Below are 144179 nucleotides of genomic sequence, written 5' to 3' on the forward strand. Positions count from 1 at the left end.
CCAGCATTGGTTTGTGGTGGTAAATAGACAGCTACGAAGAATATAGATCAAAAATCTCTTGGTAAATAGTGTGGTCTACAACCTTGAGACTTCCTTAGATTTCGTTCACCAGCTGTTGTTTACAAATATACATAGACCGTCACCCCTTGTCTTACCAGATGTAGCTGTTCTATCCTGCCGAAAAAGTGTCAAACCTGCCAGCTGTATGCTATTCATGTTGTCGTTCTTGGGGAAACATAAGATTATTCATAGCTTATTATGGGCCCACTTATTTGAGTTCTGGGAAAATGTGAATTTGATCAAATTTGGTTTATATTCAAACTTTGGGTGGACCTAGGTCTTTTTAATCCCAAATTATTGACTGGAATTAATCAATAAACAAAATAGTGATGGCATACTGTATGAATAACTTTTTAATTACAGATGCAAAGGTCTACACCATGCAACCCTGCATAAAACAGATTCAGCTGTCACGGATCCCTCCGGAAATGTCATTACGCACACCTGGCCCCTATTCCCACTGATTAGTAATTGTGTAAGTGTGCCCTTAGTTTACCAGTGTCCTGTCAATTATTGTTACAATATCTGTTGGTGCGTGTGAACACCTGTGCTGTGTGTTTTGGCTTTTGTACCATTGTAGATTGCTCAGATGATTACGGGTCTCGTTACTCATTGTGGGCTTGTATTATTTATTCAAGGTACTCCTCGCTCTTTTGTTTGGGTTTCTCCCCTGTCTTTTGTATAGTGTTTGAATGGTCTTCATCCCCGTGCCTTTACATGGCACGCCGAAATTTGGGTAAGAAATTCAAAAAAATGTTTACGCATTCCTGCGCCTGTCTCCCGACCCATTTATACCAACGTGACATCAGCCCTGTTATTAGTTCTATTATCCAATCACAGTTGTTGTCTCTTTGTCTGTGGGACCCCCCCACCCCATGTTAGTTTTTAAATATAATTTATTTGAACAAGTACAAGGTTGCTGCAGTTTGACAGGGTTTTAATGTTTTCATCCTCCCTATGGCCAGGAATTTTAAACCATATGACCCTGATTAGAAGAATTGTCTGGTCAGATCATCACTCAAAATACAACAATTTTTTTATAGCTGATTAATTACTATATCATACTACAACTAGGGTCCAGAGTTGGCTAAGTTAGCCTACCAGAACAGGAAAAAACTCAGTGCCCCAGGGGAAACAAATCCACCCCACCCCTCTGGGACCTGTGGTGCCATGTTAAAAATGAAAAAAACATGTCCTTTTTGTATATCAACGATTCACATTGTACTTTTCTTTTGGTGGTGGGGATGGGCTTCCATAGTTTTACTTGGCTCACTGCAGAATGTAACAGGCTGTTCCTCAAAAAAAGGTATAGCTGAGGGTATTCTCTTGAAACCTCTGGAGTAGGGGTACTCAAGAACAATTTGAGAAGATCCAGTCACACACATTTTCTGGGTGGCAAAGGTCGGATGGATATTGAAATGTATCAGTGTCGTAACACACTTCACCTCCCAACCCATGCGACCCCCAATCTGTTCACACCCCTCTTGTTGGCGGAAGTAAATGTAGACATTTTAAAGCTCATTCCTGCATTTCTACAAATGTCTTGTGTGTGCTTATGCGAAGCCCTATCAAATTATGCGAAGCCCATATTGACCGGTTCTGAGTCCGAACCGTGGTCCGCCAGTTGAGTATGGGGGCTGTGAAAGGGGTCTTATGTTAAAAGTTGGGTGAAAAAAGACGAAATGCCCTCAGGTTGATTACTTTGTGCAAATTAGTTTTCCACATTGATTCAGCGTCATCACGTTGATTTTTGGGGTTGAAATTATGCGGAAGCAACATTGATTCAATCAGTTTTTGCCCAGTGGGAAGAAATTGAATGTGAAATTGCCTGACCAGCTGTGCACGAATACAAATATTAATAACACCATGGAGTAACCATGTACATACAACGTGTTCTCTTCAGCTACGATGAAGAACAACCAAATCCAAGACAACCAGCATGAGCACGGAGAACGACTGTTTCTTAGCCCAGAAACTGGCGTGACGCAAAATCATATCTACCCCTCAGAAGCCACACTCTGCCTGAAGTGTTTGAACGACCACAGCACAGTCCAACTACAATGTGACTGAGGAGTAATTACTCCCCAGGAAGAAAAAACAATAACATGGAAAATGTGAGACACGCAAAACACCAGAAGGAAGAAATAGCCGGAGATCTTGGCACAGAAAGAGGAGAAGCAGGATTGGAGTCAGCTATTGTCAGCTAATGGTTTCCCCTAAAAACTGCAGGCCATAGGCCTCATCTCTGCTTCTGTAGTGCGGTAAAAAATGTATGCGTTTTTATATCAATTGATATCCTGGCGCTGTTGCATTTATCAAATGTGAATCCAGTTCCACTGAGCTTATACTGTAGTACGCACAGTAAAACATACTAATGGCTTCCCTTGAGAATCCGCCAGAACATAACATTTTGGAATTTATCACTGTGACTCACTTTTCTGCTGTGAAGGGAAAAACGTCTGGGGGTTCTGACTGACATTCGGAGGTTCAGAGATTGAAACGAAACCCAAACATTCTGGGACATTCTCATACAGAATGATGGGGTGGAGGGAGAGACTGAATGAGACTCCATGATGACAGTTCAGTTCCACTGAGTACGGGGGAGTTAAAGAGAAAACTGTGGAGCCGAAAGGAGGAAAATAAAAGTTTAAAGAGGGAAAGAAGAACTCCATTGGATAAAGGGGCTAGACAGTGTCCTCTCCAGTGTCAGGGTCTGCAGTGGCTGTGCTCCCTGGCTCTGTGCTCAGTGCTGCAGGAGGAGCAAGTTGTGGTATTGTTCTAACATACTGTAGGGTCCAGTGTGTTCAACAGGCTCTGCTGGAGATGACTGTGCTGCAGCCTGGCTGCGCTGCAGGCCTCTCTGTTCCAACAGAGATGTGTGTGAGAGAGAGAGAGGCTTGACTCCACGAATCTCTAACCTTACACATGTGTGCTCTCTGGGGAGACTGCATTCCATACACTCTCCCTCTCTCCCACCATTTCATTTTCTCTTGCACTTTGTCCCTCCCCCCCTTCTTTCTTAAACTCTCTGTCTTGCTGTTTTATCCCTTCTCTCTCTCATCCATCTTTCTCTTTTCTATCCCAACTTTACTCGTACCTCACTCTCCTCCCCCTTTCTTTGAAATCAGTGTAGATTCATTATTGCAGTCATTTAAATTGGCCCCAAACCAGCCCATAGGACAGACAGCATCGTGGAAAAGAGAGAGTAAGGATTGTGAGAAAATGGAAGTAGAAATTTGAGTGGAAGAGCTGTGTGGATGGAAGAGGAATGGATGAGTAAAGAGAGGATACAATGGCAGAGAAGAGGTTAAAAACAATAAGAGCTGAGAAGAAAGGAAAGGAAAGGTAAACAACAAACGAGATGGGGAGAAAGAAATGGATGATTCACATGAAAAATGAGGAGAGAGGAGATGTGGTTTAGTCTAGGTAGTTCATGAGAGATAAACCAACGTTGAGAAAGGAACTCCCCTAACTGAGTAATACCACAGACAGAGATGGGCAGTATTTCTGTTACATGTGTTTGAAATGTGTATCTCAACTACTTCTGAGTATTCTGTCATTTTTATTACACTGGGCTGAACTACATTCCAATGTATTTTGTAACAAGTTACTTTTGAGAGATGTCATTTGTATTTTCAAAATGCTAAATAGTTTTCTTTACCATTTTTTAAATAGTTTGCCATTTTTTTGGGCCCACTTTCACCCTGCAATGGTAATATGCTGTGTTAAAAGTTGTCTGCTAAATTAAAAAAATACAAATGTGTATGTACAAATGGCAATTGCAAAACATTGTGTCCCACAAAATGTGTATATATATTACTTGTATATAAATGTGTATATATATTACTTGTATATAAATGTGTATATATACTACTTGTATATAAATGTGTATATATATTACTTGTATATAAATGTGTATATATATTACTTGTATATAAATGTGTGTATATATTACTTGTATATAAATGTGTGTATATACTACTTGTATATAAATGTATATATATATATTACTTGTATATAAATGTGTATATATATTACTTGTACAATGCAGAATTCGACTGCACGACATATCACACATAATTTAATATCCAACTTTTTGCCTAAACTATTCATACCCATTTATATGTTCGTATTAAACTTTTATCTGCTTTCTCAAAACACAAGATTCGTCTGTAAAACAAATAATGACACGTTATTTGGTTACAACACTGAAGAAGATGTTGGTGAAAAAAACATTTTGCCGTCTACAGGCGGGCGCACCAGGCTACGCAATGAAAAGTTGACCGGCAAGTCATTTTATTTTTTACTGGAAGGCTAGCCAACTAGTCAACTATCTATTAAACACTTCGGATACGAGGTTGGTGTCTGTGTTTTGAACAAAATGAAACTGATATATGGTAAGGAGGCCGATAATACGGGACATATTGTCAAACATGCTAACCCGTTAGCTAACATTTTTACCACACCAATAATCATAAAACGTTGATGGCTTGATCACAAAATAACACCGCCGAAGGTAATATATTTCTTAAATAGTGTTGAATATGCAGATAATATGGGGTGCTACGCTAGGTTTGGTAATAATCAAATAAAACAGTTCAATCATATTATACTTGGTTTCAACAACGTAATATTTTTCAATTGAGAAATCCTAACTCATTTACTTGTAACCAGTTGAAGTTTTTTTTTTTTTTTTTGATCCAAGGCGTTGTTTTTTCTACGGTGTATAGAATCTTTGGCAGTAGTGCAGTCACCCGAACAGAGACATCTGTCTCTCTCTCTCTCTCTCTCTCTCTCTCTCTCTCTCTCTCTCTCTCTCTCTCTCTCTCTCTCATCTTTGGTAATACTGTAGTCACCCGAACAGAGACATCTGGCAAACATCTCTCTCGCTCTTTCATCTGTGCCACTCACATCTTTCAGTGCTCTGTCATTTCCTGTCTTTCAATGTCAACCTGTGTATTGGTACAGGTTGTCTACTTGCTCACTTCGATCCAACGTCATGTCCTTCTGGCTTTCATTAAAGCCGTTGTTGATCCAATACCCTCCGCCCGAAAAAACTGTACCAAAGACAGTATAGTGTGAAGATAGGCATCAACTGCTTCTGCAATAGAAATCTCCGATCACATTCATGGTGACATTGGCTAGCTAAGCTCATGCGCAGAAACACGTCATCGGTTCTAACGGTCGTCTCGTGCCGAACTCTGCATGCGCAGGCCGTCAAATCAAACCCCAAACCCCAGCCTGGTCTGCTTGATCTGTTTCGTTAAGCGTTCCCGGAAATGTTTGCATTGTTGCGCCTCTGGGTTTAGAAACTCTATGACTGTACATTATACTGTTTGCCCCTAATAAGCATTCATATGCCATCAGTTTGATCAGAAGGCTGTAAGGAAACTAGAGTGCCCCCTAGTGGTGAAAATATGAACTAGCCAGCTCCCTCCCTACGTATCATCAGCACAACACCTTTACCCTCTCCAGACAGGCCAGCTGGAGATGCTCTTATTCTATAAACAACTAAACCTAAACCCACTAAAACTAATACAGGAAATATAGAAGAAAGCAAACAAATCAAACAGAAAATCTCTAAGGGTGGATGGGTTATTATTATATTGGACCTGGAACAAAGCAGTCTGGGAGGCTGTGGGAACACACAGCTAGGTGTATACCTTTTCACTGTTGCCATATCACCCTAATGCATTACGAATGGAGGAGGCAAGGCTAGAGTGGAGAATGTTACACTCAGGAAGAGAGTGAAGAAACAGACAGAAATGGGATACAGCCAACATGCCCTCATTGGAACGATGCGGTCCCAAAGCAGGCAGCCCATATCTGGTGAGGGCAGCCTTCACTTTGCCAGAAGTAAGCCCATATTTTCCCAGCAAGCATGCCCACATTGGCACGATGTAGGCCCAATGCGGGCAAAAATATTGCCCCATGTAGGATGCCCACATTGGGCCGAAAACACCTTCGCAATTTAATAGCAATTAAATGAAATGCATGAACTGCATAATTGTTAAACCTTAAAGGGATTTAAGAAACATGGTACTAGAAAGACAACCAAGTTAGACAGAGAATAATACTTTATTATTGGCAATATACAAATGCAAGTTAATGTGGACGGCCCATAAGAGGACATTTAAACTGGAACGACACAGTAACGGTTGCAGAAGAATAATTGTGTGCAAACCACACACCCAAATATTCTAATGAGCCCCCGGCTCTAGCTCGGCTTGGTGTGGTCTGGCCTGTCTTGGTCTGGTGTGGGATTAGTGTGGGTTAGCCTGTGTTGGGCTTGTTGTGAGTTTGGTGTAGGCTAGCCTGTGTTGTACTTGTTGTGGGCTAGGCTGGGTCAGGCTGGTCTGTGCTGGCCCGTGTTGGTCTGATGTGGGCTTGGTGTGGGCGAGCCTGTTCCCACCTTGCCCACGAATACCCACATGGGGCCAATGGGGTCATGTTTACTGGGATACCTTCTTCCACCACACCGAAATGTATGCACTCACCACTGTTGCTCTGGACAAGAGCGTCTGCTAAATGACTAAAATGTCAAATGTATTGTTTAAAGATCGAAAGCTCTAAATACATGAGTGTTTTAGCCTAGAATGTGTTTGCCCAGTTTTTTTTCTCTTGCCTAGGCTGCATTCTTCGTTGTCTATGTTTTCAACTAAACACACCAACTCTCTCCCCTCTTGTCTCTCATTCTTCTCTCTTTCCTCTCCCTCTCTCTTTCTCTCCCCCACTCTTTCTAGCTGCCGATGTGTCACAGACCCCCCTTCCTCTCCTCCACTTCCCACATCCCCCCCCCCACACACACACACACACACACACACACACACTAAGAGTGTAAAGGTTCCAGATGTGTGCTCTGCTGGATGATGTCAGGAAGGCAGACCGGAGGCAGCGCGCTCTGATCCTTTTATTTTTCAACTGAAAACATTTGGTTTCAGACAGAGAGGAAGAAGGGGAAGAGTCAAGAGTAGATCAGTTCCAAAAGAGCCAAGCGGCTGCTTGTACAATGATGAATTCAGAGAGAGAGAGAGAGAGAGAGAGAGAGAGAGAGAGAGAGAGAGAGAGAGAGAGAGAGAGCTATCTATCTTGCTCTGATTAGTACGCTGGATAGGACTGTCTGAGTCACGGACACTTGCTCATGGAACATACACGCACAAGCACACGCACGCACACACTGTCGGGTTATCCCCCATCTGGCCCTGAAGTACAGGGAGAGAGATGAAAAAACATGTTGTTGGAGAAATTAGTGTGTGTGTGTGTGTGTAAAAAAAATATGTGTGAGTGAGTGTGTGTGTGTCAGCCTCGTCTGTTCCATGAGCAAGAGTCTGTGACTCAGACAGTTGGAAGTTCCCCAGACTACCAATGGTACCTGGATATCCCAAAGGCAACAGTCAGGCTGCACCAGATGTTGGTCTGTTTAAATAGGTCAACTGCAAATGGCACATTCAGAGGTGGGGGGAGAGAGAGAGAAAGTGGGAGAGAGAGTGAGATAGAGGGAGAGAAAGAGAAAGACAGCGGGTAGGAGAGAGAGAGGCGGGGGGGGGCAAGGGACCGGTCAGAGAGAAAGGGAGCGAGAGAGACAGGAGATGTATGATGGGAGAGGGAGGTGAGGTGGGGGTCTGGTGTTGTAGAGGTTGCTAGGCGACTTTTTGCATAAATAAATTATGGAGAGAAAAAGAGGTTGTGTCAGAGCGTGTGGCTGACCTGTCTGATGACTCCAGGGGAATGTGAATGTGACTGCCTGACTGGGGAGGAACAGCATGAGGTTCTGTAGCTGCCTGTCCCTCCCTGAGTCTGGTGAATACCCAACACAATCTCCAACGAAAATGCAGTACCTCGCAATAACTTCAACAACAGAGATATGGCTGGTCGTTTTAATTGTGGCATGTAGAGGAGTATGTGGTGCCGCCTGTAGTGTGTTGACGTTTTAATTACGGTATATGTTGCCGTATGTTAGCTGCTGGGACTTTAAAATAGCATACAGGATACAGCCCTGAAAGTCAATATCTAGTAGTTAAGGGCTGGAAGTTAGCCTGTAGACTTCTCCACCCTCATGTGAACTAAGATGAGGGAAACAGATCGCAGTTCTAAAACTGAGAAAGAGGCCTAACTAGAAACTAGCATTGATAAGGACAACAGTAAATTGAAACATAAAGCACACATACTGTAGGGATGATTTCTCATTTACACAAAGTTGCACGCACTCACGTTTCTCACTTATTTCTTGCTAATGTGCCAGTGCATGATTTACACCAAACGCTGAGTTACTTAAAAACACATCCAAAGGACTGGTCCCATAGTGTTTGTCATTGAGTGTATGAATGGAGTGTGACTACAGCCTTCACTCCAAAAAATCCTGGGTTATTAAAAACACCCAATTTGGGTAAATATTGGACAGAACACACATTGGGTTATTTTGACCCAGCCAGTTGGGTTACAAACAACCCATTGTTTTCTTTAAGTTGGGTTGTTGATGCTGGGTTATTGAGCTATGATCCACCGGGTCAGATCAGAAGACTGGAGGCGTGGCTGTGTAAGGGCATGGCTTGCAGATAGTTGTTTTTGGCCACACGTGAGAGTAAATATCATTCCGGTTCATCTGTTCTGTTGTATTGTCAACACATGTTAAGGATCAGCACTCTGGTTTCTCTTCTTTATGCAGAAGCATGTGCGGTGGAGATTTTCTGGGGTTGCGTCCCTTTCTCTACTCTTCTATTTTATTTTATTTCGATGGACTAGCAGACAGTGCATGTAAGAGTGACTTTATTGCAGTTGGTGCTGTTCCTCTAGTGCACGGACCACCACAACACCTGAAGGGCTGCGGAATAAGTGTTTTGACCGCGGCCATACTTGACACCCATATTCACGGACTACCCCCAGCATCCAGAACAGGACCAGCTACCTGAGGATGAGACAATGGACAGCAGGGCTTCAGGTGAGTAGAAGCGCTGCTGTGACTAGCCTTTACTCTGACCTGAACAGCCTGGTGAAACACCCAAGGCCACATTAATCATTGAAAGTCAAGACCACCCAGTTAGTTGAACAGTTTTGGTCAGAATTCAGACATTTCCAAGATTTGGCCTTGTTTAGTAGATTTAGAGCATTTCCACTTTCAGACACAGAATCAAAGGTAGTTACAGTACAGCTTCATAATGAATGCATCAAGGACTATGACACAAGTTTGGTTCAGTAGGTTCTCCACCCTCAAGTCAGCTGCTAGGTCCTGGACGAAGACAACGTCTGAATTGGGGCACGAAAATGGCTGCTTCAGTTAATACCAGTTTTAACTGGCACCAGTACCAGTACCAACACCATAAGAAGAGGCGCAGAGGAGGGACCAAAGATTTAACCTTCACCCGGAGAAAGCAGTCCATAGGGGTGTGCCACCACTTACTACCTCCGGGTCTAGGGCTTCGTTCTGTGTCTGTCCGCTCCTCAGGTTGTCCTTCCTCCCCTCTGCAGATCCAGCACGACCTTTACCCGAAGCGAGCAGGCCACAGGCGAGTACTACCTTTGACCTCTGGGTCTAGGGCTCCTTGGTGGGTCTGCATGCTCCTCAGATTGTCCTTCCTCCCCTCTACAGACCCAGCACCTGTACCATCCCCAGTTCCTGGTTCCGGGCTCCCGGTTCCCGGTTCCTGGTTCCTACCCCTCAGTACAAGCACCAGACTCAGCACCAACCTAAGTCCCAGATCCTGAACCAGCAGCTCCAACACCAGACCGAGCACCAACCCATGGCTTCCAGTCCCAGCACAGTTCCCAGTTTTCAGTCCCAGCACCAACCCCTTCGCCAACACTGGATACAGCAGCGGCCACCAAAACTGCCACTCCATCCAATTGCTGCCAGCCTAGACCCCTCCCCCAACAGAAGGACACAGACAGACCATCAAGCACTCCACCAGACCAACCTCGCCCCAAAAAACCCATCTCAACCAAGATCCAGCGTTCAACACCATAGTCCCCTTCAAGTGCATCATGAAGGAAGGACCCTGGGACTGAACACCTCCCTCTGCAACTGGATCCTGGACTTCCTGACAAGTCGCCCCCAGGTGGTGAGGGTAGGCAACAACATATCCGCCACTCTGATCCTTAAAACGGTGGCCCCTCAGGGGTGCATGCTTAGTCCAATCCTGTACTCCCTGTTCACCCACATCTGCATGGCTACACACGACTCCAACAGCATCATTAAGTTTGCCGACGACACAATGGTGGTAGGCCTGATCACCAATAACAATGAGACAGCATATAGGGAGGAGGTCAGAGACCTGGCAGTGTGGTGCCAGGACAACAACCTCTCCTGCAAGGAGGGCCGAGGGCCGAGCATACCCCCATTCACATCGATGGGGCTGTAGTGGAGCGGGTCAAGAGTTTCGAGTTCCTAGGTGTACACAACACTAAGGACCTATCATGATCCAGACACACCAACACAGTTATGAAAGACGGCACGACAACGCCACTTCCCCCTCAGGAGGCTGATAAGATTTGGCATGGGCCCTCAGATCCTCAAAAAGTTATACAGCTGCACCATGAAAAGCATCTTAACTGGCTGCATCAAATCAAATCAAATCAAATGTTATTGGTCACATACACATGGTTAGCAGATGTTAATGCGAGTGTAGCGAAATGCTTGTGCTTCTAGTTCCGACAATGCAGTAATAACCAACAAGTAATCTAGCTAACAATTCCAAAACTACTACCTTATAGACACAAGTGTAAGGGGATAAGAATATGTACATAAAGATATATGAGTGAGTGATGGTACAGAGTGGCATAGGCAAGATACAGTAGATGGTACTGAGTGCAGTATATACATATGAGGTGAGTATGTAAACAAAGTGGCATAGTTAAAGTGGCTAGTGATACATGTATTACATAAAGATGCAGTAAATGATATAGAGTACAGTATATACATATACATATGAGATGAATAATGTAGGGTATGTAAACATTATATTAGGTAGCATTGTTTAATGGCGAGTGATATATTTTACATCATTTCCCATCAATTCCCATTATTAAAGTGGCTGGAGTTGAGTCAGTGTGTTGGCAGCAGCCACTCAATGTTAGTGGTGGTTGTTTAACAGTCTGATGGCCTTGAGATAGAAGCTGTTTTTCAGTCTCTCGGTCCCAGCTTTGATGCACCTGTACTGACCTCACCTTCTGGATGATAGCGGGGTGAACAGGCAGTGGCTCGGGTGGTTGTTGTCCTTGATGATCTTTATGGCCTTCCTGTGACATCGGGTGGTGTAGGTGTCCTGGAGGGCAGGTAGTTTGCCCCCGGTGATGCGTTGTGCAGACCTCACTACCCTCTGGAGAGCCTTACGGTTGTGGGCGGAGCAGTTGCCGTACCAGGCGGAGTGCTTTTGGTGACAAGCCAAATTTCTTCAGCCTCCTGAGGTTGAAGAGGCGCTGCTGCGCCTTCTTCACGATGCTGTCTGTGTGGGTGGACCAATTCAGTTTGTCTGTGATGTGTACGCCGCTTGGTATGGCAACTGCTCAGCATCCAACCGCAAGACACAACATAGGGTAGTGTCAACGGCCCAATACATCACTGGGGCTGAGCTCCCTATCATCCAGGACCTCTTTACCAGGCTTTGTCAGAGGAAGGCTCTAAAAATCATCAAGGACTCCAGCCACCCAATTCATAGACTGTTGTCTCTGCTACCTCAAGGTAAGCAGTATCGGAGCGCAAGGTCTGGAACCAAAAGGCTACTGAACAGCTTCTACCCCCAAGCCATAAGACTGCTGAACAGTTAATCCACCCCAGGTGGTGAAGGTAGGCAACATTACCTCCTCGACAATGATTCTCAACACGGGGGCCCCACAAGGGTGCGTGCTCAGTCCCCTCCTGTATTCCCTGTATACCCACGACTGCATGGCCTCACATAGTTCTAACTCCATCAACGACACAACAGTATTAGGCCTGATTACCAAAAACGACAAGACAGCCTACAGGGAGGAGGTAGGCACTTTGATGGCATGGTGCCAGGTAAACAACCTCTCCCACAACGTTAGCAAAACAAAGGAGCTGAATTTGGACTTCAGTAGGAACCAGGCTGGACACGCACCCATCCTCATCAAAGGGGCCACCGTGGAGACGGTCAATAACTTTGAATTCATGTTAAACACTGTTATTGTACACAGAGTGAATCCATGCAGTTTATGATTTGTTAAGCAAATATTTACTCCTGAGCTTATTTAGGCTTGCCAGGAGTTGAATACTTGTAGAAAGAGGAGGAATGGAAGCACTACTAAAGTACAAAATATTACATTTTGGTAGATAGAAGAAGCTCTATGGTAAAAGGGGTCCATTGGTCATCAAAAAGAAAGGAGGACCAAGGCACTCTTCATATAATTAATTAAAATGCCTTTATTAGTATGGCATGTTCAACAGACACAAAGTTTTTAAAAACCAACGCGTTTCGGCTGAAGGCCATGCAGGGGTTGAATACTTATTGATAATCAATACTTATTGATTATTGACTATTACTCATTATTAATTCATTTGTAAAAATTTAGAAATACATTGTTCCACTTTAGCATTATATGTTATTGTGTGTAGGCCAGTGAATAAAATAAAAACATTTACTCCACTTTAAATTCAGGCTGTAGCACAACAAAATGTCGAAGAAAGTTAAAGGGTATGAATACTTTCTGAAGGCACTCGTACCCCTAGACATTTCATGGTAAAATCAACACCTAATGTATTCAGCACAATTTGATCGTTATTCAGAATCCAAAAATTGAAATGGTCTATTACCCACAACCTGTGTTCAGAGTGACTACCATGACAAAATAATTGCAATATTAGACTACCTAAACCATCTAAACTGGAACAACCATTTCAGTTACGGGTGCAATAAATCCATCCCCTTACAGATTGGATTAGTTTAGAAAAATGTAAGTTATTTTTGTATAGTATAAGATCAATGAATAAACCAATGTGAATGCGGAAACATAGATATAAAAACAAACTTCTAAATATCAACCTTCAACGGAGCCTTCTGGGAAGAATGATAATGAGATCCCTCCCACATATTTTTCACTCAGCAGGTTAAGCAAAATTAAGTCAACACAGTCGATTAACAACAACACCATGCAGTGTTGATGCCACTGTAGCATTTAATTTATTCACTGCATGTGGTGTCAATTTTCATCCCACTAGTGTTAACCCCACTAGAATCAACACTCAGATATAACACCCACAACACTTGGTACCTTAAACACCAAGATTTCGTGTGTAGCCTAGCGTTTTTTAGGCCCAGCCCTACATGGACCTTAAGAACATGGGAATGCAGCATCCTCCCCTGGACAGTAAGATATATATTATACGTTTACAGTTCCAGCATCAGCTCAGGGGAGGAATGTCCACTGAGGAAGCTAGCTGTTTCTCCATCCATGTCTGTGATGCTAATAAAGAAACCGCCCTTAGCAGCTGCCTTTCATAAACAGCCTGCTTGTTTGTAATGCTGACCCATTTGGCTGGGGTCTAAACCATGATTTCCCATAGGACCTCCACTATCCACAACTAGGATCCACTATGCACAACTACACAGCATGCACAGCCTCCCTCCACTCTCCACCCTAGCCTCCGCCCTCCTGGAAAACGGACAGTAACCAAACTATGTCCAACACTACTTTTAGGTCTCTAGTGCTGAAGGGAGGAAATGTTGATATAATTCAATGTCAGCTGAAGCAATCAATGTGATGGCTTCATAATAAAAACTACATCTGTTACACTGTTAATAATGCAATAGTCAAGTCAAACAGGCTGTCAGCAATCCCAGTTTCCTTTGATGAGTGAAAAGATGATTGATAGAGTTCAGACCTACAGTATATTTGCTTTGCTATAGTATTACATTCAAAAACACAGCCCAAGACAACACATTTGGAGTCCAAAGTTCTATCTGAACTTCCATTTGGGATCTAACCAATGAGGATCAGTGGTTCCTGGCTCCCCCCATCACCGTAGGGTCAGGGCTGGGGGGGATCTGGTTGGAGGACACATCCTGGACACAAAGTGTATTTGGCCAATCAGGGACTTGTCAGGGGTTAACTAGGATTCATGCCAGTAACAGAACACACAAGGGAAAGACAGAAAGAAAGAAAAGGAGACATCGTGAAAAGAAGAGGTTTTTCTTAAAGCCAATTGTGATCTTTGGCGATATTCTCTTGAGTGAGAGTGAAATCGAGAAAGTGAGAGTACATATAGAACAGAAAATAGTTGATGGTAGAGAGGGGAGAGAGAAAGAGACAGAATGAAGAGTGGGTAAAGACAGTACATACATGGGGAGCGTTAGGGAACAGGAAGCAATATATCTTGATTTGTACGAAGTGCTGGGGGCACATACAGTATTTGTATCATAGTTTTGCTTTATATAGGTGTGCGTGTCTGTGCGTGTATGCGAGTGTGCATGTGTCTGTGTATGTACGCGCAAATTTGTGTGTGAGTGGGGCTGTGTGCATATGTTGGGGATTTTGGTAGGTTAGGCACTATGTCATCCTAGGTTCAGCATTGGTCATACTGGCTCCACGTGATTGGTTTACCCATCTCTGGTGTTCCCAGTATGAGAGTCCTGTGGGGTGTCCTGGCTGATGAAGAGTCAGAGATAGTAAAACGATCCGAAGCGTCCGTCCTCTCGGTCCATCTTGCTGCAGTCACACATGGTAGAAACTCACAGTTTATGAGGAGCAACAAAAAAACAGGCCCTTCCAAAAATGTCCATTAAGACCACAAAGAGTGGTTAGGCAAACAAGGGTTCCTTTGTGCTGTGGCAAACATATTCCTTTCACTCAACGTTCTGGCATTCATTGTAACCCGACGGAAAACGCAGCAGGCATTCATTTCCCCAATGTCATGTTCCATACTGGCACATGCACTGTATGGCTTACGGAATGGAATAAGAGTGTGTGTGCCCATGTGTTATTGCATTTGAGCGTACGTACCAGTGGCGGTCGGTGCCGTTTAAGATGAGGGAGGATGATTATTATTTTTTGGAGCATGGCCTTATTTCTTATTATAGCATATTGGATGACTTTCATATTCCATTTACCAAAGCTCAATGTAACATAGATAGGTCAAAATTACCTATACCCATCATGAGGTTGCTACAGTACAACCTAGCCTATTAACGAAAGTTTACAGCATAGGTGCACAGGTCGAGAGAAATTGGAGTAATCAAGGTGACAGGCATTGACACATGCAATGCCGCCTTGCACACTCTTACCTGCATCTAGCTGATCTAATGTGTAATCATTAGTCAATTAGTTGCAAACAAGAGTTTCTATTGGACAAATTCAGGTATGTTTATCCCAGTTTCATTCCGTTTGCTTCCAATTAAGAAACATTTTTCAACAGAATCGATGGAATGATTACACCCCTGACACAGTTTACTTTCATAGCAGCCACATACAGTACAAACAGCATGATCCCTTTGATCGTTGTATAATTCCTTCTTGCATCTACTCGCTCTCCTCTCACGTTTTCCCTTCGCTTGTGGACTTTAGTGAATAACACATCAGCTGTCTGTGACCAGGTGAAAAAACCTTTCCAAGCCAAACCTTCATATCGTAACTGCTAACCTCTACAAACAGCCTACATCGTTGTCACCATTTTAACTAACGTCATAGTCAACATAGCTAGCTACTAGGACTAAGGCATTAGTAAACCAGCTACAATCATGCAGTACAGTGTACAGTCAGCAAGCAGTTTAGCAGTTACACCACCACTAAAATGTATACAACCAAAAGCTTACCATGACTTGGAAAAGTTCAAAAGTTGGATAACCATAGCCAGCTAGCTAACATGGCATCCCTGTTTGAGCCGGGTGTTTGAGTAGGCTAAACCAGCTAGCTGCATTTGCTAGCTAAGTAAGGGGAAAAAAATACAGCAAAATATATCTAGCTCTCTCTCTCTTTCTCTCTCTTGCTTCTACTTCATTTTTGAAGAAATGTATTTGTTCAAAACTGTTCAACTATTGTCTTTCTCTCTGAGTCAACTACTCACCACATTTCATGCTCTGCAGTACTAGCGAGCTGTAGCTTATTATTTCAGTACTAGATTAATTTTCTGATCCTTTCATTGGGTGGACAACATGTGAGTTCATGCAGCAAGAGCTCTGATAGGTTGGAGGACATTCTCCGGAAGTTGTCATAATTACTCTGTAACTCCATGGAAAGGGTTGACAACCACTAGCCTCCTAGGTTTTGTATTGAAGTCATTGTACCCAGAGGAGGATGGAAACTAGCTGTCCTCCAGCTATGGCATGGTGCTACCCTGTGTTTTAAAAATTCTTTGGGATAGGTGTCCCTTCCATGGGATGGTTAAGCTAACGTAGGCTAATGGGATTAGCATGAGTTTGTAAATAACAATTTCCCAGGACATAGACATATCTGATATTGGCAGAAAGCTTAAATTCTTGTTAATCTAACAGCACTGTCCAATTTGCAGTAGCTATTACAGTGAAATAATACCATGCTGTTGTTTGAGGAGAGTGCACAATTTTGAACATGAAAAGTTATTAATGAACATATTAGGCACATTTGGGCAGTCTTGATACAACATTTTGAACAGAAATGCAATGGTTCATTGGATCAGTGTAAAACATTGCACACACACTGCTGCCATCTAGTGGCCAAAATGTAAATTGCAACTGGGCTGGAATAATACATTATGGCATTTCTCTTGCATTTCAAAGATGATGATACAAAACAAAAAAATACAAAACAAAGGTTGGTTTTTCTTTATATTATCTTTTACCAGATCTATTGTGTTATATTCTCCTACATTCCTTTCAAATTTCCACAAACTTCAAAGTGTTTCCTTTCAAGTGTCTCTGTACCTCTTTGCCCCCTTCTCCGTGTCTTTTGTAAACAAGCAGCCATATAGGTTGTCAGTCCGCTAGGGACCTGTTTTTAACGTATTAAGTGTGTATGTCTATCCTGTGTTACCATTTAGTTAGCTAGTAATCAAATAATGAAACCAATTTGTGTAGTACTGAATCATAAGTAAGGTCCAGGTTTTTGCAGATGCAAGGAGGTCACGACTGTTCAGAATGATGATATGATACAAGGTTATGATTAATACGTTGACTGTTTGTAGATGTGATAGGTAACAACCGTTGGAGTTTAATTTGGGAGATGGTAACTCTTTATAGAACCGCTCTCTTGGTGCTGCAGATCCTAATGAGTTAATTGTTACATGATTCATTTAATTGGGTAACAATTAAACATATTTAGTTGATTAGATAAATAACAGTCTTCAGATTAACGTTGTAAGTCAAATCATGACATAAGACACTGATTTGATTGAGACAAATTACATTTCCTTCTATTCAATAAGTATCATTACATTGCACAAAACGAGACAGTTCGATGGCTTGAATGCAACCCCAGACTCAAAATGGTTAGCCAGCCCATGTTTGGCCTGATAGAGAACATATTAATTGTAATAGGAACATGGGAAATCATAATTAGAAAACACTATTTACCCAGCTAGCACATAATGTTCTGAGAACCATATGTTTCTTAGAGCTTGGTGAGAGTGTGGTTGTCCTACGGATATTTTGCATACACCCTTCCTGCACCTTTCTGGGAATGGTGCAGGATAGTTACTTGGCTTTGTTATATTCTCAGTACATTTAAGGAACTTGACAAAAAAAATGTATTTCATTACTTTAACAGAAAGTTTCCTAAAATACTTTATATGAGAATGGCGCCGGGGGAGAAGGCTGCCTTTTAGCGGGCTCCTAACCAATTGTGCTATTTTGTGTGTTTTGTCGTGTTGTTTGTAACATTTTTTTGTACATAATGTTTCTGCCACCATCTCTTATGACCGAAAAGAGCTTCTGGATATCAGAACAGTGATTATTCACCTCGAACTGGACAAAGGTTTTTCTTTAACCTGTTAAGTCGACCCTCTACTTTTTCGAACATTCTGTTAAAAATAGCGCAACATTTCAGCGCCCTGCTACTCAGGCCAGGAATATAGTATATGCATATGATTAGTATGTGTGGATAGAAAACACTCAGACGTTTATAAAACTGGTTAAATCACGGCTGTGACTATAACAGAACGTGCGTTTCATCGAAAAGTGCAGGAAAATCTGATCACTGAAAATGGAAATAAATATCCTTGCGCTACTTCCAGGAATTGTTCAAAGTGAACCGAATTAAATGAGGCCGAGGTTGCAGTGCCTACAGCTTCCACACGATGTCTAGAGTCTTGTCATTTGATTCAGCTTTGATTCTTGGTCAAACTGAATCAAGGGTACCGATTCCCTCCGGTCTCCGACCGGATGTTTTGGTCGAGCTCTCTCCAGACATTTTTTCGAGACGGACACCTATAGAATTTACATCGCCTCCTGATGAATTGTATCGCTTATTACCGTGTACTAATACCTAAAGTTGCATTACAAAAGTATTTCGAAGTGTTTTGTGAAAGTTTATCGTCGACTTTTTGAATTTTAAAAAATGACGTTACGTTATGAAACGCTATTTTTTTCCGTTTATCACACAGTCTTCATAGATCGATATCTAGGCTATATATGGACCGATTTAATCGAAAAAAAGACCCAATAGTGATTATGGCTGAAAGACAACATGGAAAATATACAATTGGCTGCTTTTTCCATGCATCGGCAAGACAGAACAGCTGCCTCTGGTAAGACAAGGGGTCTGTGTCTATTTGTCAAAAACGTAATCAAATATTAAGGAAGTGTCAAGGTTTTGCACATCTGAGGTAGAGTATCTCATGATAAGCTGTTTAGCGCTATTTACCAAGAGAGTTTTCATCTATATTTTTTGTAGCTGTCTATTTACCACCACAAACCAATGCTGGCAAAAAATCTGAACATAATTCTATCCTCCTAATTCCTGCTTACAAGTAAAAACTAAAGCAGCGAATACCAGTGTCTCGCTCAATAAGGAAGTGGTCAGATGACATAGATGCTAAGTTACTGGACAGTATTGCTAGCACAGACTGGAATATGTTCCTGGACTCATCCAATGGCATTGGGGAGTATACCACATCAATCACCGACTTCATCAAGGTGGTACGGGTAAGTAACATCAGATCTGCCACGCTGATCCTCAACATGGGAGCCCCTCGAGCATGCGTGCTTAGTTCGCTCCTATACTCCCTGTTCATCCATGACTGTGTGGCCACGCACGACTCCAATGGTGGTAGGCCTGATCACCAACAACGATGAGACAGCCTATAGGGAGGAGGTCAGAGACCTGGAAGTGTGTTGCAGGGACAACAACCTCTCCTTCAACGTGATCAAGATGAAGGGGATGATTGTGGACTACAGGAAAAGGAAGGCAGAGCATACCCCCATTCTCATCAATGGTGCTGTAGTGGAGCAGGTTGACAGCTTCAAGTCCCTTGGTGTCCACTTCACCAACAAACTAACACGGTCCAAACACACCAAAACAGTCGTGAATAGGGCACGACGACGCCTATTCCCCCTCAGGAGACTAAAAATACTTGACATGGGTCCTCAGATCCTCACAAACCGCAAGGCGCTACAGAGGGTATAGTGCGTATGGCCCAGTACATCACTGGGGCCAAGCTTCCTGCCATCAAGGACCTCTATACCAGGCTGTGACTCCGGCCATCCTAGTCATAGACTGTTTTCTCAAGCAGTACTGGAGCTACAAGTCTTAATTAACAGCTTCTATCCCCAAGCCATAATTATTATTATTTGCATTGAACAGCGTAAAAAAAGGGGGGCCCTGCTACTCGTTGTTTATTATCTATTGTCTACACATAATCACTTTACCCCTACCGACATGTACATATGACCTTAATTACCTCAACTAACCTTTACCCCCACACATTGACTCTGTACCAGTACCCCCTGTATATAGCCTCATTATTGTTATTTTATTGTTGCTCTTTTATTTTTTAACTTCAGTTTATTTATTTAATTTTTTTCTTCACTGTTATTTTTCTTAAAACTGCATTGTTGGTTAAGGGCCTGTAAAGTAAGCATTCAATGGTAAAGCTTCGACAGAGCCTGGACTCAAACTCAGAATCTCTGGTAGCACAGCTAGCACGGCGATGCAGGGCCTTAGACCACTGCACCACCAGGGAGGGATTCAGTGAAAGTTTTAAAGTTATTTTAAAAATGCAAATAACTTATAATTTCCAGTTATCAGAGTGTTAATTAAACCTTCCAGGAAAACATTAAAGGAACCAGAGTAAAACTTTCCCAGAACAGACAAAATTTTCACTTTTGTTCTCAGAATGTTTAAAAAACAGTCATTTTCACCACTCAGGAAATATATGGCTCTGTTCCCACAATCATTGTGAAACCAAAAAACATACATTCCCACAACTTCCAAGGAACCAAATGTGTTAGTTGGGTAATGATTACAAGACTAGGAGAAAGGAGACTAGAAAATGAAAAGTCATCAAGAAAGAAAAAGAGAGGGGATGAGTTGGCATCAGTTCTCTTGGATCAGTCTGTCTGGGCTATAACCCCATGGTCACTTTCAGTCAATAATCTTACCCCTCTCACAAGCCAAATGCCAGCTGCTGATCTTTGGCCCAGCAAGAGGTGATTTTTGAGAAGAATTAAATCAAAATAAATTATTTTTACATTGTACCCTTTTCTATTTTTTCATCAATATATTTTTCTTAGCATTTCCAGATGTTTCTCAGGAAATAAGCACATTTCTTGGCAGGACATAGCTCTCCACTGCTAGCACATAACACCCCGAGAACCATATGTTTCTTAGAGCTTGGTGAGAACGTGGTTGTCCTATGGTTATTTTGCATACAACTTTCCCACAACTTTCTGGGAATGGTGCAGGAAAGTTGGTTGGCTATGAAACATTCTCAGCACATTTAAGAAACAAACAAAACCAGTTATATTCTTGGTATTTCATTACTTTAACAGAATGTTTATTTTTGTATTTTATTACTTTACCCCATTTTTTCTCCCAACTTCAATTACGATCTTACCTCATCGCTGCAACTCCCCAACGGCCTCGAGAGAGGCGAAGGTTGAGTCATGCGTCCTCCAAAGCATGACCCGCCAAACCACACTCCCTAACATCCGCCCGCTTAACCCGGAAGCCAGCTGCACCAATGTGTCGGAAACACTGTTCAACTGACAACTAGAGTTAGCCTGCAGGCACCCAGCCTGCCACAAGGAGCCGCTAGAGTGCAATGAGCCAAGTAAATCCCCCCAGGCCAAAATCAAATCAAATCAAATCCAATTTATTTATATAGCCCTTCGTACATTAGCTGATATCTCAAAGTGCTGTACAGAAACCCAGCCTAAAACCCCAAACAGCAAGCAACTCCAGAAAAACTCCCGAGAAAGGCCAAAACCTAGAGAGGAACCAGGCTATGTGGGGTGGCCAGTCCTCTTCTGGCTGTGCCGGGTGGAGATTATAACAGAACATGGCCAAGATGTTCAAATGTTCATAAATGACCAGCATGGTCGAATAATAATAAGGCAGAACAGTTGAAACTGGAGCAGCAGCACGGTCAGGTGGACTGGGGACAGCAAGGAGTCATCATGTCAGGTAGTCCTGGGGCATGGTCCTAGGGCTCAGGTCCTCCGAGAGAGAGAAACAAAGAGAGAATTAGAGAGAGCATATGTGGGGTGGCCAGTCCTCTTCTGGCTGTGCCGGGTGGAGATTATAACAGAACATGGCCAAGATGTTCAAATGTTCATAAATGACCAGCATGGTCGAATAATAATAAGGCAGTACAGTTGAAACTGAAGCAGCAGCACGGCCAGGTGGACTGGGGACAGCAGGGAGTAATCATGTCAGGTAGTCCTGGGGCATTGTCCTAGTGCTCAGGTCCTCTGAGAGAGAGAAAGAAAGAGAGAAGGAGAGCATTAGAGAACGCACACTTAGATTCACACAGGACACCGAATAGGACAGGAGAAGTACTCCAGATATAACAAACTGACCCTAGCCCCCCGACACAAACTACTGCAGCATAAATACTGGAGGCTGAGACAGGAGGGGTCAGGAGACACTGTGGCCCCATCCGAGGACACCCCCGGACAGGGCCAAACAGGAAGGATATAACCCCACCCACTTTGCCAAAGCACAGCCCCCACACCACTAGAGGGATATCTTCAACCACCAACTTACCATCCTGAGACAAGGCCAAACCCTCCCCTAACCCAGACAACACTGGTCCAATTGTGTGAGGCCCTATGGAACAGAATGTTTTCTAAAGGTTCGAACATAGTTACGTTTCAAATCAAATTTGGTAATGTTCCCAACTGGTTTAACATTGGGGAAATTTTCAAATATACTGAACAAAAATATAAATGCTACATGCAACAATCCATTTTTAATATTTTACTGTGAGAAAATCAGTCAATTTAAATGAATTCATTAAGCCCTAATCTATGGATTTCACATGACTGGGAATTGGCCTCACAATGGGCCTAAGGAGCTCATCACAGTATTTCTCTGCATTCAAATTGCCATCGATAAAATGCAATTGCGTTTGTTGTCCATAGTTTATGCCTACCCATACCATAACACCACAGCCACCATGAGGCACTCTGTTGACAGCGTCGACATCAGTAAACTGCTTTACTACATGACGCCATTCGTCTGCATTAGTGAGGCCGGTTGGACACACTGCCAAATTCCCTAAAATGACGTAGGAGGAGGCTTATGGTAGAGATATGAACATTCAATTCTCTGGCAACAGCTTTGGTGGCCATTCTGGCAGTCAGCAAAACTTGAGACATCTGTGCTCAATGTAGAGTGGCCTTTTATTGTCCCTAACACAAGGTGCACCTGTGTAATAATCATACTGTTTAATCAGCTTCTTGATATGCCACACCTGTCAGGTGGATGGATTATTTTAGCAAAAGAGAAATTCTTACTAACAGGCATGTAAACAATACGGAACGTTTCTGGGATCTTTTATTTCAGCTCATGAAACGTGGGACCAACACTTTGCATGTTGCGTTTGTATATTTGTTCAGTATAGTTGGACAAAATTAGATCACCAAATTCTAACACTGCACCTCTGCAAGTCTTTCCCTCTCTCTCTCTTAAGACAGGATTTTTCAAAGGTTTATCAATGAACTTCCAGTGAATCTATACAGAAATGTTTTTGTGAAGTAGAACAACTATGAGGAAACTGTTCAGACAAGGAGCTGGCGTTGCATGGCTAGGCTGTGCAACCAAACATGAACCCATGTATCCTATTCATGTGAAAATACAGGAAACTCTACTCTTTACACCCGCAAAGTTCATTCGATCCCACAAGAATGCATGCATGCAGCAGTTCGAGAGAGAGAGAGAGAGAGAGAGAGAGAGAGAGAGAGAGAGAGAGAGAGAGAGAGAGAGAGAGAGAGAGAGAGAGAGAGAGAGAGAGAGAGAGAGATAAATATATCTCTGGTTGCTTGGGGGTTCAAGGTTTGTGACACACAGATCTCAGTCTCCTTCTCCCCAGATCAACTCTGCTTCCACCTTTCCTTCCCCTACTAATAAGCACCCAGCAAATGAGAGAGGCAAAATTATAGGCTAGTCAGCGGAGTGACTGCTCCATGCCTGCAGGAAAGTGAAAAGTTGCTCCCAAACTTTAGGTCATAAAACATAGGCAAGCCTGCATTGTAAATGGTTAACATCATCAAGAGATGGCTTACGAACCACCAGCTAGGCTACTGTAGCTGTGAAAGCCCTAAAAGGGTGTGTTCATGTATTGTCCACACACATACTGTAGGCCTATCTATCTACAAATGGATGCAAGGGGAGGCAGATATAATTCATCTAAATAATTATTCTATTATTCTATACTGCTTCTCTGTAACCTTGTAGACCTAATCCCCAATAACCTTTTTAATAGTTAATATTGTTGGCCTTATCCCCAATAACCTTTTTTAATAGAATGTTGTTGACCATGTAAAGGTCTTAAAGCCAGCTGGCAGTTGACCATGGTCATGATGTTGATGCAGGGGAGTTGGACAGCGTTTGGGGCTTTTTGTTGGGACCAGCACAGCACTGAATAAGCCATGGAGCTCCACTGGGCTGCAGACAGCCCTGGTTCAAGGAGTACCTCAGCGCTCAGTTCAGCCTCAGCTAGCTGCGTGGAGGGGAGCAGAGCGGCGGTGACGACATATTTATTCCAGATGGAGAAGAGGACCGATCGACCAACAGACCCAGCTGCTGCTGACCTACGTTTTACTCTCACATCATTCCTTTTCGCCCCCTGCTTTTCAAAATGAACCCCCCCTTTTTTTTAATTTTTACCATGAAGTACAGATGGTTAAAAAATTCCCGTTCTTTCACTAATTGAATGAAAACAAAGCAAAAACAAATAGAACAAACACCATGGATTTGAAGTGGCTTTAAAAATAAAATAATAATGTGGATACTTGTGTCTATCCACATTTGTAATTGTGTTAAAGGCAAGCCTACCTGACAGCGTGGGGTTTGTTGTCAGTGGTCCAGGGACTCCTGACTCTTCACCGATGCTGTCTGTGTTTTGACTGCGTTTCCTTTCATTCGGTTCTCATGAAGTGCTCACATACTCATTTCAATGGAAATCATGCAAACAGTCTTGGCTGTGAAAAAGGGCTCCCATGATCGAGAATTACTGAGGAGGGACTGGAACTGATGACACACAACACGGTTGAGCTCTGCGGTGCAGGGTGTTAGAGTTACGGGCCCCTCACGTCTTCCCTCTAGAGCTGAAATTGAACATGACAAAAACCTAATATAACAAAGCCTAAAGAACTTGTTCACCTCTATACTGGCACAGACTTTAATATCTCAGTAGCCCGGAACTCTCTCAGTTCAGTCCAGGCTACTACCCGACTCCAGGCCTGCTGGCTACAACATCAAAATCGTATCAAAGTCATTGATGACAAAGGTTTGATACTGGTTTCAGCAGGGTGCACATATTAGATAGAGCTAGAGCAGTAGAGAAACCCAGTCATACACTGCTGCAATACCTATCTCACCAGTCTGCCTGCCTGACGCAGGAGCCACAGACACACACACACACACCGAGGTGTCCTGCTGTGGTCTGTGGTCTGGGCAGAGGGCCCTGATGTCTTACACAGAGACAGAGACAAATATTTTAGCAATCTTTATTACAGACACTTCACCCACTGGCCAGGCATACCTTTATGGGGGATATGGTTTGAGGCAGGAATTTATCTTGTTCTGTCTTTGGTAGAACATGACTGCCCTCTTCTGGTCTCTTCTGGTCATTGGCCAGGAGCAAACCACCCTGACTTCCACCCTGCATACCACTGCTGGCTTGCTTCTGAAGCTAAGCAGGGTTGGTACTGGTCAATTCCTGGATGGGAGACCAGATGCTGCTGGAAGTGGTGTTGGAGGGCCAGTAGGAGGCACTCTTTCCTCTGGTCTAAAAAATATCCCAATTCCCCAGGCCAGTGATTGGGAACACTGCCCTTTGTAGGGTGCAGTCTTTTGGATGGTACGTTAAACGGGTGTCCTTACTCTCTGTCATTAAAGATCCCATGGCACTTATTGTAAGAGTAGGGGTGTTAACCCCGGTATCCTGGCTAAATTCCCAATCTGGCCATCAAACCATCACGGTCACCTAATAATCCCCAGTTTACAATTGCCTTATTCATCCCCTGTAACTATTCCCCAGGTCGCTGCAAATGAGAATGTGTTCTCAGTCAACTTACCTGGTAAAATAACGGATAAATAAATTGAAAAAACCTACACAAAGATTTCAGTATGTAATTAAGAAGCATTCTCATCTGCAGTACAGTGTTACGTGCTGTTATGTGTTTTCTTATGTTTTGGGGCATGAGTAGCAACTTCATTTTGTGAATATTAATGCAAATGGTTAATTCTTCAAACCAAAAAGCAGCCAATGAAATAACAGTCCCAGTAAGCATAATGATTCATAATTCTTATCATGTCTTTGTGTGTGTGTGTGGAGTACATATTTCTGTGAGAATTAAATTAATTACAAGGTATCAATTAAAAACTTGGTTGAAGATGCCACGAAGTAAGTGGCAATGCCTTAACCATATGTGTGTTGAAGGCCACTAGGGCCTCTTCCATCCTTGTCAAGGGGAGTGCTAACCTTCTCTCCTTTCATACAACACAACAACGTATGTGGAAATCATCGGCATATAATCCACTGCTAGCATATCAACTTCTCGTTCACGGTTGGTAAAATTGAATCTGACATTTTGGGTAAATATACAATAACAGTAAAACGTATTATGTCCCCATACGTGTAATATTTTCTAACATCCAAATCAGTGGTTATATACGTTTTATTCGTTGATTTAATATAACCTTCCCAGAATGCAGTGTATTTTATTTACATATTTTTAGTGTGGGCCAATGACATTGAGTTATAGATACCACGTTTTTCAATCCCGGAAGTCAACTAAATATTTTCGAATTGGAGCCAGATCGTTTTAAAACAAAACGATACGCTATGAAACAACTAGGTGTCTGATTTGTTCGTTGTCTACCTACTTTCGCCCTTGTTTCGAAGACTAACAATGTTGTTTGGTAGTAGTTCGCTGCGGTTTTCTCCCCTCCAGCCTCTGTCAGCTGATAGCAATGATGTGTATTGTATGAAGCGTTACATATGAGACGTTGGTATATGAGGTAATTATGTCTATACCTCGATTGTAAAAATGTAATATTCAACTAACTGGTATTTTTTTGTACATTTTGTATTTTATTAGGATCCTCATTAGCTGTAGCAAAAGCAGCAGCTACTCTTCCTGTGGTCCACACAAAACATGAAACATTACATAATACAGAAATAACATTAATAGACAAGGACAGAACTGCATACATTTTTTAAGGCACACATATAAATACATACAGAAACTATCTAGGTCAAATAGGGGAGAGGTGTTGCTTTATCTTTTGTTTAAACCAGGTTTGCTGTTTATTTGAGAAATATGAGATGGAATGGAGTTCCATGCAATAATGGCTCGATATAAAACTGTACGCTTTCTTGCATTTATTCTGGATTTAGGGACTGTGAAAAGACTGGTGGCCCTGGTGGCATGTCTGGTGGGGTAAGTGTGTAAACAATTTGGGATTTTCAACACATTAATGTTTCTTATAAATAAGAAATGATGCAGTCAGCCGCTCTTCAACTCTTAGCCAAGAGAGACATAGTATTTACAGTTGAAGTCGGAAGTTTACATACACTAAGGTTGAAGTCATTATAACTCATTTTTCAACCACTCCACAAATTTCTTGTTAACAAACTATAGTTTTAAAAAGTCAGTTAGAACGTCTACTTTGTGCATGACACAAGTAATTTTTCCAACAAATGTTTACAGACAGATTATTTCACTTATCACAATTCCAGTGGGTAAGAAGTTGACTGTGCCTTTAAACCGCTTGGAAAATTCCAGAAAATTATGTCATGGCTTTAGAAGCTTCTGATAGGCTATTTGACATCATTTGAGTCAATTGGAGGTGTCCTTGTGGATGTGTTTCAAGGCCTACCTTCAATCTCAGTGCCTCTTTGCTTGACATCATGGGAAAATCAAAATATATCAGACAAGACCTCTGATTTTTTTTTTTTAGACATCCACAAGTCTGGTTCATCTTTGGGAGCAATTTCCAAATGCCTGATGGTACCATGTTCATCTGTACAAACAATAGTAAGCAAGTATAAACACCATGGGACCACGCAGCCGTTATACCGCTCAGGAAGGAGACACGCTCTATCTATCTCCAAGAGATGAACGTGCTTTGGTGCAAAAAGTGCAAATCAATACCAGAACAACAGCAAAGGACCTTGTGAAGATGCTGGAGAAAACAGGTACAAAGGTATACATATCCACAGTAAAACGAGTCCTACATCGACGTAACCTGAAAGGCCGCTCAGCAGGGAAGAAGCCGCTGCTCCAAAACCGTCATAAAAAGCCAGACTACGGTTTGCAACTGCACATGTGGACAAAGATTGTACTTTTTGGAGAAATATCCTCTGGTCTGATGAAACAAAAATAGAACTGTTTGGCCATAATGACCATCATTATGTTTGCAGGAAAAAGAGGGAGGCTTGCAAGCTGAAGAACACCATCCCAACCGTGAAGCACGGGGGTGGCAGCATCATGTTGTGGGGGGTGCTTTGCTGCAGGAGGGACTGGTGCACTTCACAAAATAGATGGCATCATGAGGGGGGAAAAGTATGTGGATGTATTGAAGCAACATCTCAAGACATCAGTCAGGAAGTTAAAGCTTGGTCGCAAATGGGTCTTCCAAATGGACAATGACCCCATGCATACTTCCAAAGTTGTAGCAAAATGGCTTAATAAGGACAACAAAGTCAAGGTATTGGAGTGGCCATCACAAAGCCCTGACTTCAAACCTATAGAAACGTTTGACCCAAGTTATTGGCAATGCTACCGAATACTAATTGAGTGTATGTAAACTTCTGACCCACTGGGAATGTGATGAAAGAAATAAAAGATGAAATAAATCAGTCTCGCTACTATTATTCTGACATTTCACGTTCTTAAAATAAAGTGGTGATTCTAACTGACCTAAAACAGGGAATTCTTACTAGGATTAAATGTCAGTAATTGTGAAAAACTGAGTGAAATGTATTTGGCTAAGGTGTATGTAAACTTCCGACTTCAACTGTATAAAAGCCCTCTGACTACAATGAAGAGAAAGACGTTCCGCTTTGTTCTGGGCCAGCTGCAGCTTAACTAGGTCTTTCCTTGCAGCTCTCAACCACACAGCTGAACAATAATCAAGAGAAGACAAAACTAGAGCCTGGAGGACTTGCTTTTTGGAGTGTGGTGTCAAAAAAGCAGAGCATCTCTTTATTACAGACAGACCTCTCCTAAATCTTTACAACCATTGAATCTTTATGTTTTGACCATGACAGTTTACAATCTAAGGTAACAAGTAATTTAGTCTCCTCAACTTGTTCAACAGCCATTACCAGATTCAGCTGAGGTCTAGAATGCCGCAATACTGATTATTGGACGACACTACAACTCATCATAACAGACACGTGTATCACCTCAAATATCTCATATCATATACTCATACTACATTCGGTTACATTCTACTATTGTTTACATATTGCGCGTCATGTTCAATGGGCCAAGAGAATGAAAATACAAGCGACAGAACCTAGCAACACTTTCCAGTGGATATCTCCAACTCCTACTGCCAAAAGGACCAGCAGCATGTACAACCGGTAAAGTAAGTTTAAATACCATTTTATTCCACATTCTGTCTTGTAGAGACTGTCTTTTTTAGTGCGACTTCAGTCAGACAGAAAATCCATGGAGTAACCATGAAAACAGTCTGCTGTTTAGGCAAGCCCCAAGACAGAGCCTCTCCAACCCAAAGTTGTCCAACCATCCCTACTTCACCCTGGAGAGACTGGGGCCTGTGCTTAGACCGCTGGCAGGTGGAGGTACAGTCAGAGGCCTGAACAGCGACTCCTTCAACTCTCTATCGGTTTCTTACTTGTAGTCTTGTTTTATTCTCACTCTGAACTGCTGCTACTTCATGTAGTAGGTGTATGGATGCTCCATTTGTGTAACGGCATTGTTGTCATCTCCTCTTTCTCCTCTTTCTCTAATGTTTATCTTCACTGATACGCAAGTATTTTAAAGTGTGCCCGACAACTGATGTAAAAGGGCTTTATAAATAAATTTGATTGTACGCAAGTCTTTATACTGCATGTATTGGTTATCTAATCTTTCTCACTGGTAGGGTTCTGTTTTTTTCTGAGATGGTTTCACTACGACAGGTGATGATACCAGGCAAGTAATACGCCAGTCATCTGACGATTTCACTGTCAATAGTTTTACTTTTCTTCTGACCAACACGTTCCTCGCCTTTCCCACCTTCCCGGTTCTCCCCCAGTGGACAGTGTGTGACTTGAGTTTAATCAGTCGTCTGCGGTGGATCGTGGACTTGTGCAACCTGTGGTTATACTGGACCTCGCTGAGGTAAGCGAACACCCTCCCCATTCTCAGGTGATTCACCTGGTATTGTCACAATTGTATTCAGTTCTAGTCAAGTTTATTCCATTTTAACCTCTAACCCAGGTTGTTTGTTCTTGGAAAAAACTGACTTGAATGACTAAACTACTAAACTGGGCAGAAATGACAAAGTGTCAACATTAGCCTGCTAATAATCGCTGAAACAAAAGGTAGACAGTCAGGGACCATCAGCATTTCCAAACATGATGGAAAGAGGAGCATTTGTGGGGCTATTTGACAGCAGAACGAACGCCAGTCTTAGACTTGGAGAGCATCAGAAGTTCCACAAATGATGGATAATGGAATTTCCCCCCTCAAATTGTCCTTGCACAATGTGGCAGTGTTGTTCTCCGGACCACAGCGAAGACCAGTTATTTTCAACATGTATTTAATTGGCACAGTTAACACAATACAAAGTATTCAGTGCTCCGAAATGCAAGCATATACCAAATGGAACACAAACAACACAAAAGTGCGAAACACACCATTTGGCAGACTTTACAAAACAAAAACAATAAAACAAAGTCTTAGCAAAGCGAGAGAGAAAAAAAAGTAACGGTAGGTCCTTTTAATCGTTAAAACCTTAAAAATAGACTGTTTATTTCCTTTTTTTTTTGTCTTAGTTGAATCAATATTTATTTATATATTTATATATATATTCTCTCTAATTCCAACAAGCCATTTCTTCTGTACAGGTGCACTGGGGCCAGGCTGAAGGTCTAGGATGATCCGAGTCCAGTATTAGCAGGAGAGGAGATAAGCAGATTCCCCTCTATACTGGCTCGCTTCTGAGTGGCTCTGTCTGTCGGCGCACTACAGATATGCACCTTCTGACGGTCTGCATGGGAATCAGTTTTGCCTTTTCACTTTTCACTTCTCACAAACAAAACAACTGCCAAATCAACATCCACAATAATCAAAATAAGAGATGGACGGATGGGAATAGCAAAAGGAGACCTGACCTGATTCTCGGCCAAATAACTTATAGATTTGCGCTGCTTTTATATTATGACAAGTAACGGGGACTCCAAATGATGATGGATCACTGTTCGTTTGTTGTTCTAATGATAATATACACGGTTTGCATTGATACAATTTCAGTTGCTGCCCTTTGAAATGTTGCTTGAGTAGTAATATTGTAATAAAGAAAAGTTTCAAGACACTCTTGAGCCTGGTCAAAGTAGTGCACGAAATAGGGAATAGGGTGCCATCACTAACGGCTTCATTAGACAAAACAAATATTTGTTATTCATTACTTCGTCTGCAGTGACTTCAGGCAGATCAAACAACTGGTTTCATCATTATAGGTGGTTTGTAGTTCAGGTGCAACAGTTTTCCAGCTAAAGAAACAACTAGCTACAAAATAAAAAGCTACAATCTCATCGACCCAAAATTGGTAAAAAATAATGATAAATAAAATGAACAAAATAAAAAATGTATGTGCCTTTGAGAGAGGAAAACAGTGGACATCATCATCTCTGTAGATGTTATGGGTAATCTACCTTGACTGCCACGTACAAAATACCCCCCCCCCAAACCTTTATAAAAAAGAAAACAAGAGACGTCTTGACCTATTCAACATACCACAGATAATAGAATGACATCTGTCTTTACACTAAGTGGTAGGATAAATCCATAGAGAGAGATGGAGGACTTTAGTGCCTAAAAGCCCATTTTATCATGGGCAGTGCCATTGAGGACTTTTACCATTTTGAAGTAAGTACTTCCTATGGGTTAAGGAAGGATCACATAATTCTATCCAGGTCACCAGGAGGGATCAGCCAATGAAGTATACGCATGAGCAAACATTCCTGAACTGCAGGTGGCAGTAAATTGCCAACCTTGGCTTTAAACCTGTTTAAACCTGTTCATACACACTCCAGCTGGCAATATGCACCCTATCAGTTTGTTTGCCAACTCATGGTAGAAGAAAATTGACTACTTCAAAATGAAGATGGCCTCAATGGGCTGCCCATGCCCTCACAGATGCCATAATGGGACAGATACAATGATGCGATGTCTATCTATGTCTATGGATTAAACTATAGTTAAGGCCCAAAATGAAGTCTGTCTCGTCTCATATTCAGTCGCACACAACTTTGTGGGAAAGAAAGTGTGTGTGTGGATCACTGTATTACAATACTTCCATATACAGTAGTAAGTGGACCATGCAAATTACATGAGACATTTAACTAATCCTCAAGTTTTCTTCCGGGGACATTCTGTCTGTTGGGTAGGATATACAGTGGAGAGGTTACACAGCACAGTATGTATCCACAGGATGAGGCTAGTGGAAGCTAACGACCACTTGCCTTCGACACACTTCTCAAACATGTACAATGTCAGCAAACAACATTACATACAGTATAACAAATTGACAAATTACATTTTATAACCATGTACTGTATGCATGAAATCATTCAGAAACAGAAGTTTTGGGAATCCAAAACTTTCTTAGCTGAGATTTTGAGCAGGAGGGGGTTACTGTGAGGGAGAGCACACACTCACTGTTAAAAAAAACACAGGTAGGTGAACATGCTTTCAGAGACGAGGAACAGTCAAACAACAACAAAACAAAATACGGAAGCGCTAGTAGAGGATCCCCAGGCACAGAACCCAAAAGGTGACAAACAGGTTAAGAAGTGTAACAGGCAATGTGAGTTAACTGAAATAAAAAGCGGCATGGGCAACCCCCCGGAGCCGAGCTGTCGGGGTGGCATGTCAAAGAGGAGGCAGGGCATGCATGCATACTGCACGCACTGCCCGAGAGAAGCCCCATCGTAAGCTGTGACATGGCCATCAACGCAGCCAATGACCAGCATCTGCCACCTGCGGTGGAGGGGTTTGAGGAGGGGAGGAGTGTGGCCAGAGAGAGGAGCAGACAAGATCAGTGGTGTATAGTACTTCAAAGTAAAAATATTTTTATTAAGTACTACTTAAGTCCTTTTTTGGGATTACTATTCATTTTTTTGGGACAAATTTTACTTCACTACAGTCCTAAAGAAAATAGTGTACTTTTTACTCCATACATTTTACCTGACACCCAAAAGTACTCGTTACATTTTGAATACTTAGCAGGACAGTAAAATGTTGCAATTCACTCACTTATCAAGAGACCATCCCTGGTTATCCTTACTGCTTCTGATCTGGCGGACTCATTAAACAAGAATGTTTCGTTTGATATTTGTTTGAGTGTTGCCTGAGTGTTGGAGTGTGCCCCTGGCTATCTGTTAATTTAAAAAACAAGAAAATAGTGCCTCCTAGTTTGCTTAATATACAGAATGTGAAATCCTTTGTACTTTTAATTTTGATACGTAAGTATATTTTAGCAATGACATTTACTTTAGATACTTAAGTATATTTAAAACCAAATGCTTATATACTTTTACTCAAGTAATATTTTACTGGGTGACTTTAACTTTTAATTTAGTAATTTTCTATTAAGGTATCTTTACTTTTACTCAAGTATTACAATTGGATACTTTTTCCACCACTTTGAGTGGATGCCAGTAACAACACATGATAGTATGGTAGGGAGAGAGTGCAGGTGAGATGAAGTAAAGTGAACCTGTCCCCTTTCCCACCCCAACCCCTCTCGGTCCTGGAGCTCCTAGTCCTGTCCCCTCCCCAGTCATGTATGGAGGATGCACATGATACTGACAAACACCATAAATGAAGCTTTTTCATACACACATACAGTAAGATGACCAATCGGTCCATGTTTTAGTCCATTTGAAACCTGCAAAATATGGAGCTGCGGTCTGAGAGAGTGGAATGACTGCGTTGTTTCCATGGGTACTCCACGGCTCTCCAAGTGATGCTGAATCTGGACGGTTCCTTCTATGATGATGGCTCTGAGTCAATGAGTGAGAGAGAGAGATACGGCAACTGTATCCACCTGATTGGTTTGAATGCAAGGGTGGACTGGAGGGACACGGTTTGGCTTCCTCTCCAGCCTTCCTGTCTGATGGTCTGGTCAGGTGAGATGGTATGGGTGGGGTGTAAGCAAGCGGGTTTGTGGGGGGAGATTGTGTTGCTTCTTCCCCCCTTCCATGAGGGGGAGCTGGTCTTGTCTCTGACCACACCCTGCCGTGCTTGAGGAAGGGGTTTGGGGAGGGGTGGCATGGGAGCGGGTTGGGATTTGAGGCGAGAGAGCTAACAGCCGCCATGATAACGCCGCGTTGCGGAAGCTGAGTTAGTACATTGAGAAGCAAAGCTTTGCAGCGACAACGGAAGCAAAATTATAAATGTGTAATGGACTATTAAAAGATTTACGGGTGCAAAATTGTGATGCTTATTATTGTTGCTTCTGGTCAGAAACTGTTGCAAAAGAAGAGAACTCTACATATGTATCGGGTTGGAAATTGAGATGCATCATTATCGATCTCCCGTTTTTGTCTCGGTTATGTCTCTCTCTCTCTCTTTCTGACTCTATGACAATAAAAGGAACGTGAATGTGGTTGCTCTGTCTCCGAGGCTGCTTGCCCTGCCATTTCTGAGCCAGCCTCTCACACTTTTAGGAATCTGTAATTTGAAAGAAAAAAAACAACAAACAAACAAAAAATGAAGAAAAAAAAAAGAACACGTTAGAGAGAGAGATCTCAGAGAAAGAAAATATAGTTCACATACTAAATGAGGTGGAAGAAGAACTATTCTTTGCAATTGCCTTTGAAAGGAAATAATACTGTTCTCTGGCGTTAATATCAGTTGCTGTACCTTAAAAGTCATATTTTCTATGATAATGTTTCTAAATGTTAAGTCTGGTGTGAATCTATCATTCACAAAAACGAAAAAGAGACACTTAAGCTTGTAACATGCACCAAAACATGTTACGTAAAAAAAAGGGGGGAGAAAATGACGACCACCATAACATTTCATTTGGACCACCATTTTAGCAGGGTGATGAAATGGTTGTGTTAATAGCACTGTCAGAGACGGGATTACTTTCACCGGTATAGGAGAAAGAGTTGCGGAAGCATATTTGTTGAGCTTTTTGAGATTTGACAACAAAGTTGGAGTCTCTTCCAGCATGCCTTTTGGCCCTACGTTTGCACACTTCAGTAATCTTTAAAATGGAAATGGCTGGATGTTTTAGTGGCATGAAACAGTTTCAACACCATACTGTAGCACAGACCATGCTTCTCAAATGGACTCATCTGCACCGAGGTGCTAATCAAAACCCATGCATGATCTGGCAACCAAGCACCGATGTTACAATCAGCCACAACAAAAAAATTCTGTTCTCACAATGTTCTCACCGAGAATGAGGGAGAGAATAATGGTACAGCTCATTCTCAATCCTGAATTCCTCTACAACCATTCTGGAAAGTAAAGGCCCAGAAGATTAAAAAAATAGCCCCTTCCTTTGACCTTTTAGTCTGTGACATTCGTGCATCTTTAACAGTCAGTAGAGGAGTGAGACAATCCAGGATAGAGGAGTTGATATTCACTGAGCGCTATAATAGCCTCCTGAGCTACAGAATGCAGTCCTATGTATGGGGGTGAAGCATTGTGATTCGGTACATTCATTTGTCACAGTACAAAAAAAATATGATTGCATATGTTTTTTTGTGTTTTTTTTTTTACAGCAGAATCAAATAATAATTTGCATATTTCTACATTGTACAATCTAGCATGCTTTACTACTGGGGACAGCAAGCAGTTTTTTCCCCACACACACGGTCCCGTGGTTTAACCTAAAAAAAAGTGTATTATAATATTTTGTTCTCTCCAAATATCACCTCGATTACTGGCCTCTGTGGGAATATGATTCGGTGGTTAAGACCATCAACATTTGTAGTCAAACACACACACACTTACATTTTGCCTTTTGGTTTTCATCCTGACCACAACTCTAGTCTACCTTTGAGGCCAGTTTGTATATGATAAAATACACCTTTGTCAGGTGATAAGAAGATTTTGGGGGGAAAATGACTGCAAGCATGTCAAGAACAAAAAAGACAACAGCACTCATTGATATCGTCCGTACAACCGGCCCTGATTCCCATCGAGTTGACTGGAAGTAACGACAGAAAGTTCTCCTGGCAAACAAGAGGTAACGAGGAGAGAATTCTCTCAGAACCAGTGGGAAAAGAACGCTCCGGGGTCAAGTTTCCCCCTTGGTACAGATCTAGGATCAGCTTCCCCACCCCCAATCATGATCTTAACCATTATTGTGGGAAATGTAAAAAAAACGACCCAAGATCAGTGTCTAGGGATAACTTCGCCCTACACCAAAAACAGCCAATACCTCTTTTAAAACTATCCTGTCTCCCAAATGCATTGAGATTCCCATCACATACAACACCACAGTGCATGGGACCGGTCTCAGCTACATGGTAATCATGACAGAAGCACATGGAGACCTCTGGTTGGTCCATCATTCAGAGTGGAAGAGAGTGGGAGGAGTGTACTCGACTCCCCGAGCCCCCTGAAAACGAACCAAAAAAAAAATGCCCTCGGCCACAAAAGAAAATCCCTTCAGTTAAATGTACGTCATAGCACCTTTGGCGTTTGTTTCCAAAAGGACCTCGACATAAGACGTGGGCACGTAGCCTTCCTCCTCTTCGTTTCTGCGGACGCGTGTCCAGCCATCACCTTTATCCTCCTCTATCACATACAACAGCTCTCCCTCTGTCACTGATATAGTCCCCTCATTATGACCTAGTGGAGGGGAGGAGGTGGAAAATAGGTGGAATAAGAAAGAGAGAAAGTGAGAAGGAGGGGGGGAGAGAGAGAAAGGCAGTAAAGTGTCAAAACAAGGTGGAAGGGTGTTATTGTTGCATATCTCTCAAATAGTCAAATAGATGTTCACGCCCACATTACCCGTGTTGTTGTCTCTGATTGGTGTATTACCTGTTAAAGGTGTATTACCTTCAAATTGGTAGATGGCTTTACAGGTGCCGATAGTGGGCAGCGTCTCCTCATCCCCATCGTCAAACTCATCATCAAACTCTGGAGTGTTGGCTATGGCCACCTTGACCTGAGTCTCTGAACTCTGCTCCTCTGTGTAACTGCCATCCGGGCTGCTCAAGGACCAACACACACACACACAGTAACTATAGCAACCTCACAACACAACATTACAGTAACAAACTACAAAGTGTTGAGTAATGGTGTGTGTGTGTGTGTGTTTACTGTACCTCTCTCTGTCCTGTGCACAGTTGTTGGCAACCGTGCTGCTGTTGCTGTTCTGTGTCTCGTACAGACCACTCTGTCTCCTGGGAGGATCGCTCTTCGATGGTAACCTCCCCTCCACCTCAGCTAGCCATCCCTGGTACACACCGCACACACACACGCTTACGTTAGGATTGTGAGATGAGATTTGCTAGTGCAGTGCAGTCCAGAGTCAGATATAGCCTTCTTACTAAGGCTCCTTTCTCTATTACACCAAGCCAGAACAAATAGAGGCCGCCAAGGCAGTGCATCATTTCCAAATAAGGAAGAGGAGAAGTCAGGACTCTGGAGCACTTTACTATTTGATCTAATGAGGTACTGCCTTAGCAAAGCCAAACAAGAGAACTATGCTACTAACAACACTGAGTACCTCCAGCATCTAGAAATACAGTACATTCCTATCTGGGATAGTTCGAGAGGGTTACTCATGACTCACCTCGAATTTCTGCACCTCGGACTGCAGTTTCTCGATGTTCATTGCCAACTCTACTAGGCGGGGGTCCACACTGGCAGGGTCACCCATCTGAGGGTTCTTCTCATACACCCCCTTCATCTTAGTTAGGGCATCTCTGATGGACAGAGGAAGAGAGAGTGACACATGAATACTCCGACAAATAGATAAAGCTGATCAAGACAACCACATTTCCCCTAAATCTACCCCTGAGTATTAATATCTGTCCCAAAGTTTTACTGGCCAAAGTTTGGTCCATAAAAAGTCTGACTGACAGTAAAGACTTGGGGGAGCTTTTATGGAGGAGTTAGGACATAATTTCCATACAAATATGGCTGAGGCTTATGTTGCACACACACACACACACACACACACACACACACACACACACACACACACACACACACACACACACACACACACACACACACACACACACACACACACACACACACACACACTTACTTCTGGTCCATCTCTTTCTGGATGTCCTTGTTTAAGTCATCTATCTTGGACTGAAGCTTCTTTCTTCTCTGCTCTGGGGGCAGGTGGCTGAAGTCCTCTGGTCCAGAGCCCTTATGGAGAGAGATAAATACAAAAATGAAAAAGAGAGCGAGATAGTGGAAGAGAGGAAGAAAAGTTGTGGACAAAGTGAGTTTCAGGAGCATTCTACATCGTGTCTCTAAACGGATGAATATACAGTATAACATATTCTAACACCCCTCTCAGATGTTCAGTATCTCTATGTAACACCAGAATCATTCAGGTGCTTAGAATCCTTCAGAATCCTTAGGGGGTTTCTCTGTGTACTTGTGAGCCATTCAAGCACCTTTAACCTATTCAGTCCCAAGCCTGAAAAGATTTTAGGATGCATCACATTACTTCATATCCTGTCAAATCACATTTTCGGTGTTCATATTTCAGTATCACCATAACTGCCAAGAGAGAAGCGTAAAAGGAGGTAGTGTATCTGAAATGGAAACTGTGGGGCCATTTAAGGGCAGAGGATCGCATTTCCTAATGAAGGAGCTTCCTGGATAGAATAAATATCGATCATCTCTGATGACTCATCTTTGATGATGAGTCATTCTCTCTGTTTTCTGTGTTCAATTGGGCCTGCTCCACTATATACTGCAGTTCATAGATACACCACTTGGTGGTACTATTTGGTCATATTTCTTACATACACAGGTAATTATTGTGTCACAAATCACTGTACAGCATTTACATTTACATTTAAGTCATTTAGCAGACGCTCTTATCCAGAGCGACTTACAATACAATGGATAATTATACATTAATTGTCATTGTATTGTTAGCAATTCAAATGGGATTCATTGTTGCTTTCCTCACATTTATATATTGCTTTCAGATTGGCTTCTTTGACTAGCCATAGTATTCATGGTATTTATCTGATCATGTGCTTGGACTGGATATGTTAAGGCTCAGACAACAATACTTGTATCATAAAGGGACAAAAGTCAACGTCCTACTTCGTCAAGGGTCAGAGGTCACTGGGGTTTACTGGTGAGAAAGCCAATATAAACACAGCAGCAGGCCAGGCTACCATGGCGATGACTTTCCTTACCTCATCTAGCTGCACTGCGTGCAACACTTACCAACCAGAAAACATGCAACATTATCTGGTTCATGCTCAAATTCATACTTACATGATTTATACAAATGGTTGATCACTAGAATAAAGAACAGCCTGCTTGCTGTTGATTGATGTAAAAACAAAATACTCCACACAGGCGATAATTCTTTCATGAGACAAGGTGCTATACAGGTGAGACACAATATATACAAAATTATGTGGATACCCCTTCAAATTAGTGGATTCGGTTATTGCAGCCACACCCGTTGCTGACAGGTGTATAAAACCGAGCACACAGCCATGCAATCGCCATAGAGAAACATTGGCAGTAGAATGGCCTTACTGAAGACTTCAGTGACTGTCAATGTGGCACCGTCATCGGATGCCACCTTTCCAACAAGTCAGTTCATCAAATGTCTGCCCTGCTAGAGCTGCCCCAGTCATCTGTAAGTTCTGTTATTGTGAAGTGGAAACGTCAAGGAGCAACACCGGCTCAGCTGCGAAGTGGTAGGCCACACAAGCCCACAGAACGGGACCGCCGAGTGCTGAAGCGCGTAGCACATAAAATCGTCTGTCCTCGGTTGCAACACTCATTCCTGAGTTCCAAACTGCCTCTGGAGGCAATGTCAGCACAAGAACTGTTGCAGCCGTACACAAACCTAATGCCAAGCGTCAGCTATAGTGGTAAAGCTAGCCGCCATTGGACTCTGGAGCAGTGGAAACACGTTCTCTGGAGTGATGAATCATGCTTCACCATCTGGGTTTGGCGGATGCCAGGAGAATGCTACCTGCCCCAATGCATAGTGCAAAGTGTAAAGGTTGGTGAGGAGGAATAATGATCTGGGGCTGTTTTTCATGGTTCGGGCTAGGCCCCTTGGTTCCAGTGAAGGCAAATCTTAATGCTACAGCATACAATGACATTCCAGATGATTCTGTGCTTCCAACTTTGTGGCAAAAGTTTGGGGAATGCCCCTGTGCACAAAGCAAGCTCCATATAGCAATGGTTTGTCAAGATCGGTGTGGAAGAACTTGACTGGCCTGCACAGAGCCTTGACCTCAACCCCATCGAACACCTTTGGGATGAATTGGAACACCGACTGCGAGCCAGGCCTAATCGCCAAAAATAAGTGCCCGGCCTCACGAATGCTCTTGTGGCTGAATGGAAGCAAGTCCCCCGCAGCAACGTTCCAACATCTAGTGGGAAGCCCTCCCAGAAGAGTGGAGGCTGTTATAGCAGCAAGGGGGGGGGGGCTGACCAACTCCATATTAACGCCATTGACTTTGGAATGAGGTGTTCGACAAGTAGGTGTCCACATACTTTTGGTCATGTTGTGTATCTTTACCCAGAAACTTACCTGTTCAACATACATTTCACACTCAGATATACATTTGCATATCTACTTGATTACATTTAACCACTGGTCAACTGATCTCGATCCTTTCTAATCTCTTGCCAAAGGATTTGTTTAACATGCATTTGTCAATGTTGACCACTCAATAATTACTACTACACACAAAGTAATGTAATAAGTAACTAATGATCATCACGTGGCTTATGTTATTGGGGTTGACTAAGGAAATTTACCGCAATTATTTCGAGGCAGTGGATTCTGTAGTTTATGATTTATCAAATCAAAATTCCCACAGGGCTCCAATGTAGAAGTCTGATGCAGAGGACTTGAAGACTGCCATAGATGGAATTTGAAATAAGATTCTACCTAATCTCCTCCACCACCAACTCTCTCTCTCTCTCTGCAGCAATTGAGCCTGGGGAAGAGGTTCGTTTCTACATAGAATAAGGAATTATAATATTAGAATGGACATGACCCTTCTAATGATGGGACAAAACATCTGCCATTTTGGTCAGGGAGTTGGTCAACCATGGTTTGCCAGTGCTGTGACAGGATATTGTGAAAAATAATGCATTTACAGAATTGATCTTTGAGAGGAATGATGCCATAAATGTTTCCAAATTAAACAGCCAATATGCCAACATTCCATTCAAACAATGTGGTCAACCCACAGCCAATACAGTACACTGGCTGAAATCAGGTATTGATATTGAAAACCAAAATTCAGGTATTTATGGCCTGTTTACATATATTTTATACATACAATTGGTATAAAACCTGTATAAACTGTATTTATAATTATATGACAATATTTTAGGTTGACAATAACTCTACTACACAATTACTGATATATGCCTTACTTTTATTTTCCAGGATTATGCCTCTACTGCCATTCATTCATAAGACTGGTTTTGATTATTTCTCTCTGACCAATATGGATGTCACCCCATTCCGGAACGTTGAGGGTTTATGACATAGCCCCTCCAGTAATGTAATAGGATCTCTGAGTTTCTACCTGACTGAGACAAAAAAAAAGCTCAATTTCATTTGTTCCCATCTGTTCTGCATTTCAGTGGAAAATACTTGGTATTCCTGGAAGGCTCGGCATCGTCTGGACATTTTAGTTTAGCTCTTTTTGGGCCATTAATTTCTACATCAGAACCACTCTGAGCTTGGCAGCGAAGGCTGAAAAACATAATCTTTAGAGGCTTGCAAAGTGCATACTAAGAACACTGCTAATGACTATTTATCAAAATCAGCATGTATCACATCTTTGATTTTACAGTATCTACCCTATATCTTTGAGCCATGATTATGATGCATCTATTGGAATCATCCATCTTTGCATCTAACGAGTATGAGGACAAATCAAAGGGGATGGAACTAGCAGACAGACAGACGGACAGACCTAAGTTCAAATACTATTTGAAATCCTTTCAAATACTTGACTGAGCTTGTCTGTTGCGATGAAACTAAAAGAAAACGACTTCAACGATTTCAAATAGTATTCGAAAACCCAGGTCTGACGGACAAACAAAACATGAACTGTAATTCTGATCACCTCAATAAGATTCCGGACGTGGGAATTGAGTGTGATCTGCACAGAGCACACAGGCACAGTGGGGAGAGACACAACAAACAATAATAATACACACAAAAACAAAAATTAGGAGACAACAACACGGGGTCTGCATCGGCAAAATCCATCCTCATGTCACAACAAAATGACTCGAATTAAAGACAACGGACGACAGGAACCAAGCGCTAACAAACAGCGGCCACACAAGAATTCTCAACCACGTCGTGGTGCTAGGTGGACGTGCACACGACGCTCAGAATGCGGTTCACGCCACTACGGTCATGCAGTGTTACGGTCATGCTTACCAGCTTGAGAGAAAGCTTCATGGGTAGAAGAGAGGCGAGAGAAACGGCAGGAGGAGCAGGAGAGAAAGAGAACAGATAAAAGTCAGACAACAGCAGAATAACACATAGCAATTGTCCATTGCGGTTCCTCCTGGTACTGCATGCACAGCATGTCGTTAGTTGTTGACATGGATATTGAGAAGAAAAAGCAGTTCCTTAGCCAAACTTCACCATATGAGGAGAATAATTGGGTGTTTCAAAACCTGGAAAGGGGAAGGTAGAAGTCTTGGATGCTTTGTATATGGTAGATTGCTGCGGTCATTGGATTCGAAGATGTTCGTCTTGACCAAGGTGATAACCAGAGCTTTCACAAACTGAACAGCAAATGCATAGACCCATCATCATTTGTGAAAAACGGCAGATCAGATATGTGAGGTGCAACAGGTCTGAGGCTCTTTGCAGATGCTGGTTCGTTTGGACGCTCCCACAGTTTATTCTGATTACAATGGAAAAAACTAGGTCTGCAATACCTCAGCGAGACGCTATTCCAAGACAATAACCAGTCATTCTCAGGACTATCTCCCGATATAACATATGGCTCTAGTTAACTCTTCTCTCGTCTGGTGAAGTTCAACGTCAGGTTTCAGGGATGAATGACAAAATAAGAGTTGGGTTTTAAAATGACTTGAGGTGATGACAAGGAAGCCAACTCACAAGTCTAGACTGCACAGGACGGCGAATGAGAGCGAGCAAAGTGAGAGAAGGAGAGACAGAGAGAGAGAGGTGAGTCGAGACACCCACTGCAGGAAAACAGGAGGACAGAGGATGGATGATAACACCCCACTCTCTGTTCTCCCTGTACCCCCCCTCCATACACACACACACACACACACACACACACACACACACACACACACACACACACACACACACACACACACACACACACACACACACACACACACACACACACACACACACACACACACACACACAATGACAGCATTTAACAGCAGGTGGCGGTGTGTCACAGTAAAGCATGATGACAGTTCGCATGTTCACATAGAGACGATATGTTTCAAACAGTGACATTCACTCATGGGAGAGGTGAGCCTAAGTGCCAGGCTGTTTGGGCCAGTCTGAGTTGTCAAGAAAGCACAAACAGACTGGCACTCAGACTAGGGAGAAGTTGCTCATAGATTCAAAGCTATACCAGGCAGGATACATGCCCATGAGCACAAGTAATCAGGAGCTAGTAGCAGCCTTCTTTATCAATGAGTTCGAACTACAACCATAACCACTTGGTTCATCAAAGATTCATTATTAATGATATTTGTTTGATTTAAAGGACAATTAAGGCAAATGATAGAAGAAGAAAAAGAGAACTGGGAAATTCATAATGTAAGAGGTTGCTTCGGTTTAATTGCACATACAGTGATTGCACTATTAAAGATCGTTAGAGCCTATTGTGAGCTCCATGGCTTATAGAGAGGAGAGATACTCTTAACACCCACTGGGTCGCTCCAGCTTTAATCCTTGTAATGACTTACTATGAGGGCGTAGTCTGTAGGAAGCAAAGGAAAGAGATACTTTTAACACACACTGGGTCGCTCCAGCTACAGCGAACGACCTGTAAATCCAGTTAACAGCTCAAAGGCCGCACTCGGGGGTGCCATGATGAGGCCAGGCCATACTCCCTTTGGTCCTGTAATCAAGTCATTCACCTGGAATGGGCCTTCGATCAGCCTCCCCATCGTGCCTAATTATCTCTCTCGACATTGACAATTGTTCTCACTGTGGTATTTCCGTTAAGAACTTGCTGGTGTAATAGACAGGGGAGGTCTGTTGTTCCCCAGTATCTGTTGTAGCTGAGTGTATAGGGTCAAAACGTGACGTGTCAGACAGATGGGTAGATACGGGTACATGGTATACAGATAGGCTATGGTGCCATGGTGCCAGCACATAGAAGGATGCGCTGGAGGGGTGAATTCTGGGTAGATTAAACCCCACCAAAAAAAAGTGTTATGAGTACCATAACCCAATGTAGTGAACCCCAGAAAACAAGATGAAGGAGCAAATGGTGGGGAGACCCATCATTCACCACGCTCCAATCCCACTTCCTTAGTTTAAGGGTCGTGCTTGTGACACTTTGAGAATTGACCCCTACCAAAAATGTGCACTGCAGCAGGAGTCCAATGCAATTCTGGGGTTGGTGGTGTTGCAACAGAAAGTGCCACAAGCTGAGATGTGGGACAGGAAATGAGGTCATCCCTGGTTCTGATCATTTGGATAGTGTGGTCTTACGACAGGGCAGAAGGGCCATGTGAAATACAGTGAGGCAGTCACAGACACTAGCCTCATTTAGAAGGAAACAAAAATATGCAACTGTGTCTGACTGGAAATAAATTATTATTTCTATGTATTATCCTTGTTTTTGAAAGAAAATCACATTTTTTGTCCATTAAATGAGCATCAAATTGATCAGAAATACAGTGTAGACATTGTTAATGTTGTAAATGACTATTGTAGCTGGAAACTGACAATTTTTTTATGGAATATCTACATAGGCGTACAGAGGACCATTATCAGCAACCATCACTACTGTGTTCCAATGGCACGTTGTGCGTTGGTCATTTTAAATGGCTAATTGATCATTAGAAAACCCTTTTTCAATTATGTTAGCCCAGCTGAAAACGGTTGTGCTGATTAAAGAAGCAATAAAACTTATTTCGACTAGTTGAGTATCTGGAGCATCAGCATTTGTGGGTTCGATTATAGACTCAAAATGGGCAGAAACAAAGACCTTTCTTCTGAAACTCATCAGTCTATTCTTGTTCTGAGAAATGAAGGCTATTCCATGCGAAATCTGCCGTTTCCAGCAAAAGTCATTTACAACATTAACAATGTCCACACTCTATTTCTGATCAATTTGATGTTATTTTATGTCCTTTCAAAAACAAGGACATTTCAAAGTGACCCCAAACATTTGAACGGTAGTGTATATACTGTCAGTGCATCATCATGATATGAGACTACTGTCTGTGCTGCACATGGCTGAGACACACACACATATTTCCTAATGAAGGCACGCACGCACGCATCGGCCAACATACACACTTACGACATATTGTCTGGCCTCGAAAGCGTACGTGGGTATGCCCTGAGTCCTCCAGTCTTTGTGATAACAGAGCGAGAGAGGGCGAGTAGGAGGCTGCTGCCATGGTTATGAGAGAGAACAACACAGCTTCATCAATTAGCACAGGGCTACTAATGAGGCTAATGGGTTTGCACGCACGCACGCACGCACACACACACACACACACACACACACACACATCTCTCTTTCTTTCTGTGTTTTCTCACAGAAACACTCTCTGACTAACTCTGATGATGCTGTCATCATTTATCCTTGCTATATCCACCACACTCTCTCTCTCTCTCTCTCTCTCTCTCTGGCGTTGGATCAGAGGGCTGGCCCCAGAGGGCTGAGGAATGACAAGCCCTCCCACTGGGGGATGCTGGGTAAAGCATACCTCTGCTGTGCAGCTGTTGGCCAAAGACTGAACCCAGAACCAACCTACAGACACAACTAGCATGACATTAAAATACACACTCATATCACATGTTATATAACCTGTCATAAGGAAAGAAAACGGACATTGGCTATCTCAAAGCCATTGGCCCTATCAAAGATATCACATTTCATAACTAATATTTTGCTCAGTCAATACTGAGGTTTATTGAAATGATAATATTCATATTTTCACTCACTAATAGCACCTGTGCAGTGTAGTGCTGTACTACGATTGACAAATAACTTGGTTCATGTGACCATAGAATTAGGAATTAGAATACTACAACGGACATTAATATTCTTATGACGGTACAAAATGTCAGCCATTTTGGTAAGGGAGTTGGTCAGCCAATGCTGTGATGAGATATTGTGTAAAACAATGAATTTGAAGACTATCTGCCCAGTATGTTTGTTAGCTAGCCAGCCAGCCAGTTTAAGTGGAATGATTTCAATAAAGTTTCAAATTACCTGTCAATATAACATTCCATACAAACAATGCAGTCAACCTACAGCCATACCCAGGCTGAAATCGTTTGATGATAGGCAAGTTGTAATTGCAACAAGTACTGTATCATAATATGACAAAGCTTTCCAAGAAAACAAACATTGGGACATTTATGGTCTATTTACATATATATTTTAGAGGCTATTCACACAGGCAATTTTTAGAAACTAATTTGATGACAATATTTTAGGTTGACAATAATTCTATTACACAATTACTGATTCATCACATGCCTTACTTTAAATTTCCTTCATAAGTAAAAGCAGGAAATGCATCACCTATCCCTCTAGTGCCATTCATTCCAATTAGACTGGTTTGGATTTCTCCCTGACCACAATGGATGCCATAAAGAGGTCAATGGGTGGTAGAAGAAGGACGCCGGATTGGCCCACATTCAACAAATCTGATCGAACAAAGTGGATATATGTCAAATCCGTCCGAATTTTATTTATTGTAACAGGAACACAATGTGCTGACTTCAGTTAGATTTTTAGGTTTTGGGCAGTTTTCTCTGCATAGCATTTAGAAGCTGTCCCTTTTCAGGCTTCGAAAGACATGACTGTTAAATGCTAACTCCCATTCGTATAAGCTGGTAGCATAGCTAGCATACCTGAGCGGCAGGTAGCCTGGAGGTTAAAAATGTTGGGTCAGTAACCAAAAGGTTGCTGGTTCGATTCCCTGAGCCGGCAAGGTGGGAAAATTTGCCCATCTGCCCTTTGAGCAAGGCAGTTACCCAACAACAACTGCTCCTTGGGTGCTGATGATGTTGATTAAGGCAGCCCCCCCCCCTGCACCTCTCTGATTCAGAGGGGTTGGGTTAAATGCGGAAGACACATTTCGGTTGAATGCATTCAGTTGACTGACTAGGTAGCACCCTTTCCCTACAGAAACCAGTGTTGGTAGGTTTTAACTGTAATGCAGTTGATTGGTGACGATGGCATGAACATGTGTTGGGGTTGACATCCATACAAGCAATTTACTCCAATTTTTACTTCAACATAGTATGAAATACACATATAAACAATAGCCTAACTGTAGGTTCATTTTCCTGTGGGGCAATGAGGAGATTCAGGATCTTCCCCCATGCATTCCCATGGCATTTCCATTGTTTTGGTCGAGTACGATTCACCTCTTTACCACATGTATGGCTGCCATTTTCATACCATGCTGGAACTTTGAGGGGTTTGACATAGCACCTCTAGTCATTTAATAGGATCTCTATGCGTGTGACCAGTGATAGAGGGCTTCTTTAAGAGGCCTTGTGGATTACTATGACACTGAGGTGCTGTGCAGTTGCACAGCAGCTGTTTAAGCAGGCCAGGCAATATGGCCGCCCATTCCAGCTTGTGCAGAGCAGACGGCTCATGTTTGAACTGACTTCTCTACTGCTTTTAAAATGAGTTCCTAAAAGAAAAGAAAGTTTAACACAAAACTGATCTCTACGAGTATTCTTAACAACGTTAATATACACATACAAAAACAACATAAATACTTCATCCATATGGATAATGAAAAGGAGTGAAGAGAATGTTGAGAGATTCATATTTAGCACTATTAATCTTAAAACATAGTTAATCTCGTGCTCAATACATCGCCCTGCCCGACCAAAACAAAAACCTGACCTTTTTCCTTTCTTTCCCTTCACTTCATTCAAATGTTACAGAAAGGTCAAACAGGAATGAACTCATTTGAATCTGCAACATTAACAGAAAACAATGCTTCAGATATAGAACTACCCTGGCCTGCCAGTTTAGAAGATGGCCATTACTCCACTTCCTGTTTGGGAAATGTTCACTTCCTGCTAGATTTGCCCTACTTCCTCCTTCTCCTGACCTTCAATAATTTATCACAGAGAGAACATTGTTTTTATTACTCTACTACTACTATTGTTCCTTTGCTTTCACAGACATCATAGGTTGTGGGCCGGGCTATGCGAAATATATGGCTCTAGTGCATTCTAACTGTTGCCCTTCAAAAGATACGAACATAAACAAACTGTATTAGTTAAGGCCGGAAGGAACACGTGAGCAGCTAAGCACGTTCTTGACCTCAAGAGGGAGCTCTGTCGGCCCCGTGGGCGTGACCTGGACAGGGAACACGGTTCTGGCTGATATAGGAATAGAAACTCGCCATGACACCACATAGCTGCAGCGTGTGTGTGTACCTGCAGATAAAGAGGGTGTGTCGAACCCCAGGGCCGTCTAAAAAAGCCCTGCTGCAAGCCAGGCCAGGCCCGGCCCGACAGACTCAGTGACTCAATCAGCCAATAGCGGCCAGCGCAACGTCCTAATCAATATACTGTGACTTTTGACTTTATGCATAATCTTAACACGTTATACTGTTACTGATTTTCAGTTTGACCCAGATAGGCGGAAGGAAGGAAGTAGTTCTTGACTAAAAAACAAAACTTCTTCCAGTTGCTTATACTCTCCCTATTACTACACCTAGCAAATGTACTACTTGTGCTTTCTTTCATTGCATCATCATGGCGACTCTCCAAGGAGAGCTACAATGTGGTAGGATACCTACACATGTCTGTCATTGGGAGGGAGCTCTGGTGACACTGTCATTGTGTGTGAAGCAGTTTTAGAGTTCAAAGTGGAGACTGAGGAAACAGGTTGGAGAGTTCATGAGTTTATGTCTGGAAAGACAGACAGACAGACGACTGAATATGTGATTCCGCTAGCGCAGAACTATGGAAGCATGCTAGAGAAGCGTAACACAGATACAGACACAGGCAGAACGCCGTATGGAGGAGGCTGGAGGATAGACAGAGTTGTCCTAAATAGATTTGGACCAGCAAATTTCATTGTAAGGTTGAGATGTTATCTCTGGCACACTGGGAAATCATGAAGATCTAATCGATAGCCAATTACAGATTATTAAGAGATACCTGAAGAATTTAGGCCTGATGCCAGCTGGAGTATAACCTCCCCCATACAGCGACGCCACAGAGCTCAGAGACAGGCGAGCACACACACATGCACGCACGCACACGCACACACTCACCACACTCTCACAGACACACAACCACAAACACTCACAGCACGACACACACACACACTTACCCCTCGCCTCAGGCTCCGGAGGCAAGTCATTTTGGGTTTGGAGGCCATGAACTCATTGAAGCGATTGGAGAGGGGCTCCTTGTTCTGCTTGGGAGACTGGGGGTCGTTGGGAACAGCAGAGGGTGAGGGGGGGCTGGAGGCTGGGGGGGCAGGGGGGCTGGTGCGGGGACGTTAACAGGGACATAAGCTACCAGTATGAGAGGGAGCCGTGACGGAGGACAAGAAGAAGAGGAGGAGGAGGAAAAGGGGCAGAATCAAAACAAGAGGACAAAAAAGGAAGGAGGGAGGAACACAAAACGAGATAAATAAGGGCCCAAATAATGTTAAAAACAGGTAACAGAAAAACCCAACGGGAACAAAGACAACCAAAAGAGATATCAAACACAAACAAACCCAGTGTCATAAGTAACCAGCTGTTATGTGGTATAATCTTGTCAGACAAACAAACGTGAAGTAAAAACAACTTGTCAAGCGACGGCCGTAACATTTCTAAACAGAGTGAGTCAGAAGTGTTAATAGAGTGTTATTGCAAGGTGCTGCAGCTGCCACACATTTAAACAGACAGCTTTACAGGAAGCACATGCAAGCTTCCATTTTGTAGCAAGTGGTTTTTTTGGGGGGGGGGAAACGTCATCACATGCGAGCTCTTGGACTAGAAATTCACCATATCCTCCGAGATGTGACAGCGGCTGAATTTCAATCACAGAAACCGAACTCCTGCAATCCCAAACCACTTAATGCTCAATTAATGAGCGATCAGCCCTTTGGGAGCTAGAGAGAGATCTGCCATTTGTACTGACAGATTGCTTTGATACTCAGTGAGAGAACATGCATGAAAGCGCTTTGGATACACATCTTTTAAAACCAACGTTAATGAAACGTAAATAAATCAAGTAAATGGTTTGCTGCTCTTTTAATTCAGAGAGGAGTTCTAGTTGGATATAGATCCTAGCCCTTTGCTATCTATAGAATATCTAACACGTGTCTTCCTTATCGGCTCTGCTCTGATTCAAGTCTCACATGTTTTCACTGTGCAGGTAGCCTACTTGTTAGAGCGTTGGGCCAGTAACTGGAAAGTCCCTAGATCGAATCCACGAGCTGACAAGGTAAAAATATGTTGTTCTGCCCCCTGAGCAAGGCAGTTAACCCACACTTCCCCGGGCGCCAAAGGCGCAGAGGTCGATTATGACAGCCACCCGCACCTCTCTGATTCCCTGTATGTGTGTGTCTTTGTCCTTCCAGGACATTCTGTTCCCCTAAAGGCGTCAGGATGCTTTGGTTTGAACGAATGTGCTCGTATACTCCCTTTTTAAGACCTTGGCTTGAAAAACAATAGGACTGTTTGTCCCTCTTGGGATACCGTAGCCAGTATACACTTTCTCAAAATAGTCAGAATTAATCGAAGATAACTGAAAGAAATCTGTCATTCATTTAGACGTTTTTGCAGAGGAGCTCCTGGTCGCGCAATTTTACATCTCAGATGTTTGGTGCAGTATTTCTCGAGTGAAAAAATGTGCACGAAAGCGAGGTGTCTCTCCTTGAATGACTTAATTGAAGAAACCCTACTGTTGACCAATCACCGGCGAAGGGGCGTAGACTTCGGCTTCCGAACTTGGGCTTGCCTCAAGAAAAAATATTGTGTGCACGAACAGCAGAAAAACATACCTTGGCGAAGACCAAAAACAAACAAAAAACGTCACAAAATGTTATCGTAATATACGCTCAAACTGTTTTGGATGGGAAGCATCCGGACGCCTTAACACTCTCGGGGTACAGTACGTGCATGGCCTCACAAAAAAAGCTAAGGACAAACACCCTGTCATTAGTTGTCCCTTACGCTTTAGAGTCTCATAAATATAACACACTTACAATATAACAGGACGAACACCAAACAAACAACACACATCATGCTCAAACCGCAGGGAGTCGGCGCTAGTGAGTGACATGCACACCCACACGCCACAGACGCTCACACACACCCTAGCTCTATCACGAAGTGACACCATTAGGTAAGAATGGTGCCACTTCCAACCTTAGACCCTCATCCCAAATGGCCCCGTGTTAGACAGCCTAGCCATACAGAACCAAGGGGCCGTGCTGTCGGATAAGAGGCCATTCCAGACAGACCCCCCGGTGTAAGAGGAGGGTCAATGAAGGAGACTGTTATTAGGCTACAGGACAGACGGTCCGTGTGCAGGGGAGTGAGTTAATCTGTCCGGCCCAGAGAGAGGGAGTGGAAGGGAGGAGGGGGAGGAGGGGTGGGACTCAGTTATGGAGGATGCATTAGTTGGTTGTTGTTGTTGTTGTTGTTGTTGTTGTTGTTGTTATGTTAACACATTAAAGTTAAGAGTTGGTTGGTGGCTCAACGACAGTGAGGATGATGTTGATGACCAGTGAGTAACCAGCAGGGGGATGGGGGTAAAGGGTGGCAAATAATAACACTGACAACACTACTAACGTACTGTAATCACAAAATGACCAGAACAATAAATAACAACCCAACAGAACTATAATGACAACCCAAATGAAACATTAAAGTCACATTTTACTGTTATTTACTACACAGTAACACCAAGACCTACAACAATGTCCCCTGAAGTCTCTGACAATTATCGAAGCCCTGTTAAAGACAGTATGGCCAAAAACAATGCACATTCTTGTCCTTTATTCTTGTACAGGGAGAATGAAGTGAGGTCAAAAAAAACTCCCCCCCCCCCCAAATTTAGGCTTGACCTTCGAGTAGGTGTGTGAGAGAGTGTGTGTGTGTGTGTTACCTTGTTCTTGTTCTTAATGAAAGGCCACAGTTTGCCCTTGCTCTTGCCCCCGCTGGGTCGTTCCTTGGCCTCTCCTCGTGAGTTGGACAGGCTGGTTTCGGAGACCGTCCTCTTCATGGACTGGCCTGGCCCATAGTCCTCAAATTCTACGTCCCCCGGGGGCTCGAACCCAGACTTATACGACTCCACCACCTGCTTCGAGTCCTGGTGGGGTGGGATCAAGTGGGGAGAGCGATAGTAGGGGGAATTCAGATCTTACGGCTAAGCAAACATTTGGATATGACTGGATGGAGAAAAGATAGACAGGATTGAAACACTGATCTAAAAGAAACAATTCTGTTCTCTCTATTTCTATTCCTAAAACCAGATTGTGTTTTCCTCAACCAAGTCCAGAAATAGCATAGGACAGAAATGTCCTAGACCAGGAAGACTTGATTTGTTATTGTACTATTTCCAGTTGTTGTTATCAGTTCATTACTTCGGCTCAATCAAGATGGATGCAGGGGGTGAACGGAGGTCGGGGAGGCTCCACAGCCTGAACTGAGGAAGAGGGGAACGACCTGGAACTGTCACACAGGAGCTATGGTGAAAACACCAGACGGTCAGGAAGCAGCTCGTTAATCAGCAGGCTGTGATGTCTTGATCTCTATCCTATCTATACTGATAAGGTCAAAGGTTAGAGGTCATCAGCCTCTGTTATCCCTATTTTGTTTCCTGGAACAGGCAAAAGCACAGGCCTTAGCTTAGTCATCTCCCCTTCCTTCTCTAACCCACACACAAACACATCAAAAGCTGATGATTTTCTATTGCTTGCACTAAGATATGGTCCGCCATCTTAGCATACTGGATTGAATGCTTGAAAAATCTAATTGTGTTGGCCAATATCAATGACTCATGCATCAATGACTTGAGATAAAATAACAACATGGGTGTTTGTTATCTGGTTAAGTGCATCAGTTTATCTTCTCCCAGTTTTGTAGGGAACTGCTAGTTAACTTTGAGTGTGCAGACAATAAACTGGCCAGATCCAGAAAAGCTGCTCCCTCCTGCCATGATGTAGTGTGATACTTAACTTAGCAACATTCTCCATCAGGCAGAGGAGAGAGAGAGCCCCTTGGCGAAGACAGGAGGTTGGCAAAGACAGTTGTTTAATTATGAGTGTAATTGTGAATTTTCGCTCTCAAAGCGAACCTCTCTCTCCTTCACATCTCTCTCTCTCTCTCTCCTTCACATCTCTCTCTCTCTCTCTCCTTCACATCTCTCTCTCTCTCTCTCCTTCACATCTCTCTCTCTCTCTCTCCTTCACATCTCTCTCTCTCACTCACTCTCTCTCTCACTCTCTCACTCTCGCTTCCCACTTTCTCTCATTATTGCTCCTGCTTCCCTGCTGTTTTCCCAGCTCGCTCTCTGAAACCATTAACTTTAGGAGTGTCAGGAGACGGGGTCTAAATTAGCTCAGTGGTGATTGGTTGAGTCAGGTGGCTGAGTGAGTGAGTGACAGGGCTCCAGGGAAAAGAGTCACACCAGTTGTAATCCCAGGCTCTACTACGACCGAGCAGATGAGCATTTGAGGCACATACCTCCAGTGTTTTTGAATTTAGTCATACAAAGAGCCTGGACTCTGGTGAGGAGCGAATACCATCAACAACACATAGCACCCACATGGTTGTGACTTGGTACAGTACTAAACTCACAATCGTGTGTGTGTGTGTGTGTGTGTACTCACAGTCTTAGGCTCAATGGACTCGGCAGCCTTAGTCATTCCGTCTAGACATTTCCCTACGATAGGCAGCACCTCACGGTCCACCTCCGCATACGTCTTCATGGACACACCCACCCTCTCGATCCGCCTCTCCTCCATCTCCTGGAGTTTCTACACACCGATACAAACACGTCATGTTCAGCACGCATGACAATGCTATTACAAACACCTGCTCACAGTGGCCCTGAATTTGTCCCATACTACGCTGCTGAGGGGGTAGGACTAAACAGACTGATATATAAAGACATATAGGTCAGAAGATGTCGGGTCAATGCCCCACCAAAAGTTCTGAGTGCAGTGGTTTCAAGAACCTCCCATAGGTCTGAAAATGTACTCTCTGTCTCTCTATTGTTCTCTACCCAGTGAAAAGGACTGTGGTTTTAGAGGTGCTCCACATTTTTCCATTGGCTCTCAGGGAGACATACGAGAATTGAAATACTTTCTTCTTCCACTCAGAGCTACTCTGGACCTGTGTGTGTGTGTGTGTGTGTGTGTGTGTGTGTGTGTGTGTGTGTGTGTGTGTGTGTGTGTGTGTGTGTGTGTGTGTGTGTGTGTGTGTGTGTGTGTGTGTGTGTGTGTGTGTGTGTGTGTGTGTGTGTGTGTGTGTGTGTGTGTGTGTGAGAGAGTGATATATTGGGGATGAGAGTGTAGTAATGAATTACCTGGAATATATTGGGGATGAGAGTGTAGTAATGAATTACCTGGAATATATTGGGGATGAGAGTGTACTACTGAATTACCTGGAATATATTGGGGATGAGAGTGTAGTACTGAATTACCTGGAATATATTGGGGATGAGAGTGTAGTACTGAATTACCTGGAATATATTGGGGATGAGAGTGTAGTAATGAATTACCTGGAATATATTGGGGATGAGAGTGTAGTAATGCTCATTCTGTTCCTGGTTGAACTTGGTCAGGAAGTTGGAGTATTCACTCTTACTGTCAGCAGCCATCTGGTGTCTCATCTGAGCCTGCTGCCGCGCCTGAGGAGGACAACAAACACAAACACATCACACACACACACGCACACGCACACGCACACACACACACACACTAAATGAACTTGGTGGCCTCATGACACACACACACACACACACACACACACACACACACACACACACACACACACACACACACACACACACACACACACACACACACACACACACACACACACACAGAGAGATTACTCACACATACGCACAAGCATAAACGCACACACACTATCACAGGTGCAGGTCTGTGGAGGGAGTAGCAGTAGCGGCAGCAGCCATTGGGGATGAGTGAGAAACACACACGTGAACAGGAAAGAACCGTAGGAGCGACAAATACTCCCAACTTAACCCTTGAATGGGAGGAATGGAATTCACCACAGACTAACAAGCTCTATGTCATCTCATCTGTCATGTTGATTATCATGCCATCTGTCATTGATAAACCACCAACATCGACAAAACAAACATGTCAAAGGACATGGCCAAAGTCTCCTATATCTCAGAGACATAGCAGGAGCATTAGAAGGACAGCGTCCAGTTTCATAACCCTAACCCCCCCCCACACACACACACAGACAGAGGGACAGACAGGTGGGAGAGGTTTCATCTCCCCATTCCTCCTCCTACACATCTTGGAGGACAGAGACACAGTCTAGCCCAGACTTCTCCACCCACACATTAACCAGAGTTACACACACAGCCAGCTAATGGGGAAGGACACAACCTCTTCGCTACCACACCTATACAGAAGGCCCGTGAATGCGTGTAAGAGAGAGGCAGGTGTGCGGAAGGACAGGCACACACCACCATGGCAACACGACTGATGACAAAACCTCTCAGCCCCTTTCACATCCTGTCGACGCTCTAGGAAGTAAACAGCAGCTAACCTACGTACCTCTGTGATACACACACACGCCACCCCCACCTCTTCTGTAGAAGACGCTTCAATCTCGAAAACAAAACCGAAAGCTTCAAAGCTATTCTGAGACTGAAATGTCTTACGCACATCAATGTACCTTACAGGCGAAAATGTGGTAATGGTATTGTGAGTGTTTTGGGAAAGGAAGAAAATGGACAGAGATAACTTATAGATGCTTTTGCTTGCATAGTTCCATAAGCCGAGCAAGATGTGGATTCATGTGAACGGTATGAGGATAAAGCAAAGCAGAAGTTTACACATATCGAGTGACTGAGATATCAATGTTCTGTTCTTACACAGAAAAAAAAGAAAACGATACAAAGACACCAAAGATAAGTTATTAAAGGTAAAAATAAAATAAAAACTACAATACAGAGCTATAACAGATATACCTGAGAGGACATATGGACATTGTCCAGTACTGGACAGAGTACAGATATAGGACAGTGCTCAATGAGAGTCGGTGTGGTCACTAGCAAGGCTTGAACAGGTGATTGTGTTTTTGGGGGTGACCTGTGTGTATGTTGAGAAACAAGGTCGAGACTCGAGACGGTGTGTGTGTGTGTGTGTGCGTTCCCACAGATATAAACACATGCTCTGCCCAGTGTGGACCTACCTTGTGGGAACTTCGCTTCAAGGTATGGCAGGAAAATAAATAACAACAACAAAAATACACAAACAAAAGTGTTAGCCACTTCCTGCTGAACAGGACCCAGTTTAGTCCTAGCAGAGGGGTAAAAAAACGGAAGTAAAAATACTTTAAAGTACTACTTAAGTAGTTTTTTGGGGGTGTCTGTACTTTACTTTACTATTTATATTTTTTGACAACTTGAATTTTTACTTCATTTACATCCCTAAAGACAATGATGTACTTTTTACTCCATACATTTTCCCTGACACCCAAAAGTATTCATTACATGTTGAATGCTTAGCAAGACATTAAAATAGTCAAATTAATGCACTTATCAAGAGAACATCCTTGGTCATCCCTACTCACCAAACGTAAATGCTTCACTTGTGTTGCGCGAGCGTTTGAGTGTGCCCCTGGCTATCCGTAAATTTAAAAAACAAGAAAATGGTGCCGTCTGGTTTGCTTAATTCTTGAAAGGAAAGGAATTTGAAATGATTTATCGTATATAAAGTATATTTTAGCAGTTACATTTACTTTTGAAACTTAAGTATATTTTAAAACCAAATAATTAAAAACTTTTACTCAAGTAGTATTTTACTGGGTGACTTTCACTTTTGCTTGAGTCATTTCCTATTAAGATATCTTTACTTTTGCTCAAGTATGACAATTGGCAACTTTTTCCACCACTGAGTCATTGCTACATGTCCTCGACCAATGAGGACGAGTTCATCCAGAGAAGGGGGAAGTACGTGGATGATGGGTAAATCAACACAAAGCTGTGCCAGAACAGGGTAACAACATCACGTTAGGGCTACTTTAACACTGGTATTGTTAACCACAGTAGCTAAACAAATACAGAATCACTCTTTTGTTGCTGAGAATTTTTCCTGAAAAGCAGTGTATTGGAGTTTTAAAAAGGCTTCTAAATGTTTGTAATACCCACTGAAATGTCCATCATTTACAAGTGGTAGGCCTCTATCGTGCCTTTTTAGAGTACTTTACAACTGAGGCGTGAGGGGCACCGAGCAGTAGAGCTTCTTTTCTACCATCGTCAGTGCTTTCCAACTAAGACAACACTCCATAGGAGACTCAGTGAAAGTACGGGGTCCACACAGAGCCATACGGGGACCTGTCTAAATCTAAGCGGTGAAGCAGCCAAACCGTAATTGTGGCATTTTTTTCCCCATCAGTGGAAGACAGGAAGCTGTGAGGTTTGCGCCAGCTGCTTACTAAAACCACAAGAACCCCAGCTCAACAAACTCCAGTCTCTCTGATTATTACCGACCGCTCTGAGATATGGTCCTAACTTAGACTACACAGCCTTGGATTTCCCTAGTCCAAATATATCCCATGTGAAATACTGCTATTATCTTAAACATAGTTAGGAGTGTATTAAGGTTAAGATTTACAACAGTTTCCGCATTACCGAATTCTCTCGGCAGTGCTTGTGATAACATACCACAAGATAAACACATAAAAACACAATCCAACACTGAGTGATCCAATCACCACCATAACTCAAATCAACATATTCATGGTTGGGGTGGTGACATGTCATGCCTTTGTAACACTCCCAAGGTCTTCGAAAATGACAGAGGGAGGGAATCGGTCTCTTCAGACAGAGTAGGAGCAAGAACACATGGAGGCGTTTTGGTTTCACACGGCTGAACTGTCTGCCAGGATCATCGAGCAGACCTCTTACGTGGCCTGGGGTAGCCCTTTCCTAAGTCAGTGACCGAAAGCGCCCTCTTTGGCCTCGCGGGTGGAACATTATTCATATGTTTCGTAATGAAAACCTGATGAGAATCCAGTGTTTCTATGTCAAACAGTTTCGTTCTATTTCAGTCGTCAGGGATGTGTATGAAGTGTAATGTTGGGATGCAACCTTAAAACGGAACACATTTCAATCTGACGTGGTACAGGCGCCCTCTCCTTTTTCTAAACCCGTAAGCACGTGTGTGAGATGTGCACCTTTTGTTTCAGAGTAGATTTGTTCAAGGATAACAAGAATCGCCCTGTGTGTGATAGAAAGTGATGGATTTGGTACACGACTTTGTACTAGTGATCTCAGCGTGTTTGCAATGCTGTGTCCATGATGATATTATGTGCCAGTGTGAGAGAGAGAGTTGAGGAACACAGGTCACGTTAAAATAGTAAGGCACCATTCCACCCCAGCTCTCCGATTCCCAGACCGGAACAGAAAGACACACATTTTCCCCATCTGACACTATGATCAGAACGATAGCGGGCCGCTTATGGTCTGCCATGACAACAGCAACGAGACAAAGGCTGAGTAACTGTTGGAAAGAAGACGGCACAGAGTAAAAGAGCAGATGCCGGGAAATTTTGTCTCAAAAATAATAAAAAGGAAGGGAAAAATTTAAAATGAACGTCCCAAAGCCAGCTGGGTGTATTATAAAAGCGTTATCGATTTCTGCGTTTTGTTTTTCTCCGTGTCTTCAGAAGAGAAAGCGAATCGGAGTATGTTAAAGGAGGAGAGTGAGGTCAGAGTCAAGACAAAAACACCCACGCAACAGATACTATGTACGAATAATGTAGGAACTGTTAACACTGCTGCAGTGTTCCGTTAGATAGAAAAACACACAACTGGAGAACACAGCCATGTGTGTACTGTGTGTGGGGGTAGAGTGTGAGTACTTACAGACTCGTGCTTATCTATGACTGGGCCTGTTTACCACAAGTGGAATGTTAATGTATCAGACAATCCACTGGCAATGATAAGCTCTACATACAAGACTCCCAAGAGCTATGTTGCCTTCCCTTACCATAACATTATATATAGAGTGTCACCAATTTTACGTTGACTAACATCAATCTTCACATGCAGTAAAAACATCCCTGTTATTACTAAAGACTTGTTGGTTTCTCATAACCAAGCAGGGAATTACTTGAGAGATCATTTCCAAAAACATAGGGGACTCAGTGCCACTCTTGTTTCCCAGACTTGGTTATGTGGTCTGTTTTTGTTGTTGAGGGAGAATCAGGGCTGATATTGTATCTCAGTTCAGTTCCTGTCAGTCCAGTTCTGTACAGTGCTGCTCTGGTCCGAGCCAATGGTCTGAGCCCACCCATTGTGGCTCTTTGGCTGTGAGTCAGTCTCAGTGGGGACATAGAGGCTTCTTGTTCAGGCCTGTATTAGCATCATAATCGGATCTGAGCCATGTCAGCTCTGAGCTCTAAGCCTGGGTCGCTGCTGGGCGGACTGCTGATGAAGCAACACGCCGGGATGCTGGCGGTGGTGACCCATGATGCCTTGCAGCATGGCGTGGCGTGGGCAGCACTGTGTGGGTTAAAGGCAAGGACGTCAGAGGCTATCCCAATTCCCGACCAATGATTCCGGACACATGAGGTGGCATCGACACAAGGCCCCAAAAGCTTTTGTATAAAAAGGCCACAATTGAGGTGACTGGTGAAATTTGCCAGGGAGAGCAGAAACACAGATAAACAGACAAGACATTCACACGACTCAAATATTACTTTTCCCAGCACGCATGGATGGAGGCTTGGATAGAGACAACAATGTACACACACACACACACAAACACAACCCCCCCCTCCCTCAACCCACACACGGACACAAAGCTGGTTGTGCTGCCAAGCGACACGGTAGACAGGCAGGCCACAGTGACTGGCTACTCTGCTTCTGCCTGGCCAGCAGTGATAATGAGGACTCAGTCAGTTCTGCTATCAGCCGTGGTGAGAAGTGGGAGATCACTGTCATTGTGCTGCTGCTGACTGAGAGAGACAGTGCCAGCCTGTACAGAAAGCCCTGCAGCGAAACAAACTGTTACTGGTGCCTCACCCTCATGGGGTGGGTGAGAGAGGGAGAGAGAGAGCGAGAGAGGGGGCGTGGTACAGTACAAAGAGAGGGATTGGTCGGGTGTAGGGCAGGAGAGCAGTGAGCATCTGCATTTGTTTGGTTAGTGTTAAGCAGGAGAGTCTGTGATTGGTTTGTGGTAAGCGGGAGAGCAGTGACAGAACATACCTTCTCCACGTCTGCCTTCGTCACATTGATGTCGGCGTCCATTCTCTCAAAGTACTGCTGCGCCCTGTCCGCCTCTTTACAGTCCCTCTCGAACCGCCGTTTACTCTAAGGGGAGAAGTCACACAGTTCATGTAGATGTCACTCATACATATTATAGTCTAGATCAGCTCACTAATATAACATTACCTCAGTCGGTGCAATATATCTACTGTAGTATATTATGCTACAGACTTCACTCATATACAGTATGGCCTAGACATGCTCACTAATAATATAGGCTAATATACATTTGCCCTTTGGAAACTTGGGAGAATGGAGAGGGAGGGATTGGACGTCATATAGTTGCAAATGAGACATTGTGTGCCATAGACGTCAGTTATCCTACATTGCATGTGGCTTCTGAACAGCCAGAGTCTCTGGGTTCTCTCTTCCTCTCTCCACCCATACATAGAATGTATGCACACATGACTGTAAGTCGCTTTGGATAAAAGCGTCTGCTAAATGGCATATATTATTATATAGTGGACGTCATATAGTTGCAAATGAGACATTGTGTGCCATCTCTCGTCTCTTATCCTACATTGGACATGTGGCTTCTCTCTCAGCCAGAGTCTCTCTCTCTCTCAAAGTCAAGTCTGTCTGAAGATTAAATAAATGTTCATGGTGGCAGTTTGTGCGCAAAACCATCCCTTCTTCCATCCCTTGCTCTGAACAATTAGTGTTTGTTCTGTGAGGGTGCACTCTGATCCCTGCCTAGCTGCTCCAAGCACAATGGGGACATTGAGGACAGAGAGAGGGAGGAGAGCTGCCATGTTCTCTCTCTCTATGTACAGTATATTTTTTCCTCTCTCTATGTTTTCTCCCTCTTTCTCTCCCTCACTCCTTCTCTCTTCATCTGTTTTCCTCTCTCTCTTCCTCTCACTCCCTCAAAGGACAACCACACCGTGATAGGGAATGCCCTGCACAGGCTCCCAAAATAAATCACAGGGATAGGCTCTCCTTTACAGAGAAAACAAACACATAGACACTCCTTCCACTCCTTTCTTCCACGCCTTCATTTTGTTGGCCTCTCCTGCTTCACGACTTGAGATCAGCTTGGAGAGAACCCTTTATTCTAGGCTTGTCCAGGAAAAATGCTTCAGGAATGCACAATAATTTGCTGCAGCGTCCTTGAAACTCTACTCAACACAGCTGTTCTGAGATCAGAGGATCTCGATAACAAAGCGTCCGTGTTTCTGAGAACCTCGGTCGGAACTGTTGCCCTGTTAACCTGTTAATGAGGGAATATCTTCAATGCATTCTGCTTCAATGCATTCTGACCAGTCTCTGGCAGTGCATTTAACAAGGCTAATGGTCAAATGTTATCATGAATGAAACCTTTGATACAAATCCCACTTGTCCAGGAAGCATAGGGCACCACACAATTTCCCCACCTGCACTTCACTTCTCAATCTGATCTAATCTCAATCTCAATCTGAGATGCAGTTATGACCGTTGATAAACTTTGAGCTCTGCTGTTCTAGTCTCGACACACTTTCTCATTCCCAATAAAAGGGCAATTGTTTCGGTTTAGTTTCTCATTGGGATGGAATGGCTTCGGGAGGAAGGCTGTATTACGGCTGTATTTTATGAGTATACTCCTGTGTAAATTCCTGCCTAGTGATTTTTATTCAACAGTTCAATACCCACTAAACTTGACTAGCTGCCATTCTCACTGCCAGGTAATGGGCTTCAGTTTTTCCACCTACCATACTGCAATGTAGCAACTGCATGCACACTATGACTACTGCGTTGTCATAACTGTAGTAGTACTCTGACTATAATACTCTAGTCGGTAATACTACACTACACACAGTACTCACCGACTCCAGCTGTTTCCACGAGCATTCAATGTGTTGCTGTGCTTTACGTCCATCATGGAAATGCTGAGAGAGAGAGAGAGAGAGAGAGAGAGAGAGAGAGAGAGAGAGAGAGAGAGAGAGAGAGAGAGAGAGAGAGAGAGAGAGAGAGAGAGAGAGAGGGAGAAAGAGAGATTATTATTATTATTATTACAATGTCTGCTTATAAATCATATCTACAAGGGCAGTGGATCAAGAAGTCGAGGGGGGGGGTAAAGAAATAGAGGGACAGAAATGCTGAGTTTGCCCTTGATGAAAGAGAAGGAAGGCAGATGAAATGAGGGGTGGTTGACGTTTCTGTCAGGACGCATGCCGTGAAACACCAGGAGATTCTCATTACAACATCCAACATAATGTTACTTTAAAAATGAAAAAAATGCAGAACAAAACAGAAGCTGGTTGATAAATTAGAGCAGTGTTTCCCAATCCCTGGTCCTCCAGTACACCCAACAGTACACATTTTGTATTGTAACCATGGACAACAAGCACACCTGATTCAACTTGTCAACCAATCATCAAGCCCTCAATGAGTTGAACGAGGTGTGTTTGTCTGGGAGTACTCGAGGACCCGGGCAGGGAAACACCGGGAATTAGAGTGTTGCACTGCAGAGTCACATGCTCTGACACTAGTGACATATTACAGGTAGGTGAGAGCAAGCTACTGATGATTACCATGCCTGGGGATAGGACACCCATCTTCACCCCCCCCAATGTAACACGGGTGGCCAGAGCCCAGAAAACAATTAGGCTGTACTGAGGCATGACCATGGACGGTGTGTGTGGCTCTATGTTTGTGTGTGTGTGTGTATGTATGTATGTGTGTGTGTGTGTGTGTGTCTGTGTGTGTGAGAGAGAGAGAGAGGGGGGGGAGAAAGAGAGCGAGAGAGAGAGAGGGATATAGAGAGGGGGAAGAAGAGAGCGAGAGAGAAAAGAAAGAGAAATGGAGGGGGAAAAGGAAAGATAGTGAGACAGAAAATGTTGGCATAGACAGGAAAGACAGGGAGATATAAAAGGGCAGCAGGAAAGGACATAGACATACCCAAACACAGATAGAGATTGATACAGAGAGAGATATTCTAAGATGGCTGCCAGTGCCAGCCTTGCCAAGCGTGGCATATTGCGCACGGAGGACATGGCAGCTGTTGGTCTGGGCACGCTCAGTAAACACGCTGGGTGTTTTTCTAACAGGCCCCACTTGGCCTCCCCCCTCCAGGGAAAGAATGAGAGAAGGAGATGACTGAGACCACACGTGGCCAAAAGACAGAGCACGTTTCTCTGCAGCCCTCTTAGTGGAAAAAAATGTATACTGGTATATAAAAAAAGCGAGTACTTCTTCTCTGGATTGTCATTGAACATGTTAAAAAGAAAGATTAATAAACGGACAATCTGCGTTATCAGTTCTAAAGGTCTAATAATATATCTCTCCTGAAGCAGTTGAAATCAACAACGAATGAAAGAGAGCTATCCTCAGCAGGCACCAGTCTGTGCTGGTCTCAGCCTCAGTAGCTGTGTTGAATATCTACCCCAGGCGTTCAATAAAGGACACAGGCTATTACACAGAATGAAAATCCCAGCGATTGTATTTCAGTGACGTGTCAGTGCTTCTAATCTAAATGGCCTCTGCCAGTAACTCTTGTACTCAGCACGCACACACACACACACACACACACACACACACACACACACAAATGCATGCATGTCACACACAACAAACACACACACACACACACACACACACACACACACGCACACACGCACACACGCACACACGCACTTACACAAGCACACATACACACACACACAAACACACATACAAACACACATGACAAGAAATTAACAAAGAATTAACGTCTCCCCAATTAAATAGTACATGTCTATCAATGTCTAGGCTTTATGAATGAACTGGGTTGACCTTGGTAATCTCAATTCTCACTTCCCTATCTCACTGGTAAAACCATGACTATCTTTGGGGAAGCTGTCAAAGGAAGAAGTCCTCAAACTGTTTCAGAGGAAGTCCTTTAGTTCTTAAAGGGAATGGATCACCCACACAATGGTGTGAGCCACTTTAAAGGGTATGTAGCATAAAAGTAACCACATGTAACATATGGATTTGTATTAGGATACACATCAAAAGTCCCAATGCAGTTTCTTTGACCTGTATCTATGGATGCGACCCAGTCGTTTGTTCTAAATGTTCCATTGCCATACTGGCTGGGAGCGTTCTTATCTCTTTCTTGCTAGCTAGCCAACTACGGCTAATTTACAGTCACGTCACACAGCGCAGCCAGAATAACAACAGTAGTTGCATTTGCATTTGCGATTGTTTTAAGCTGTTTTCAGGTGACATTTATTTGGATACATCCATAACAATGAGCTAATGAGGCGTGATTTCGCCTGGCATAGAAAATGTGCTCTCTCGTCAGGACACTGTTGTTCAGAGGAGCTAGCCAACAACACAGCTAACACAATCACTTCAAACTGAAGCTGGAAAGACTGCAAACTAGCTGCACTTAGTTTAGTTTGACCTTTTTTCGATTGACATATCTTTGTATATATCCATAAAAATGTGGCCAACTGATTCATGATTTCAACTGGTTGAGAGATGCTGCCTGCCTGCCTGCCTGCCTGCCTGCCTGCCTGTCAGTCTGTCTGTCTCGTCCCGACTCCCAACTCCCGACACGTTCATAACTATGGGACAGGTGGAGATTTTGAATATTGAAACAATGTTGCAAATGTCAGAGAGACAGACAGCAAGGTTTATACAAATCTCCGCTGTTGAAAACTACATCTTAGTCTAAAAGAATTGTGAGAAAATGTCTAGATGTGTAAAGTGTACGCTAAGAATGGGGAAGCAAGAACAGGGAGTGAATTTAGTAAATACCGGAACAAAACAAGAAACACGAGTAGCGTACAGACATGAAACAAAGAAACAGAATCAATAACACCTGGGGAAAGAACCAAAGGGAGTGACAGATATAGGGGAGGTAATCAGGAAGGTGATGGAGTCCAGGTGAGTCTCATGAGGTGCAGGTGCGCGTAACGACGGTGGCAGGTGTGCGTAATAATGAGTAAACTGGCAACATCGAGGGCTGGAGAGGGGGAGCGGGAGTAGACGTGACAAGATGCTTTTTATAGTGGAGATCAAGTTTATAAATTGCCTGGCTTGGCTGATCGGACAGTGGATTGCGCAGTCAGATGGAACAGAGTAAATAGGCATTTTAACCTCAAAGATTTAGCCGGTGGTAACTTGTGGAATAGACACGGGCTGGAATGCGGTTTTAACCAATCAGCATTCAGGATTACAGCCACCCGTTGTATAAACTTGTAACAACCCAAAAAGGTAACTATGTTTGTACGTACAGGTAACCAGACCGTGACTACAACTAAGTTAATACATCTTTGACCACACTGTGGTGTTACATGCTTCCTACCCTTTAAAATGCATTGGGGAATCCAGTGGTGTAGTCAAGTGTCTCAGCTCTTTAACTGAAAATATACTAAAGGGTCGCTCCCCAAACTCCCCTTTAAAAGGTAGTAACATGTTTGTAAATGTATCATAACTGACAGAATAATATTTACTTCCTCAGGTCGCCACACAGAGAGGCAGGCGGCAAGTCATTTCACAAGACACAGGACACTGAAAGGACAGGATCAAGTGACATTGTTAATGTCCAACTCTCTCCGTGAAGCAAATATTTGTTTCTCCATGACAACATTTCTGAGGGAAGTTTACGAAAGCAAAGGCAACGGAGACTGTGTTTTAGGGGGAAGACAGCCAACTCTCCATGTCGTTTCAAATCAACCCTTCTTCCATCCCATCAAAGATAAACAAACCACACTGAGGCTGTGTTCCAAATTACACCCTATTCCATTTATATAGTACACTTTTTTTGACCAGGGCTCATAGGGAATAGGGTGCCATATGGGACACAAACTGAGACACTAACACTCCTCCCCAAACAAGCTACTCTTGAGAACAACCAATGCTTCAGTACTGTAGTACGGAGGGCTGTGATGGAATATATAGTCCTACAGTATGTGGCAGAGATATTTGGTGATACGATGCATGGACGCCATATGAAAACATTAGCGAGTCTAAAGTAAAACGAGTTTTCTAAGTGTATGATTCTGACCTGGACATCTTTACGAGGCATGGACACCATCTAAAACAAAAAGAGTCTGCCTCGTGTTTCTGATTCAGACCCATCTGCAATAAAGATGCTGCAGGTCTAGTCTGATGAGAACATATACTACACTTTTAAAACAAAACAAAAAAAGGTTCCAAGGGTTCCTCTATGGGAAGAGTTCTACATGGAACCAAAAGGGTTCTACCTGGAACCAAAAGGAGGTCTTCAAAGGGTTATCCTATGTGGACAGCCAAAGAACCCTTTTAGGTTCTAGATAGCACCTTTTTCCCCTAAGATTGTACATGTGCATCTGTATGGGCAACATAGTCTACAGACAGTGCTTCTCAGTGTCTGCCAGTCTATCTGGCCATTTAAAATGACTGGACTGCCTTGCAGTGATCCACTTGGCCCCGGTCCATCCAGAACGTATGGTCCACACCAGGCGAAGGGAACACACCTCTTATCTCCCCTCTCACATAGCCTCCCCTTCTCCTTCCCCTCTCCTCTCCTCCACTCTTCAGAACAGCAACATGTTAACTGCCGGGGCTTGGGGCTGCCAAGGAGCCCGCTGGCATTTCAACAGGTCAATGACCTGAAGCGCTAAAGGATCTCACATTCAGGGGACGGGAGACTGGCAGAGAAACATGCATTATTGATAGGCTGATTAATGTTCCAAACATGCACTTTGGCTTGTATTCTCCTCAGTCTAAATGACCATGTTCTTGACTTTCTCCAAAATCTTTGCTGGTTGTCTAGTTTTTGGGATAATGATTAAGAATGCGGGTTGAGGCCAAGTCAGGTAGAAGAGATTTTGAAAAGATCGGTAAGATGAAGTGTCTCATGTGATGCCAGGTTCAGTTGGTAGCCTTTTACTTGGACACGTGTTCTTCTCCCAGACAAAGGGTTTGTGCACTATGCTCCTGGTACAGAAAAGACTCTCTCTCTCACACACCAACATTTAGGACTCACCTTACAAAAAATTTGTGAACCCCCTGAACCACACAATCTCTTTAGTTCTTCAGAGGCCAAATAAACCATTTTATATACAATATCGTTCGAAGGTTTGTGGTCACGTAGAAGTGTTTTTTTTATGCCGGTTCGAGAGAAAGAGAGAGAGAGATTTTAAAAAGTTTTATTTTTTTTTAATGGTAGACCTGTAGCATTGTTGTGTGCAGAATATAAAATCATATCTCATATCTAAGCCAGTCATCATCCCGCCTGCTAAAGCAGATTAGAAAGGTGGTCTGTGAGTCCTTTCCAGCAATCTGTCAAGGTTTTGCGTCCCACAGCACACATTCTGACCAGTGGCCTGAGGGCCAAGAGTGAGTCCTCCCCGCCCTGAATGTCACTGCTGATGTTGCGTGGGCAGTGCAGGAGGGCGAGGGTCTGCTGCTGTCATTCATGACCCCAGAACTGGGGAGTTCAAGGCAGTTGGAAAGAATGTGATGTACACAACAGGTGTGAATGCACGTTCTCTGGAAGGGGTGAAGTCAATGAGGTGGGCTGAGTTGTTTGGTTCAGGCACTTCCCCAAAAGGCTGTTGGTGATCGCTATATAAGCGGCCAATCGACAAATGGACAGCTGACCTCCAATGGAGGATTATACATTGGGCAATGAGTGGGATCTGGAGTTGTTCTCTTAAACCCTCTCAAACTGCTGTTTTTTTCACAGGCTGGTACACATGAGCGCGGTGGTGCATGATTTCAGATTGAATATTCAAGCAATGTACGGTCTTGACCCAATAAAGGGGATTTTAAAATGATTTTAAAAAGTCTCTCTCACACACACACACTCTCTATCTCTCTCTCTCCCTCTCTCTCTCCCTGGTTCTCTCTCACGTGTACACATACACACACACACCATGCCAGGCTCACCATATGTATTATGGTGGGAGCTGTGGGACTGGAGTGGAATAGATGGACCGGGCAAGAGGATCAGATGTGTATTATTGGGTTCTCTGTGTCTCTCTGGCACCAGCTATTCTGATCAGTGCGCAGGTGCAACTTTTTCACTGTCAGGTCTGGAGAATTAGTGACCCGAGTGCAGCTAACCGTATCGAAGACACACATACACACTAACTCTGACTGGCGGATATAAAGACCCACAATTTATCCACCAGTGTGTCTGCACAGACACAGACATATATGAGATGCTACGAAAACCTAGTGAAACACTAACCCTCGTGTTTAGCTCATTGAAGGACACTTCAGACAGTATAGAGTCACAGTGAGGAGCGGTCATTTATGACTGGGGTCTGGGTCTGTCTGGGGGAAGAGAACAGGAGACCTCGGCCCCCCACCTCTTCCTCCTCCCCTCCCCTCATCCTCATCCTCCTTCTGCTCCCCTCCTCTTCCACCTCCTCTCTTTGGTTTTGATTTGTCTTTCCACAAAACGGGAGAGGAATGTAACAGGCAGAGCAAAGCAGACCATCCCAGCCTCCAGACCAGCTCCAGATACGAAACATTCTCAACGACTCAGCTGCACCGTTCTTCCCATGATGAATGAGAGCTGTATCCCTCGCCAAGCTCGCCAAGGACATTTATGACCCTTTTGTTTTTCCCTTTTAGTTTTTCAACAGATTCTTTCAATCGTTTTTTCCCATCTCTAACAGTTGGTTTTGTTTATATTTTATGGCCGATGTGGACAGTTGTCACATTGTGGTCTGGTTAGAACTTCTGGGCAACCTCCTAATCCTCAAACACACTGCTAGAGCAATGTTGTTGTTTTTTTTCAAAATAGGCCTAAACAGATCAGGCAATTAATTTGATAAAATCATCAGAGACCCATTATCAAGACCTCTACAAGCGTACTTACTAATCATCTAATCCCAGCGATACTGCCAGCATGTTTACTTCATATAACAACACAGAAATACATGAAAATACCATTCAGACGTCCATCATGACATCTACAAGTAGTCCAACTAATCAGCAATCCCAGATGCTCTCGACAGCGTTTAACAGCGTTTAACGTTACGAGGTCTTTCCAGGCCCTTATTAGGCTACAGCATGCAGCTAAAGCCTTCTGAGCGGGGCAGGGCATGGAGGTCCATAGAGGACAGTCAGCAGACCTGTGTTCAAATACATGTGTATTTGAGTATTTGTTATTTAAATACTTTGTTCTGTGTATTGAGTATTTTCAAATACACAGCCCAAAAGAAGTACTTTTATTTGAGTCTTTGAATGGTTATTTATTTATTTTTAATTTTTAATTTTAAAAAGTAAACCAAATTGTACTTGAATGTATTTTTCAAAAACGGTTTAAAATACTATTTTCAAATACCTGGGTTAAAAGTATGGGAGTATATTTGAGTCAGAGCATTTTACTATTTTAAAATACTTTCCAAGTGTTTTTCCAAATGCATTCTAATACTCAACTACTTGTTTTTCTCAAATAAAGGCTATCTGAATAAACCTGTTTTGAAATGTATTGAAGACTAATTGAAATACCTGAAATAGTATTTGAACCCAGGTCTGCTACTTAGGGCAGGATGTGTGTTGTTGCTGAGTGACCATCTTAATGATTCCTCAGCATAAACTCAGCAACTGTACTAAGGCCTCAGAGACTTAGCCGTCTCATCCCATATTAACCCTGCCTGCTCTATACACACCATGTGTTGTCATCTGGCTAGCCTCATCCACCCTTGGATATGGACTGTGCTGTGTTTTTATGGCAGCATTAATGTTCTAGACCAGCATGCTTCACTCAAATGTGTCACTCAAATCTCCCACTCTACATGACTCAATGAACACATATTTCAATGTATGTATTTAGCCTAATTGTATGTAAAAGTGTGTATGTGTGCAGCACCTACTTTCAGGCGGCAGTGACTCTTCTTACCTCTAGGGGCCTACTACAGCACTAAGACCAAAAATAGGGATACAGCCACTTACATAAACCAGACCCACCTAGCCTGACTCCCAGCGGAGAGACTGCCATATACCATAAGCTCAGAAGCATCTGGGAAGGAGGAGGACTGACCGCCCTCTCACATCGTCTGCCCCCTTCCCCACCTCCCCCTGTCCCCCAGAGCTGGGCTTTCTGAGGGTTCAAACAGGGAGAAATGGGAGGATGAAGAGGAGGGGGAGGGAGGCAGGGAGGGAGAGGGGAGAGGAGGTGGGGGGTTCCAGTCCAAAACCCAGCTCCATAACTCTGGAATTAATGGAGGTTAAGGTATTCATTTAATGCTCCTATCATTCTGTGCTGTAGATCGATTACACCTGCACTGTGCTGACCCACTGAAAGGCCAGTAGGCCACTGTAAGCCCCCAGAAGGGACATCCGTAGACAAGACTGACTCAGCCATCCTATAATCCCTCTGTCTGTCTATGTCTGCAGATATCGGTCTGTTTCTACAGCATAACAAATGGCTACAGTAGATACTGATGATTGTGTTAATGCTTGCATGTGTCCAAAAGATTAAAAGAGAGGCAGAACTTACTCCCTCCCGTTCTCTCACTGCTAAATAACAGTCCAGTATCTATACATATTAGGCTACTTACTCTGGGGCACACGCTTAGCGTAGAGGGTCTCCCTGATGAAGGCCACCTATTTCTATTCTAGACTGCTTCTTCTGATGCTTCATATAGTCAATGCTATGTTACTACAAGCAAACTAGTAAAAAGATACGCTCATAAATTATGAATAAGCATGTGTAGCTCTCGGGCTTCGCGTGTTATCGACATGCACAGACATAACGTTCTATTTTCAACAACACCGTCACAACACAGGTGCTCTGTACAACAACCTGTTCCAGTCGGTTTCTGCTGCGTGTTTGGCATGACAACGACGAGGAAGTTGGCTGCTAGACAGAGCTAAAAACAGACTGACCACCAGGTTACAGCACTCCACAAAAAAGCTAACAACCTGGTAGCACAACAAACAACCACTTCCAAATGCTGTGGTATTCTTACCAATAAGGAAATAAGGACAACATTGAGCAAAGGGCCAGAATCGAGCCCCAGACAGTGTCTCTATGGGCCAATAAACCAGGGTTGGACTGACTTAGGGTTAGTTACAGAGGGAATAATAAGAAACTGTAGCTGAATACTGGAGAACAGAGTCAGTTGGAATGAATACGATGGGAGACAGAGTGCTGGCTTCAAGCGCAGGGTGCAGCAGGTGTTTATTTGCAAAGGACCACAGGAGGAGGCAGGTAGTTGGGTCTGGGGAGAGGCAGAAGGTCATACACAGGGGCTCCAAAAAGGTGTCAGTACAGTCTGTGAGATCAGGCAAGAGGTTGACGACAGGCAGGGGAACAGGCAAAAAGGCGTTGTTAAAAACTATGATACCACGTGTAGGACTAATTTGGATATAAACAGAGCTCTGAATAGAACGTGTAACAACAACAAAAAACAATACCTCATAATGATGGGGTGCAAAGGAACTGAACTGAATAGTGTGTGTAAATGATATACAGGTGTGTGAACAGGTGATCAGAATTCAGGTGATTGGGATCTGGAGAGTGAGCTGCATTCAGGGGATCTGCAGTTGAAGTAGTAATTTTAAGTAGTCAATTTAAACTCAGTTTTTCACAATTCCTGACAGTTAATCGTAGTAGAAATTCCCTGTCTTAGGTCAGTTAGGTTCACCACTTTATTTTAAGAATGTGAAATGTCAGAATAATAGTTGATTTATTTCAGCTTTTATTTCTTTAATCACATTTCCAATGGGTCAGAAGTTTACATTCCCCCAGTATTTGGTAGCATTGCCTTTAAATGGTTTAACTTTGGTCAAACATCTCAGGTAGCCACCCACACGCTTCCCACAATAAGTTGGGTGAATTTTGGCCCATTCCTCCCGACAGAGCTGGTGTAACGGAGTCAGGTTTGTAGGATCCTTGCTCGCACACACATTTTCAGTTCTGCCTACAAATTTTCTATAGGATTGAGGTCAGGGCTTTGTGATGGCCACTCTGATACCTTGACTTTGTTGTCCTTAAGCCATTTTACCATAATTCTGGAAGTATGCTTGGGGTCATTGTCCATTTGGAAGAACCATTTGCGACCAAGCTTTAACTTCCTGACTGATGTCTTGAGATTTTGCTTCAATATATCCACATAATTTTGTTCCCTCATAATGCCATCTATTTTATGAAGTGCACCAGTCCCTCCTGCAGCAAAGCACCCCCACAACATGTTGCTGCCACCCCCGTGCGTCACGGTTGGGATGGTGTTCTTTGGCTTGCAAGCCTCACCCTTTTTCCTCCAAACATAGCGATGGTCATTATGGCCAAACAGTTCTATTTTTGTTTCATCAGACCAGAGGACATTTATCCCAAAAGTACAACCTTTGTCCCCATGTGTGGTTGCAAACCGTAGTCTGGCTTTTTTATGGCGTTTTTGGAGCAGTGGCTTCTTCAGAGGCCTTTCAGGTTACGTCTATGTAGGACTCGTTTTACTGTGGATATAGATACTTTTGTGTCTGTTTCCTCCACTATATTCACAAGGTCCTTTGCTGTTGTTCTGGGATTGATTTGCACTTTTCGCACCGAAGTACGTTCATCTCTAGGAGACAGAACGCGTCTCCTTTCTTAGCAGTCTGACAGCTGTGTGGTCCCATGGTGTTTATACTTGCTTACTATTGTTTATACAGATGAACGTGGTGCCTTTAGGCGTTTGGAAATTGCTCCCAAGGATGAACGAGACTTGTGGATGTCTACCATTTTCTTCTGAGATCTTGGATGATTTCTTTTGATTTTCCCATGATGTCAAGCGAAGAGGCACTGAGTTTGAAGGTAGGCCTTGATATACATCCACAGGTACACCTCCAATTGACTCAAATGATGTCAATTAGCCTATCAGAAGCTTCTAAAGCCATGACATAATTTTCTGGAATTTTCCAAGCTGTTTAAAGGCACAGTCAACTTAGTGTATGTAAACTTCTGACCCACTGGAATTGTGATACTGTGAATTATAAGTGAAATAATCTGTCTGTAAACAATTGTTGGAAAAATGACTTGTGTCATGCTCAAAGTAGATGTCCTAACCGACTTGCCAAAACTATAGTTTGTCAACAAGAAATTTGTGGATTGGTTGAAAAACAGGTTAACGACTCTAACCTAAGTGTATTTAAACTTCCGACTTCATCTGTATGTGTTTGAGAGTGTGAGCTGGAAAGTGGGCTGGAAAGTGAGCCGAGTTCAGGGGATCTTTGTGTTTGAGAGTGTGACTTGGAAGCAGACATTACATCAGTCATCTCTATCATGCAGATAAAAACAATTTACTGTCCTTAAAACCAATTTTTTTAATGTTGGCTTACAGAGAGGCTACTATCGCTGGATGTGGGCATTTGTTGGTTTAGAGTTAGATACGAGGCTAGCTGGCAGTCCTCAAGGCAACATTGTGATTGTAGCCGAACGTTATTAAATTGATCAGGAAGATGGATGACGGACTACCAGGTGACGAGTGTGTATGTGTAAGAAATTAAAGACTGTAAAAAAGAGAGGTGAATAAGAAAAGAGAGCAAACTGCCCTGGGAAAAGCAGAGAGACGGAGGAGGCGGAAAAGGAGGGTGTGCGCGAGTGTGCCGGTCGGTTGCAATAGCATCCTGCATGCAGTCTGAGGGGAACATTTCTAGTGCATGAGGGCCAATCCTTTGGGAGCGGGGCCAAACACAAGACAATAGACAGACAGAGACCCAGACCTGAAGCCAGACCCAGGCTGAGCCGAGCCCGGCTAGACCAAACCAGACCCAAAGCCTACAGACCAGGGCAAACCCTGAGGGCCTGAGGATTCTTCTTCAAACAAACTCAAGAGACATTTAGAAGAGCTCCCTGGAAATCCCCCTCTCTGTGTTCGCAATCTCAATGTTGTTCTAACTGAGCTTTAGGAAAAAAATGGCTGAATCAATAGTCCATCAGGGTTCCTTGTTTTCCTGCTGTGGTCTTTTAAGGGAAGCTCAAGAGGGAGGGCATACAGTGTCTTGTCCTTGACTGTGTGGTGTGTAGACACATGCTTAGAGAGGTCAGTGGGAAAGGTCATGTCAGCCACTGACGCCCTGCAGCTCTTTACAGTTTTCAACTCTGATGTATTCCCTGGCAGAGCTTCCGTGACATGATGGGCCGTGACAGTTTTTCTGACAAACTGCTCTTTTTCTAGTTGAGTAGTTTCTCCTTGCCTCTGACCAAAACTAATGTCTAAAAGGTAGCTTCTATTTTGTTTTCCTTGAATCCTAACTAAGATATTACTACTGTGTTAATGCATGTTTACAATGGGAAGGACAAATGTGTTAAAAGGGAGTTTATAAGAGAAAAATATCCTCTAAATGATATATGAATCTAAGATTTGTTCCATATAAGTCATAGGCTGCAACCCTAATGGTACCTATTCTCTTTGGTCAAAAGTAGTGCCCTATATAGGGAATAGGGTGCCATTTGGGACACACCCATAGGAGTCATGTGTTTGCCCAATGGCAAGTCTTTGGGCGGCTGGCTGTGTATCTACAGTGTCTTGACACAATTATGACCTCAGTGTACAGGATAGGGCAGGCGGACGGGATAGGCCTCGCTCTCTCTCTTTCCTGTGGCCAAGTGTGTCTGGGATTCTGGATAAAGCTTGAAAGTTTTACTGTCTATAAAATAAACTGTATGGTTATGGTTAAGTAGTGTAGAAGAGCAAGACTGACCACAAACATAGACCAATAGACAACCCGATAAGATGGCGCCAACAGACACGGCAGCCCTGCTTCTAGTTCCAAAGCAACTTTGCAGTATTTAGTTTTTTTTGTGTGTTATATCTTACATTATTAGCCCAGAATGTTTTTTTTGTGTTATTACATACAGCTGGAAATAACTTTTCGATATCAGAGCGGCGGTAACTCACCAGCATTACGACCAGGAATACAACTTTCCCGAATTGAATCCTTTGTCTATACCCCCCAGGGCAATTGAACTCATCCCAGAGGCTGAGGTATTCGGAGTGGATTTCTAGTCCGACTCAGGAGGCGTGCACACCATCCACCACTTCCGAGTATATTATTCCGTAATGTCCAGTCTCTGGACAATAAAGTAGTCGAGCTCAGGGCGAGGATATCCTTCCAGAGAGACGTCTGTAACATACTCTATTTCACGGAATCATGGCTCTCTCTGGAAAAACTGTCAGCTGGGTTCTCAGTACATCGCGCAGACAGGCATAAAGAACTCTCCGGGAAGAAGAAAGGCTTTGGTGTATGTTTCATGATTAACTAGTCATGGTGAGATTGTGATAACATACAGAAACTAAAGTACTTTTGTTCACCTGACCTAGAATACCTCATGATCAAATGCTGACCGTATTACCTCCCAAGAGAATTCTCTTTGGTTATAGTCACAGCAGTGTATATTCCCCCTCAAGCCAATACCACGATGGCCCTCAAGGAAATACACTGGACTTTGTGCAAACTGGAAGCCACATATCCTGAGGCCTGAATTTATTGTAGCTGGGGATTCTATAACACATTGGCTGTAGTACCTACGCTGCTAAAACACTTGACCAATGTAACTCCCCCTTACGGGATGCTTACAAAGCACTCCGCCGCCCTCCCTTCGGCCAATCAGATCACGACTCCATTTTGCTCCTACCTTCCTATAGGCAGAAACTCCAGCAGTAGGTACCTGTGCTAAGATCTACTCAACACTGATCTGACCAATCGGAATCCAAGCTTCAAGTTTATTTTGATCATGCTGACTGGGATATGTTCTGGGTAGCCTCTGAGATTAACATTGACATATACATGGACACGGTGACTGAGTTCAACAGGAAGTGTATAGGGCATGTTGTTCCCGCTCGGAATATTAAAACCTACCCAAACCAGAAACCATGCATAGATGGTGAACCGTTGCCCTCAGGTGGTGAAGGTATGAAACAACACCTCCACTTCACTGATCCTCAACACAGGGGCTCCACAAGGGTGCGTGCTCAGCCCTCTCCTGTACTCTCTGTTCACCCATGACTACATGGCCACGCACTCCTCCAACTCAATCTTCAAGTTTGCAGACGACACAACGGTAGTAGGCCTGATTACCAACAATGACGAGACAGCCTACAGGGAGGAGGTGAGGGCCTTGGCGGAGTGGTGCCAGGCAAATAACCTCTCGCTCAACGTCAACAAAACAAAGGAGCTGATCATGGGCTTCAGGAAACAACAGATTTGCAAATTCATAAAAAATCAGACAATGTGATTTTCTGGATTTTTCTTTCTAATTTTGTCTGTCATAGTTGAAGTGTACCTATGATGACAATTACAGGCCTCTCTCATCTTTTTAAGTGGGAGAACTTGCACAATTGGTGGCTGACTAAATACCTTTTTGCCCCACTGTATCACTGACAATCTGAAATAGTTCACCCACACAGTGTGGTGAAGGAGGCGCAACAGCGCCTCATCAACCTCAGGAGGCTGAAGAAATTTGTCCTGGCCCCTAAGACCCTCACAAACTTCTATAAATGCACAATTGAGAGCATCCTGTCGGGATGTATCACCGCATGGTACGGCAACTGCACAACCCGCAACTGCAGGGCTCTCCAGAGGGTGGTGCGGTCTGCCCAACCCATCACCGGGGGCACACTGACTGCCCTCCAGGACACCTACAGCACCCAATGTCACAGGAAGGCCAAAAAGATCATCAAGGACATCTGAAAAACAGCTTCTATCTCAAGGCCATCAGACTGTTAAATAGCCATCACTAGCCGGGTACCACCCGGTTACTCAACCAGGCACCTTAGAGGCTGCTGCCTTATATACATAGACATAGAATCACTGGTCACTTTAATAATGGAACACAAGTCACTTTAATAATGTTTACATGCTGTTTTACACATTTCATATGTACACTACGGTTCAAAAGTTTGGGGTCTCTTAGAAATGTCCTTGTTTTTGAAAGAAATACAGTGTAGACATTGTTAATGTTGTAAATGACTATTGTAGCTGGAAACGGCAGATTGTTTTATGGAATATCTACATAGGCGTACAGAGGCCCATTATCAGCAACCGTCACTCCTGTATTCCAATGGCACATTGTGTTAGCTAATCCAAGTTTATCATTTTAAATGGCTAATTGATCATTAGAAAACCCTTTTGCTATTATGTTAGCACAGCTGAAAACTGTTGTCCTGATTAAAGAAGCAATAAAAATGGCCTTTTTTAGACTGAAATGTGTCAGTCCATTCTTGTTCTGAAAAATTAAGGCTATTCCATGCGACAAATTGCTAAGAAACTGAAGATCTTGTACGACGCTGTGTACTACTCCCTTCACAGAACAGCACAAACTGGCCCTAACCAGAATAGAAAGAGGAGTGGGAGGCCCCGGTGCACAACTGAGCAAGAGGACAAGTACAGTAGAGTGTCTAGTTTGAGAAACAGTCGCCTCAACTGGCAGCTTCATTAAATAGTACCCGCAAAACACCAGTCTCAACGTCAACAGTGAAGAGGCGACTCCGGGATGCCGGCCTTCTAGGCAGAGCTGCAAAGATAAAGGCATATATCTGTCCAGTGTATGTGTTCTTTTGCCCATCTTAATCTTTTATTTTTATTGATCAGTCTGAGATATGGATTTTTCTTTTCAACACTGCCTAGAAGGTCAGCATCCCGGAGTCGCCTCTTCACTGACCGACAGTCTACTGAGAGACAGATCAGTCTACTGAGAGACAGACCAGTCTACTGAGAGACAGACCAGTCTACTGAGAGACAGACCAGAGAGATGGATGGATGGATCAATGGATGGGTACAAATAAATAGAAGATAGATATCACATACCGTATAAAATAATAGAGTCGAACAGAATAGAAAATAATATACAGTACACGGAGGGCATCAGAATATAAAAAGGAAGAGTGGTCTCACCGATTTCCTCTCAGCCTTGAGTTCCGTGAGGTACCGCAAGAGTTCTGTGATGATCTGAGAGGTCAGGTTCTCAGCGATGACTTCGTGCTGACCTGCGTAGTCGTTCAGCTCATTCAGTGTCGACAGGAAGGCCCGGCATGACGTGTACCTGACAGGTCAGAGGTCAAAGAAAGTGATGTCAGAGGAGGAGGGGCTGACACAGCAATTGATGGGTCATGACAACATGCTCAAGTCGTGTCATTCATTGAAGAAAAAACAACTATCAATGATTTGCAATGGTCGCATTGCAAAGTCTCAAACTCACTTGTTCTCCTCCTCCTCTTTTGAGTTCTTCTTGGGTTGATACTTCTTTGATAGATTCCTGTGAGGAGAGAAGAACCGTAGTCTGTTATTTCAGTACTGGGTAACAATATGTTGTATTCTTTCTACTATTTTAAGCATGTGTATACTATCCCATTGGATTGATACAATAGGACAGCAGGCGGGCTGAAATACCCTAATGCCTCCTCCATTACTGATGTCCATGTCACTGTGCCAATGGATCATCCACTACTGTTCAATCTGCCAGAGTGCTTTACGCCACCCCCCCCTCCCCACATCCATCCCCCTGTTCCAGTAATAATGCTTATGGCCTCCGGAGTGCGAATACACAATCAGTCACCAAGAAGATGCATGAGACGAGTGAGTAGAATAGAACAGGCCAGCACTAGTAGAATGCTGAAAAGGGGGGGGGGTTATGGTTAGGGCCAGAAGATTTTCCAGACCACGTGACCTGGCCAGGACAAAATCTCTGTCTCTCTCGCTTCCTTCCTTCCTTCCTTTCTCTCTTTAACCCTCACTCTGTCTCCTTCATTTCCCCTGTCTCTTTCTCTCCGTCAGCCTCTCTCTCTCTCTCTGTTTGCTAGCGATAGTCGGCTCAACTCCGCGCCTAATTCTGGTTATCGCTCTGTACCTGCTACATGTCACACAGTTTAATAACAGTCACATGCAGGCACTCCGCACATGCACGCACACACAGTAGGTTACTCAATCTACACTGAGTGTACAAAACATTAGGAACACCGTCCGAATATTGAGTTGCAGCCCATTTTGCCCTCAGAACAGCCTCAATTCATTGCGGCATGGACTCTACAAGGTTTTCACAGGGATGCTGGCCCATGTTGACTCCAATACTTCCCACAGTTGTTTCAAGTTTTCTGGGGGTCCTTTGGGTGGTGGACTATTCTTGATACACACAGGAAACTGTTGAGCAAGAAAAAAACAGCAGTTTTGCAATTCTTGACACACTCAAACCAGTGCGCCTAGCACCTACTACCATACCCCGTTCAAAAGGCACTTAAATATTTTGTCTTGCCCATTCCCCCTCTGAATGGCACACATACAAAATCCATGTCTCAATTGTCTCAAGGCCTAAAAAAAATATTATTTAACCTGTCTCCTCCCCTTCATCTACAATGATTGAAGTGGATGTAACAATCGATAAGATATCATAGATTTCACCAGGATTCACCTGGTCAGTCATTGTCATGGAAAGAGCAGGTGTTTTGTACACTCAGTGTATGTACAGTAGACTCTACCAGACAGCCAATAAAACAGGTAAACCAATTAGAAGAATCCACCTAGAAACAGCAACACACCACACAAGCCAATAAGACTTCAGCAGACAGATGCAGAGCGAATCAGGAAGCAATGAGGCGTGCTGCACAGCAGCCAGGCAGCGAATGGTGAGTCACATCAGGGCTCCACTATGCCACCATTTTACTCGCATACGCACCTAAATATTTGGCTGTGCGACCTGGAACTGTTTTATTTTTTTAGGAGCACCAGTACACCTCGAAAAATGAAGGATTCTAGCTTTATTACTTCAAATATTTTTTCATTGTGCTCCTAAATGAATTTGTGTGCACCTACATCTTTCAACTTCGGAGCACATGTGCTCCTTGTAAAGAGCGTAGATCAAATCAAATGCTATTTGTCGCATGCGCCGAGTACAACTGGTGTAGAATATACCGTGAAATGCTTACTTTACAAGCCCTTAACCAACAATACAGTTACTTTACAAGCCCTTAACCAACAATACAGTTCCTTTACAAGCCCTTAAACCAACAATACAGTTACTTTACAAGCCCTTAACCAACAATGCAGTTACTTTACAAGCCCTTAACCAACAATGCAGTTGAAGAAACAGAGTTAAGAAAATATTTACTAAATAAACTGAAGTAAAAACATTTATAAAAACTAACACAATAAAATAACGAGGCTATATACAGGGGGTCCAGGTTAGTCGAGGTAATATGTACATGTAGGTAGGTGTAAAGTGACTATGCATTGATAATAAATAGCGAGTAACAGCAGTGTAAAAACAAAGAGGCGGTGTGTCAATGTAAATAGTCCGGGTGGCCATTTGATGAATTGTTCAGCAAATCAAATCAAATCAAATTTATTTATATAGCCCTTCGTACATCAGCTGATATCTCAAAGTGCTGTACAGAAACCCAGCCTAAAACCCCAAACAGCAAACAATGCAGGTGTAAAAGCACGGTGGCTAGGAAAAACTCCCTAGAAAGGCCAAAACCTAGGAAGAAACCTAGAGAGGAACCGGGCTATGTGGGGTGGCCAGTCCTCTTCTGGCTGTGCCGGGTAGAGATTATAACAGAACATGACCAAGATGTTCAAATGTTCATAAATGACCAGCATGGTCGAATAATAATAAGGCAGAACAGTTGAAACTGGAGCAGCAGCAGTCAGGTGGAATGGGGACAGCAAGGAGCCATCATGTCAGGTAGTCCTGGGGCACTGTCCTAGGGCTCAGGTCCTCCGAGAGAGAGAGAAAGAAAGAGAGAATTAGAGAGAGCATATGTGGGGTGGCCAGTCCTCTTTTGGCTGTGCCGGGTGGAGATTATAACAGAACGTGGCCAAGATGTTCAAATGTTCATAAATGACCCAGCATGGTTGAATAATAGTAAGGCAGAACAGTTGAAACTGGAGCAGGAGCATGGCCAGGTGGACTGGGGACAGCAAGGAGTCCTCATGTCAGGTAGTCATGGGACATGGTCCTAGGGCCCAGGCCAGTTGAAACTGGAGCAGCAGCTCCAGTCTTATGGCTTGGGGGTTAGAAGCTGTTAAAGGGCCTTTTGGACCTAGACTTGGCGCTCTGATAGCGCTTGCCGTGCGGTAGCAGAGAGAACAGTCTATGACTTGGGTCTTTGACAATTCTTTTTGGGGCCTTCCTCTGACACCGCCTAGTACATAGGTCCTGCGATGGCAGGACGCATGGCCGCAGTGATGTACTGGGCCGTACGCACTACCCTCTGCAGCCGCCTTACAGCCGAATGCCAAGCAGTTGCCATACCAGGCGGTGATGCAACCGGTCAGGATGCTCTCTTGGCGTGCCCTCTTCACGACTTTCCTGGTGTGTTTGGACCCTGCTATATTGTAGCTAGGCCTTCTCACTCATGCATGGTGTGCTGTTTACTATGCTGATGTTTGGACCATTAACCCTCTCATTTGGGGAATGGAGGTCAGGTCGCACATGGTGAGCACAATGAAGGTCAATAGAAACACTAGAATATCAACAGAGCCCCTGCGACGTCGTGGTCATTAATATTAATGGTCAATGGCGGGGGGGACGAAATGACCGCTGCCTCTTCAACGACTTAGCTACTGCGGCAATATAATAGAGGCAATATTAATAATGCTGGTACAACAACTGTTATGGCCATTGACAGTAGCAAAGGTCATTATTAGGCTACCATGTGGGCCTAACTCTGCCAGTGAGACATGCACGTGTTCCTCCTTGGCAGTACTAGCATTGAAATGCCACGCATGGGATGTGTTAAAAAAAAAAAAAGGAATGAACGAATCATGGATGTGGTAAAAACACTACAGCATGTCTGCTCGTTCACTGTCGCTCTCTCTCTCTCTCTTCACCACAACCTCCTACTACTCTCCCCTGGTGTCTGCTCTGTTGCCAGGCAGATCTATCTCTTCCCCCGCTCTCCTTCATTTTCTCTCTTGCTTTTACCCTGCCTGTCTCTCATGGCCAGATGTCATTTCAAAATGCATTTGGCTTTCCTCCTCCTCCTCCTCCTCCATAGAGTATTTAACCAACACACAGACAGACAGGGGGTGCTCATAGGACTTAACAAGGATTAGACCAGTGTGTGTGTGTGTGTGTGTGCGTGCGTGCGCGCGTGTGTGTGTGTGTGTGCCCCATATTGGGTGATACTGTGTCATTTTCTCTAGACAGTGTGTTTGTAACACCCACACCCCCATTCTTCTTAGTAGTATGCACAATGCCTACTGTACTCTACTGTACTGTGGATTATGCCAATGTGTGTTACTGTGCTTGGGGGAGGAAACGTAATGCACTGTAACCTTCTGTACTATAATGAAACATTGTGCGTGTTTATCCATTCGGTACAGTGGAGGAGGATTTAACGTAGATTATACCAGCGCATGCTGTTTGGTTTGGTGAAATGGTAGGTCTAATGGTACTGTGCACTGTGTATTGTGCAGCCAGCCATGCCGCCTGTCTACACACTATATCATGCACGGTTTTAAATACAGTGACTTCCAAAAGTATTGGGACAGTGACCATTTTGTTGTTGTTTTGGCTCTGTACTCCAGCACTTTGGATTTGAAATGATACAGTGACTATGAGGTTAACGCACAGACTGTCCGCACAAAGATCATACCCCCCAAAAAATGCTAACCTCCCCTGTTAATGTAATGGTGAGAAGCTAGCATGTCTTATTCACGATCCATTCATAGTCATTGTATTATTTCAAATCTAAAAGTGCTGGAATAGAGAGTCAAAACAACCAAAAATGAGTCACTGTCCCAATACTTTGAGCTCACTGTATGCCTCTGGTCTAATTTCCGACCATTTCTCTTCGACCATTGTGGTGCCAGGGTATCTGCGGAGCAGAGTGAGGTATTTGTCTTGTCGAGGAGTCCGTTCTAATAGCGGATGCAGAGATGCTAACCCATCTGTGAGGTGTTTCATACACGGCAGAGAGCTGTCGCCATGTTCAGGCCCAGAGACCATAGAACAGGTCTATCAACAGATCCAACAGACATCGCAGCTCTATCAGAACTCACACGGACAAGGTCAAGCTACAGCAGAATAGCAGCAGCGAGGGGGAAAAACCTCAAAAAAGGTTCAAGAGAGGGAGGAGAGGAAAAAGAGACACACATTCTCTCCGGGGGAGAAGAGAGGCATGAAAGAGAGTGAGGAGAAGAAAAAAAGAGAAAAAGAAAAAAAACTATAAATCTAACTTCCTCCAGCATAGAGGTGTGACGAGGGGCGGGTGATCCAAGGGCCAATTTCATTAGCGTTTATTGGATCTAGGAGTGATCCAGGTAGATTTGATCTGCTTTAACGAGCTAAATTGATTGGTTGGAGACTAATTAGTCCAAAGATACACATACAATGATGCACATTGTGTCAAAGAAAAAAAAAACAGAATAACCTTGTTGAAGGCTTTAGAAACAGGGCTATCTATTCTGTCACTTGCAAATCCTATTTTTCTGTGATAGCAGTAGGTCGTCTGGGTGAGAAACCAGGTCTCCTGCATGTCACAGGACTGTATTAGCCCACTTAGACGAAGCCCATAGGGAATAGTCCAGGAAGCTAACACAAGTCTTCAAGCCTCGGGTTACATTTCACCCCTCTTTGACCTCATACTCAGAGAACACGACACCAATATAACTGACTGGGTTCGAAATCAGGCCTACTGCACATCCACAACACTTTCCTTGGCAAACAGAAGCAGAAGGATCTGTTGCACCTCATTTAATGAGAGTGCAACAGAGGCGGTTTGGTGATCCATCCATGTGATGAGTAACCTCGTAAATACCAGACTGATTAACGATTGTAGCAAACCGTTCATGTAAGCGTGTGGGATCAGACTGCCCGCAAGGCCATGTAATGAACAACCTTGGCTGAGACATGAAGACATGTGTTAGTTTGACTGACTGGGTTATAACACAGGTCTCCTGTGCACTAGAAAATGCAACTTTCTTATCACACGAGTGTGGTCACAGAACCACCTGTGTTACACTTCACCCTCCTTTGACCGACTTGAAGAGATCCATCCAAGTCACAGGACCAATGGCTAGGCTTTAGCCTAGGCTTTAGCTCAACAGGCTTACACAGTCTCAACCGAGTCAAATGTTCATCTTATAATGACTACCCTTGCTGTAGACTTGAAACCAGGGGCAGACTGGGACCAAAACCTGGCCCTGGCATTTTGAACACACCGGCCCATTCCTCTCCATGCGGCCCCCATTATTAGCCAAATAACTTAGCCAAAACATGTTAGACAGGCCCAATGGGCAAAAAAATGTACCAGTCCATCTGGCATTTGCACGAAATACCAGGTGGCCAGTCTGCCCTGCTTGAAACTAGACTATGTCTAACACAAACAAACACGTCTTCAGGTCTCAGGCAAGGTTCTCATCACATAAGCATGGATCTCCAAACCACGCCAAGTCACCTTGCTGGATTTCGAAGACTTGTATTAGTGTAGAAGATCATTTCAAAGTATCGGCCCTTGCGCAATTTGAAGTAGGCCTTTTTTTATTTTTAATAGCACGATGGATTGAAATGCTTCAGGAGGGCGGTCACATGTGTTTTCGAGGCAGAAGTCCTAAGTTCAAGTCTCCATATGAGCTGAATCAGGCTAAGCAGGCAGCGTGACGTCCATTGCAATGGTGCCACGGAACTCAGATCTACAGTTGTGCTGGTTCAACCGCTGGGGGCGCTGTGGAGTGAGTTAAGGAGGTGGATGTAGCAGATAGGGATCTGTGAAACTCACTTATCAGCCTGAAGTGTCGCTCCTTGCACAATTTTTAATAGCGCGGTGGGTTGGAGTGCTTCAGGTGAGCGGTCACGTGTTTGCGAGGCAGAGGTCCTGAGTTTGCGTCTCGGTATGAGCTAAATCAGGGGGAAGGGGTACTCGTTAAGCAAGCATCATGTCGTCCTTTACATGAACTTATCTTTATAGGCTTTAACTAAGTGGACTAACTCAGTCTTGTGACACGCAGGAGAACGGGTTCTAAACCCAGTCAGTCACAAAAGACATATTAAATAGGGAGTGGAGAGGCTATCCCTAGAAGGGCTATGACAGGGCATTTCAACTATACTGAACAAAACTATACTGACGCAAAATGCAATCATTTCTAAGATTTTTTACAGTTCATATAAAGTCAATCAGTCAATTGAAATAAATTCATTAGGCCCCAATCTATTGATTTCACATGACTGGGAATACAGATTTGCATCTGTTGGAACAGATACTTTTTTTTTTCAAGGTACGGGCATGGATCAGAAAACCTGTGGCCTGTGGAATGTTGTCCCACTCGTCTTCAATGGCTGTGCAAAGTTGCTAGATATTGGCGGGAACTGGAACACTCTGTCGTAGACGTCAATCCAGAGCATCCCAAACATGCTCAATGGATGACATGTCTGGTGAGTATGAAGGCCATGGAAGAACTGGAACATGTTCAGCTTCCAGGAATTGTGTACCGATCCTTGCGACATAGGGCCGTGCGTTATCATGCTGAAACATGAGGTGATGGCGGCGGATGAATGCACAACAATAGGCCTCAGGATCTCGCCACGGTATCTCTGTGCATTCAAATTGCCTTCGATAAAATGCAATTGTGTTCATTGTTCATAGCTTATGCCTGCCCATATCATAACCCCACCACTACCATGGGGCACTCTGTTCACAACGATGACATCAGCAAACTGCTCGTCCACACGACGCCATACACATGGTCTGTGGTTGTGAGGCTGGTTGGCACTGAAATCGCTCCATAAAATACTATCTCTGTGTTACAGATACCAAAGTCCGACACGGATGGAAACTAATTAGGGCATGTGGTGTGTGTGTATGTGTGTGTACGAACATGCGTGTGTGCGCTATGCATGCAAACAGAGATTGATGAACTACTAGTTCTATTATTTCCTTGGTAAAGGAAGATTTATCTAGAAAGAGAAGGAGGTGGGGTTAGGGGTGCAGAGGAGGGGTGCTGGATGGGGGTTGGTCAGTAGTCAGTACTTAGAGTGTTTAGCCCTCTTATGGGCCCTCTCTAGGGAACGAGATAAGGGATTTGGGGGGAAGATCCCTGCTGCTTGTTGTTGGGGTGTAAGAGGACTTAGGAAGAATATCCCCTCACCCCTACCCTCCTTCCTGGGGAACCAAATCCCAAAATGTGGTTTGATGGAATTTGAGGGGAGGAAGAGCGCAGGTTTAAAAGGGGGGCGGGACTAAATGACTGACACTCCCCCGTGTTTGGAAAAAAATGAATGTGGGTCAGCGCTGGCTGGGGTTGATAATGATGATACCTCGTTACTATGGCAACACATGCCCCCAACCCACCCCCCACCTTACTTCCTCTCGCCTCCAGCGGAAAACAGCAAGAGAAAAACACTATCGTGCCAGAGGGAGAGAGAGAGAGAGAAATGAGAGAGTGAGACGCAGAGAGAAACAAAGAAAGAGAGACCGAGAGAGAAACAGACAGCTAGAGAGAAAGAGAGAGAGAGATGGAAAGAAAGAAAGCGAGAGACTACCGTTCCAGGCATCCTTTTTCTGTTTATTTAACCCTCCACCTGACTAAAGCTAATATCGCTGAGTCTGCCAGGCTCTCTGATACGACCTCACTAAAACCAACACAGTAGTGATGTGCTCACTGCAGGCTGGATGAGATGAACACCGTCAAACTGTCATTGACTTTGCCTGTGCGGAAGCATGACATGCTTGTTTTTAATGGCAGTGAAATATCTTATATGTTATAATCATTATATACTCTGTACGCTGAAGAAGGCTGAGACTGAAATGATTACATTATTAAAGAGTACTATCCATTTCATTCACCCGTGAAACATCTAGACAGAGGCCTATACTAAGGTCATAACTGGGCAATAAAGAAGCAGAACTCACTTAATCTGCTTTGCATAGTTGATTTCAATCTCCGATCGCTCTTTGACGAATTTGGTGTACCTCTCCACAAACTCGATGCCCGACTGTGTATGCTTCTCCAAGTTATCAAACTGATCCTGTAAACAGAGGAGAGAGAGAGAGAGAGAGAGAGAGAGAGAGAGAGAGAGAGAGAGAGAGAGAGAACGATGCAAGAATGAATTTAACATCCCAATACAGTTCTAGCGTTTTTGACGCAGCATTCTGAGATTTGGTTAAGGGCAGCCCTCTTGCAGTGACACAAACCTCACTACAGTAGTTGCCAAGGACCAAAAGTTGACTACATGACCCTTTCCATGCGTGTTGATAATGCGGCAGCAGCTTTGAAATGTCAAGAGGTTTAACAGTTCCAGATATCCATTATAATGGCTGTACCTTGCCTACACAAAATTACTCACGGCAACACTGTTTGTGCTAATATTTTCTCCTTCTCAAAAGGCCAAGGGTTTTACAATCGACAATTAGACCTACTCTCTCGTGTTGCTGCTTCCACTTAACTTGTTATCCAAGTCTATTTGGCACACCTGCCTTCTAATAAGGCAACAGGGTAAAACAGAAAGAGTTGAGGTCACTTAATTGAACAGTGGGTCTAGCTAGCCTTTCTAACTTAGCGTTGTTTGTCTATTAGTAAAAGTCTTATGGGTCTGGTACTTCTTGGAGCTCGCGGTACCGATTCCAAAGAGACTGTTTTTACCAGCCAAAGCCACCAATCAGACACAGCGCTTGACTTACTTTATAGACTGTCTGATATGTGTAATTCATGTATTGGGTGCCGTTGTGGGGTTTTGGTTTTCTTTCTTCTTCTAAACAGCTAATAGTGTGGGTACGACATCCATGGTCCTCCGAGTCTCTTAAATGAGATACTGGCGCCCCGTAGTATTGCTGTACACTAGTGGTTACAAGCAGAAACACTTCCACTGACGAACTCCTTGACCCCACCATTTACAAAAAAACACATTCAGCCTCCTCTTCACTTCCAAGTAAAAGGACTTTCACTGTAGGATACTTTTAGCCTACAGTGAAATGCATGACTATGGCCAGTGACGGTGTCTTGTGAAAGGCTAACCCACAATTATTCATAGATTCATTCAGTTATTCAACCTAACTGTACTCATCTGTACCTTGGAGTTGAACAGGAAGCATGAGGTACATGATAGTCACACGAATCCTTTTCACGCAACGTCTCTCCTCTGTCATATAGCCTAAGTATGTGTAGAATAGAGAAAAACTTAATGATGTTATTAAAGCTAAACTCAGCAAAATCACCACGTGGCAGGAAAAAATCTAAATACCATACAAACAGGGTAGCTGTATATATATATATATATATACAATAATAACACATATGGAATACATGTATATATATATACAGTGCCTTGCGAAAGTATTCGGCCCCCTTGAACTTTGCGACCTTTTGCCACATTTCAGGCTTCAAACATAAAGATATAAAACTGTATTTTTTTTGTGAAGAATCAACAACAAGTGGGACACAATCATGAAGGGGAACAACATTTATTGGATATTTCAAACTTTTTTAACAAATCAAAAACTGAAAAATTGGGCGTGCAAAATTATTCAGCCCCCTTAAGTTAATACTTTGTAGCGCCACCTTTTGCTGCGATTACAGCTGTAAGTCGCTTGGGGTATGTCTCTATCAGTTTTGCACATCGAGAGACTGAAATTTTTTCCCATTCCTCCTTGCAAAACAGCTCGAGCTCAGTGAGGTTGGATGGAGAGCATTTGTGCGGATCCAGGATTTTTTTTAAACTGCATGGTTCCTCAAAATTATTTCGAAAGAAGCTTTCAGATTCTCCATAAAGGTTCTATAAAGAACACAAAAAAATGGTTCTATATAGCCCCAAAAAGGTTTGTACCCATAGCGGAACCCTTTTTTGGTGCTATATAGAACCATTAGTACGGAATCAGGAGAAGCAAAGGTCAAGAGCCATGTGTCCTCTGAAACACAACCCAGCAGCCAGCCGCACCAATGTGTCAGAGGAAACACCGTACACCCCGGCCCACCACAGGAGTCGCTAGAGCGCAATAGGACAAGAACTAACCGGCCAGCCAAACCCTCCCCTAACCCGGACGACATTGCTGAGACATCGCCTAACCCGGACGACGCTGGGTCAATTGTGTGCCACCCCATAGGTTTCCCGGTCATGGCCATCTGCGACAGAGCCTGGACTCAAACCAGCATCTCCAGTGGCACAGCTAGCACTGCCTTAGACCACTGCGCCACGCGGGAGGCCACTATACATAACCTTTTTTAATGGCGCTTTATAGAACCTTAGGAAAGGGTTCCTTATAGCACCATTTAGAACCTTATGAGGATGGTTCTTTACTGAACCTTCAAAAAAGGGTTCTACTGTATCACCAAAAAGGGTTCAACAACAGTTATAAGCCAAATAACCCCCATCTGGTAGTATTTAGATGTTAAACATTTTTTGTGTGTAGCTTACAAAAAACATTCCTACTGTAGTAGAGGATAACACACTCCAGTGCACCACAAAACATCGCGCAATCATGCTTCTCTACAGCTACTGTCCACTTACAGTATTGACAGTAACAAATTCACCTTGGTATAGCTCCAACAGTCCCCCATCATCTGTAGTCCACCTCAACCAAAGCAGAATCCCTCGGTGCAGGATATTCCCCAACTGTCGACCGAGCTACCGTCCCAGTCAGCATGACAGCGTTCTTAGTGGGGGTGTCTTTTGTGCTGCTTTAATCCATCGTTTTACACAGCCAGCCTGCTACAGCTAGCTAGCTCATTGGCACAGGAAATGGATGTGGGTTCTGCAGTTTAGTATATGGGATTGATGCCAAAAAAATATATACTTTTTTGGGGGACAGTCCTTTTTTTCTGTAGGCTATCATTAGTGCTGAGCGAATAGTGATTCTTTAGGTTGGTTCAGTGTCGGGTTAAATTATTAACAAATAATCAAGTTCCGATTTCAGTCTCCACTATTTTTGTAAACGCTATGCATTATGAGGGTTGCAAAATGCTGTAAAAAAAAGAAAAAGAAAAAAACAATTAATAAAAGTCCCATGATGGTCGTGACTTCTCATTACTGCTTATTTATTCAAATTGCTTTACTTTTTAAAAATACATCAGTTGAAGTGTATATTAAAATGTGTTTAATTTGACAACTTTATTATTTCATTTCAAGTTATCATCTCGTCTCCATAGAGCTGCCGCCTATGCTGTCTGACACAATCACTATTTTAGGAGTTCTTCAAAGTAAACAAGGCATACTTTTATGACTGCAGAATAGCAGCTATCAATCACTTAGATCATGTATTTTCAGGTAGAGATAGCTTGCGAAACACCTGCTCTCTATCCCTCTCCATCGTGCTATCTTCTCTCCCTGCCCCGCACTAACATGATGTAGCAGGCATATACGTACTCGGTTGAGGGTTTACACACGAACATCCCTCAGTGGAACCACTCATGTGAAGAGAATTGTAAAACATTTGGCTATTCTATTGAAATAAAAAAGACATGCCCGTGTAGCTTCCTCTCATATCATATTCTTTCTTTCTTTGTCTTTATCCCTCACTCCCCCCTCTCTCACGCACTCTCTGCAGCATGCTCTCCTCTTTCTTTCTCATTGCCATTGCCACTCATTGCCAGCCTCTGTGCCAAATAGATTCAGCAGATCTCCTCACAGGGTTTGGTTAATTAAAACACTGGATAGCAGCCACTCGACAGGATCTCACCATACAACCACATAATGAGCGCCCTCCAAATGAAAATGTGCTATAATACGGAACTTCTCCACACATTCATGTTTCAAGTTCTACCCTCTGGGATCCAATGCATATCTTGCCCGTGTATTATTTGACCCAAAATACATAGGCTAAGTCACATTACCCTTCTTAGTTGAGGCAGTTGAGGCAGCATGGTATCCTATAGTCGCAGGGGGGGGGGAATCCACCCTTGTCCAACGTCAAAATCCAACTAAGGTCCAACTCTCCTCTGCCCAGAGTGGAACAGCCAGTCAAGCCTCACTGTGGTTCGGTTGGAAAGGGTATCATTCTCCAGAAAATACTGACGGTATCCAGTCCCATTGAAAGTACACAGAAAGGGTTACCAAGGAAGTCCAGTGACCATTCGAAGGCTCAAGCGCACTATTCCTTGACCCTATTTTCACCAAGGAGACCAAAATCTACCCTGGTGTGTGAGAGAACGAAGGGAAGGTGTCCCGGAGCAAGAGAGAGGGATACAGTACTGAGACACACATACACACACTCCTCCTACACACACTCTGCATCTGCGGCCAGCCGTAGCCTGGGAGCATGCAAGCTAAATGCTCCGTCAGGCGTGAGATGAACTCAGTGGGATGTCAGAGCAGGAATGATTCAGAGAGGGGCGGGGGGGTGGGGGGGGTAGAGGGACGTAAAAGAGGTGGAGAAGAAAGAAAAGGATGGGTTTAGAGGGACTGGACTGGAGAAAGAGGGAGGGGTCACTTTGATGAAAGATAATGCAGATGACCGACATCCCCTCATTCATTAGCTGGACAACCCAAGGCAGGACAGTGGGGGACACTTCTGGGAAAAGATGTGTCACAATGGTGACACGTGGTCTGAATACACGACTAAGGAGACACGTTCTACCGCATAAAGAGAGATAGATCTCAGAAAGAGGAGAGAGAAGAAAGGGAGCGAATGGCTTTCCACTAGAAAGGGAAAAAAAAAAAACACCTTGGCCAGGCGATTCCCACAGGCGGAAAAAGTGCTAATAAATTATGAATAACACTGCATATCAGAACAAAATATCAAGGAAAACGACAGAGAGTATAGGAATCTGTGTCAAAGGTGCACTCTGATATCACAGAAAACCATCACCGCAATTCTCTACTGCCTTGACACGTCAAAACAATGTGTTTAGACAATCCGGAAGAGGCAGGGGGCCAGACAGTCACAGCATTTGTAGTCTCGCTGATCATAAACTTGGGCGCTCGGCTTCATGAGACACTCCATCTTCATTGTTTCAATCTATTTCTGAATCTGAAATCTATAGAAATTCCCTGTCGGCATCTGCCTTCGTGTTCAAAACCCCTCACGCTGTCCCATTGTTTCATTCCTGAGGAAAACATCCTGACTATGGGGCGCAGTCCCTCTCTCTCCTCTCACCCCCTCCTCTCATTCTTTCCTCTCACCCCCTCCTATCCCATGGCCCCCTGCTCGTGCCCCACTTCTGTATCAGCTGTAACCTCTGACTTCATTTCCACAGAGATCTGGGACAGGCACAGCCGTTCCTACACTTGTTGTTTCAGGCCTTATCCGATCCACTATTGTACTGCACATCGGATCGGCCCATTTAATTATATTTAGTCAAATCAATATACCGTACCGTAGGCTATATCACCCCACTCCTCCATGAGATGAAGGCTTGAAATGAACAACAAAGGAGGCACTAAGGAGGCTAATGCTATACAGTATGTTACAAAAATGCACAAAGATGTGCTTGTTTGTGGTAAAGTAGCTTAGCAAAGGATTTTATTTAAGGCCTATGCATAGCTATATGCTTACCTATATATCTCTATACTACTATATGGCTCTGTGTAGGTAGGCCAGTTGACAAGCATTAGCATGCAGGCGAATGCAATCTGATTTTATATTTAATCCCATAGTTTGGTTTGGTCATCTCTCCTGGGCTGCTAATACATGATGAAGCTTCAGAGTGCACCTCGGCCCGACCTCGGCCCGACCTCGGCCCTTCTGTGTCATGCCTGGTATTATCCAGGCTTCTCTCTCTCTGCTACCCTTCGGTGTCACGCCTGGTATTATCCAAGCTTCTCTCTCTCTGCTACCCTTCTGTGTCACGCCTGGTATTATCCAGGCTTCTCTCTCTCTGCTACCCTTCTGTGTCACGCCTGGTATTATCCAAGCTTCTCTCTCTCTGCTACTCTTCTGTGTCACGCCTGGTATTATCCAGGCTTCTCTCTCTGCTACCCTTCTGTGTCACGCCTGGTATTATCCAGGCTTCTCTCTCTCTCTGCTACCCTTCTGTATCACTCTCTCTCTCTCTCTTCCTTCTTCTCATCCTCTACCTTCTCCTCTCTCCTTAACCCCTTACTGTAATCTAACACAGAATGAAAGGTAAAATATTACTTCTGTTGGCACTGAAAAATAATGCAATGACTTTGCATAAAGCCCCCTAGGCAATAACCTACTGAGGGTAACAATGCCCCCATTATGCTGGCCCCCGAAGGTGGTCAACAACACTTAGATAGGGTCTGCAAATCATTGACTACTGCCAAATATTTTGGAAAGCTCTCTCTCTCTCCCCCTCGAACCTACCTCCCTCGACATCTCAACTCTCCAGAGAGACTGCTGCTGTTGCTTCTGTTTAATCTCTGTTCAGAACAGAACACCAAAGAGCCGCAATCTCCCAGAGACAAGACGTGTATAATAACGGCCCTGTAAGCTCCAACATAGGATGATTCACCACGACAGGCCTTGGAAGAAGACAACAACTTCTGATGAAACGTTTGACACAGCGCCCTCTCTTCTTGACAGGAGAGAGGACACAAGGAAGCCAGATCTTGAGAAACCTCCTCTATAAGCTTTTTAGATTGCGATTCCCATTATTTTATTGGCACCTAACTCCAGGTTGGTGGTTTACTGTTTTCAATTCATACCAATGAAAGACTAGTTGACCGGACAGACTCAAAAACCCTGCTGATCATTACAGGCAAGGACAAGTCTGTCTCACACCTTACCATAAGTTAAAATCCAAATGTTGTAGCCTGCCCATCCACAACCAACTACCTCCAACCCTTCTTTACAGGTCAGTGTTCTCAATAAATGGAAAGCTGTGCCCAGTAGGAAGAGGCATTCAATAGGCCATTCGAAAGAGAGAGGGGGGTCCGTGTTTAAGGTTGAACAGGTCATCTGAAAGAGAACACTATCTAATAGTCTGTTAAGTAGTTGTCCAAGTGAGCAAGAGTCATGGACCTACATGTTTCTGTGGGTCACAAAACCTTAAGGACACACGCACGCACGCACACACACACACATTCATGCACACACACGCACACACACACCAACCAGGTGCTAAAGATAGGCCTACACATAGGTAGCTTATTATCCCATAGTCACAGAAATGTCATAAATGGGAGTGAGTCTACAAAACACCATGCTTTCAAACACATCATGTCATCAAGGCAAAGGGTGGCTACTTTGAAGAATAACAAATGCTTTGTTTACTACATGATTCTATATGTTAATTCATAGTTTTGATGTGTTGACTGTTCTACAATGTAGAAAATAGTAGAAATAATATATATATATACACACAGTACCGGATACACCTGCTCCTTCAAGGGTTTTTATTTATTTCTACTATATATATATATAAAATAAAATAAAAATACATTATTACTGGTGGTATTCATAATTTTTTTATATAACTATGTAAATCAGTTATGAACAAATTCTTATATATATATATAGAGGCTGTCATTGTAAATAAGAATTTGTTCATAACTGATTTACATAGTTATATAAAAAAAATAATGAATACCACCAGTAATAATGTATTTTTATTTTATTCAACGAGGCAAGTCAGTTAAGAACAAATTCTTATTTTACAATTTACAATGACGGCCTACACTGGCCAAACCCGGATGACGCTGGGCCAATTATGCACCACCCTATGGGACTTCCAATCACAGCAAGTTGTGATACATCCTGGATTCAAACCAAGGTGTCTGTAGTGACGCCTCTAGCACTGAGATGCAGTGCCTTAGACCGCTGCGCTACTCTGGAGCCAGAAGTGGCATCGTCTCCCACTGTTCCTCCGGAAATAATAGTCATACCACAGGACACACGTGGAGAGAGAGGGGGGGACACCAGATGTCCCAACAGAGGTGACACAGAGAGACAGAGGGGACAGATGTTCTGCTGGGCGGATAGACAATGGGACTATAACTAACGAGGGCACAAAAGTCATTGTCTCGGTCAGAGATCCTTCACATCACAGTAGAATAGAATAGAAGTGTGTCGTAGGACAGAAGTGTGGAAAAGATGTTATGAGTAGGGCTCAGAGGAGACTTTCCTGATCATATGACCTGACAAGGAAAAATGGATTGGCTATAGGTCTTACTACGGCCCAGAGGTTTTCCTGGTCAGTTCACATGGTCAGAGACAAACTCCCGGCCCTTGTCACGAGGAATAAGTCATTCCACTGAAAAGTATCACATAGTATTAACAGTAGCGCAATTTGGGTGATTTGGTCTCTTCTAAATAACAGACCAGGATAATCAGGAATCCGATCCTGATCTTAGCAACTTGAGGAAAGCTGCCCCAAGTGTTTTTGTTGCTGAAATACCGAACTACTGGACCTACGCACCGAGTCATATGATGTAGCCTGAAGTCCTTAGGACTTGTGGTCCTTGCAACTCCTTATTTAAACTAAACATACAGAGCAAACGGTCATCAGCATCATCGTTGTTTAGCTAACAGGGACAAAGTACTTTCCTAATACGGCATTATCTTTGATCTCTGTATGTCATATCTACTTCACAAGAGTGGGAGGTGAAAGGGGGGTTTCAATTAGGTCTTCCTAAGAATAACTCTCAACGAGAAACTCTGATGAACAATAAATCCCTGATCGGTTGGTTGGTTGTGTAAAAGCCCCCCCGCCCCGCCTAATCGGTCATTAGCTCTTTGTGATGAATATCCAATTGGTGCTAACAAGTCCACATGCACCGACAGAAGTTCTAGTCCTTGCCTGTCTAATAAACTACAGCAGCATGGAGGAAAATGTATGATTGCTCAGTAGTTTTCCTATTCTAAACAACCAACAAATGTCATGACATATAACAATCTCCCCTCTCTCTCTCTCTCTCTCTCTGTCTGACCTCAACACAAAGGCACAGTAGAGCAGAGAGGAGAGTTGTACTCTGCAAAATAGTTGTTTTGTTTCCTCCCGGCCCTATCAATGCATTAGGCTACTCCAGCGTGTCTCACGAGTATTGGGCGTCCGACCACCAGGGCAAATATTTAGTGGGAGATGCCGACCTGGGTCCCGAGCACACAGAGGCTTTGTCCATTGGACTGGGTAGGAATAATAATCTCCACTGGAGGACTCAGTAACCCCTAGGCGGAGGGGACAGACACACACACACACAAAGGGACACACACACACCACACAAAAATGCACATACACACACACACACACACACACACACACACAGGTCTCCACTGGACAGTGAGTATCACCACAAACATTTGCTTTGCTGAACTAAAAAGGCACAAAAGCACCTTAAGTGCCCCCTTCAACCCCACCGCCCCCCTGCCCTACTCCCCCCTAAACAATGACTTTACACAAGACTGTAATCATTAACCTAGACCTCTCCCTTCCTTCCCTTCTCTTGATGTGGCCGTTTCAGCCTGTTCTGAACCACAAGCAATGACTCCACATCACCCAGACTAAAACCAGTTCCGATCTTCCTCATGCAATATAAAAAGCCCATATGGCGTTTAGAATGTAAGTTCTCCCTTAATATTTAGCCTCCTATAAGCACACTTTTGTTTCAGCTGTCGGAGTTTTACTCCACCCAGTTGAGCTGTTGATAAAGTATTCAAAGCGGCCCTCTAAAAATATGTATACACACACATCCTTTTTTTGCATAAACGCAGCTGTCTGAGTGTGTGCTGACATCAGCATGTGTGTTAGTGCTGTTGTTTGCATGCCACGCACATATTTATAGCAACACGACCGTGGCTAGTCGTGGTGTGTCTGTCCACACGTGTGTGCGTTCTGCTGTTAGCAGGGCTCTAAAGTGAGGCCATTGTGGTCGCATATGCTCCTAAATATTTAGCTGTGCTACTTGGAATTATATTTTGAGAGCATCAATATGTCCACCAATATGCTGCAGTAGTTTATGTGTCGGGGGGCTAGGGTCAGTTTGTTTTTTCTGGAGTACTTCTCCTGTCCTATTCGGTGTCCTGTGTGAATTTAAGTGTGCTCTCTCTAATTCTCTCTTTCTCTCTTTCTCTCTCTCAGAGGACCTGAGCCCTAGGACCATGCCTCAGGACTACCTGACATGATGACTCCTTGCTGTCCCCAGTCCACCTGGCCGTGCTGCTGCTCCAGTTTCAACTGTTCTGCCTTATTATTATTCGACCATGCTGGTCATTTATGAACATTTAAACATCTTGGCCATGTTCTGTTATAATCTTCACCCGGCACAGCCAGAAGAGGACTGGCCACCCCACATAGCCTGGTTCCTCTCTAGGTTTCTTCCTAGGTTTTGGCCTTTCTAGGGAGTTTTTCCTAGCCACCTGCATTGCTTGCTGTTTGGGGTTTTAGGCTGGGTTTCTGTACAGCACTTTGAGATATCAGCTGATGTACGAAGGGCTATATAAATACATTTGATTTGATTTGATCAATATGACTAGGGGAGAAGAAGAAAAAAAATCACCAGGAATAATCGTTGTTATGGCTTTGCTGTAGTGCTGCCTCCGAGTGCCATACCCCGCGAGCACCTATAGTGCACCTATAGGCCTAAGGCTCGTCAATCAGATGGCTTACGATTACAGTGTCTGCAGCTTCCTCCAGAGGACAGCAAAATGGACACTGTGAGAGTTCCAAACGTTTAAAAGAGAGACTGTCGACGAATACAGCAAAGAGCTGCTGTTTTCATGAGTGAGTTCATGTTTACGTTTTCATTCAGCTCTGTCAACCCCTTTTTTATTCAACACTTTTACTTTAAACAAGCTTCTCCCTTCTTCCACTTCAACCAGCACTGCAGCTGCAATGAACGAGTGTATCAAAAGGCTTGCATTGTTGTTATTAGTGGAAATACTTCACTTTCTCTGGTCATAGGAGTAACATGAATTTGTGGATGAGGCCAAAATAATGCGGAGTGACTCGAGTTTCGCCATCAGCTGGAAGACGGTGTCCCCTTTTTGGTCATGGTCAGTCTCAGCGGACGGTGAGAGAGCAGAGGGCTGCTCCCTCCCTCCCTCCGCTGAGACTGATCATCAGATGCAGGCATTGTCAGTAAATTGAAAAAAAAAAAAGTTTATGCCCACTCAGCTGTGCCTCACAAGCAATACAACAACTGATCTATTACCGTTGTGATCATAAACCTTAAGTTTTGAAATATCATTTGGAAATGGTCTGAGAAGAACAACATCAGCAAGGCAATTCAAGCTTAGCCAATATGCACAAACCTCATTGCTACAGACTGTTTTGAATAGGTTATTGTTGCATAGGCTTAAGATTTTTAAATCATTTTTAAAATAAATCTGAGCAGTAGATCTCAGCTTGCAGGTATTTGTATCAACATTTTAGCTTTTTATAATAAACAAAAAACTAGATTTCACCTCCTTCCTATAGGCTATAGTAATCAACTAAAATTCCAGACTTTGAACAAGCTACAGTTATGACATTCTGTACATACAGTATTTGCATCTCCTCTTAAGCAACATGTTTCTCATAAGGACTAGGGCTGAACGTCCTTTAGGTGCCTTTTGGCAAACTCCAAGCGGACCTTTCACTGAGGAGTGGCTTCCGTCTGGCTTGGTTTTTGCTCTGACATGCACTGTCAACTGTGGGACCTATATAGACAGGTGTGTGCCTTTCCAAATCATGTCCAATCAACTGAATTTAGCACAGGTGGACTCCAATCAAGTTGTAGAAACATCTTAAGGATGATCAATGAAAACAGGATTCACCTGAGCTCAATTTCGACTCTCATAGCAAAGGGTACTTTGTAAGTGAGGTATTTCTGTTTTACATTTTTTTATACATTTGCAAACATTTCTAAAAACCTGTTTACACTTTGTCATTATGGGGTATTGTGTGTAGATTGATGAAGAAAACAAACTATTGCATCAATTTTAGAATAAGGCTGTACCTTAACAAAATGTGGAAAGAGTTAAGGGGTCTGAATACTTTCCGAATGTACTGTATATGCTTTATAATGCTTTTGAATGACTTCCGGTTTTGGTGGGAAATACCAGGTTTCCCGAGAGAACAGTGATTTATTCTTGGGATGGAACATTTGTAAAATACTGGAAAAACATTCAACCCTCATAAGGACCTATAAGCTTGGTCCCATTATATTTCCTGCATTTTTTATGTTCCCCACCAAACTTTGAACAAGCATATATCCTGTCCCTTATGAGCTACAGTCATGACATTTTGTACAGTGCCTTGTAAAAAATATTCACCCCCCTTCATGTTTTTCCTATTTTTGTTGCATTACAACCTGTAATTTAATGGATTTATATTTGGATTTCATGTAATGGACATAGACAAAATAGTCAAAATTAGTGAAGTGAAATGAAAAAAAATACTTTTTTTTTTTTTATTAAGAAATATTTATTGGTCTGTGCATATGTATTCACCCCCTTTGCTATGAAGCCCCTAAATAAGATCTGGTGCAACCAATTACCTTCAGAAGTCACATAATTAGTTAAATAAAGTCCACCTGTGTGCAATCTAAATGTCACATGATCTCAGTATATATACAGCTGTTCTGTAAGGCCCCAGAGTCTGCAACATCACTAAGCAAGGGGCACCACCAAGCTAGCGGCACCATGAAGACCAAGGAGCTCTCTAAACAGGTCAGGGACAAAGTTGTGGAGAAGTTCAGATCAGGGTTGGGTTATAAAAAATATCTGAAACTTTTAACCTCCCACGGAGCACCATTAAATCCATCCTAACATTTTTTAAAGAATATGGCACCACAACAAACCTGCCAAGAGAGGGCCGCCCACCAGAGAGGCATTAACCAGAGAGGCAACAAAGAGACCAATGATAACCCTGAAGGAGCTGCAAAGCTCCACAGCAGAGATTGGAGTATCTGTCCATAGGACCACTTTAAGCTGTACACTCCACAGAGCTGGACTTTATGAAATAGTGTCCAGAAAAACGAAACAAACACATTTGGTGTTTGCCAAAAGGCATGTGGGAGACTCCCAAAACATATGGAAGAAGGTACTCTGGTCAGATGAGACTAAACTTGATATTTTTTGCCATCAAGGAAAACGCTATGTCTGTTGCAAACCCAACACCTCTAATCACCCCGAGAACACCATCCCCACAGTGAAGCATGGTGGTAGCAGCATCATGCTATGGGGATGTTCTTCGTCGGCAGAGACTGGGAAACTGGTCAGAATTGATGGAATGATGGATGGTGCTAAATACTGGGAAATTCTTGAGGGAAACCTGTTTCAGCCTTCCAGAGATTTGAGACTGAGACAGAGGTTCACCTTCCAGCAGGACAATGACCCTAAGCATACTGCTAAAGCAACACATGAGTGGTTTAAGGGGAAACACTTAAATGTCTTGGAGTGGCCTAGTCAAAGCCCAGACCTCAAATCCAATTGAGAATCTGTGGTATGACTTCAAGATTGCTGTTCTTCCTTGAAGAATGGGCAAAAATCCCGGTGGCTAGATTTGCCAAGCTTAAAGAGACATACCCCAAGATGTAATTGCTGCAAAAGATGGCTCTACAAGTATTGACTTTTGGGGGGTGAATAGTTATGCATGCTCATGTTTTCAGTTTTTGTTGTCTTATTTCTTGTTTGTTTCACAATAAAAAAATATTTAGCATGTTGTGTAAATCAAATGATACAAACACCCCGCAAAACATCTATTTTAATTCCAGGTTGTAAGGGAAAAAAACAGGAAAAATGCCAGGGGGGGGGGGTGAATACTTTCGCCAGCCACTGTACATATATGCATCTCCTCATGAGAAATAAGTTCCCCATAAGGATCTAGAAGCTCCGCCCATTCACAAATGGTGAACATTTTGAAAGAGTGTGTCGACTATCTACAGGCACTGTAATTCTATACAGATGCAGCTAACAATGTATTACCGTTGGCAATGGGTGGGATTGTGAGTCTATCGCCGTGCGTTAGTTACACACGATACCTCAGACACCACTGGCCCTATTTTGACGAAACTTGGGTGAATGATGTGTCTCACCACGGAGATCCGTCATTCACAAAAATTACACTGATTGGCGAAAGGGAGGCGCTATAGTAATAACTGAAAACTTCAATGCATCTCTCTATCAAGCAGTTGAGTCCGTTCTCTGACGTCCCATCCATTGTGAGCTATCAGTGCGGAATTCCGGCGAGGGAAAAAAATACTTAATTGTTTGAATAATTGTCACAAATTCCAGGCGGGGGGGGGTTGCTGCCTAAATCGTGGGAGACAACATGTTTATTGTTGCCTTGTTTAAGTTTGGAGCACCAGTGTTACCAATTAAAATATGTTAATTTAGATCCCTGGCTGTGAGTCACTGTAACTGGAAGGGTGGTAATGACTCATTCATTGAGGCCTTTACAGCAGAAATCATTTGGGCTTTGCTCATCAGGGAAAGTCCTTGTCAGTTGTCCAACTGATTGTATTCAACTGAAATGTGTCTTCCACATTTAACCCAGCCCCCGCTGAATCAGAGAGGTGTGGGGGACTGCCTTAATCAACATCCACGGCACCCAGGGAAAAGTGGGTTAATTGCCTTGCTCAGAACAACATATTTATTCCTTGTCAGCTCGGGGATTCGATCCAGCAACCTTCCAGTTACTGGCCCAACAGTCGAACCACTAGGCTAACCGCCGCCATGTGACAAATAAACGCCCTGTCCCTGAGCTCCGAAGTTCAACTGACACCAAGTGACAGTAGATTTGTACTAGTGTTACATAGCCTACATTTAATTTAAACCAAGTAAGGTTCCTTCAGATACTGTATCATGTATTTTTTTTAAGTAATGCAGTATTGTACAGACTGTGGAGCTCAGGTGCGTAACTGTCTCCTAACTGTGACGGAGATGTTGAAGATGAGGAGAGAATCACCAGTTACTGATGTACACTCACAGAGCAGGTAATCCTCATCTGCAGTAGGGTCTGCAGATACTCCTCAGACGGGGTCAGCTGCTGGGTCTCATGGCTCAACCCCGTCCCTGCACCCATCCCCGGGTTTGGCGCCGAGGCCCTTCTCAGCACATCCGTTTTCATCGTGTCTGTTTTGGGCGAGCACACAGTGTCCAGGAGTCCAAAGAACTCACTCCGCCTGCGCAACATGCTCATGGTCATTGCACACCAATTTAGGAGAATGGTATAGGGCAGCCAAGGACTTTAATCCATTTCAGAAGGTGAAAAAAGCAATGGAGGAAAATAATACACGTTCTGACCAAGATGTCCTTTGTAGATCACAACAATAAGTCCAAAAGACCAAAGATTCTAACAAAAAAGGATGAAAGAACAAAAAGGGACAAAGATAGAAACCAAGGATGAAGAGAGACTTCCAGAACCAATCTAACCAGTCTAGAACATGACCAGCCTTTACCCAGAATGCCCACGACTCATGACATGACTCAGTAGAAACCTGGTTTTGACGTGGTTATTAATCTGATTACAAATCCTTTCGCCTCACCCCGACCCCCCCGCTACCCCACCACCCAATCAAATGTCACCGTTCTCTCTGAGATTACTACATCGGGCCAATGAACACACGTCAGCCATTGTTCTTAGAGCTGTTTTTCAGAATTTGTTATTCTTGAAAGAGATCAAAGTCTTATTTCTTACATAATCGCATTTTGTCTAGAATAAAAGGCAAACGGTGAAAATGAAGAGAGATTTCTAGGATTTAACCAACCATGTGATAGCGCTCTGCAGATGAAGAGTGGGTGGAAAAACATATAGCCTAAAGCATACTGAACTATAGACTTATAGGCTCTTGCTGGTATAATATATTAGAGAATTGGAACACATCCATACTGTATAAGGAAATTGGAACCCATACAGCTTTCCAATACTCTAGAGAGCCCTCAAACTCAACTATGGACCTCTGATTTAGATCTGGGACACCCGGTGGGTGCAATTCATTATCAGTTCGAAGAGAAAATCAGCAGGCTCTGCACCTTGTAGGGTATGAGTTGAACACCTCTGCTCTAGAGGGTCTCTGTTCAGGATCTGATCTGGTCTGGGACCAGGGATGGGCAACTCCAGTCTTCAGGGGCCTGATTGGTGTCACACTTTTGCCCCAGCCCCAGCATACACACCCGACTCCAATAATCGAATCAGGATCTTCAGTTTAGAACGCAATTAGTTTAACAGCTGTGTTTGCTAGGGATGGGGGGAGAGTGTGACACAACTCCGGCCCACGAGGATAGAAGTTGCCCAACCCTGTGCTAGACCTTGATAACATTGGGTGGCTGGGTGACATGGAGGGGTGATTACGATTAGTCCACATCTTCCCAGCTGCACGGTGCAGGCCCTGTGTTGTTGTTACTGTAGGCCTTACCATGCTAGCTAGTGGTCCTACTACTTTACATCGACGAATCAACCTTAAGCCCCAAACATACAGCCAACTGGCAGCCTCCATGCCCTGCCGCAGACTAGCACTCACGCTGAGCATCGGCGTGTTTAATGGGCAAGGGCGAGCAGTTAACAGTGAATGTAATGTCACGACAATGGCACCCCTGCCCAGAGGACCAGCTGTCCAAAGATAGCACTGTGGTTTAATCCAAATTGCCACCATATTCCCTATGTAGTGCACTACTTCAGACCATAGTAGTGGTCAAAAGTAGTGCACTAAGTACAGTAGATACTAGGCTGCCATTTCAGACGCAAGACTCAATCCCTCTCCAAGGCCACCAACACTAGGCTTATGCAGGCCCAGACCACAGCAAGCAAGGGAAACTCTTCAGAGCATTCCAGTTATAAGCTATCGTAACGTGCAGGGGTGTCATGCACCCCCAAAATCTGAGGGGGCATAAAGGATGTGAGGATGGCTATTTCCAGCAAACATGAGCCATAGTCATTATGCTTAGTTCTATGTCAAAAATATGTTTATTTTTCTGCATATCTAAGCATACACTGTTAGAAAAAAGGGTTCCAAAAGTGTCATTCAGCTGTTCCCATAAGGGAACCCTTTTGGGTTACATGTAGAACCCTCTACCTGGGTTATTCAATGAGTACTCCTATGGGGACAGCTGAAAAACCCTTTTAGGTTCGAGATAGCACCTTGATCTGTCTGTATCCTCCTGAATGGTGGTTATTCTGTTAAAAAGGATCGGACCCTTTTTAAAATATTTCCACATAAAATGACATACCCAAATCTAACTGCCTGTAGCTCAGGACCTGAAGCAAGGATATGCATATTCTTGATACCATTTGAAAGGAAACACTTTTGTGTTAATGTGAAACGAATGTAGGAGAATATAACACATTAGATCTGGTAAAAGATAATAAAAACGAAAAAACATGCAGTTTCATTTTTTTTTGGTATCGTCTTTGAAATGCAAGAGAAAGCCCAACACCGTGCAGGACGTTTGGCATTTCCCAGAGAACACCAAGATTAGATTGGCAAATTCGCCACTGGTTCCCTGTGCTCTTCACAGATGAAAGCAGGTTCACACTGAGCACATGTGACAGACGTGACAGAGTCTGGAGACGCCGTGGAGAACGTTCTGCTGCCTGCAACATCCTCCAGCATGACCGGTTTGGCGGTGGGTCAGTCATGGTGTGGGGTGGCATTTCTTTGGGGGGCCGCACAGCCCTCCATGTGCTCGCCAGAGGTAGCCTGACTGCCATTAGGTACCGAGATGAGATCCTCAGACCCCTTGTGAGACCATATGCTGGAGCGGTTGGCCCTGGGTTCCTCCTAATGCAAGACAATGCTAAACCTCATGTGGCTGAAGTGTGTCAGCAGTTCCTGCAAGAGGAAGGCATTGATGCTATGGACTGGCCCGCCCGTTCCCCAGACCTGAATCCAATTGAGCACATCTGGGACATCATGTCTCGCTCCATCCACCAACGCCACGTTGCACCACAGACTGTCCAGGAGTTGGCGGATGCTTTAGTCCGGGTCTGGGAGGAGATCCCTCAGGAGACCATCCGCCATCTCATCAGGAGCATACCCAGGCGTTGTAGGGAGGTCATACAGACACGTGGAAGCCACACACTACTGAGCCTCATTTTGACTTGTTTTAAGGACATTACATCAAAGTTGGATCAGCCTGTAGTGTGGTTTTCCACTTTAATTTTGAGTGTGACTCCAAATCCAGACCTCCATGGGTTGAAAAATTTGATTTCCATTGATAATTTTTGTGTGATTTTGTTGTCAGCACATTCAACTATGTAAAGAAAAAAGTATTTAATAAGAATATTTCATTCATTCAGATCTAGGGTGTGTTATTTTAGTGTTCCCTTTATTTTTTTGAGCAGTGTATTTGGTCACCTACAAACAAGCAAGATTTCTGGCTCTGACAGACCTGTAACTTCTTCTTTAAGAGGCTCCTCTGTCCTCCACTCATTACCTGTATTAATGGCACCTGTTTGAACTTGTTATCAGTATAAAAGACACCTGTCCACAACCTCAAACAGTCACACTCCAAACTCCACTATGGCCAAGACCAAAGAGCTGTCAAAGGACACCAGAAACAAAATTGTAGACCTGCACCAGGCTGGGAAGACTGAATCTGCAATAGGTAAGCAGCTTGGTTTGAAGAAATCAACTGTGGGAGCAATTATTAGAAAATGGAAGACATACAAGACCACTGATAATCTCTCTCGATCTGGGGCTCCACGCAAGATCTCACCCTATGAGGTGAGCAAAAATCCCAGAACCACACGGGGTGACCTAGTGAATGACCTGCAGAGAGCTGGGACCAAAGTAACAAAGCCTACCATCAGTAACACACTACGCCGCCAGGGACTCAAATCCTGCAGTGCCAGACGTGTCCCCCTGCTTAAACCAGTACATGTCCAGGCCCGTCTGAAGTTTGCTAGAGAGCATTTGGATGATCCAGAAGACGATTGGGAGAATGTCATATGGTCAGATGAAACCAAACTTTTTTGGTAAAAACTCAACTCGTCGTGTTTGGAGGACAAAGAAGAGTTGCATCCAAAGAACACCATACCTACTGTGAAGCATGGGGGTGGAAACATCATGCTTTGGGGGTGTTTTTCTGCAAAGGGACCAGGACGACTGATCCGTGTAAAGGAAAGAATGAATGGGGCCATGTATCATGAGATTTTGAGTGAAAACCTCATTCCATCAGCAAGGGCATTGAAGATGAAACATGGCTGGGTCTTTCAGCATGACAATGATCCCAAACACACCACGAAGGAGTGGCTTCAGGATGACAAATCAGAGCAAGATTACTCAATGTAAGTACTTCATTTACCTTCATAGGTGAATGTATCAAACCAATTGCCATGCTAAAAAATGTTTTGTTGTTGTGCACTCTCCTCAAACAATAGCATGGTATTTTTTCACTGTAATAGCTACTGTTAATTGGACACTGCAGTTAGATGAACAATTATTTATTTCAGGAGGGGAGTGTCTCTGCTGCTGTTCCTAAGAAGCTTGATCTTGCAAGCTATTGTTAGCCACTTAGTTTGCAAAACCCAGCTGGAGAGAATGTGCAGTTATAATTCAATAGTTCTAAGATATATAGCTGGCAAACAGTAGTGAATTTCATACAAGTGTAACTTGATCACTGCACTTAAATTGAGGTGCAGGAGTGACTCACCTAACGAAGCTTCCATTTTGGCTGTTGTGCTTCTTTGTAAACAAACACAAGTGACTGGCTCAAACCTCTGTTTTGGGAACCTAGTACCGGAAAAGCTTCATGATGAAAAAGCTTCATCATAAAAAATGATCTAAGGGGCGAAATGATGAATGTGATCTGCTTTATCTATTACCTAGTGCACAAGTTGACTGCAGGTATTTATTTAAAAAATAAACTAATATTCAAAGCCCCAAAAAAAGAACTTACCAGAATGCTAACAAAATGCTAACAAGTACACTACATGACCAAATGTATGTGTACAACTGCTTGTCGAACATCTCATTCCAAAATCATGGACATTAATATGGAGTTGGTCCCCCCTTTGCTGCTATAACAGCCTCCACTCTTCTGGGAAAGCTTTAGATTTTATAACATTGCTGTGGGGACTTGCTTCCCTTCAGCCAAAAGAACATTAATGAGGTTGGACACTGATGTTGGGCAATTAGGCCTGGCTAGTAGTCGATTAGGCCTGGCTAGTAGTCCCAATTCATACCAAAGGTGTTCAATGGGGTTGAGGTCAGGGCTCTGTGCAGGCCAGTCAAGTTCTTCCACACCGATCTCGACAAACCATTTCTGTATGGACCTTGCTTTGTGCACGAGGGCATTGTCATGCTGAAACAGGACAGGGCCTTCCCCAAACTGTCACAATGTTGGAAGCACAGAATCTTCTAGAATGTCATTGAATGCTGTAGCGTTAATATTTCCCTTCACAGGAACTCAGGGGCATAGCGCAAACCATGAAAAACAGCCCCTGACCATTATTCCTCCTCCAACAAACTTTTATAGTTGGCACTATGCATTCAAGAAGGTAGCGTTCTCTTGGCATCCACCAATCCCAGATTCGTCCGTCGGACTGCCAGATGGTGAAGTGTGATTCATCACTCCAGGGAACGTGTTTCCACTGCTCCAGAGTTCAATGGCAGAGAGCTTTACACCACTCCAGCTGACGCTTGGCATAGCACTTAGGCTTGTGTGTGGCTGCTTGGCCATGGAAACCCATTTCATGAAGCTCCCGACGAAAACAGTTGTTGTGTTGACGTTGCTTCCAGAGGCAGTTTGGAACTCTGTAGTGGGCGCTTCAACACCTGGTGATCGCATTCTGTGAGCTTGTGTGGCCTACCATTTCGCAGCTGAGCTGTTGTTGCTCCGAGACGTTTCCAGTTCACATTAACACGACTTACAGTTGACCGGGGCAGCTCTACCGGGGCAGCTCTAGCAGGGCAGAAATTTGACGAACTGACTTGTTGGAAAGGTGGCATCCTGAGGGTGCTACGTTGAAAGTCACTGAGCTCTTCAGTAAAGCCATTCAACTGCCAATGTTTTTGCTATGGATATTGCATGGCTGTGTGCTTGATTTTATATACCTATCAGCAATGGGTGTGGCTGAAATAACCAAATCCACTCATTTGAAGGGGTGTCCACATACTCTTGTATATAACGTAAACTCACTCACTCTTGTACAACACCTTATTTTAGCGCCCCAAAAACGTAATACTTCCAAATCAACTGTAATGTCAATACCATTGTAAAGCACAATTTCTCCCCTTTCCAACAGAATCAATTACATGACCTAAACGCTGCCCTTTTCTGCATAATTCACGAAGACAATGAGCCCTGTCGGGTGGGGAAGCGAAACTAATGCGTGATAGTGAGAAGGAGAGATGTTGTGTGGAAGAATTGCTTTGTTTCACTCATTCTGTCCAACTTATCACCTTATCGCCTCTAAGATGTAAATAAAACACTATAAAGAGTTTATATAATGTGTCATTACATACCTATTTGAAGGTTTGTGTCGAATTTGAACAGCGGCTTTGAGAATGATGATCGCATGCAATGATGGCGCAAAAAATGACTAGGTATCCCCCCTTACCCCCGTCACTGTCCATTTCTTGTTTTTAAATGATGGGGGAAGTTCTACACCTGGTGGAGAGAGATTGTAAGACAGAAATAGTTGCTTTATGCTTTCATGTACGTTACGACATGACACGTCACGATGTAACGGAGGGTCCGTTTTTTCAACTTTTATCCAATACTACAGAGCCATTACCATGTTGATCAACGCTTGAATGGAAACCTAGTTCATACCCCCGGTTTTGAAGTCAACACAGTCGCTACAGTCCCATTAGTTTTCTTTGTAGCCTCGTTTGAAAGTTGCGGTTGCGCACATTTGTACGGAATGGGGCGAGTTTACATTATAGTGTACTAAGAACTCCATAGAGAGAGCAACATAAATGCTAACGAGTGTATTGCGAACATTTTGAAGATGCTCACCACTTAGCTAGATAGCTAACTAGCTACTAAATTTGAAAACCAAATGCACAATTGCAGAGCATCTAGCACATTTCAGACAGTTATTGACACACCTCCAGAAACACATTAGTCTCAGGGACCAGATAGTTATAAGATATCTAGCTGGCAAACATTTATTTTGGCATTCCATACTGTAATTAGATCACCTGGCACACTCTGCACGACAGTGAGTGACTCAAAAGGCTCCGGTCTCTTTTCGTTGGTCTCTTTTCGTTTTGTGCGTGTAAACAAACACCACGTGACTGGGGATGACCATAAGCTACATAATAATGTGACGGATGAAATGAAGAGCGCAATGTTCTTCATCTCCTAACGTAGCTACAGATATTCAAATGTATAAATAACATTTTAAAAAATTGAATAAATAGTTTATACGGTATTGACGGTATTGAAAAAACCATCCTGTGAGTTTTTCCAAATATGAATATTACAGAAAAACATTAAACAAAACATTTGCTTTGGAGGACTGCCTAGAATTGTGAGCATGACCACACAATGTATTGTCATCATGAGCCAAATCTATTGGTTTCTACCCAAAGTTGCAAAGGAAATGTTGTGATCTATTTAATAAACACAAGAGACAAGCAAAAATGGATAAACGAGTGTGCTGGTATAGCATGAACAGCGGCATCTATTGGTCAGAACCTGTTACTTTCACACTACTTTAAGGTAAATAATGCAATCGGCTTCAATAACTAATTGCTCTGAACAGGGAGGGAAAAAAACATCACTAGATTCACAGGGAATACGTTACATAGTATGGGCTATGTAAGCAATACTTCAGGCTGCAGCTTCCTACTACTTGTCAAACATAGAGAACTGATGATACTGTATACTGGCTGTCGGGGTGGGGTTGGCATGGGTGTGGGTTCCGTGGGTGGCTTAAAAAAATAAAGATTCCTCATGTCTTTCTCATTGGTAGGAAGAAGTTTGGTCCAAATCGGATGTTGGATACCATATTTATTGAAAGAAATGACCAATTTGGGTGCAATCAATTAGTTTAGCTGAGATACAATTACATTTCTACAAAATAATTGTTCAGGAATGCCAATCGTACCTGTTTCTAACTCCAGAAACAATTTCAGAACAATCTGAGATGGTGGGTGTCATGGCTTGCTGAAATGACACGGAACGACTCACCAAAGACCTCTGTTCATAAATAGCCCATAGCCTTTCACTGAAGGCTAAAGGAAGGAGGGTAGTGTAACTCTAGTAGAAGGGCTTCTCGTTTTACCGTGGCCCTCCCAATCTTAGTTAGCACTGCTTCATATCGCAGTCCAGGAAGACCACCAGGGTCAGTTCACACCACAAGGGGGAGGATCAAATCACCCCCTAGTAGGAATCCACCTCAACACAACCTCCTGCCAGCCACTATACACCCAACGCTCTATTTTGGGGGGCTCAGATTGCCTGTACCGCATGTCTTTTAAGCAGGCACGCACCCTCCAGGTAAACACGACAGTGTATGGTGTCTGTTCCCGTGTTTTTGTTTAGTCAACACTCCAACATCGTACATAAATCTTTGACTAATGACATAGTACCTCTCTCTACATCACGTAGAGGCCCGGAAAGGCCGTGACCTCATGGTCTGTACAGACATAAACACAGACAGAAATGGCAAGGGCAACAATTTGGCCGTAAAGGTTAAAGTGTCGAGATGGGGCAGTATAGACATACTCTGTGTGAAGTAGGAAACAACCCTCAAGCCTTTTGTGAAGTGACCCTTTCTCTCTCTCTCCAACCATCAGAGAGGTTTTCATGCAGTCTGGACTGGAGACATTTCTATTTTATTAGTCATTTAGTCAGTTGTGATTAGAGATATTTCCTAAACCACCAAATAAAGGAATGCTGTTTTGGTTGCGTCTACTGCTCTGGCTCCTGGCTGTCACTCTGGCAAGTTCTTTTGGATGATCTGGCAGTACACCGTGTCTATCCATATATGGTTTGAGGCATGGTGGGTATGTGGAGTGAGGGATAAGATTGCATTATGTTTATGTGGTCCAAATCTACTGTACCTCCATGGGGCTAGTCGGAGGCGAGCTGCATGCATGAGTACATATCAAAGTAGGCCATTGTGCAAATGAGAACCAGGTTTTACGTAAGAGAGAGAGAGAGAGACACGTCAGCCTACTTATGCACCTTCCTCTCATTTCAAACCCGAAAATAGAAGGTATGACACTTCACAGATCTATCACCCGGACTGAGAATGTGCCTGTGGACGGGGATGAAATGGTATGCCCTTGCAGATGGTCCTTCTGGGGGAATGGATGTTGTCGGGGACATACTGGTTAATTAGTCTGCTATGGATGGAAGAGCAAAGATGTTCCGCAGTGACGATGACATGAAAGCTTAGGGCCACATGGGGTTACAGAGACTGCACTTTGGGGAGATGGGGTGGCTTCTACACTGCTGTACAATCTAACATGGACAGACATCTGGCTATTAGTTTTGATTCAGCAATTGAAAGTTAATGTGATGAATTTACGGATTTGAGGAGACAAGCGTTAGAATGTCCTCACCAACATTCAGACTCGCCTCACACAAAAAAAAGAATCCCTGCATTGCTGTTAGTGAACCCCCTGAACCACACAATCTCTTCGGTTCTTCAGAGGATTAGATCCATGACAGTTTGAGTGAATGAGTGAGTGAGTGAGTGAGTGAGTGAGTGAGTGAGTGAGTGAGTGAGTGAGTGAGTGAGTGAGTGAGTGAGTGAGTGAGTGAGTGAGTGAGTGAGTGAGTGAGTGAGTGAGTGAGTGAGTGAGTGAGTGAGTGAGTGAGTGAGTGAGTGAAGCAATGTAGGCTGGATCTGCCTAAAAGGCTATAGTTAATTCTTACTCCGCTACTTAGGCTAGCAGCCAGTGAGATACATATTCATTTAACTGACACAAGAGATAGGCCTGGGCCAATCAGTTAAATCATCAGAATCACTTGACATCAAACGGCCAAAGCACCTGCCTTCCAAAGCACAGAGTCCTCGCTCTTTCATGTACTGTGTAAGCACATCTGGTCTGCATATTATCTCCCCCCAAAAAATCTAACGTTATATTGTTTTTGTTGTTACGACTTCTATTTTTCTACTTTAATTTTCTTGTATGCATTTGCTGCTTTAGGTTACGGGTAATATTTTTCAACAACAATCCGTGCAGTTGGAATTGAAAAGACAAAATAAAGGGGGGTCTCTACTGTGAAATCAGTGGAACGCTGGACATGCTTGCCAGCCGTAGAGCCCTTTACAAACACGTCTGTTGAGAGTGACTTGTGGCATACCCTCTCGATCTGGTCCCTGAGACTAATTTGTTTCTGGAGGTTTGTGAATAGCTTTCCGACCACTTCCCTGCATTCTGTATCACTGGATAGGGAGGACAACGTGGTGGACGGATTTGTCATATTATACTGTGGCCAGTTTGATTCGCTCTCTGTCATTTTCCTAACATCCTTCACAATACATTTATAGACACATAGTCTACACTGCAAGGTAGGACTCAATGCAGGACTCTGTGCAAAACGATGGAGAACTATCAGGGTATCGCAACAACTTCCTGTTTCAAAAGGTCTGTTTCCTCTCCAAAGAAACAACAGTTACTTCTACCCAGGGGACCAATCAATGGACCTGTTTCCTTTTGAAAAGAAAAAAAAATCCACACAACACCTGGCATAATGAACTGCTGTCCCACGGTGATTGAAAAACAGGAACGATTTGAATACCTGATGGCGGAGATATAAGAAAACAGACAGGCCGAGAGGCACACTGTTCATGTCATATGTGTTACACTAGAATGAGCTCATTCGTAGACCTCTTCCAAGATTTCTCTCAAAGGGGTTTCTAATGAGAAGATTGTGATCAGCACTGGCAAGTCTGTTTATATTAGCAGAGCTACAACAGCCACCACTTTTTTCTATACCACCCTATTTTCAATTTACGGAGGAAAAGACGTTAAATTCACCAGACGTAACGTTGACGTTAGCCGGTCAGTACATTCCAAAGCTCCCTACTGGGGTCTCTCGTTGAGGTCACAGGGAGAACAGTAGTGAAACCGGAGTTTAGAGTACAGAGGAAATAATGCAAAGTTCTATGAGGAAGAAACATGGAGCTATGCCTATTGGACCTGGGAGACGATCTTCTTCCTCGTGTTAGCCAGGTGAAGCGAAAAAGGAAAGTGGCACGTCATCCTTTCAGTATTTGGACAGGAGAAAATCAAACATTACTGAAACGTATGGTACTTACTAGAGGTCAACCGATTATGATTTTTCAACGCCGATACCGATTATTGGCGGACCAAAAAAGCAGATACCGATTAATCGGCCGATTTATATTTTAAAAAATGTATTTGTAATAATGACAATTACAACAATACTGAATGAACACTTATTTTAACTTAATATAATACATCAATACAATCAATTTATCCTCAAGTAAATAATGAAACATGTTCAATTTGGTTTAAATAATGCAAAAACAAAGTGTTGGAGAAGAAAGTAAGAGTGCAATATGTACTATGTAAGTAAGCTAACATTTCAGTTCCTTGCTCAGAACATGAGAACATATGAAAGCTGGTGGTTCCTTTTAACATGAGTCTTCAATATTAACAGGTTGTAGTTATTATAGGAATTATAGGACTATTTCCCTCTATACCATTTGTATTTCATTAACCTTTGACTATTGGATGTTCTTATAGGCACTTTAGTATTGCCAGTGTAACAGTATAGCTTCCGTCCCTCTCCTCGCTCCTCCCTGGGCTCGAACCAGCAACACAACGACAACAGCCACAATCGAAGCAGCGTTGCCCATGCAGAGCAAGGGAAACAACCACCCCAAGGCTAAGAGCGAGTGACGTTTGAAACGCTATTAGCGCGCGCTAACTAGCTAGCCATTTCACTTCGGTTACACCAGCCTCATCTCGAGAGTTGATAGGCTTGAAGTCATAAACAGCGCAATGCTTGACGCACAACAAAGAGCTGCTGGCAAAACGCACGAAGGTGCTGTTTGAATAAATGTTTACGCACCTGCTTCTGCCTACCACCGCTTAAGATTTAGATGCACTATTGTAAAGTGACTGTTCCACTGGATGTCATAAGGGGAATGCACCAATTTGTAAGTCGCTCTGGATAAGAGCGTCTGCTAAATGACGTAAATGTAAATGCTTAGTCAGATACTTAGATACTTGTATGCTTGTATGCTCAGTCAGATTATATGCAGCGCAGGACACGCTAAATAATATCTAGTAATATCATCAACCATGTGTAGTTAGCTAATGATTATGATTGATTGTTTTTTATAAGATAAGTTTAATGCTAGCTAGCAACTTACCTTGGCTTACTGCATTCGCTTAATAGGCAGTCAGTCTCCTTGTGGAGTGCAACGAGAGAGAGGCAGGTCGTTATTGCGTTGGACTAGTTAACTGTAAGGTTGCAATATTGAATCCCCCGAGCTGACAAGGTGAAAATCTGTCGTTCTGCCCCTGAACAAGGCAGTTAACCCACCGTTCCTAGGCCGTCATTGAAAATAAGAATGTGTTCTTAACTGACTTGCCTAGTTAAATAAAGGTATAAAAAAAATACAGATTTCCGTTTGTTATGAAAACTTGAAATCGGCCCTAATTAAATCGGCCATTCCGATTAATCGGTCGACCTCTAGTACTTGCATGACCATTTGACTACATTAGTAAGACGACGGTGATGCAGTCTCTCTGTCTTCCAAAGAAGAAGTCCTCCATCAGAGCATCTGACAGCATGAGATAGGATAGGTCGACCTTGCGGCGATCGTCCTTGTTGGATGCACGACACACTAGAACTGACTGGTGCAATCATCAGCCAGTCATTTGCCTTTGCCCTGAGAGAGAGCCAAATCAATGACGAGTCAGGAGTGATCAACCATGACGGCTGCACTAGATACAGATCAATCCTCTTTATAAACAACCACGCACCATTATTGCTTAGATACAGTGCAGGTTAAGTTCATTTTGGATATGAGATCTCGAGTAAAAAGTCTAGGCCTGTTTTGCCTCTCATCACTCAAGGCAAGAGCAATCGAATGTTTCCAACATGAGCACAGATCTATCATGTCAGATATCTTGATCCAGAGCAGCAGATAGACTCCACCACAGACCACACATTAGGCCTGGGGGAAACATAGATATCCTGGGTCATCATCACTAAATGGATGAGTTTAACCCGGGACCTGGCAAGTGGGGCACACACTGTGACATCGTCATTGTCAGACAGGACGGAGAGAACAGAGGGGACCCGTCTGGCACGTGTCACAAACCGTTACCCATGGGGACAGGGCTGGGGCTAGTTCCTCCACATTGCCCCACGAGAGAGAGAGAGAGAGAGAGAGAGAGAGAGAGAGAGAGAGAGAGAGAGAGGACATTCTGTGGTCTGCCGCAGAGATGAGTTGGAGCATTGGAGGAAATCCTGTTCTCGTATGACAAGCAAACATACACGGTTTGCAAGAAGAAATGGCTAGATTTATATTTTATATTGTGCCCAAACATCTGTTCATCTCAACTTTCTATCAACGGTGAAGTCAACAACATCTTGGTTTGTTTGTGTTTTCTTCTTGCCTGCATCTCAAGAGTCAATCTCAAACCAGATAAATATTTATTCAGTTCATGTTTTAGGTTGCTAAGCAACACGTCTGGTGCAAGAGCCAATAATCTGCATGAGGGAGGCCCAGGGTCAACTTCTGCTTCAGAGAAACATTGGTAGCACTCACTTGCTCTGACTTCTCTCTCTGCGCTTGTGATCTAGGCTCATCGTGTGTAGGCCTACATCACTGATTAAACTGTGGAAACCTGTGGTGAATGTATCAATTTAATTTTAACTATTGAAGCCTGTAGCTTCAAACAGTCACAGACAAAACACTGACTGTAGAGCACACCCACTTGACTTGAGAGATGTGCAAGCTATTAATAAGCACATAGTCCGGCCTACACATATCTTCAACTCACCCCAACTATGAAATGCAAGAGAAAATATCAGGATATAATGCATTAATCAAGACGTGTTTTCTTTTCATCCCCAACTGAAAGTACAGTAAGATAACCATTTAAAGGAGACCATTAGCCAAAAACGTAACTGGACTAGGTCTAAGGTTTTGATTGGGCTACTTATAGTAGCTCATTTACAATCTGAGTTGTTGTTTCATGAGCCTTGAGATGTGTGTGACAAGGCTACCGGTTTCAGGAGAGCAGTTCCCTTTAGGGAAAGAGACTGAGAAACTGAGGAGGCACATCCTGTGAAACCACACAATGACAGAAAGGCAGAAGTAATATGAAAAGCAACACATCATATCATGCAAAACATTAGGCTACTGCTATCATGCCTGGGGAAAATCTGCATATCCCTACATCTCTCTCCCTGTCTTTCTCACACTTTCCCTTATTTCCCTAAAACACTGCACACCCTTTAATGCCTTCGCTCTTTCCTTCTCCCCTTCACCCTTCACTCGTCTCCTTCTCTCCTCCTCCTCCTCCTCTTCCCCTGTGGAGAAAATTGGTTCTCCTTATCTCTTTCAATGCTCCTGTGCTCTTTCTCCTTTGTCCCTCCTTCCATCCTTGGAGTCATGTGGAAGAATTAGAGGTGAACCTATTCAGGCGGTGAACCTATTCAGGCCTCCTTGAGGGTCAGAGAGGGAGTTAGGGATGAGGGGGAGGGGGAGACATTAATAACACTGCCACTCGGCAGGTGGGTGAAGGAGTTGTGAAAAGAGGGAGGAAGAGGAGGAGGAAGAAGAGGGGTATGGAACCCCCTCTGTCACCAACAGGGAAAGGGTACATTGGGCCTATCTCCCCCACTAGGGTTCCAGTCCCCTGACCTCCCACTTCATTAAAGGAAAGGTTCACCCATTAGGAATGTTAATATTGCTCTCGAATGAGCCATTGATCATGTTTTTACGAAATTCCTACCTCGAGAAATGTTTAATTTAACGGAGGCTCTAGCACATTTCTGCTATTTGTCTGCCTCTTTAGCCCAGGGTGCATATCATGGTGCAGTTGCCAGAGATATTATAGAAAGGAGATAGGAATTCAATGAATGAAGGAGCGTATCACACACCCCCTCCCCCCAGCAGACTGTCGACCAATCGCGTGCACACAGCCATGCAATCTCCGTAGAAAATCAGCAGTAGAATGGCACCGTCATAGGATGCCACCTTTCCAACAAGTCAGTTTGGCAAATTTCTGCCCTGCTACCGCTGCCCCGGTCAACTGTAACTGTGGAAGAACTTTACTGGCCTCACTAATGCTTTAGTGGCTGAATAGAAGGAAGTCCCTGCAGCAATGTTCCAACATCTAGTGGAAATCCTTCCCAGAACAGTAGAGGTTGTTATAGCAGCAAAGACGGGACCAAGTCCATATTAATGGCCATTATTTTGGAATTAGATTTTCGATGAGCAGGTGTCCACATACTTTTTGTCATGTAGTGTAGCTACGTTTGCTAGATAGCTAGCTATCCAGCCCATAGAGAGAGCATTGCATTGTGGATTTTGTAGTGAACTTGAGCCACAATGATTTTACATGTTGCTACCAACTTTATTATAATGCCAAAATTAAACATTTGTTCACAAAGAATATTGTTCTCAAATATTAGTGTTATTTAACACTGTAAATTAAAGGAATGAGGGTGGATTTTTCCATAAAGACTCTCTCACTGAGAGAGCAGGCTTGGGTTTCAGCCCTGGAAGTGCCCTGAATGTCAAGTGAACAGCATGGGGTACATGGCAAGGGACAGGGACCCTGGGGGAATCCAGGGCCAGACCAGGGGTGTGGATCGGAACAGCGGAGGAGAAGGAACTCAGGAAACTAGAGAGGAAAGCCACATCTCAAACTTTAAAACCCTGGGCCATTCACAGCCCAGTACTGTACTCAGTACTTACCCAACAAGAGCTCGGCATTGTCTGTATCTATTACAACTATCGATGCATGAGCGCCAGTCAAACAAACAAAGCCCATGAGGTTTAGATTAATCTCAGTGAGTCTGGGACTCCAGCCCTGCCCTGTGGCTGCAGTCTGGAACCCTCCACTACACTACACTAAAACAGTGTGAGAGAAAAGCAACTTGAGGTACTTTCAAAGGGCCTCCCTCGAGTCCCCGACAAACCACTTTCCCTTTCTCTATTAAATTAACGGGTGTCGGGCCAACAGACAGGCATGTGGCTACAATTAAACCACTAGACCCAGGCTAACATTCCTCCCTCTGCTCCCCCGCTGCTGCTGTCCCCATCGAACCTGTCAGCTAAAACATGCAGCTATTAAGGACCAAGACTGGCACAGAAATGTGTTCAATTTCTTGTTGTGGAGTTGTAGTTGAGCCAAAAAAAAAAACTCACTTTCAGTTGCTGCTCTCTGAGCAGTGTCGCCCTCCCTGATTCCATCGGCCGGTCAATGAGAGAGTGAGAGCTGCCTCAATGTGTGTATGGGAATGTGTGAGTATAAGTGAGAGTATCTACAGTGTCAGTGAAACGTTTGGACACACCTACTCAAAGCTGTCATTAAGGCAAAGGGTGGCTACTTTGAAGAATCTCCAACACTTTTTTGGTTACTGCATGATTCCATATGTGTTATTTCGTCGTTTTGAGGTCTTCGCTATTATTCGACAATGTAGAAAATAGTTCAAACTTTTGACTGGTACTGTATGTCTGTGTGTGTTTGTCTGTCTCCTCGTGCTAACCCTGGCCAAATGAGAAGTGAAAAACTAAACGGAGTGTTGAACTTGTTAAAGTAATAACCCCGGGAATGTTCTTCCCTTTCAGAGGCGGGATTTTAGCAGTGCACTGTGTAGTATGTGTACGGTCTACTTGCTATGATCCCTCTAGAGTAACTGAATTAAGAGCTTTATTAAGATTATAGGAACGTAAATGATTAGGCTTCCCTCTGTCATGGAATGTTGCCATGCTGAGTGGCGATCCGTCGCGCGGGGCAGGTGGAGCAGTGCTCCGACCGGAAGATCACTGACGTCGGGATTCAACCTGGTTCCCAGTTGTCGTGAAAGCAGCATACATCCAGAGAATGCCAGACTTTGATGACACCGTTTTATGACCAAATTTGCCCACAAGAAGGACCGCCGCGCCACCTTCCTGTTCAAGTGAGCACAGCATAACAGTGATTCCAAAAATGTCTTGCATGCTGCTGTATAAATGATGTAATATGCCAGGGAGATATGTACACTGTAGCTAAGTAATACTAAGTGTATGTTGTGTAGTAAGCTGTTAGTAGCCCATGTGCCTCACCTTAATAATTTTGTCCCTTTCCCCCTCATAACTTAGCCTACTGTGCTGACTTGGCGGTGCACATGTAGCCTATAGCCTGTTTTAGATAAATGTTATGGGTAGTTTCATCATAGCGCTTGATGGTTTTTGCGACTGCACTGAAATATTCCAAATTGACTGACCTTTATGTCTTAAAGTAATGATGGACTGTCGTTTCCCTTTGCTTATTTGACCTGTTCTTGCCATAATATGGACTTGGTCTTTTACCAAATAGGGCTATCTTCTGTATACCACCCCTACATTGTCACAACACAACTGATTGGCTCGAACGCATTACGAAGGAAAGAAATTCCACAAATGAACTTTTAACACCTGTTAATTGAAATGCATTCCAGGTGACTACCTCATGAAGTTGGTTGAGAAAATGCCAAGAGTGTGCAAAGCCGTCATCAAGGCAAAGGGTGGCTACTTTGAAGAACCTCAAATATAAAATATTGTGATTTGTTTAACACTTTTTTTGGTTACTACATGATTCCATCTGTGTTATTTCATAGTTTTGAGGTTTTCGCTATTATTCTACAATGTAGAAAATAGTTGTTGTTTTTTAAAGGCATATAGTGAATAGATCAGAGTGGCAGCAAGTATCAAACCTTTAATGGTTGAGTGTTTAGCCATGTCCTTTTGATCGGTTTTGTCCAGTTTTGTCCTCCTGCACTCACTGCCAATTTATAAGCCTTTGTTAAGGTCTGTACAAGTGCAAGTGATATAAAACACCAACTATTAATTGCTATGCTGTAATACATAATTACAATTAAACAAAGGAAACACTCCCAAAGCCAAATTAGTTCAGTGAAGATCTTACACACCTACATTTAGAAATGTGGAGAGATGTTTATTTATTTTACTTTTATTTAACTAGGCAAGTCAGTTAAGAACACATTCTTATTTTCAATGACAGCCTAGGAACAGTGGGTTAACTGCCTGTTCAGGGGTAGAACAACAGATTTGTACCTTGTCAGCTCGGGGATTTGAACTTGCAACCTTCCGGTTACTAGTCCAACACTCTAACCACTAGGCTACCCTACCGCCCCGATGGTCATGAGATGTTGTTTGGGTCCTAATATTAATGAGGTAGAACTACTACCACATATCACGTCAATTGGTACAGCACTCTCACTAACGGGTGCAACAAGTATAGCCTCATAGAAGGCACGCCTCCAAATGTGTTGATGAGCCACAACAATACCAAGTGTTCCAAAATTACAGTATGGTACTGTATTCTGTGGGGATGGTACTGAATTACAGTAAATGACTGGCAGCACAATAGCCAGTAAAATACTGTAGACTTACAGGAAAATGTTTTTAGATTCAAAAATACAAAACAAAACAGTACGGTACTGTAAGGGGGCAACAAATATAGCCTCTATCAAGGTTTCATTGTAATTCTACAGCAGTGTAACTGAATGCCATTGAGCCCCCATGATGCATTGCTTTTTACAGTACTGTACTGTAATATAGAATTACAGTCGCTAACTGTGACAGACTTGCTGCAATGTGTTACAGTGTAGAGTTCAATGCTTCTGTAGTTACAAAATGTTTTCCTGGCCCGGTCCCCACTGCGAACCAATCACGGTTCACCACCCTTGACTTTCTCCGTCAATAGCAGCATTTGTGCGCAGCAGAGCTTCAGAGAAGGAAGAGAGAGGGGGTGCTCAGTGAGACTAAAGCTGTGCATACACAAAATACTGGTCTCCTTACTCAACTTACGCAAAAAAAATAACAATTTGCATATCTGAGGCTGATGAAATTAAGCCAGGGAAGATTTTTGCCTACACCACCGGGGTGTCCCAGAGTAGTCTCAGAGATCTGTGGCAGCACACAGAGAGAGAGCGAGAGCGAGGCAGGGAGAGGTCTAGTGTTCATACCTCCTGCTGGGTTACAAGAGGGACACAGCCACCTCAGGAGAGACTACATGCCCTCTGGACCAGAGAATGATCCACAGAGATTAGGCCTACACATGACATATTAAATATGGCACCAGTGGGCCTATATTTAGTACTAGCTCCGAGAAAAGGTATTCATAACAAAAACAAAACAAACCTTGTGAACAGGTAGGAGTAATCTGCCTATTTATTTTAATGTCATTTTGCATCATCAATTATAACAATGAGGAACAACAGCTAGGCCTACTATATAAGAACACTGAATTTGGAGCTGCAAGGCCAAGAGAAAGGATTTGTCCAAAAGAACTAAGAGCCAATAGAATGCGAGTTAGATTTACCGAGTCACTTCTGAGTTCGGTCTACACTGTTCAGAACTTTCTGCTCTCTGTTGTCAAGTGGAAAATGCCTGTCTGTAGGTCAATAGAAATCAGATTATTTCTGAAGTCAACCTCATGCAAGAGGAGAGAGAGAACCCGAATGGATTTTCCAATAAACTGTCTAACTGAGGCTGTGTGCAGTGTAGGAGTAGCCTATGGACGACATCACAACTAGCTGAAGGAATGCGGCGATGGACCTAGCCATGGACCTATTCCTTTTCATTTAGACATGACAAGATTCATCCCCAGTATCATTACGTGGGGGTAGGCTATAAACTACCACAAGTGATTCTACTCATATGGAATGCAATAACTCTAAGCCTGTTATGTCAGCCCATCGGTAGCTTATTACTGGTATTATTCACTCGCAATGGCTCGCACACGCAGACACACACACACACACACACACAAGTACCTCACCAAAGGTATCTGTTTGATGAGAAACATAAATAAGTCGAATGACCACATAGGCCTACAGCAACTCTTGTTGACCACAGTTGTGTGTCAAATTCACTCTCACAACCACTCCAAAAAAAGCATCGGGGAGCTGCTGCTTTGTTACAATGAAGCCAGAGATGAAAACAGATAGTAACTAAGAACGATTTTCAATTAAACGGAAAAGAGCAACTAACCAAAACTTTAACATTACAACCTAAATGGAACATTCTCTCTCTAACGACGGGTAACCGAACCACATGATTTAGCCTGCAAAGAGGCTTATTCTGGTCTTTCCCCGCCTTTTCTTTTCAAGACCAGCAGAAGCATCTGAGAGCGTCACATCACAAGAAGTCTGTCCACTAGGTCTAGAACTCTCTCCAGTGATGTTCTTCTCGAGTGGTTGAGAAACACGGCTTGTTAACTGTGACACTGACTTCACTTCCTGAAATATCACTTCCTCACACTCTGTGTGTGCTCAGGCCGAAAACACCACGAGCTGAGCTTGATTAGACCCATGGGGCAACACACCATTCCTTCCCTTTCTGTCACATATCATTTAAAATAGATAAAACTGGCCTTGAAGAAAGCAATAAATAACATAACACTGGAAACATTTATTTGCCACTCAAGGTAGTCCACTCGTGTCATCTTGGTTCTACACATAGGCCTACAAACGTAAGTTAAGATGCACTTGAAGAGTTTCATTCCAAAACGCTATATAATCATTTTCAGAAATGCTGGTGAATTCATATTTCATTGTTTTAAAGAAATTATGAAAGAGATTGGTGTATTTTCCCCACTATCTAATCATGACATGGGGTTGTTAAATGTTAAACCATCACTTGATGGTTTAATTTCGAGAGACACAATGTTTTTTTTGCAAAATCCTATATATCCGCTTCACTCTCAGAGATATAAGTAGTACTGCTAGGTTTTATACAATCAAATGTAACAAATGACAAAACATTTTATTACGAAATGTACAAATAATACATTTGTGACATCAATATTTAGAAAAACAATGTTTTTATTCACTACAGTAATATGAGATATGTATGTAAAACATTTATTTACATTTGACATCAGTCATTTAACAGACGCTCTTATCCAGAGCGACGTACAGTAAGTGCATTCATCTTAAAATAGCTAGGTGAGACAACCACATATCACAATCAAATATACAGGATATGAACATTCCATTCTAGCTCAACAATTGACATAGTGTTTTGTATCTAAAATCTATGAATGAAAAAATCCTAGAACACTAATATTTTAAACACACATGAGGGTACCCATAAGCAATCATTTCAGAAGAAAAAAAGAGCTGTGAAAAATTGGTGGATATAGCGTTTTGGAAACAAACTCTTCACTTGTTCTACAAATGACAGCACAGAGATGTCACCACAGGACAAAGGGCGGAAGACAGTGCCTACCCCAATCTTAAATTGGGTTTTGCATGACAGCAAGGGACACCGAACACACTAGCAGCTTTACCACTACTAGGCTACAGTACATCCCCAGCTCACACCTGTAGAAGTCTGTTTGGTTGTAAAAAATGTTTTTAAAAGAGTGTCTGGTTCTTATTCAGCCCCATCAAAGCACTGAGCATCTAGTTGCAATACATTATTTGCAAACGGTCCGCCTCCACTGTGAACACTACCACTGTATGCTTTTCTGAAAGAAAGCAGACAGGAAAGCGTTTTGGAACACGCTGGGGCAATTATCTATCACCATTATCTGGCCATCAGAGCACTGCATCTTGGTTCGGCAATAAGCTAGCGGTTAAGAGCGTTGGACCTGTAACGAAAGGTCGCTGGTTCGAATCCCTGAGCCGACTAGGTGAGAAATCTGTTGACGTGCCCTTGAGCAAGTTACTTAACCCTAATTTCTCCTGTAAGATGCTCTGGATAAGAGCGTCTGTCTGCGAAATGACCGAACTGTAGTAAGAAAATTAGGGCTGATGTCATGGCACAAATACGAGGCCTCAGAAGCACTAAGTGTTCTCCATAAACTTGGACCGGGGAAATTATTGGAGAAGAATTCAGGAGAACTGACCCGTTTGTAGCCCTCTCCTTCTCCCCACCTCTCCCTCTACCTCCGTCTCTCTCATGAGGAGAAACACGTACCAGATTTAACCATCTCCAGACCCTGCTGTTTCTCCATCTGCTAAAACTGACTTCATCTGTAAGAGGCAGGGAACTTAGCGCAAGCACACACACAAGATGTCCCACTTGTTCCTATCACTGAGATTGAAGCATGTTTCAGGTGTGAAGTACGCAACAGGCAATCAAGCAGGTTCTCGTGGCATCCCACACTGTAACTTTGGAACCAGTGTCTCATTTTACAGCACAACAACAACTTCTGAAACAAAAGGCAAACAAGAGGAATTCCACCGGCTGTGACTGCTTATTAGGGCTCCGTAAAAATAGCTGTGGCAGTCCTGTAATCTTCTTCATTCTCATGCCGGAGTTTATGACACATTATGTGGGATTTGGGTTTTGCGTGTGTGGTCTGTTGTAGGCCTGTATCTTGGAATCCATCACATCTGAAGTCCCTCTTCGAATATAGAACTAAGTTGCTTTCTTTTGGGCACCAAAAGCAGACAAGCTGAAATAAGTGAAAGCCTTTCTTCAATGCTATTATACAGGGATTGATGTCTGTTGTAGGTCAACCAACTAGCTTACATTTTTCTTCAAATTCTGGTATCAGGGCACATGAGTGGGTGGATGAAATGTGGGATCATAGCTGTGGAATTTGCAGTGGTATTCAGCTCTTCCCCCTACTTCTATTTGACTTCCTCACCCTCTTCCTCCTACTCTTTATTTAAAATAAAGTTGGACAGACAGCAATCACATGGTTTGGTTTCGCTAAATCAAGTGAGTTTTGACGATCCAGCATTGCACAACCAGTTTTGATTATGGTGCTTGCTTGATTGTTGGTTCTATGTGTGAGACATGAGAGGAGAACTATCTGTCATACAGCACAGTGAGTGAGTGAGTTGTGTCAGTGTGGGTTCTGAGAAACCGCAGCCCTGGTATATCCTGTTCAACTTCCAACTGTCAACTCAGACTCTCCTCTGTTGCCAAGACAAACCATATATAGGAAATGTGTAGGCAGCTTAAATGTAAAACAAAAATCCATAAGCACTGATAAGAATCCATCATATACCTGCTGCTCTTTTTTTGTTAAATATTCACACAATGTAGGCATTTGAGTATATTAGGTATTTTCAGAGTTTACAGGTACCCCACTACCACCAAGCATTCATTTACATAGAATAATGTGTAGTCCGTGTCAATATGTAGGCTATTACAATGTGTTCAGCTTTCTCATAACAAGAGAGACCAATTCATATGGTCAGGAATGGAATAGCGGTGAAATAGCCGAAGCACTGCCTGGAAACCCGAAGAAAGGGGTGTGTTTCAGATACGCATGTTAGTGTTATGTTGAATTGTGTTGAATTGGATGCATTGTGAAATAGCTCAGTGAAGATCATCATTATGATGTACAATCTACAACAGCCACATGCACAGCGGTCTGGAAAGCCTAACTGCCACCGGTTAGAACTGGACATATTGACCACATCTATACAATAGCCTAGGCTACATGTCAGTCAAGGCAGGGAACATGATCATTTTGAATTCGAATTCGTTGGAACGAGCTGATTGACTACTGGGAAAGATGGTGTGGCTTTTATAGCTGTTGTTGCAATGTAGCTAATAAACATTCAGGCTTGGTTTGCAAGCAGTCTTCGGGATATTTCCTACTATTGATAGCCACTGATAGACCGTTATCTGGGCTAATAAATAAAGCGCTGGTACTTACCCATAGCTCTGACCCCCAGCTCATGGTTCCAATGCGATTTCCTCGTAATAATCCACGATTCAGATGGGGTGTACCGATGGTAAACCACTGAGGCGGGTATATATATCTATATATATATTTTTTTTATCTTGCTTTTAGGCTGACTGTCTCTTCGTGAACGCCCTCCGAATTTGTCCTTCCCTCCTAGTGCGTTATTTTGTTTCTTCTTCACCTCCTCATTCTGCCTTCTACAAAATGGCCAGAAGCCGCAGCATAATCTTCAAACGGAGTATGTGGTGCTGCTGTTCCGTGCTGAGGGCGGGAACAGCAATGACAGCGGCGGAGGCGCGTGCACTCAGGGAAAACGCACGAGAGTGTGTGTGTGTGTGTGTGTGTGTGTGTGTGTGTGTGTGTGTGTGTGTGTGTGTGTGTGTGAGAGAGAGAGGGGGTGCGTTGGAGACGCAGATGGTTGTTTTGTTTATTTAACTTTTGTATATTATCTACCTCATTTGCTTTGGCAATGTTAACAAATGTTTCCCATGCCAATAAAGCCCCTTGAATTGAATTGGATTGATTCGTGTGACAATTGATAATCACATTATGTGTATTTTTACACTGCGGTGACTGCCACCGATTTGCTCCTCAACCGTCCGTGTTTTGAATGAATTAACCATGATACTCAAATGGAGTAACGCTAATAACAAATCATCCTATTAATAATGGGCCATGTCATATTATGGCCTTTATCAAAGTTCTAAAGGTTATGTAATACATGTATCACTAGCCACTTTAAACAATTTCACTTTATGTTTACATACCCTACATTACTCATCTCATATGTATATAGTGCACTCTATACCATCTACTGCATCTTGCCTATGCCGTCCTGTACCATCACTCATTAATATATCTTTATGTACATATTCTTCATCCCTTTACACTTGTGTGTATAAGGTAGTTGTTGTGAAATTGTTAGGTTCGATTACTCGTTGGTTATTACTGCATTGTCGGAACTAGAAGCACAAGCATTTCTCTACACTCGCATTATCTGCTTACCATGTGTATGTGACCAATACAATTGGATTTGATGCATAAAGAATATTTCAAATGTAGACCTACATGTATTGTCTTGTATGTTGAAGTGTGATTTGGGTGCTTTGTTCTGAAACAGGATGAATGTGATGAATCATTAAGACAACACTGCTCCCTGGTGTTAAAGTATTTTTGTGAAAAACCTTTCTATGCCATCTCCTACTGGCAGTGGTTATCGTGGTTATTGCTGGGGATCAGAAGTTCTGTTCAGAGAGGCAGGTTGAGGGGATTTGGGGCATGGAGGTTGGGTTTGTTACTATATGGATCACACACTGTCATTTTATTGATCTGTGTGTCAGTGTCAGCAGAGTATGCTACCTTGTAATTTAGTCGTATAAAAAAATGTTATGCTAATGTCGAGGAGGAAAGCAGTCCCATGCTGGACAGAGGAGTGTGGGGCAATGGTGAGGAGTAGGAACAGGGCATTTAGAGTACTGAAAAGGATGCATAGATTTCAACATCTGATTCAGCGTAAGCAGGCCCTGGTGAGGAGAACTATCTGTCAGGCAAAGAGGCCATGTTGGCGTCGGTTCTGTGACACCATTGGAAGGGCGACACCTGTGGGAGAAGTGTGGGGGATGATTACGAGGATGAGTGGGGTCAGAGGGGAGTGGGATTATCCAGTGTTGACAAGTGGGAAAGATGTGGCAGTAACAGATGAGGAGAAGGCAGAAATGATGGCCAAAGCGTTTGTCCAAGGCATAGCTCTGCAAATGTGTCAGAGGTGTAACGGTTTTCTTGTGTCAAAGGAGAGGCGGACCAAAACGCAGCGTGGTTTTTATTCATGGTTCTTTAATAAGGAAACTATACATGAATAGACTAACAAAACCAAGAAATGTAAAAAAAACAGCCCTATCTGTTGCAAACAGAGACAGGAACAATCACCCACAAGAGACCTAAAGAATATGGCTGCCTAAATATGGTTCCCAATCAGAGACAACGATAAACACATGCCTCTGATTGAGAACCACTCTAGGCAACCATAGACTTACCTAGAGAACTACTCTAACCACAATCCCATAACTTCAAACAACCCCAGACAAAACAAACCACATAAATCCCCATGTCACACCCTGGCCTAACCAAAATAATAACGAAAACACAGAATACTAAGGCCAGGGCGTGACAAGAGGGGCAGAGGGAGGAACATCCTGGAGTGCTGGATAGGAGGGAGGATGTAAATAATGCGTTGAATGCACCATTTACCATGGCAGAGGTGAAAAGGGCAATAGGTAAGGCTGGGTTAACTTCACCTGGGAAAGATGAGGTGTGCTACATTATGTTGGCCCATCTTATTGATGAGGCACTGGATAAGGTTTTGGTGTTGCACAACACAGTGTGGAAGGAGGGGAAACTATAAGGCAGCTGGAAGTAGTGGTACTAATCCGGAAGCCAGGGAAGGATTGGCCAATAGCTTTAACATCACATGTATGTAAGACTATGGAATGTAAGATTATGGAACATATGATTACAGAGAGGCTAACTTCCTGGAGAGCAGGGGGCTAGTATGGCCACATCAGAGTGGGTTCAGGAAGGGAAGGGGAACTATGGACCCAGCGCTCTGCTTAGAAGCAGAGGTCAGGAAGGCTCAGGTGAACAAGGAGACTGTTGTAGCTGCCTTTGATGTGGAGAAGGCGTATATGTGGAAGGAGGGGTTGTTAATCAAGTTTGATGTCATGGGGATAGTAGAAAGAATGTACAACTGGATAAAGGATTTCCTGTTTGGAAGGTCTATCCAGGTGATGGTGTGGAAGTCTCTATCAGGCAGCTACCTGGTGGATAATGGTACACCACAGGGGAGCGTGATTAGTCCTCTGTTGTTCTCAATCATGATAAATGATGTTTACTCTCAGGTACAGCCAGATGTTGGGATGTCATTATTTGCAGATGGGGCCTTGTGGAAGAGGGGAAGACATGTGCCATACATAGGCAGGAAGGTTGTTACGCACGCCTCTATGAAGAGGGAACGCAACACCCTGCTACAACTAAACTCTGTGAAGTGAAAAAGGTATGGACTGTCGGTGCGAGTAAGAATGACAACAGACAGAATGTGGTACCGTTTACAAGGACTTTATTCCTTTACACGGTAATATAGGGAAAAGGGGCTGGACAGAACCAAAGCAAAGAAAGTACATCTCAAAGCCCCCATCTTACCTGCCTACCCACTACTTACCTAATTTAGCACCACCTGGTGCCCTAACCAAAATACAGGGGGTGGTCCACCCAGGTCTTACCTAGTGTGCCTAGACAGCGAATATGCTACGGGTATATGTATGCCCCGCAGGCCTCTTGCCTAAGCACTCCCTAGGTGCCTTCCCCTTCCCCCCTGGGAACAAATTAAACAGAATATTAAACAATTTCACAAACAAACTAAGGACATAAAATAAGCTCTATCTGAGCAACAAACTCACAAAACATACCAACTCCCAGCAATGAACTCCCAGCAATGAACTCCCAGCAAAATCTACCTCTCCTGAACAGAACACTGGCTTTTATATAGCTTCAGATTGAATGGGTAATTGGAGACAGCTGTCTTGACGAGGGGGCGGGGTCAGCTCTCCAATTAGCCCTGGAGTCGACCAATCAGCTGCTTGAGGGATTTCAGGAAGCCATTTCCTGAAATAAACACATGCAAACATACAAACTACAACACATAAACTGGGGAACGTAACAAAGGTACAGGAAGCAATTGATGAGGTAGAGCGGTGGGCATTAATGTGGGGATTCAGGTTCTCTGTAGAGAAAACTCAGTGTTCTTTACCAGGAGGAAGGTGGGAGATGAGGTATGCTTGATGTTATATGAGAGAAACTTGGAGAGTGTGGGGGCCTTCAGGTTCCTTGGGGTATACTTTTACAGTAGACTGACCTGGGCAGAGAGAGGGGTGGGAAAGTGTAAAAAGGTGCTAAATGTGATGCGCTGTCTGACGAGGAAGGAGTGGGGAGCTGGGCGTTCCTCAATGAGGACCATGTATGCTGCATTGATTCGATCTGTAATAGACTATGTCAGTATAGCGTATGGTTCGTTAGCCCTGGCCTCATTTGAAAGGCTAAATGTCATACAGGGGCAAGGAATATGTAGTGGGGCATTTCGGCTCTCCCCAGTGGCTGCACTACAGGTGGAGATGGGGGATTGCAGATAAGGAGACAGCAGCTGGCAATTAATTATTGGGACAACCTACAGGGACATGGGGTGTCTCATTCTGCAAAAGGGATTTTACAGGCATGCTGGGAACGTGAGCGAAAACAGAACACAAGCTTTGGGTGGGTGGGTAATACCCAGGTCGAAGGAGATGGGACTGTATTGAAGGGATTTTAGTCCAACAGTAGCTATTCCTGTAAATGCACCGTGGCTACTCCCGCCTCCAGTAGTTAATCTAGAAGCGTTTGGAGAGACTACAGAAAGATAGGGAGGGTGTTGATCCATCTGATTTGTTTAAGAGAAGTCTGGATACTGTGTATCAGGATTTTGTGGCCATTTACACAGATGGTTCAAAAGATCCAATGACAGGACGTACTGGGTCAGCATTTGTCGTGCAGTAATGTGGGGTGGCAGTCAGGAAACGTATTACAGATCATCTGACTGTATATATGGTGGAGCGGATGGCCATACTGTTGGCCTTGCAGTGGGTGGAGGAAGTCAAGACACACAGAGTAGTTATTTGCTCTGATTCATGTGCAGTGTTGATGAGTCTCCAGTCCTTTAGCTCATGTAGCAGACAACACCTGCTTTATGAGGTGCGACAAACCTATTGTAGGATTAGTCAAATTTGTATACAGATAAGATTTTCTTGGGTCCCCACCCCGTATGGGGTGGAGGGGAACGAGGCAGTTGATCTACTGGCTAAACAAGCACTTAGTAGTGGGGATGTTGAGGCTTTAGTTTCAATGAGCAAGGAAGATATAAAAATCCTGATATGGACAGTGATGGTGCAGAGATGGCAGGAGCAGTGGAGGGCAGGATTTTTTTTCAAGTACAGAGGAAAGTCGGGGAGGGGAGGATGGCAGGAAGGGACAGAAGAAAGGATGGTATTTACATAAGATTAAGGCTGGGACACAGCCAGTTGAATAAGACCTTAAATGTGATCAGAAAGCATCCAAGGGGAAAGTGTGATTGTTGCCAGGAAACAGAGACCGTGGAGCATGTATTGCTAGTGTGGGCAGTATCAGAGGCAAAGAGAGAGGCTAATAATATGTGGGAGAAGGGGATACAGGGAATTAGTTTAAAGAATATATTGAGTAGAACGTCATTAGATATAGTCTCAAATAGTTTGTTATATCTTTTAAGAGAAACAGGGATGGCAGGTATGATTTAGTTTCTCCCTGTCTCTGGCCCACACTCCAGTACAGTAGGTGGTGGTAATGCACCATAATGTTGGATCCCAATCGCCGATAAACCCCACTGAAGAAGCGGACTTGCTGTATGCATTGTCTAAGCACGGTGTAGATTTGATCCATAGTTCGGGGAATGGGAAATGGTGGTGAGTAGTGCGGATGAAATGGAGGAAATTGAGAAAAAGTTGGTGAAGCAACAGCTGTGCTGGAACGCAAACAATATTGGTGTCGGGTGTGATGATTTGGACCAGGAGGATTAGGGACAAGGACCGGAATGGTCGGTAGTGGAAAGATAGGAAAATGAGAGATCATGATACAGAAAGCAGTGGAGCATCTAGTAAAGAAAGCATGAAGAGGGCCAAGGTAGGAAGCAAAATTACTTACACGTTGGAGTGGAAAGTGGTGATTACATTACATTTACATTTAAGTCATTTAGCAGACGCTCTTATCCAGAGCGACTTACAAATTGGTGCATTCACCTTATGACATCCAGTGGAACAGTCACTTTACAATAGTGCATCTAAATCTTAAAAGGGGGGTGGGGGTGAGAAGGATTACTTATCCTATCCTAGGTATTCCTTAAAGAGGTGGGGTTTCAGGTGTCTCCGGAAGGTGGTGATTGACTCCGCTGTCCTGGCGTCGTGAGGGAGTTTGTTCCACCATTGGGGGGCCAGAGCAGCGAACAGTTTGACTGGGCTGAGCGGGAACTGTACTTCCTCAGTGGTAGGGAGGCGAGCAGGCCAGAGGTGGATGAACGCAGTGCCCTTGTTTGGGTGTAGGGCCTGATCAGAGCCTGGAGGTACTGAGGTGCCGTTCCCCTCGCAGCTCCGTAGGCAAGCACCATGGTCTTGTAGCGGATGCGAGCTTCAACTGGAAGCCATTGGAGAGAGCGGAGGAGCGGGGTGACGTGAGAGAACTTGGGAAGGTTGAACACCAGACGGGCTGCGGCGTTCTGGATGAGTTGTAGGGGTTTAACCTGTTAGGCCGCCCCATCCCGGATCCGGGATTGTGACTACAGCCTCAAGCTCATTACCATAACGCAACATTAGCGATTTCTGAAAATTGCAAAATAAATGAAATAAATATGCCTGTCCTCAAGCTTATCCTTTTCTTAACAATCCTGTCGTCTCAGATTTTCAAAATATGCTTTAGAACCAGAGAAAATCAATAATTTGTGTAAGAGTGGTGATAGCTAGCGTAGCATTTAGCGTTAGCATTTAGCACGCAACATTCACAAAAACCAGCAAAGGGATCAAATAAAATAATTTACCTTTGAAGAACTTCAGATGTTTCAATGAGGAGACTCTCAGTTACATAGCAGATGTCCAGTTTTTCCTGAAAGATGCTTGTGTAGGACACAACGTTCCGTTTGTTACTATGCATTTGGCTACCGAAACTAACCGAAAATTCAGTCACCTAAACGTCAAACTTTTTCCGAATTAACTCCATAATATCGACTGAAACATGGAAAACGTTGTTTGAATCAATCCTCAAGGTGTTTTGTCATATATCTCTTCATTGAAATGCCAGTCCTAGAAGCGTGCATTCTTCTCTGATTCGGATGGAAAAATACTGGGACCTGACTTTTGCGCACCAATTTCCACGCAGACACCATGCGGGACACTTGGTAATTGTAGGCTCTTATGGCCAATCTTCCAATGATATGCCTACAAATACGTCACAATGCTGCAGACACCTGGGGAAACGATAGGAAGTGTCCGTTCATTCCTGTGGCATTCACAGCCATATAAGGAGATCATGGAAAACGTGCCTTCAGAAATCCTGTTGATTTCCTGGTCACTCAAACATCTTGGTTTTGCCTGTAGATATTGTTCTATGGCACTCACAGTGAAAATCTTTGCAGTTCTGGAAACGTCAGAGTGTCTTCTTTCCAAAACTATCAATTCCAAGCATAGTCGAGCATCTTTTCGTGACAAAATATCGCGCTAAAAACGGGCACGTCTTTTTATCCAAAAATGAAATACTGCCCCTAGAGTTCTAACAGGTTAATGGCACAGGCAGGGAGCCCAGCCAACAGCGAGTTGCAGTAATCCAGACGGGAGATGACAAGTGCCTGGATTAGGACCTGCGGCGCTTCCTGTGTCTGCGGACCATCTGCGGATGTTGTAGAGCATGAACCTACAGGAACGGGCCACCGCCTTGATGTTAGTTGAGAACGACAGGGTGTTGTCCAGGATCACGCCAAGGTTCTTAGCGCTCTGGGAGGAGGACACAATGGAGTTGTCAACCGTGATGGCGAGATCATGGAACGGGTAGTCCTTCCCCGGGAGGAAGAGCAGCTCCGTCTTGCCGAGGTTCAGCTTGAGGTGGTGATCCGTCATCCACACTGATATGTCTGCCAGACATGCAGAGATGCGATTCGCCACCTGGTCATCAGAAGGGGGAAAGGAGAAGATTAATTGTGTGTCGTCTGCATAGCAATGATAGGAGAGACCATGTGAGGTTATGACAGAGCCAAGTGACTTGGTGTATAGCGAGAGTAGGAGAGGGCCTAGAACAGAGCCCTGGGGGACACCAGTGGTGAGAGCGCGTGGTGAGGAGACAGATTCTCGCCACGCCACCTGGTAGGAGCGACCTGTCAGGTAGGACGCAATCCAAGCGTGGGCCGCGCCGGAGATGCCCAACTCGGAGAGGGTGGAGAGGAGGATCTGATGGTTCACAGTATCGAAGGCAGCCGATAGGTCTAGAAGGATGAGAGCAGAGGAGAGAGAGTTAGCTTTAGCGGTGCGGAGCGCCTCCGTGATACAGAGAAGAGCAGTCTCAGTTGAATGACTAGTCTTGAAACCTGACTGATTTGGATCAAGAAGGTCATTCTGAGAGAGATAGCGGGAGAGCTGGCCAAGGACGGCACGTTCAAGAGTTTTGGAGAGAAAAGAAAGAAGGGATACTGGTCTGTAGTTGTTGACATCGGAGGGATCGAGTGTAGGTTTTTTCAGAAGGGGTGCAACTCTCGCTCTCTTGAAGACGGAAGGGACGTAGCCAGCGGTCAGGGATGAGTTGATGAGCGAGGTGAGGTAAGGGAGAAGGTCTCCGGAAATGGTCTGGAGAAGAGAGGAGGGGATAGGGTCAAGCGGGCAGGTTTTTGGGCGGCCGGCCGTCACAAGATGCGAGATTTCATCTGGAGAGAGAGGGGAGAAAGAGGTCAGAGCACAGGGTAGGGCAGTGTGAGCAGAACCAGCGGTGTCGTTTGACTTAGCAAACGAGGATCGGATGTCGTCGACCTTCTTTTCAAAATGGTTGACAAAGTCATCTGCAGAGAGGGAGGAGGGGGGGGAGGGGGAGGAGGATTCAGGAGGGAGGAGAAGGTGGCAAAGAGCTTCCTAGGGTTAGAGGCAGAAGCTTGGAATTTAGAGTGGTAGAAAGTGGCTTTAGCAGCAGAGACAGAAGAGGAAAATGTAGAGAGGAGGGAGCGAAAGGATGCCAGGTCCGCAGGGAGGCGAGTTTTCCTCCATTTCCGCTCGGCTGCCCGGAGCCCTGTTCTGTGACCTCGCAATGAGTCATCGAGCCACGGAGCGGGAGGGGAGGACCGAGCCGGCCTGGAGGATAGGGGGCATAGAGAGTCAAAGGATGCAGAAAGGGAGGAGAGGAGGATTGAGGAGGCAGAATCAGGAGATAGGTTGGAGAAGGTTTGAGCAGAGGGAAGAGATGATAGGATGGAAGAGGAGAGAGTAGCGGGGGAGAGAGAGCGAAGGTTGGGACGGCGCGATACCATCCGAGTAGGGGCAGTGTGGGAAGTGTTGGATGAGAGCGAGAGGGAAAAGGATACAAGGTAGTGGTCGGAGACTTGGAGGGGAGTTGCAATGAGGTTAGTGGAAGAGCAGCATCTAGTAAAGATGAGGTCGAGCGTATTGCCTGCCTTGTGAGTAGGGGGGGAAGGTGAGAGGGTGAGGTCAAAAGAGGAGAGGAGTGGAAAGAAGGAGGCAGAGAGGAATGAGTCAAAGGTAGACGTGGGGAGGTTAAAGTCGCCCAGAACTGTGAGAGGTGAGCCGTCCTCAGGAAAGGAGCTTATCAAGGCATCAAGCTCATTGATGAACTCTCCGAGGGAACCTGGAGGGCGATAAATGATAAGGATGTTAAGCTTGAAAGGGCTGGTAACTGTGACAGCATGGAATTCAAAGGAGGCGATAGACAGATGGGTAAGGGGAGAAAGAGAGAATGACCACTTGGGAGAGATGAGGATCCCGGTGCCACCACCCCGCTGACCAGAAGCTCTCGGGGTGTGCGAGAACACGTGGGCGGATGAAGAGAGAGCAGTAGGAGTGGCAGTGTTATCTGTGGTGATCCATGTTTCCGTCAGTGCCAAGAAGTCGAGGGACTGGAGGGAGGCATAGGCTGAGATGAACTCTGCCTTGTTGGCCGCAGATCGGCAGTTCCAGAGGCTACCGGAGACCTGGAACTCCACGTGGGTCGTGCTCGCTGGGACCACCAGATTAGGGTGCCCGCGGCCACGCGGTGTGGAGCGTTTGTATGGTCTGTGCAGAGAGGAGAGAACAGGGATAGACAGACACATAGTTGACAGGCTACAGAAGAGGCTACGCTAATGCAAAGGAGATTGGAATGACAAGTGGACTACACGTCTCGAATGTTCAGAAAGTTAAGCTTACGTAGCAAGAATCTTATTGACTAAAATGATTAAAATGATACAGTACTGCTGAAGTAGGCTAGCTGGCAGTGGCTGCGTTGTTGACTTTGTAGGCTAGCTGGCAGTGGCTGCGTTGTTGACACTACACTAATCAAGTCGTTCCGTTGAGTGTAATAGTTTCTACAGTGCTGCTATTCGGGGGCTAGCTGGCTAACTAGCAGTGTTGATTACGTTACGTTGCGTTAAAAGAACGACAATAGCTGGCTAGCTAACCTAGAAAATCGCTCTAGACTACACAATTATCTTTGATACAAAGACGGCTATGTAGCTAGCTATGTAGCTAGCTACGATCAAACAAATCAATCCGTTGTACTGTAATGAAATTAAATGAAAATGTGATACTACCTGTGGAGCGAAGCGGAATGCGACCGGGTTGTTGAGTTCTATTCGGAAGACGTTGGCTAGCTGTTGGCTAGCTAGCAGTGTCTCCTACGTTAAGGACGACAAATAGCTGGCTAGCTAACCTCGGTAAATTAAGATAATCACTCTAAGACTACACAATTATCTTGGATACGAAGACAGCAAAGACAGCTATGTAGCTAGCTAACACTACACTAATCAAGTCGTTCAGTTGAGTGTAATAGTTTCTACAGTGCTGCTAATCGGTGGACGTTTGCTCGCTGGCTAGCTGCTGGGCAGAGCAGTGAAGACTACGTTAGGAAGACGAAATACGATAATTACGCAATTATCTTTGATACAAAGACGGCTATGTAGCTAGCTAAGAAGAAATTGCTAAGATTAGACAAATCAAACCGTTGTACTATAATGAAATGTAATGAAATGTAATGAAAAAGTTATACTACCTGCGGAGCGAAATGCGAAATGCGGATGCGACCGCTCGCTCCAACCCGGAAGTGGTTGGTGATAGTGTTTGATGAGACCACAGGGCCTCACTTACACCCTATCCAACTAACTAATGCCGTAGAGAAATAGGTAGGTGAAGTGAAATTAGCTCGGTTAATGGAAATGGTAGATTGTTAATATTGTGTGGTAGCCTGGCCCCGCAAGAGAAGCCATGTCCCTGGTGCTTATGCTCGATTGAGGGGAGTCATCACTGGGGTCCCAATATCTATGTCCACAGATGATATGAAAGAAAATGTGAAGGGAGGCAGAGAGATTGAGCCCAAAAGGTTGATCAGTAGGAAAGAGGGTCAAAGAAGTGAAAGTTTCTGTGATGTCAGTGATGCTGAGGTTTGAGAAAGTCTTGCCGGGAAACGTACAGGTAGGATTCCTTAGTTTCAATGTTAGAGAACTTGTCCCATATGCACTGCAGTGTTTTAAATTACAAAGAATGTGACATGTTGCTTCTCAGTGTAAAGGAAAGAAAACATGTGCCAAGTGTGGAGGGGCACATGATTACGGCGAAGCAATGTGAAGGTTAAGTGCTGTAATTGTGGGGGAGAACACAGTGCAGCATTTGGTGGATGCCAGGTACAGAGAGGCTCGAGAGGCTCAGAGATATAGGATCAGTCATGATGTATCGTATGCAGAGGCCGTAAAACAGTTTGGTAGAACTACAGTGCGGACTGATGGAGCTTACATGGATGTACCTGTAGTAAGTGGACCTAATGTCAGGGCTGGTGCTTCTGATGGTCTTGGCATGGTTTTGAGGCCTGTTCAGAAATCTTGTGCTCATGAATGTGCTGTGTCAAAGGACACTTTGATAATGAATGAAATTGTCTTCATAGATTTTATTGGTAAGGTTATCAATATGACTCGGGATGTGGAAAGCAGAAATGCCAGGTTGAAGGTTATTGCGGAGACAGCAAAATAGATATTGGGGGTAACAGATTGAAATGGTTGTTGACATGCAGAACAATCCTAAGGGTGGAGTGTTTCAGCATGATATAGATCAAGTTTAATATGTTTGTGGAGGGTGTGGTAGAAGTCAGGGATTTATTTGGTTTAGAATTTTTTTTCATGGTAGTGCTGAATTGAGCAGATCGTGATTGATCGTACGTACATTCCAGCACAGTAGGTGGCGGCATGCAATTGTTTGCGGACCGCCATGATAGCATAGAAGAAACGAAGAAAGAAAATATTTCTAGGAACCAAGACCAACCCTCGTTTCCTGTCGGACATTCACATTTGTGACACATTGCAGAAGTACACATTTCAGCACGACGTACGAAAAAACATGTGTAGATATCTGTTTGTAAAGCATAACGAGTATGGCGAGTTTGTAAGTATTCATTAAGGTATTTGTAGAGGTGAACTATTGCGGTTCAAACCGTCAAATCATTGCTTTAGCAAATGTAATTAGCCAGCTAATTTACTAACTAATGCTTGATCACATGTTAGCAAAACTAGCTAGCAAGCTAACGTCATCCAAGAAGCCAATTTACTGAACAACAGGACGTTTGAAGTATAGTCGGCTGTCACATATTAAGTCAAAGGCTAGTCGCTTAGCAATGTTCACTTTTTAGAATGAGACGTGAAGACCTAAAGTTATAATGAATGTTCAGGCTGCCATTACACTGCAACGTGTCTTTAGCAGCTAACGTTAGCTTGCCTAACTCAAAAAAAATTTGAAGAGGAGAATTGACAGACATATTTTCTAAATCAAAGCTCATAGTCCTCGAGATATGTCTAAAGTCAAGCCAGAGAAAACGGACTCTGCTGCTTCTTCTAAAACGCCAGAATCCAGCCAGGACCAAAAGAAAAATAAACTTGTAAAGAAAAAGTTTTTTGAACACACCAAGAAACAACCAGTGGCTAAAGATCAAGGTAAAACCAATGCATTGCTTCCCCCGAAAGATGCCGAACAGTTTTCAGCCAACTGGAAAACGTTACTAGAGGTAAGGACTTGGCTAAGTCAAGAAATGTTGTGATAAATATTTTTTGGGATAGATGATTACAGACCTGAAGGCATTGGTGCAATGTCATTACTGTCTAAAATGGGATGTTGTGATGCTATTAAAGCTCGCTCACTCTCTACTTGCAGGTGTTAAAATCCAAACCCCTGCCAGTAAAAAATAAACCAGTTCAGCGGAACTCAAAGAAGGAAGTCCCTAAGAAACCCACTAAAGACATTTCAAAGAAGGACGAGGTGGTGGAGGATAAGAAGTCTGCTAAATACTTATCAAAGACAGTGAATGATGCCAAGCCCATGCAGGTGTACAGTAGGAAAGTAGGGAAGGACAGTGCCGTTCCCAATAAATCCCAGGTGAATGGGAAAGGTCCAGGAACATCGGGGACAGAACAGCCTAACGCCAAGAAGAAGAAACCGAACAATGCCCAGGTGGAGGGTAACACACAGATGAAGAAGAAGAAAATAGAGGAAGTGGAGGAAAAGAAACCCACTGAGTAAGTCCATCCAGTGTTACCAATATCGCTCATAAGCAAAACATCTGACAGGTGTGTGTGTATATATAACTTTTGAGATTTTGACTTCAACAACCTCACTGTAGTGAAAGGCATGTGCACGGTTTGTGTCCGCGTGTTCAGTCACTTCAATAGTCAGTTGTCAAACTTGCATCCAAACCTAAGGTCAAATTGTCACATTATTTCCACTGGCACCTCAGTGTTGGTTAATGTGTGTGGGGGTTAATGCATGTAATCTGTCCTCTACTAGATCGGACATGTGGTTTGATGACGTGGACCCTGACGACATTGAGGCCACAGTGGGGACAGAGGCAGCGGATATCATGAGGAAGATGCAAGGCATTCGGAAGACAGATGCCCAGACCACAGAGAAGGCGCTGGTCAAGGACAGGGGGTTCGAGGGGTAAGATAGAGGACATCAGCAGCTCCTAATCGTAAGGTGTATATCTGCATGTGCTCTATGACGGTAGCAGCTGAGTTGGAAAAGTAGCGCTTTCTATAACAGACTATATGGCCAGATCCTGGATTAGCAGTCCTACTCTGAGACATTTTGTGGATATGGGCCCTGAGCTTACTTCACCATAAAGTACAGAGCAGAATGTTGTTGGCTGTCTTCAGTCACTTGAATGAAATGATTTTTCTGGTGTGACCAAGCCTTTTTCTCTCCCTGTTCATCATGGCACCTGTCAGCCTTACCAAGGCGGTAGCTATGGACTGTGAGATGGTGGGTGTGGGGCCAGATGGAGAGGACAGCATTGTAGCCCGGGTCTCCCTTGTCAACCAGTTTGGGAAGTGCATCTACGACAAACACGTCAAGCCCACAGAGAAGGTGACAGACTACAGGACAGCTGTTAGCGGCATCCGGCCGGAGAACATCAAAAACGGTGCCCAGCATGAGCCAACCTCAGACCTCTTAACACTATATTAATGTTCTTATGACGGCTTTGGAAACATTGAACTAGATTTTCTGCGCATTGTTTTCAAATGTGACTTTTGTGTCATCAATGCTGTTATATGCTGCAGGTGAGAATGTAAAGACTGTACAGACAGAGGTGGCTGAGATCCTCCAGGGGAGAACGCTAGTGGGACACGCCATTCACAATGACCTCAAGGTACACTTCTATGATCTAACTAAAACCTGACTTGACTTGAGATCATTGTCAACATTTACATAAACTTTCCATACTGAAATCTTTCAGATTTTGCTCTTGGATCACCCAAAAAAGAGAATCAGAGACACACAGAAGTATAAACCTTTCAAGAAAATTGTGAAGGTAAAGACTGTTTTTTTTTGGGGGGGCAGGTATTATGTGTGACAGAATGGGTTATAATAACACTATAAGAGGAAGGTATGAACAGTGTAATTTTCTTTTCAGAGTGGTCGGCCCTCTCTGAAACTCCTGTGTAGAGAGATACTTAACGTCAAAGTACAGCAGGGAGAACATTCATCCGTAAATCAGCTTTTTATCAACATTTTTAAACATTTTTTAAATCACAATTATACAGTAGTCCTCTGTGAACCATAGCCAATGTCTGAGAATGTTTTGCAGGTCCAAGACGCCCAGGCGACTATGAGATTGTACACGATGGCGAAGAAGAATTGGGAAGCAGAGATCAAGGCTAGTCATAACAACCCAGACTTAATCAAGAAGACCAAAGAACCAAGGAAGCCCAAATCAGCAAAACTCAAATGAACCTGACTGGTTCTGAAGTCTTAACTGCATCATTCTGTTATGGGACTGTGGACTAACCATATACTAGGGGGCACAGAACAGGTGGCTTGACTGAATTAATAAGTGTCTTTGGGAAGTGGATCGTTTGGTGACCCATAAGGATTGCACAAAGAAGTTTGTTCAAATGGATATGGACTTTATTCAAATCCCACTCAGCCCAAATCACTCAAATATCCTAGTGCTCCTTCAACAATGCATCGATCTTTCATTCATTGTCTGGTACATCCTCTTCAGTGTTTTAAAATGTAATCTCTTATCTAACGTCCACAGGTTAGGTTTAGAGAAGCTGTTGCATTTGTGGGTTTTAACATTAAAAGTTTGATATCTTTAATCACATGCAGTATGTAGTGTTTTTACACTTATGTGCATGGATCATGTAATAACTGGGAAAAGACAGGCATTGTTTTAAAAGGCAGAATGTTTTTATTTTTTTGTCAGATGGGGAGAGAACAATACCATATAATAAGCAACTGAGTTTGTGGCCTCCTTTGAAGTTCCAGTTCATTGTGACATAAATAAGCGACAAACCAAATTCAACATCAATACACAGAAGCATATGCACACACTCCTTACAGCAAACTACAGGTCAGTTATCATTTCTACTGCACGGGCAACCTGTTGACGTTTAAGATTAACGCTTCCCTTTTGAGCCCATTGTTCCATAACAATAGTGTAGCTGTGCTGTGTAGGCATGAAGAACTAAGGATTAGTGTCCCTCCTGTATATGGGCAATAGAGACCTCTGGTTTAATGCATGAAACATGTAGTCAACCCAATTTCTAGCTCTTCCCCAGTTGCTTTCTGTGTCAGGGAAGGTAACAGTGAAGCTACATTAGACAGCTGCTAACATGCTTATGTTGCATATTAATGAACTTAAGCCTAAATAGTAGTTTATATTGTATGCCTTAGTGAGATTATCGCTGGTGTTCCTTCAGTGTTTTTTTTTACAAAAGCTGGTTCATGTGGATAGTACCTTTTGCATTGGTTAAAGTGACCTGCAATAGCATGTTAGCTAATTATCCAGTATCTAGGAAACAAAATAGGCCTACCTGAGAACTGGTTATGGGTGACCATTTCAATGAGTAACTAAATTATTTCCAATCCAGAGCTAAAGTGGGAAATAATCCCAACGGTAGCATGTTGCTGAACAACACATTAGTACCTGTGATCAGAGGTTGGACATAAGTGTATATTTCACCTGACTGAGGGACAAAGGCAAATCATGGCTCTGTGTGTTACACACAAAATAGTCCCTGAATCAAGACACATTCCCTCATCAGTCCTTTAAAGCATGCTTCTATGGGGCAGATCAAACATTCTGAGGTGGCATAGATCAATCAGGTTCTAGAAGAGAACACCAATAGCATTTGAAAGGTTAAGAGGTGCTAAAGCAGCATAGCTATTCAACTCACATTCTTAATCTGGTTTTCTCAAGACACACGCAACATGCAGCTGTTTGATTAGATGCACATTTTTAGAATGCTGAGAAAGTAGCTATTTTTATACATGCACTGAAAGCTGTTGTGATTCACGGTTACATCATAGTTCCGTGTCCGAGGTCCTCTGTAGGTACATTAAACCTAAACATCCATTGTATATCGCAAGTAACGGATATTAAACAAAAAGAGGACTTCTTATCTTTGGGTTTTACTGGATGGAATGGATATACGTTTGGGATAACTCTCAATGGATGAATTTCCTGCGGCGCAATGAGAATAACATGATTTGGGGAAATGACTTCACAAAAATAAAGCTTTCACATTCACTATCGCCCAGGTTTCTTGAAAGGCGGATTGGCTAAGAGGGTACATAACTTTTCCTACTTGCCAAAAAGGGTAACCCCACTAACCAGGAAAACAAAAACAGCACAGCAGCTAAACCTTTATGTTAAAATGTCATGGAAAACTAAATTCACACTAAGGACCAAACAACATTAAATATATATGGAAAAATTACACCAAGTAAGACATCAAAGATGCAGCCATTTAGGTAAATAAATAAACTCAGTAACTGAGAGGGAGGAGAGTAGCAGGGATGACATCATTGTCCCTTGGTTAAGGATAGTGTTGTTCCTCTGGGAACAGATAAAGGGATGATGGGATAGCCATCTCACTATATTGACCCGTCAGTCGTCCCGGTCATCTTCTCCTCATCCCCCTGTTTCTCGTGATTCAGCCTGGCGTAACTCACTGCATCGCCCCTGAAAGAGGGAGGAGAGAGAGAAGCAGGGAAGAAAGCATGACAAGTTAAATCTTATTTGTCACATGTGCCCGAATATACCATGAAATGCTTACTTACAAGCCCTTAACCAACAATGCAGAAAATATTTACTAAATAAACTTTAGTAAAAAATGTTAAATAATAATGAAGGGGGTACTGGATTAATGTGCTGGGGTACAGGTTAGTCAAGGTAATTTGAACATGTAGGTAGAGGAAAATTGACTGCATAGATGTAACAGCAGTGTAAAAACAAAGAGGGTGGTGTCAATGTAAATAGTCCGGGTGGCCATTTGATTAATTGTTCAGCAGTCTTATGGCTTGGGGATAGAAGATGTTAAGGATCCTTTTGGAACTAGACTTGGGGCTCCGGTACCGCTGGCCGTGCGGTAGCAGAGAGAACAGTCTATGACTTCGGTGTTTGGAGTCTTTGCCGATTTTTTGCCTAGTATATAGGTCCTGGATGGTAGGAAACTTGGCCTCAGTGATGTACTGGGCTGTACACACTACCCTCTGTAGCGCCTTACGGTCGGATGCCGAGCAGTTGCCATACCAGGCGATGCAACCGGTCAGTGCAGCTGTAAAACTTTTTGAGGATCTGGGGACCCATGCCAAATCTTTCAGCTTCTTGAGGCGGAAACGGCATTGTC

The 144179-nt window shown here is 43.6% G+C and overlaps 3 protein-coding genes, 1 long non-coding RNA gene and 1 other non-coding gene across 5 annotated transcripts in view; 2 read left to right on the top strand and 3 right to left on the bottom strand.

The window, feature by feature from the left end:
- Positions 1-26019: 26019 nt before the first annotated feature.
- On the bottom strand, positions 26020-26147 carry LOC118385762 (U6atac minor spliceosomal RNA). Its single transcript, XR_004826106.1, has one exon. It is a non-coding gene; the product is annotated as a U6atac minor spliceosomal RNA (small nuclear RNA).
- A 289-nt stretch (positions 26148-26436) lies between these two features.
- On the top strand, positions 26437-31194 carry LOC118385397 (uncharacterized). Its single transcript, XR_008139365.1, has 5 exons — positions 26437-26664; positions 27044-27086; positions 28755-29241; positions 29346-29999; positions 30728-31194. It is a non-coding gene; the product is annotated as an uncharacterized LOC118385397 (long non-coding RNA).
- LOC118385565 (formin-binding protein 1-like) lies at positions 30404-118852 on the bottom strand. The gene is given in 18 exon segments (XM_052521316.1): positions 30404-34556; positions 36537-36695; positions 36906-37057; positions 37175-37305; positions 37645-37777; positions 38125-38234; positions 42493-42507; positions 49619-49765; positions 49767-49805; positions 52393-52596; positions 54119-54265; positions 55012-55140; positions 60709-60813; positions 62571-62633; positions 78550-78697; positions 78854-78910; positions 87501-87616; positions 118729-118852. Coding segments are annotated over 18 exon segments (1908 nt in total). The 5' UTR covers positions 118774-118852; the 3' UTR covers positions 30404-34548.
- Positions 118853-138318: 19466 nt separating this feature from the next.
- On the top strand, positions 138319-141644 carry LOC118385398 (RNA exonuclease 4-like). The gene is made up of 8 exons (XM_035772516.2): positions 138319-139054; positions 139201-139562; positions 139831-139983; positions 140271-140464; positions 140604-140692; positions 140780-140854; positions 140957-141031; positions 141131-141644. The coding sequence occupies exons 1-8, from the start codon at positions 138842-138844 to the stop codon at positions 141272-141274; spliced, it is 1305 nt and encodes a 434-aa protein (XP_035628409.1). The 5' UTR covers positions 138319-138841; the 3' UTR covers positions 141275-141644.
- A 69-nt stretch (positions 141645-141713) lies between these two features.
- Positions 141714-144179, bottom strand: part of LOC118385399 (calcium channel flower homolog) — a 9150-nt gene continuing 6684 nt past the window's right edge. The window contains exon 5 of the mRNA XM_035772517.2: positions 141714-143512. Coding sequence (XP_035628410.1) covers positions 143425-143512 — 88 coding nt within the window. The 3' untranslated portion in view covers positions 141714-143424. The remainder of the gene's footprint in view (positions 143513-144179) is intronic.

The sequence above is a fragment of the Oncorhynchus keta genome, chromosome 6 (assembly GCF_023373465.1).
Source record: "Oncorhynchus keta strain PuntledgeMale-10-30-2019 chromosome 6, Oket_V2, whole genome shotgun sequence".
NCBI classification, from domain to species: Eukaryota; Metazoa; Chordata; class Actinopteri; order Salmoniformes; family Salmonidae; genus Oncorhynchus; species Oncorhynchus keta.

Bases quoted from the DNA above. Each gene is read 5' to 3' on its own strand.
- LOC118385398 (XM_035772516.2), top strand. From the start codon at position 138,842: ATGTCTAAAGTCAAGCCAGAGAAAACGGACTCTGCTGCTTCTTCTAAA. The intron at 139,984-140,270 runs GTAAGATAGAGG...GGCACCTGTCAG, and splicing joins AAGGACAGGGGGTTCGAGGG to CCTTACCAAGGCGGTAGCTA. The intron at 140,693-140,779 runs GTACACTTCTAT...GAAATCTTTCAG, and splicing joins CCATTCACAATGACCTCAAG to ATTTTGCTCTTGGATCACCC.